The 144,179-nt window shown below is 37.5% G+C and overlaps 8 protein-coding genes and 1 pseudogene across 10 annotated transcripts; 5 read left to right on the top strand and 4 right to left on the bottom strand.

Moving 5' to 3' along the window:
• Positions 1–49,188: 49,188 nt before the first annotated feature.
• Positions 49,189–59,527, bottom strand: LOC311305441 (cytochrome P450 2J3-like). The gene is made up of 9 exons (XM_084433160.1): positions 59,271–59,527; positions 58,991–59,153; positions 52,636–52,785; positions 52,360–52,520; positions 52,104–52,280; positions 51,843–51,984; positions 51,551–51,738; positions 51,275–51,416; positions 49,189–50,816 (listed from the first exon to the last, which is right to left on the bottom strand). Exons 1-9 carry the CDS (start codon positions 59,460–59,462, stop codon positions 50,641–50,643), a joined length of 1,491 nt encoding a protein of 496 aa, XP_084289286.1. The 5' UTR covers positions 59,463–59,527; the 3' UTR covers positions 49,189–50,640.
• A 2,675-nt stretch (positions 59,528–62,202) lies between these two features.
• On the bottom strand, positions 62,203–80,123 carry LOC311304769 (annotated as a pseudogene). The gene is made up of 17 exons (XR_014630329.1): positions 79,764–80,123; positions 79,445–79,607; positions 79,208–79,357; positions 78,505–78,665; positions 78,159–78,335; positions 77,863–78,004; positions 77,468–77,655; positions 77,134–77,275; positions 76,799–76,971; positions 72,588–72,836; positions 64,123–64,526; positions 63,872–64,032; positions 63,618–63,794; positions 63,367–63,508; positions 63,094–63,281; positions 62,836–62,977; positions 62,203–62,497 (listed from the first exon to the last, which is right to left on the bottom strand). The product of XR_014630329.1 is annotated as an uncharacterized misc_RNA (transcript).
• A 621-nt stretch (positions 80,124–80,744) lies between these two features.
• Positions 80,745–85,249, top strand: cyp2ad3 (cytochrome P450, family 2, subfamily AD, polypeptide 3). Its single transcript, XM_084433162.1, has 9 exons — positions 80,745–81,064; positions 82,373–82,535; positions 82,672–82,821; positions 82,917–83,074; positions 83,178–83,354; positions 83,559–83,700; positions 83,823–84,010; positions 84,082–84,223; positions 84,376–85,249. The coding sequence occupies exons 1-9, from the start codon at positions 80,882–80,884 to the stop codon at positions 84,549–84,551; spliced, it is 1,479 nt and encodes a 492-aa protein (XP_084289288.1). The 5' UTR covers positions 80,745–80,881; the 3' UTR covers positions 84,552–85,249.
• A 973-nt stretch (positions 85,250–86,222) lies between these two features.
• On the top strand, positions 86,223–90,282 carry cyp2ad2 (cytochrome P450, family 2, subfamily AD, polypeptide 2). Its single transcript, XM_084433161.1, has 9 exons — positions 86,223–86,473; positions 87,205–87,367; positions 87,460–87,609; positions 87,705–87,862; positions 87,966–88,142; positions 88,255–88,396; positions 88,484–88,671; positions 88,845–88,986; positions 89,452–90,282. Exons 1-9 carry the CDS (start codon positions 86,291–86,293, stop codon positions 89,625–89,627), a joined length of 1,479 nt encoding a protein of 492 aa, XP_084289287.1. The 5' UTR covers positions 86,223–86,290; the 3' UTR covers positions 89,628–90,282.
• Positions 90,283–91,279: 997 nt separating this feature from the next.
• On the top strand, positions 91,280–99,960 carry LOC311304768 (uncharacterized protein). Its single transcript, XM_084432004.1, has 18 exons — positions 91,280–91,532; positions 91,726–91,888; positions 91,972–92,121; positions 92,589–92,749; positions 92,939–93,115; positions 93,238–93,379; positions 93,493–93,677; positions 93,763–93,904; positions 94,052–94,220; positions 95,566–95,809; positions 96,199–96,361; positions 97,069–97,221; positions 97,359–97,519; positions 98,095–98,271; positions 98,359–98,500; positions 98,589–98,776; positions 99,008–99,149; positions 99,734–99,960. The coding sequence occupies exons 1-18, from the start codon at positions 91,350–91,352 to the stop codon at positions 99,907–99,909; spliced, it is 3,018 nt and encodes a 1,005-aa protein (XP_084288130.1). The 5' UTR covers positions 91,280–91,349; the 3' UTR covers positions 99,910–99,960.
• Positions 99,961–100,686: 726 nt separating this feature from the next.
• Positions 100,687–116,002, bottom strand: hook1 (hook microtubule-tethering protein 1). Of its 2 annotated transcripts, none has more exons than XM_084433154.1 (22): positions 115,784–116,002; positions 113,502–113,587; positions 112,820–112,892; positions 112,665–112,715; positions 112,228–112,360; positions 111,320–111,387; positions 111,154–111,216; positions 110,962–111,045; positions 109,078–109,241; positions 108,750–108,890; positions 108,450–108,651; positions 107,867–107,977; positions 107,655–107,742; positions 107,263–107,329; positions 106,549–106,689; positions 106,231–106,318; positions 105,996–106,027; positions 105,815–105,897; positions 105,512–105,612; positions 105,124–105,225; positions 104,911–104,979; positions 100,687–102,175 (listed from the first exon to the last, which is right to left on the bottom strand). In XM_084433154.1, the coding sequence occupies exons 1-22, from the start codon at positions 115,823–115,825 to the stop codon at positions 102,020–102,022; spliced, it is 2,145 nt and encodes a 714-aa protein (XP_084289280.1). In that variant the 5' UTR covers positions 115,826–116,002; the 3' UTR covers positions 100,687–102,019. The 2 variants fall into 2 exon arrangements, with proteins under 2 accessions (XP_084289280.1, XP_084289281.1); XM_084433155.1 differs by having other exon boundaries at positions 112,832–112,892.
• A 1,834-nt stretch (positions 116,003–117,836) lies between these two features.
• On the top strand, positions 117,837–121,637 carry LOC311305444 (E3 ubiquitin-protein ligase RNF170). Its single transcript, XM_084433163.1, has 6 exons — positions 117,837–117,928; positions 118,968–119,034; positions 119,239–119,347; positions 120,312–120,385; positions 120,519–120,629; positions 121,110–121,637. Exons 1-6 carry the CDS (start codon positions 117,900–117,902, stop codon positions 121,413–121,415), a joined length of 696 nt encoding a protein of 231 aa, XP_084289289.1. The 5' UTR covers positions 117,837–117,899; the 3' UTR covers positions 121,416–121,637.
• On the bottom strand, positions 121,547–138,630 carry pfas (phosphoribosylformylglycinamidine synthase). The gene is made up of 29 exons (XM_084433140.1): positions 138,466–138,630; positions 137,500–137,627; positions 136,617–136,749; positions 136,417–136,522; positions 136,128–136,326; positions 134,590–134,695; positions 134,344–134,484; positions 134,135–134,259; positions 132,343–132,471; positions 132,063–132,194; positions 131,855–131,983; positions 130,716–130,789; positions 130,409–130,565; positions 130,262–130,323; positions 130,013–130,174; positions 129,839–129,943; positions 128,799–128,930; positions 128,232–128,462; positions 127,937–128,117; positions 125,932–126,015; positions 125,679–125,834; positions 125,347–125,466; positions 124,550–124,695; positions 124,202–124,409; positions 124,023–124,114; positions 123,355–123,469; positions 122,986–123,132; positions 122,625–122,765; positions 121,547–122,419 (listed from the first exon to the last, which is right to left on the bottom strand). Exons 2-29 carry the CDS (start codon positions 137,621–137,623, stop codon positions 122,112–122,114), a joined length of 3,945 nt encoding a protein of 1,314 aa, XP_084289266.1. The 5' UTR covers positions 137,624–137,627; positions 138,466–138,630; the 3' UTR covers positions 121,547–122,111.
• A 680-nt stretch (positions 138,631–139,310) lies between these two features.
• On the top strand, positions 139,311–143,398 carry mrpl19 (mitochondrial ribosomal protein L19). The gene is made up of 6 exons (XM_084431530.1): positions 139,311–139,451; positions 139,705–139,822; positions 141,098–141,216; positions 141,316–141,450; positions 142,535–142,716; positions 142,810–143,398. Exons 1-6 carry the CDS (start codon positions 139,376–139,378, stop codon positions 143,029–143,031), a joined length of 852 nt encoding a protein of 283 aa, XP_084287656.1. The 5' UTR covers positions 139,311–139,375; the 3' UTR covers positions 143,032–143,398.
• The last annotated feature ends 781 nt before the right edge of the window (positions 143,399–144,179 follow it).

Here is a 144,179-nt window from a genome sequence, read left to right as displayed (position 1 = left end):
TTCAAATGCACCAAACTCCCAATTAAGTTAATTAAGCTTTGAATGCGTGGAAATTGGTCAACAAAAACACATTTTTCTTCCCATTCCTGTGTTACTTGGAATAATCAATATATATTATTCAAAAACAAGACTATTATGCAATGATTTTATTAGAAGCTAAGTTTAAAGAAGGATTTTCACCATTATGCTATAACAATCTTACAATTTACTTTTCAGTTGTAATTATACCAAATTATTTTGGTCCCAAGTTTCTTTGTTTCTTTTTGATTTGTTTTATAGGTTTGTCACAATAACTGATATAATGGTCTTGTTTATGGATTGTGATACGGTTTATTGGAAATGGAAGTTGTAATTAAAATTCTTATGTTACTTGGGAAATATCATATACATAAACCAAAGCGTATGTTACTATTTTCCACTGACTTACAGTTTTTTTCACCACTCTCTAACTTAAATACAGAACAATCATAACGCTGTTAAGACATCTCAGCTGTTGAAAATGATACTTAATGTATTAGATCGATGGATGATTGATTTTTAATATAAAATGCAGAATTTTGATTTTATTGTTTTATAGATTCAAGTGCTTTGGTATTACTTTTTATTCCCCTATTATTGTTATTTCAATAAAAACAAATAAATAAATGTAAAAACCAACTTTAACATTAGACACTAAGTTTATGTAATAATACTCGTTTTTGCTTTTCGTCGGCTGTTTTCAAAGCGATTTTATGTTGTTTTTATTCAGTTTTTTCCCATAATTGAGAAAAAACACACAATTATGCTCATCTCGTTATGTCGTGGCGACATCATGTGGTCAACATGTGAACGTGACTTCTGATTGCATGGAAGTGAGGTCTGAAGTGGGACATTTAAACGTCCAGACGCAGAATGAGCAGTTCAGATCATGCATTCGCCAACTATCGAAACATCGATTTTCACAACAATAATTTTATTTACCTCTGCAAACTGAAGATGGATCTTACTATGATCTATATGATGAAGGTCTCCTATAATCGGCAAAGACCAAGGTCCAGGAGGAAAGTTCTTCGGCGCTTTATTTCTGGTATAATCACTCAGCAATAAAAACTTTTGATATCGATCCACTCGTAAAGCTGCAACAGGTCCATGATGACTGACGTTCTGGATTGTTGTGTACGTCTTTTCTACTCTTTCCCTGTTTGCATCAGTTTAAATGACAAATAAATGCATGAATTTCATTCATAAATAGGCCATATCTGTGTATCCACTCTCCACGCACGACGGTGTAATTGACTTCCGGGTAAAGATGCGATCAGTCAAATGAAATACAATAAACGTATAAATTAAAAAGCCATCGGAAATGTCGTCCAATTTTCTAATACTTTTATTTGATGACAACAATACATTTGGAAAACAAAATACAGCCATTTGTGCTTTTTTTCTTTTAAACAAAAAACCAAGCTGCACCCTTTTTTAAATGAATCTTTCGTAAATATTTGAAATTATTGAATGATTTTATTGTGTTTTAATGTTATATGAAATGTTACCATTAGATATTTTCTCATTTTATGTCATTATCATAAAAAAAAAAAAAATAAAAAAAATTGAAAGTCGAGGAGTGTTCACCCGCCCAGATCAGCAGAATCATCAGCAACCACGATTAGCCAAATTCACCTGCCAGCAAAGTGATTCAGTGGGATACAAGGTGTAGCTCGCAGCCTCGTCGACCTTCACAATATTAAAGCACGCGCGGCTGATTTATATAGGGCAGACACGACCTGTGTTTCTCTTCGATGGTGACTGGAAATTTAAGCTGCGATTTTTCACGTTGGATATACTCGCGCGATCAAATACAGATGTGTTAAACACGATAAGAACACAAATTCTACCTTTATTCGTTAAAACAGTCGGTATTTCCCACAATGATTCTGCTATTGGCTCACGTCACGATTACTAAGCGCTGCTATTGGCGGTCACGATATTAAAGGGATACTCCACTTTTTTCGGAAATAAGCTCATTTTACATCTCCCCCAGAGTTAAACAGTTGAGTTTTACCGTTTTAGAATCCATTCAGCCGAACTCCGGGTCTGACGGTACCACTTTTAGCATAGCTTAGCACAGATCATTGATTCTGATTAGTCCAGTAGCATTTCTTTCAAAATGACCAAAGAGTTTAAATATTTTTCCTATTTAAAACTTGACTCTTCTGTAGTTAAACCGTGTACTAAGATCGACGGAAAATGAAAAGTTGCGATTTTCTAAGCCTATATGGCTAGGAACTACTCTCATTCCAGCGTAATAATCAAGGAACTGTGCGGCTGTACCATGAGTGCAGCAGGCGTAATGATATGACGCAGCGCCTGAAAATAGTCCCCAGCTCGGTAACTTCTTCCAACGTGACCGGGACTAAGTTTGTCTAACCTATTAGACCTATTTTCAGGCGCTGCGTCATATCATTACGCCTGCTGCACTCATGGTACAGCCGCACAGTTCCTTGATTATTACGCTGGAATGAGAGTAGTTCCTAGTCATATAGGCTTAGAAAATCGCAACTTTTCATTTTCCGTCGATCTTAGTACACGGTTTAACTACAGAAGAGTCAAGTTTTAAATAGGAAAAATATTGAAACTCTTTGGTCATTTTGAAAGAAATGCTACTGGACTCATCAGAATCAATGATCTGTGCTAAGCTATGCTAAAAGTGGTACCGTCAGACCCGGAGTTCGGCTGAATGGATTCTAAAACGGTAAAACTCAACTGTTTAACTCTGGGGGAGATGTAAAATGAGCATATTTCCAAAAAAAGTGGAGTATCCCTTTAAGGCGAACGGAAGGGATAGTTCACCCAAAAATGAAAATTCTATCAGTAATTACTCACCCTCATGTTGTTCCAACCCCGTAAGACCTTCGTTCATCTTCGGAACACAAATTAAGATATTTTTTTTATCAAATCTGAGAGCTGGATCACTCCTCCATAGGCTTCTAAGGGTTTGAAACTTGCTGGCCCAGAAAAGTTATTAAACACATCGTTAATATAGTCCAAGTGACTACAGTGGCTCAATCTTAAGTTTATCAAGCGACGAGAATACTTTTTGTGCGCAAAAAAAACAACAACAACAAAAAAAACGCTTCTGTGTTATACATCACACGCATCACACACATGACCAGCGTCGGCCAATAGTGTGAAGCAGAGCCATAGAGAGAGATGAGTTGCGACCTTTCTTTTACTGTCTATGGTTGCGACAGTCGTTGAACTCACTAGCGGGTAGTGATGGCCGGTTCGTGAACGAATCGTTCTTTTGAACCGGTTCTTTTTAGTGAACTGGTCGAACCAGTACACTAAATCGGACTGAATCGTTCGAAACAGTTCGCGTCTTGCGTCAGCGCTGATCCACAAGTTAAATTACTCACTTTCGGACATGCCTGCGTCCTGACAGTCCCTTCGACTCAAAATAAACCAAAATCCCGGAATATAGGCATATGTTACTCCAGTAAATCCAACAGTTCACTGAACTGAGACATGTGCTGAGACAAGTGATGAGCACGAGCTTGATACTGAGCATGCGCGCACTACCGAACGTACAGGTACAGCGGTTCTCGGACCACCAGTACAGAACCGAGAACTGTTTCTTTCGGACACGTTCGATACGGAGAACCGATGAGCTGATGAGCTGAGCATGCGTGCGATTTTTTTCATTGGGATGAAATGCATGTTTCTTAAGTATTTTTGAACATCAATAAGTGTAACAAAATAAAACATGTTAGAAACATGTTTATCACATAGGCTACTGCCTTTTCACTGTATTATTTTAAAGATTGGGAACAATGAATGGATTATAAAACTAAACATTTATTATTATACTAAAACATTATTTTCAGGAACAGATAATTTAATTTCTAAGGTGATATACATTTTTGATGTAAACTCTTGCAAAGGTTTTAAAGGGTGCAAATTAAATGTTTATAATGTGTTAATCAAAACATAACGTATTAAACATACTGGAGACATGCATCGAGTTTTTAGTTTAGTCGACTGAATTAGCCTAGTAAGGTTTCAGTAGTTTTCAGCTCACACACAGGCATATGCTACGGTTCGGTTCTCGAGTCAAGAACTGGTTGTTGCAGCAGTTCTCGGATCACCAGTACAGAACCGAGAACTGTATCTTTCGGACACGTTCGATACGGAGAACCGATGAGCTGGAGAGACTGCGCATGCGTGATCGCACCGTCTCTGAACCGAACTTTCTTTTGGCCAAGTTCAGCTGATGCTGTGTTTATACTGTCACTGTGCTGTGCTGATACATGAGCACGGGTGAACCAAGGACTTGAATGAGGGGGCGAATTCGGCGAAATGTAAGTTTATTTAATTACAAATAAAATAAAAATGATGAAGACCAGTTTATTCACTTTAAGACATGTAAAACATCCGCGTTTGCGCATCGCCTTAGGCCTACTACAGGGTTCATTTTCAAAACGTAAATGTAAGAAACCTATCCAAGATGATTATGACGATGAGGACTATTATTTAACTGAAGTTATGATTACAAATGACTTTATTTGAATGTATATTTATCCGCCGGGATGATAGAATTGACGTCATTACGTGATGACGTAAAAGAACTGGTGAACCGGTTTTTTGAACCGGTTCATTGAAACGAACTGTCCGAAAGAACCGGTTCGCGGAAAAGAACCGGACTTCCCATCACTACTAGCGGGGTGGTCACGTGGTTCATGTAAGCCTGTAAAGTTCCACACACAGGTCGCGCTGTCATGTTCTTCTATGGGACTGACAGCAGCGATTGCGAAATTGAATGGTAAATATAAATAAAACACATACACAAGTCCCTGTCTGACTATTATTGCATATTTTTAAATGTCAGTTTTACATTTGGAGTGGTAGGGTGACAACTGAAAGCTACTTAGATACGTTTTGGAGGGAAAGCTTCACGTTCGTGTTAACATGGGTAGAACAGAGAGGGATTAAGAAAGCAGAGTAGCTAGGGTGACCACCATCAAACAAACTAAATGTGGGACGTTGTGGAACATTTTACCAACACTAAAACAAACCACCCCTGTGTTTCTGCACCCATCACACTGATTACCTTTAAAGATAGTTTTTTATTAATATATAATGTCTAACTTAACAAAAACATTTGAATTCTGCCTTTCAGCTGATAAAAATTCTTTGTTCTTTAGTCCCTTCCAGAAAACACCATTAGCCTACATCACAATGCAACATAACATGTCTTTATTTCACATGTCATTTAAATTCAACATCACTGAGCCCAAAGGCAGCAGACATCATGCAGATAACTATTTTATAAACAGTCCAATTAAAATCCAATAAAAAAAACAATGAACAAATAAAATATAAAACATGAAATTAGATAATTGACAGTCTTATATATTAAGAATATATTAAACCAAAAACTTTCATATTTTTAGAAAGGATGTGAATTCAAACCACCACAAGTTGATAAATTCTGTTAAATTAAATAGTTTAATTTAATTAATTATTAAGTTATTTAACAATTAAGTTAATTTTAATTGACCGAATTATCCATTTGTTTTCTGACAGGAAACACATGGACCGAATCACCGGTCCACATTTTGATTGACAGCCGTCACAACCTACTAGTGACCCTGTTTACTCCTTTCCTTTCAACCATTGTATAGGATTTTAAAAAAGGCTGTTGTGTTTGTACTTCTGACGAAGCGCTGTTAAATAGCCTATAGGTGAAAAAAATACACTGCAAAAAGAATAAATAAAATGCTTTCTTAAAAAGGCAAAAGAACGCATGCACGTTTTCTTAATATAATAATTAAAAACCAATAGACCGATGAAATGCGGGACATATTCTCAATATGCGGCGTGCGGGACAAGGGGTGAAAATGCTGTGCGGGACAACGCAAAGCGGGGCGGGTGGTCACCCTAAGAGTAGCTAGCAACAGTCCATTCAGCATTTAGTGTCCCGTCCTTTTCTTCTGATGAGGCATGAGTTGACCACAAACCAAGATCATTTTAAGACTAACCCATACACAAAGTATCAAATATATTTAAGAATAACAACTCATTACGCTCGGATGAATGAATGCAATAGTATTTTTTTTTATTAAACAATGAGTGACAAGAACAAGTGTGTGTGGTCATCAGTTCATGAAGTTGAGGAGAAGTTGTCAACCACTCTCTGTGATGTTCAATGGTGTCATGTTCATTGGTTACAACTAACATTTTATAGATCAGTGGTCATACCATGGTTTGCTGTGCAGCTTTTGGATGCTCCAATCGGTCTTCAATGATTATTCATCATATCATATTAGTAAACCCAGCTTCAAAACAACCAGTGGGCAGGGATTCTCTGAGGATTTGCATACAAAATGTAGATAATCTACAAATTTCTACAAATTAACCATTGCCAATAGATGAACTTATTCATTGTATTAGTTTCTGATTGTGATGAATGTTTGATCCACGTTACAGTAATGTTTCACTTTAATTTATTTTCTTTAGGAGTGTAGTGTACCCTTACATTGTAGATGACAGTAGGTGCAAAGGCAAAATACATATAACAGCAACATTACCTTGTTATTGTTACAGAGATTGAGGGAGAAAATGAGATGGTTTTCGAGGGCAATGAAAGGGACATGACAGGAGACAGACAGAGCAACCAAGAGGCCCCTTTGCCAGGGGCAGGTGATCCAGGGATGTTTGTGCCAAGGGCCAGTCAGTCAGGGACCAGCAGTGAAGAGACAGCTTTGCCAGGGCCAGATGCTCCAGAGACCAGACTGCCAGGGACTGATAGGGTGACTGTGGAGGACCTAATAAGGCAACTTAAATTGGAGAAATTAATGAGAAGGAGAGCAGAGAGGGCTCTTGCACAACAAAAAAGAATTAATTTGGCGCTAAGAAAGATGAACAAATTAGTTAACCAGAAGTTCACACAAATGTTTAACAGAGACCAAATTAGAGCCCTGGGACAGGAAAAGAAGAAAGGAATACGGTGGGGAAAGGAGACAATTAAAAAGGCAATACAAATCAAATTTACCGCTGGCTCCACTGGTTATAAAACCCTCCAGCAAATGCAGATTCCACTGCCTAACATCCGCACGCTGCAAAGGAGGATGCAGAATGTAAAACTGGAGCCAGGAGTTTTGGGGGAAGTGTTTGAGATGCTGAGGCTGAAGGCAGGTGGCATGAGCGAAATGGAGAGAGAGTGTGTGCTCTCCTTAGATGAGATGTCCATTACTCCAGGCGTGGAGCTCCATATGGGAACTGGGAAACTATTTGGCAATATCACGCTGCCTGACCACGAAGGACAAGCAACGCATGCACTGGTGTTTATGCTGGCTGGAGTTACAACACGGTGGAAACAAGTTGTGGCTTACCACTATAGCAGCAATTCCACCAAAGGCGCAGTTTACCGGCCCATCATAGTCAGCATTGTTGAAGCAGCAGCGTCTGTAGGGCTTCATGTGCTCAACATCACCACAGACATGGGGAGCCCCAATAGAGCAATGTGGAAGTCCTTTGGGGTGACCTGTGACAAGCCACGGATCCAGCATCCTGTTGAGCCAAACCAGCGCCTCCATTTCATGCCTGACGTTCCTCACCTCATCAAGAACTTGAAGAGTGCCATTATCCGTGGTCACATCATCACCATACCACAGGATGTGGTGGAAAAGGAACAGCTGGCCTCCAGTGAGGTCTCTGTTGCCCCCTTAAAGGATCTGGTGTCCTTCCAAGAGGGCATGGCACTTAAGCTGGCACCCAATCTGTCCAGAGGTGTCCTGGAGCTTAGCCATTTCGAGAAGATGAAGGTGAGTTCAGCAATGCACGTATTCAGCAAATCAACAAGTGCCGCCCTGAGGTACATGGTGGAGGAGGAGTGCAGACCAGAGTCCTACCTTACAACATCATGGTTTTTAGAGAAGATGGACCACTGGTTTGACCTCATGTCGTCCCGCAATGTTGTTACTGCCCTCAGTCATTTCAAGATGGAAGAGTATGAAAAGGACATCATCTTCCTCCGCGACTCGATCCATCTTTTTCAGAGCCTGAAAATCGGTACCCAGGGCAGCTGGAAACCTGTCCAGACAGGACTGGTGATGGCCACAACAACAATACTGGAGGTCCAGCAAGATCTGTTGAGAGAAGGGCACAAATTTGTTCTTACAAGCCGGTTCACTCAGGACTGCCTAGAAAATACTTCTTCTTACATACGTCAGAGGAACTCTGTCCCGACCCCTGTGGAGTTCCACTATGCGCTAAGGGCTGTCACTGTGGGGCAGTTCCTCTCGACAACACATACTGGCAGTTACCTGGATGATGCCTCAGACAACTTGGCAGACTTCCTGGACACCCAGAACAGCAGCTGCAGTGCTTCTGAGGTTGTGAGAGTGGAGCAGCTGTTAGACCCATCACCACCTGACTTGACAAAGACAAGTTCATGAAGCAACACTCAAGACTGATGGATGGCTCTAAACTTTTCTTTCCCAATCCAAAGTTTCGAAGCGTTGAGAGTGCAAATCTCCTCTGATGCTTCCATTTATAGCCATTGCTTACAATTAAATCTGCTCACAAAAAAATAATAAAATTTTTACAGTTAATAGATTACTGACAATTTATGGTGAAATGCTAAACCACCAATTTAACATTCTGATATTAAACTGACCTTTGTCTCCAGTGATGTCATAAAATAAAGGTAATGTGGGACGATCAGCAAGGTTATCACCCTGTTGTGTATAGACCTCCTTTACTAGTTTATATCCATCCAACACAACAATTCTTGGTCCAAAAATTTTAAGGCTGAAAATCTTGCCGTATTTTTCTGCAAACTGCAAAATATGAAAAATCAACATATGTAGTATTAATTTGAGTCCATTTACACTGACTAAAATTACATGTAATTTATGTGAACGAAAATAACATCGATTGAAGATAAATTAAGATACAAAATTATGAAAACGCCAACGTATCTTATATAATAGTTTGCAATTCTTTGTTAATTTTAGCCTATTTACTCTGACTACAATGATGTAATTTTTGTCATGAAAATAACAGAAGATTAAGCAAACATGTGACAAACTATTATAGACCAAACTTTAGCCACATTTTACAACATTCTGAAAAAAATCCAAACATTCATTAATTCAGACATGTTTATTAGTTTAATTATAATTAATTTAAACATGGCTAGCTGGTTTAACTAGTTTTAGCTGGACTGTTTAATATTCCCAGTCTGACCAGCTGGAAATATAAAGTTGTCAGAACTTGAGCTCCTGAAATAATAAGTATACTGTATTATATACTATTTAGAAATACTTCATGCATTCATACTGTTATAACTTTTGCATGTTTTGGATATTCCATTACGTAGCTCATTGTTATGGCAGGAGCACCCAAACCCTGACCATGTGACCCTTTGTCATGCTTTGTTCGTTATTTGTAATGCTGCATTCCAGACACATTGGAATTTGGAATTTTCCCACCTCGTTCTTGGGAAATAACCTCTGGAACGCCACTCAAAGTCGGATATTCGACCTGTGAACTCAGCGTACATCGATCAACCCCGACCTCAGCGAGATGAATCATTAGGCGTCACTTCCAAGATGTCGGCAAATCCTGCTTCCAATGAGCATAAACGTAAAAATACACTATTAATAATATATTTAAAATTAACTGGATCAAGCACTGTCTTTGTGAGAATAATTTTCCATGGTTCTTTATCTAATCTTTAAAAAATGTGGCGGTCTTAATTTTTTACTTAACTGTGATTTCAAATGCACCAAACTCCCAATTAAGTTAATTAAGCTTTGAATGCGTGGAAATTGGTCAACAAAAACACATTTTTCTTCCCATTCCTGTGTTACTTGGAATAATCAATATATATTATTCAAAAACAAGACTATTATGCAATGATTTTATTAGTAGCTAAGTTTAAAGAAGGATTTTCACCATTATGCTATTTTTGTAAAGAGGAAACAGAAACAATCTTACAATTTACTTTTCAGTTGTAATTATACCAAATTATTTTGGTCCCAAGTTTCTTTGTTTCTTTTTGATTTGTTTTAGGTTTGTCACAATAACTGATATAATGGTCTTGTTTATGGATTGTGATACGGTTTATTGGAAATGGAAGTTGTAATTAAAATTCTTATGTTACTTGGGAAATATCATATACATAAACCAAAGTGTATGTTACTATTTTCCACTGACTTACAGTTTTTTTCACCACTCTCTAACTTAAATACAGAACAATCATAACGCTGTTAAGACATCTCAGCTGTTGAAAATGATACTTAATGAATTAGATCGATGGATGATTGATTTTTAATATAAAATGCAGAATTTTGATTTTATTGTTTTATAGATTCAAGTGCTTTGGTATTACTTTTTATTCCCCTATTATTGTTATTTCAATAAAAACAAATAAATAAATGTAAAAACCAACTTTAACATTAGACACTAAGTTTATGTAATAATACTCGTTTTTGCTTTTCGTCGGCTGTTTTCAAAGCGATTTTATGTTGTTTTTATTCCGTTTTTTTCCATAATTGAGAAAAAACCACACACAATTATGCTCATCTCGTTATGTCGTGGCGACATCATGTGGTCAACATGTGAACGTGACGTCTGATTGCATGGAAGTGAGGTCTGAAGTGGGACATTTAAACGTCCAGACGCAGAATGAGCAGTTCAGATCATGCATTCGCCAACTATCGAAACATCGATTTTCACAACAAGAATTTTATTTACCTCTGCAAACTGAAGATGGATCTTACTATGATCTATATGATGAAGGTCTCCTATAATCGGCAAAGACCAAGGTCCAGGAGGAAAGTTCTTCGGCGCTTTATTTCTGGTATAATCGCTCAGCAATAAAAACACACACGAAAATATCAAAATACTTTTGATATCGATCCACTCGTAAAGCTGCAACAGGTCCATGATGACTGACGTTCTGGATTGTTGTGTACGGAGCAACAAAAAAGAAAGAACCCTCTTAAACCGGAAGGTCGAATCCATGCGCGTCAGAAGCAAAATAAAAAGTGGGCGGGTCTTCCCCATAGACTTCCCACAGAAGAAAAATACTGGAGTACTAGATGCCATTTCCTGTATTGACGCCTCTTAATGAAACAATAACAAATATATATGAAGGTAATTTGCGGTTTGAAATTCAGACTTGTTTTGGCAATAAATCCATAGACATATCGCATGTCATTCTTCATGATTTGTTAATTCAGGTGACGCGGGTTTTAACCCTTTCTTGCTTACAGTCCACTAGAGGGGGCGACAGGATAATAAGTCTTTTCTACTCTTTCCCTGTTTGCATCAGTTTAAATGACAAATAAATGCATGAATTTCATTCATAAATAGGCCATATCTGTGTATCCACTCTCCACGCACGACGGTGTAATTGACTTCCGGGTAAAGATGCGATCAGTCAAATGAAATACAATAAACGTATAAATTAAAAAGCGATCGGAAATGTCGTCCAATTTTCTAATACTATTATTTGATGACAACAATACATTTGGAAAACAAAATACAGCCATTTGTGCTTTTTTTCTTTTAAACAAAAAACCAAGCTGCACCCTTTTTTAAATGAATCTTTCGTAAATATTTGAAATTATTGAATGATTTTATTGTGTTTTAATGTTATATGAAATGTTACCATTAGTTATTTTCTCATTTTATGTCATTATCATAAATAAATAAAAATAAAAAAGTGAAAGTCGAGGAGTGTCACCCGCCCAGATCAGCAGAATCATCAGCAACCACGATTAGCCAAATTCACCTGCCAGCAAAGTGATTCAATGGGATGTCAGGTGTAACTCGCAGCCTCGTCGACCTTCACTTCTATAGCGTTCGCGCGGCTGATTTATATAGGGCAGACACGACCTGTGTTTCTCTTCGACGGTGACTGGAAATTTAAGCTGCGATTTTTCACGTTGGATATACTCGCGCGATCAAATACAGATGTGTTAAACACGATAAGAACACAAATTCTACCTTTATTCGTTAAAACAGTCGGTATTTCCCACAATGATTCTGCTATTGGCCCACGTCACGATTACTAAGCGCTGCTATTGGCGGTCACGATATTAAGGCGAACGGAAGGGATAGTTCACCCAAAAATGAAAATTCGATCAGTAATTACTCACCCTCATGTTGTTCCAACCCCGTAAGACCTTCGTTCATCTTCGGAACACAAATTAAGATTTTTTTTTTTATCAAATCTGAGAGCTGGATCCCTTCTCCATAGGCTTCTAAGGGTTTGAAACTTGCTGGCCCAGAAAAGTTATTAAACACATCGTTAATATAGTCCAAGTGACTACAGTGGCTCAATCTTAAGTTTATCAAGCGAAGAGAATACTTTTTGTGCGCAAAAAAACAAAACAAAAAATCTACTTTATTCCACTATTCATTTCCTTCTCTCTGGGCCTCAAGTTAGTTCACGTAGTGTAACAGCGTAACGCTTCTGTGTTATACGTCACACGTATCACACACATGACCAGCTTCGGCCAATAGTGTGACGTATAACACAGAAGCGCTAAGCTGTGGTGGCACTGGCAGACAAGCCAAAGGTTTTTCACCGCGCAAATACTGGATGTTGATTTGTTATTGTTTTTGCAAATATAGATTAGTAATATAGAATAGTAATATTACATGCATGTTGTGGATACAGCTCTAATGAAGCATGTAAATTCAAGATTAAGCAGGGCAATCTGATAGCTGGATTTTTCTATTCCACGTTGTTTTTCGTAAAAAATGTGAAATTAAAATAGTTTCATCATGAGTCTGTCAGCGCATGCATGTCCTCGTTGGTGAGACCTCTTCAATAAACATTATTTTCGACGTATAATCGAACTCATTCCCGAGGGAAGTTCTCTGCCAAGTTCATAGCTGCTGTCTCGAGTTATACAGAGTTAAATGCCACCTACCAACCAATCAGAAATTAGAATTAGTTGTTTCCGGGTAAATTACGTGTTCCCGCTGCAAGTACGTTCGTTACTAGGCAACACGCTCACACAAGGAGTGGAAGTTGGAAGAGCAAGATCTGATGAATGCGGTTTTCGGTAGGAACCCCTTCTTCTTTCTTTTTTTGATTTTACGATTCCTGGACGAAATCTCTTGCCTGCGATCAAAGACAGTGAGAGCTGATGTTGAGGAAATAATAATTTTATAATAAATTTTAATAAAAATAAAACACAAAGGCCTACATCATAAAACTCAGAAGATTATGAATTTTAATATCTCTAATAGTCAGTCTGAATGACAGTTCATGCGTGAACGTTAGGCCTATTATATCCCCAAGTCAATGCATTATTCTTTCCTTTTTGTATTAGTGTTTAAATATTAATATATTAAATTTACTAGGCTACTAATTAAATTTACTAACTAAGGCTAAAAAAACTTTTACTCTAGGCTATAATTATGAGCAACAAGGATAAAAAATAACATAATACGCATGGCCATGATAACATGTCTAACCTTTGAGTCTTTGTGTGTGTGTGTGTGAGAGAGAGAGAGAGAGAGAGAGAGAGAGAGAGAGAGAGAGAGAGAGAGAGAGAGAGACCTGAATAAATAATTGTGAAAATAGATAGAAATGTAACAGTATGACTGTAAGCGTTGAGTACTCAGTTCACACAAATAGAATGAGATAAAAAATATAATTGAATCAGTTGAACTTGTAGGATACTGAATAGGCTACCTGACCAAATTATCAGGGTTGGAGAGAGTAACAGTATTATAGGCCTTAAATTGAAATATGAATAGGAACTGTACTGTTAAAGTTATAGGCTAGAATACACTGTAAATCGCTGGTTATAAAAAATGTTATTAATAGTTCACTTTGGATTAGAAATGCAATCCAATACAAATAGCAATTAATGAATTGTGATCTGAGGAGAGTTTCTGCAGTGGTTCAAATTAAAATCAGTGTTAAACAAATAATTCAAAATGAATTAGATTACCCTTTTAAAAGTACCTTTTTATTATTAGTAGCCTTTAAGGTATTATATGCACTCTAGGTTTACCTTGTTTACTTTAATTTCCTATTATCACTGTAAAGCTGATTTGGAACAATCTACATTGTTAAAAAGCTATAGAAATGAAGATGACTTGACTTGACTTGAAAGGCTACAACCCCAGTTACAGCTTTTGTACCTGATGAATTGTATTGGAATTGGCTGGAGTTAAACTGCAGGACATTGGTCCTCCAGAAGTTGGATTAGTCACCACTGGCTTGGGTTAAATGTTGTTAAATCTATAAATGAATCTGCACAGCTGGGCATGTCTGCAGGCAGATGTGTGAGTCAGTCAATACAATGAAAAATGTAATGTGCAAAATGTTATTTTATCTTCACAACAATGCATGCAACCAAAACTGAATATGATTTGAGAGCGACAACACGTTAACACATCCACATTGGGGAATGCTTACCCAAAACACAAACAACTCCACCCCCAAAAGTCATCCATAGGATTGCTCTCAGTTACATTTTTTGTCAAAAAAGAAACAGCTCAATGCGGAGCAGACACAGAAATGAAGGGGTGACACCATAAACCATCCACAATGCAGAACGAATACAAAAACACACACGTATAGGCCTTCACACATATAACACCATGTTCAGGTTTGACTGTATTGTAAAAAACAATGATACTTCAGATACTTTGACCAAAGATTTTTTTTTATTGTTATAATAATGATTTTATAATGTCTAAACACAAATCTAAATGAAAACTTGTGAAAAGATGAATACCTACAATATGTGGAAATGGCAAAGGAGCCAGTGAGTGATGCTCTGCAGCTGTCTAGTGGCTGTCCTTGAAATGTCATGTTATTTCAATTTTAAATGTGTTTGCTTTCCAGTAGATGGCAGCAATCTTACACTAAAACATGGCACCAGTCCGCGCAATCTCCATGAGCGACATTAAGAAATTAAATTAGATATAAATTATAACAAATGCAAATACATTTTAAAAAACACCACACGAGAGTGACATTACATATGTTTTAAAAAACGCTGTGTGAAGCACTTTTATGATGGATAGATGCACTTTTCTGAGCTTCAAACTGATGTTGCAATCCACTGCCATTATAAAGCTCGGAAGCATCAGGGTGTTTATTAATATAACTCCGATTGTAAATATATTGTGAATTTTAACCGTTTCAAGTTTTTTTCAAATGGTTAAAATGTGCATTAAAAAGTTGGATGGAGACCCAGCTATTGCTGTTCAGTGTCTGTTCTGAGTTGGTATTCCCATGCAGGACATTTATGTGTAAACAGAAGAGTTTAACATTACGACTTTCATTAATTAATTAAATAAAACATTTTGAAGTGTGGTTAAGGTATTTAGCAGATGCTTTAGTCCAAAGCGTCATTCGATATACAGTGCATGCATACAATGACGTTATTTACGAAAAATAATGTAAAAGCCATTTAATTCTAAATGTTAAGTGGTTAATATTAAATAAATACATCAGTCATTTTCTTTTATGAGCAAGTAGGAATAGGTTACTTTTGTTTTTTACACAGTATTTGTCATTATTTAACAGATATGAAAACTTTAAACTTTTTTTTCCTCTCTCGGTTTTCAGAACTTTTTGTGGAATCAACTCCCAGACGGGCTGCAAAGCAGAGAAGAGATACGGGCTCAACACACCTGTTTGCACCCTCCTAAGAAAACAGTTTTTAATAAAACAAATAAAAGATATCATTGTTGTGATTTTAATTGCCTAATACGGATAATTACAGCATTGTATTGTAATATTTACAAATAACAGGATATATACAGTATATTGAATTACAATATAAAATTGAAATTCTGTCCTGTGAAATTACAGGAAATTCCTGGCAACTAAGTTGCAGTAAAAATACAGTAAATTGAAATAAATTACAGCATTTTACTGTAATACTGCTACTATAATCACAGTAGCACTGCTGTATAAATATAGTACTTTATTGTAACAGTAAACAGTAAAAATCCTGTATATTACTTGCTGTAAATTTACTGCAATTATAGTTGCCAGGAATTTCCTGTAAAATTACAGTACATTTTTAACAGTACACTGCCACTCCACCCTTACATTTAACCCATTTCCACAATTTCCCAAAACTAAATGGATACATTATCTGCCTAAATTTCTCACAAACACACACACAATCCATAATCACATATTTGTGTGTGTTGCTTGCTTAACGTGACACTGCACATAATGTGTACGGTTGGGGGTTCCCATTAAAATGAAGTGAGCTCCACACCCGCTGGTGAAGAGAAAGTGAAGCGCTGCAGCAGAGAGGAGAAACACAGGAACAGCTCCATCCGTGCCAGTTGCTCTCCAAGACAAACTCTCTTTCCGGAAAATCAAACAAAAACAATCTTTCTCCATTAAAAAAATAAAAACACCTATATATAGATTACTAGAAAATCTTTTTTCCTGCAAAAAGCTAAGAAGGCATCTCTTCTCCTGAATTTGCCCTCAGCATTCAAGAAGTGAGCGGGGTAAAAAAAAAAAAGAGTAATCTCCCACTTGGACTCATCAAACAGCACTGATGTCAAACTGTCAATCAATACTAAATATCCATGTTTAAATGTAAGTTTTTCAAAGAATGTGAAAATGAAATGGTTAATTCCTCACTTTGGGGTCACACTTGTGATCCTCTTTGGTCTGTTTTGAAAATAAGCGTAACCTTTTTAATGTAAAATATAATGTAGGCTACTATATTTTGTTTAAATAATATTTCTTTCATATTTTGTATTTCATTTGAAAAAAAAATAATTCATATTGTTTCCTATTAATTTAGTGCTTTAGGTTAAAACAGAGGAAAGGTACTTAAATTTCCAATGCAAGGAAAGCAGGTTTTGCATTTGGATACATATTTAGACATTATTAAAGACTATAGCCTACTACCCCAAAAATTGCTCTAATATTTCCAACCCTCTGTATCTCATGACTGACAGCATTGGTGTAGGGCATGTTGTCCTTGTCTTATAAAGATGGCTTCCGACCGTGACACTCACAACACGATCAATCTCCTCCTGAACTGTAGATACAAAGTAGAGATTGTATAGGTGAGCAAAGTGGCCTAGCCAGAATTAAATTTTTTGGGGGTCAAATCTTAAACAGAAAAAGGCGGGTGGGGCATTCTAAGGATGTTCATTTAAAAAAAAAAATAATTCCTGACCAACAACCAACGCTAATCATTAACCGAGAAAATTATGTTAAATTAGAATTGATAAGTTAAAAATACTAGAATTTGTTTTGTTCAAGATGGTGGACAACCAGAATGAGACTTTTACCGCCGCCGTTCCCGCGGCGGCAAAATTGGGATGTGTATTTGCTGCCTTTTACCGCTGAGTGGCGCTGTAATCACAGACTTTGAAAAGTGTCAGTTTATTCTCTTTATGACGTAATCTGCCGCGGCAGTAATCTGAGCTGAGGTCACAGATAAATTCAAGATAAATATTGTGGTTAAACGAATTCAAATTCATTAAATTTAAACAAAGTAGACACACGTTAACATTGTGTGCCCAGTTTTTCTATAATTTAGAAAGGCTATGTCAATAGGTTTCTTGTCATTTACTTCGTGTTATTTTAATGTGTTTGTAGATTTATTAACTGAAACATAACAGTGAAATAAATTAAAATAATTTACCGTAAAATTAAAACATTTTCAGGACTTGCAGTTACTAACCGATGTTAGTCGGTTTAAGCATTCTTTGTTATATTCAGAATTAAATAGGCTTACATGTTGTTATGATTATCAATTGAATTCTTTAATAAATAATCAACCACAATGCCTATTACTGCCACATGCAGCAAAAATAAACCAGTCAATTTCAAAGTCGTTCGCGAAATGACTAGGCTATACCGGGTGGCGCAAGTGACAGGGCAAAACAGCAGCAACTGCGGCATTTTAAAAGGTAAGTTTCCTATCTGTTTATTTAAAAAAAAAAACATGGCGCAAGATCTTGTAAAAAAAAAAAAAAACTTTTTTCAATATTTGAACAAAAATGACACTGATTGAATATGTAAAAATATAAACAAAGCAGAGAACAAAACGAACTTTTAGGGAAAAAATATAGGCCTATTATGCTACAACAGAATTGATTAACATTAAGGAAAGCAAAATATGTAAAAATACATTTCAAACAAAATAAAACAAAACAAATTCGTGGCTAAATTATTTTTTTTGTGTGTGTGAATCATTCACGAGATTGAGATGACTGACAGTGATACCCGGCCATAGCAACGGAAGACATTTTTCAAAACAGATCGAACAAATCAGAAAAATACTTTCAATACAGTATTGCTTTCAATAAAAAAATAAACAATGAAAATGTAAAAGAAAAAGAAAATTAATTAAGTTTGAAAACCCATCGCACATTTCAAGGTACGAATAAAGTGTCGGGACAGTTTATTTATTTAAACAGGGTTGCATCGATAGAGTTTATTCCCTTTGTGATGCAAAATAAGAAACACAGAATCTTATTCTTGCAACATTTTAAATTTCTATTGTCAAAGAAATTGCAGCTAAATTAAAAAATTAAAACGGTACAAAACGAAAAAAGTTCAAAGCAACATAAATTAAGAACAGGCGTTTTTCTTTGCCTCTCTCTCGCGCTGGATATTTTTTTAGTAAGTTTGTAAGTTTCTCGAAATTAAGCATTTCAGCGTAAAAAAACACCATACAGCTGATAATACTGTATATGTCGCTGTGTGTCATCCACACAAATCACGAAAGAAAAAACTGTAACAAATAGCTTTTGTTCCTTCAAAGATAAAGCATGCCTTGCTGAATTCACCTTACAATAAAACGAGGTGGGTCGCGAATTAAAGAGCTCTGTATCTGCTAAATTGAAATTGTGTGTGGAAAACCTTTAAATACAATCAATAAAACTACAATATTTATAATTTAATAAGATATAGGGCCTACATATGGACTTTTGGAGATTTTGAGATTAATCCTTAAAAGAATTTTGCCTTTGCCTGCTCATCAGGCAGGCTCCGACACTCTCCATATGAAAGACGGAACATTAACACCTCTGTCCTGCACCCCCACGATAAAGCAACTATTGCCTTCTCCAAACCCCCCACAGGCTAGCTGAGTTTGCAAAACAAAACAAAGAGTTTGCCACTCGTCGTGGTGTGCCAAAACACTTAATTATAAACTTCAATATTTCATTCAAAACAATCTCAAAACGCTTTGTGACATTTTGAAAAGCCGTGGATGCATTACTGCCACTGGAACCATGAACGCAACAGAATACTGGTTCTGATTTTATTGTTTGTCGTTTAAACGTCATATAGGCCTATATATATATATATATATATATATATATTTTTATTATTATTTATTTATTAACAGAACTGCTTTTGAAATTACGATTGGAATTATTATAGGCTACAGAAGTAAAGTCATTGTATAATATTTGTTCCTTAGTGTAAAATGGAAATGCATGGTGATTTTATTTTGTAAATAGGCTATAAGCAAAAAACTATGTTTTAGAACTAGACAAATCTCTCTGCATCAACAATAGACTATAAAATGCATTAATAGGCTAATATACAAATATCAGTAGTCCAATGATCGTAACGTAAGTTCAACCACTCGGCCACGATTCACTCGTTGCGACATGGCCTAACGTTCAGTGTGTGTTCGCTCACACGAGCGAGAAGCGCTCTTCATTCAAATGAACGCGCCGCCGCGTTTGTCGAACACTAATTCAACATGCCAGAATAAAACCTGACTTTAGAACAATATAGCGCCACTCGTCGTGGTGTGCCAAAAAAATTACAATAATTTAGTTTCATTTATTTCAGTGTTAATGTTTGAGTTAAAAAAAATTCTCTACAAATTATATTAACACAAAGTCGGCTATAAGAATCCTTTATAGGCTACGTAAAAAAGCAAAGGGCTTACAGTCTTAACATTTAGGCTACTTTGCTTAAATTCGATACATTTATTTTCAGTAGGGCCTAATAAATTTGTAGGGATGTGATTTCAGTATGCTTTACCAACGCTATGTATTCAATTAAAGTTCCAAGAGGTCTGGGCCCGGTTTCCCAAAGCGTTCTTATCTCTAAGTAGTTCTTAACCTATTCCTTAACCTCTCTCTTAACCTTATGGGACGGTTCCCGAAACGTTCGTACGCTAAGTATATCTTTTGTAAGTCACACTTTCGTAAGGTTGGTCTGGACCATTCGTAGCTCTCTCTTAGCGTTGTTGCAGGTCTAAATGAATATAATTCTGAAGTTTTAATACACCCAGACAGTATTAAATTAGGCTAATTCAAGTGTTTTCATGCAAAGAATAAAATTGTCATTACACTGATAGAGATGACATTACACTGTTAGATTTTTAATTATATTATTATACAATATTATTAATTGAATTAAAACGCTCTTTTAAAGGCCAGTGAAAGCATAGGCTAGGCTACTGTCAGTTAAGTCCTATTCGGACGCTAATATTGTTTCTCATGGGCTCGTCCGGTATTTTAAACATTTACAGGGGTAAGTCGGTGATTTTAGTGCCGTCCGAATCCATAATATCAGTGTTTTTCTCACCCAATCCGCGTAAAAATCCCTGGCCAAATTAGTACCTACTGTTTTTTGACAAACAGGTCGTGTGGTAATTTAATTGCCGTCTGAATCCACATCTCCGAGTTTACAAGAGATTCAAAATTCACGGTTTGAATCCTTTTTGATCACTGCCGAGCACCGTACGCAAGATGTAAACTTTTATTACTGAAATGCTGGAAAGTATTTACACAAGAACAATATTTCATCGCAGCTCCACCTCAGCGAACAAAAATGGGAAAGAAAAGGCGGCACGTAAATTTTTGAAAAGGTTATTGTGGCAGCAATAGGCTATATGTTACAATTTTAAAATATGTTGGCTACGTTTTTATAGGCTATTATAGTTTGAATTATTTTTTATAATATCCAATAATCATAATAAATTGAAATTTCAACTATTTCTGAAGTGCTTCTTTTATAAAGATGACCGCTTTTTCACATAAACAGCCCCTGCACGAGAGAATAATTGATTCTCGAGTCATCGATTTCAATCAATTCAGCACCATTGGCACGGACAGCACCGGGTAACGTCGCACGTAAGAAGGTATATCTTAAGCGGCTTCCTAAGGTATAGTTCGGGGAACACACTTAGGAAAATAAACAAATTTGGTAAGATATATCTTTCGAGTCTTCTTAGCAGGCTAAGAGTGAGCGTTATCGGGAAACCGGGCCCTGGTCTCTATATTTCCTTCCCAGCTGACACTAATATGCAAGTGCACAGCAAAAATCACAACTTGTGCTTGCTGCGAACGCAAGTTATTTAAGGTGTCTCAACTGTACACAGTCTACCCTACAGTGTGAATTCGTTACAAGGTTTCATTTAATTAAATTAATGTGCAGCAATTTGTACAAATAGAGTCTAGGCCTACTATACTGTTGTAGCCATTAAATAATCTCATTTAGTATCATATTTGTTAAAATATTATAATGTTATTTTTTTCCATCTATGTTGAATATGAAAAGTGAACAGCAAGAGTAAGATAGGATGCATTATATCGAGAGATGGATATGGAGTGGGTCAGACATGATTTTGACCACTTCATTAAGTTTTGTTTAGTAGAAAACCTTTCTTTAAAGTGAATTTCGTTTTCTATAAATTGTATCTTAATTTTAATCAATTTTTCATCAACCAATTGCCTGGATTTAATAAGTAAGAGAAGCAAATATAACAGACACTAATCACGGAGGCGCCCGCGCGGTCACTTGCATTGCACGTCAGCTGGAGCGCATCTCATCCTCCTAACTTAACGAAACTCAGCGTATGCCTCACACAGACATGAGAAATACATCAAATACACACAGCTTGAAATGTCTTCAAACGAAATAATTCAAAACGAAAAGAAAAAGGCTACTCTCTGATTATGTCTTTATGTGCATTTCTCGGTGCGTTCACTACAAATATGGCGATCGTCAACTTCATCTTTGCAGTCGACACTGTCAGAAAACACTTGTTTATTGATAAAAATCAATGCAGGCATCACCAGATTTACAAATACACATCTTGCTTGTTGCACGCACGCATATTATGTCGAAAAAACGAAATATTATGTTGAAATAACATTATTATTAATAATACATCTTTTAGAATATTTGATTAAATGCTGATTGTTGCGCTTGTTCAATTTAATACAATTAAAACTTTAATTGTGATAATTAAAATAATTGAAAATTAAATATTTAGTGGCCAAGTTTTGCTAATTTATTAGGCTATTATATGCCTATTGCCTATATTAAGTAGGTCATATTAAGACAAGGCATATATTAAGTTATTTTAGCTGTTATGAGAAAAATAAATCTAACGAAATCTAAAATCTAAATCTAATAAATCTAAAACAAAATTCTAACGCCAATTCAACATGCCAGAATAAAACCAGATTTTTGAACAATGCGTAACGCCACTCGGCCTGGTGTGCCAAAACACTACATTTTAAACTTCAATGTTTAATTCAAAACAATCTCAAAACGCGTTGTGACATTTTTTTTAAAGCAGTAGCCTAGCCTATACATTAAGGGCATTGAAACCAGGATCTTAACTAAAACGCGTTCCGCGTAATCTCTCAAAAATTATGCCACACTACTCCAAGTATTTTTTTTTTAAGGACTGCTTTTGAAATCACTATACATTACTATGCAATTGTATCGCTCACGAGAGCTCTTCATTTATCTAATTCCTCAATAGAATAGTAAAAATATTCAGCGTCATTGCTCCTAATATCGTCTCTATTTTTAACTTTTGATTCTATTTTTTCAGTTCTAAAATTGATTCTATCTTTGGTTCTATTCTGTTGTAGCCTAATAGGCCTATATATATATGAAAAATATGCCTATTAGGCTTAGGGTTTTATATTTAACCCACTTACATTTTAAAATACGGCAATTGCTGCTGTTTTGCACAATGTCCCTTTGCGCCACCTGGCGGTCATTTTGGGAACGACTTTGAAATGCGGCTGGTTTATTTATGCGAAATCACCGCGGCGGCTGGCGCGGCGGTAATAGGCATTCTGGTTGTCCACCATCTGTATATGGCAAGCCGTTTTATCTTAAATTGTACCCAGCGTTACTCATCGTAATTGCATTTTTACTAGTAAGAATTACAATTACAAAGCTCTCTAATTCAATTCTTACTAGAAACAGTTCCAATTAGAGAGCTCTACAAATGAATTTTTACTAGTCATATGTCTCCATTGACTTCCATTCATTTTTAATTACGGAGCTCTACAATTGAATTGTTACTAGTAAGAATGCAATTGCAGAGCTCTTTAATTCAATTAGATAGCTCTGCAATTATACATATCTTTAATTCGTTTTTTTACTAGTAATAATTGAATTGTAGAGCTCTCTAATTGTAATTGTAATTATAATTTTTCATGGTTCTTTATCTAATCTTTAAAAAATGTGGCGGTCTTAATTTTTTACTTAACTGTGATTTCAAATGCACCAAACTCCCAATTAAGTTAATTAAGCTTTGAATGCGTGGAAACTGGTCAACAAAAACACATTTTTCTTCCCATTCCTGTGTTACTTGGAATAATCAATATATATTATTCAAAAACAAGACTATTATGCAATGATTTTATTAGTAGCTAAGTTTAAAGAAGGATTTTCACCATTATGCTATTTTTGTAAAGAGGAAACAGAAACAATCTTACAATTTACTTTTCAGTTGTAATTATACCAAATTATTTTGGTCCCAAGTTTCTTTGTTTCTTTTTGATTTGTTTTATAAGTTTGTCACAATAACTGATATAATGGTCTTGTTTATGGATTGTGATACGGTTTATTGGAAATGGAAGTTGTAATTAAAATTCTTATGTTACTTGGGAAATATCATATACATAAACCAAAGTGTATGTTACTATTTTCCACTGACTTACAGTTTTTTTCACCCCTCTCTAACTTAAATACAGAACAATCATAACGCTGTTAAGACATCTCAGCTGTTGAAAATGATACTTAATGTATTAGATCGATGGATGATTGATTTTTAATATAAAATGCAGAATTTTGATTTTATTGTTTTATAGATTCAAGTGCTTTGGTATTACTTTTTATTCCCCTATTATTGTTATTTCAATAAAAACAAATAAATAAATGTAAAAACCAACTTTAACATTAGACACTAAGTTTATGTAATAATACTCGTTTTTGCTTTTCGTCGGCTGTTTTCAAAGCGATTTTATGTTGTTTTTATCAGTTTTTTTTCCATAATTGAGAAAAAACCACACACAATTATTCTCATCTCGTTATGTCGTGGCGACATCATGTGGTCAACATGTGAACGTGACGTCTGATTGCATGGAAGTGAGGTCTGAAGTGGGACATTTAAACGTCCAGACGCAGAATGAGCAGTTCAGATCATGCATTCGCCAACTATCGAAACATCGATTTTCACAACAAGAATTTTATTTACCTCTGCAAACTGAAGATGGATCTTACTATGATCTATATGATGAAGGTCTCCCATAATCGGGACATTCTAAAACGCTTAACGTGAAAAACGCTTAACGTGGCTTACTGTACTAAGACAGTGATATTAAAGGACCAAAATCAGCACACGTCATATTTATAAACCATAGTATGTATAAAAAATCAGATGAGCCCAGAATATGAACGCAACGCGTTTAATTACACGTTAAGCGTTTTCCTCCCATAGAAAACCGTTATAAGAAAAGGCTTAACGTGGCTTACTGTACTAAGACAGTGATATTACATGACCAAAATCAGCACACGTCATATTTATAAACCATACTATGTATAAAAAATCAGATGAGCCCAGAATATGGACGCAACGCGTTTAATTACACGTTAAGTGTTTTCCTCCCATAGAAAACCATTATAGGAAAAGGCTTAACGTGGCTTACTGTACTAATACAGTGATATTAAAAGACCAAAATCAGCACACGTCATATTTATAAACCATACTATGTATAAAAAATCAGATGAGCCCAGAATATGAACGCAACGCGTTTAATTACACGTTAAGCGTTTTCCTCCCATAGAAAACCATTATAGGAAAAGGCTTAACGTGGCTTACTGTACTAAGACAGTGATATTACATGACCAAACTCTGCACACATCATATTTATAAACCATACTATGTATAAAAAATCAGATGAGCCCAGAATATGAACGCAACGCGTTTAATTACACGTTAAGTGTTTTCCTCCCATAGAAAACCATTATAGGAAAAGGCTTAACGTGGCTTACTGTACTAATACAGTGATATTAAAAGACCAAAATCAGCACACGTCATATTTATAGACCATACTATGTATAAAAAATCAGATGAGCCCAGAATATGAACGCAACGCGTTTAATTACACGTTAAGCGTTTTCCTCCCATAGAAAACCATTATAGGAAAAGGCTTAACGTGGCTTACTGTACTAATACAGTGATATTACATGACCAAAATCAGCACACGTCATATTTATAAACCATACTATGTATAAAAAATCAGATGAGCCCAGAATATGAACGCAACGCGTTTAATTACACGTTAAGTGTTTTCCTCCCATAGAAAACCATTATAGGAAAAGGCTTAACGTGGCTTACTGTACTAATACAGTGATATTACATGACCAAACTCTGCACACATCATATTTATAAACCATACTATGTATAAAAAATCAGATGAGCCCAGAATATGAACGCAACGCGTTTAATTACACGTTAAGTGTTTTCCTCCCATAGAAAACCATTATAGGAAAAGGCTTAACGTGGCTTACTGTACTAATACAGTGATATTACATGACCAAACTCTGCACACATCATATTTATAAACCATACTATGTATAAAAAATCAGATGAGCCCAGAATATGAACGCAACGCGTTTAATTACACGTTAAGTGTTTTCCTCCCATAGAAAACCATTATAGGAAAAGGCTTAACGTGGCTTACTGTACTAATACAGTGATATTACATGACCAAACTCTGCACACATCATATTTATAAACCATACTATGTATAAAAAATCAGATGAGCCCAGAATATGAACGCAACGCGTTTAATTACACGTTTCAAATTTGAAGAAGGGTATGCCATATCCATATGCAGACTATATTATGTAGTTTAATATCTATAAAGCATTTGCTTCAAATTGTTGACAAACTTTAAGTTGGCATGAAAAAGCCTTGCCAGAAAGTTTGAAGAATTTTTAAAAGCTTGAAGGTTTTTTGAAGTTTTAATTAGTTTTTTTTAGTTTAGTAGTTTTACAAGTTTGTAGAAGTTTGTAGAAGTTTGAAGGTTTTCAGTTTAGAATTATTAGAATCGAAGCTTAAATGAGTCTTGATTGATTAGAAATAGTACATAGAATGGCAGCTGATGGAGTCGAAAGAAAGAAAGAAAGACAAAGAAAGAAAGAAAGTAGGAAAGAAAGAAAGAAAGAAAGAAAGAAAGAAAGAAAAAACTTAAATGAGTCTCAATAAATTAGAAATAGTACATCTGATTTTTTATACATAGTATAGTGATGTGTGCTGATTTTGGTCATGTAATATCACTGTATTAGTACAGTAAGCCACGTTAAGCCTTTTCTTATAACGGAACTATGGGAGGAAAACGCTTAACGTGTAATTAAACGCGTTGCGTTCATATTCTGGGCTCATCTGATTTTTTATACATAGTATGGTTTATTAATATGACGTGTGCTGATTTTGGTCATGTAATATCACTGTCTTAGTACAGTAAGCCACGTTAAGCCTTTTCTTATAACGGTTTTCTATGGGAGGAAAACGCTTAACGTGTAATTAAACGCGTTGCGTTCATATTCTGGGCTCATCTGATTTTTTATACATATATGGTTTATAAATATGACGTGTGCTGATTTTGGTCTTTTAATATCACTGTATTAGTACAGTAAGCCACGTTAAGCCTTTTCCTATAATGGTTTTCTATGGGAGGAAAACACTTAACGTGTAATTAAACGCGTTGCGTTCATATTCTGGGCTCATCTGATTTTTTATACATACTATGGTTTATAAATATGACGTGTGCTGATTTTGGTCATGTAATATCACTGTCTTAGTACAGTAAGCCACGTTAAGCGTTTTCTTATAACGGTTTTCTATGGGAGGAAAACGCTTAACGTGTAATTAAACGCGTTGCGTTCATATTCTGGGCTCATCTGAATTTTTATACATAGTATGGTTTATTAATATGACGTGTGCTGATTTTGGTCATGTAATATCACTGTATTAGTACAGTAAGCCACGTTAAGCCTTTTCCTATAATGGTTTTCTATGGGAGGAAAACACTTAACGTGTAATTAAACGCGTTGCGTTCATATTCTGGGCTCATCTGATTTTTTATACATACTATGGTTTATAAATATGACGTGTGCTGATTTTGGTCTTTTAATATCACTGTATTAGTACAGTAAGCCACGTTAAGCCTTTTCCTATAACGGTTTTCTATGGGAGGAAAACGCTTAACGTGTAATTAAACGCGTTGCGTTCATATTCTGGGCTCATCTGATTTATACATACTATGGTTTATAAATATGACGTGTGCTGATTTTGGTCTTTTAATATCACTGTATTAGTACAGTAAGCCACGTTAAGCCTTTTCCTATAATGGTTTTCTATGGGAGGAAAACACTTAACGTGTAATTAAACGCGTTGCGTTCATATTCTGGGCTCATCTGATTTTTTATACATAGTATGGTTTATAAATATGACGTGTGCTGATTTTGGTCATGTAATATCACTGTATTAGTACAGTAAGCCACGTTAAGCCTTTTCCTATAATGGTTTTCTATGGGAGGAAAACACTTAACGTGTAATTAAACGCGTTGCGTTCATATTCTGGGCTCATCTGATTTTTTATACATAGTATGGTTTATAAATATGACGTGTGCTGATTTTGGTCATGTAATATCACTGTATTAGTACAGTAAGCCACGTTAAGCCTTTTCCTATAATGGTTTTCTATGGGAGGAAAACACTTAACGTGTAATTAAACGCGTTGCGTTCATATTCTGGGCTCATCTGATTTTTTATACATAGTATGGTTTATAAATATGACGTGTGCTGATTTTGGTCATGTAATATCACTGTCTTAGTACAGTAAGCCACGTTAAGCCTTTTCTTATAACGGTTTTCTATGGGAGGAAAACGCTTAACGTGTAATTAAACGCGTTGCGTTCATATTCTGGGCTCATCTGATTTTTTATACATACTATGGTTTATAAATATGACGTGTGCTGATTTTGGTCCTTTAATATCACTGTATTAGTACAGTAAGCCACGTTAAGCGTTTTTCACGTTAAGCGTTTTAGAATGTCCCCTATAATCGGCAAAGACCAAGGTCCAGGAGGAAAGTTCTTCGGCGCTTTATTTCTGGTATAATCGCTCAGCAATAAAAACACACACGAAAATATCAAAATACTTTTGATATCGATCCACTCGTAAAGCTGCAACAGGTCCATGATGACTGACGTTCTGGATTGTTGTGTACGGAGCAACAAAAAAGAAAGAACCCTCTTAAACCGGAAGGTCGAATCCATGCGCGTCAGAAGCAAAATAAAAAGTGGGCGGGTCTTCCCCATAGACTTCTCACAGAAGAAAAATACTGGAGTACTAGATGCCATTTCCTGTATTGACGCCTCTTAATGAAACAATAACAAATATATATGAAGGTAATTTGCGGTTTGAAATTCAGACTTGTTTTGGCAATAAATCCATAGACATATCGCATGTCATTCTTCATGATTTGTTAATTCAGGTGACGCGGGTTTTAACCCTTTCTTGCTTACAGTCCACTAGAGGGGGCGACAGGATAATAAGTCTTTTCTACTCTTTCCCTGTTTGCATCAGTTTAAATGACAAATAAATGCATGAATTTCATTCATAAATAGGCCATATCTGTGTATCCACTCTCCACGCACGACGGTGTAATTGACTTCCGGGTAAAGATGCGATCAGTCAAATGAAATACAATAAACGTATAAATTAAAAAGCGATCGGAAATGTCGTCCAATTTTCTAATACTATTATTTGATGACAACAATACATTTGGAAAACAAAATACAGCCATTTGTGCTTTTTTTCTTTTAAACAAAAAACCAAGCTGCACCCTTTTTTAAATTTCATCTTTCGTAAATATTTGAAATTATTGAATGATTTTATTGTGTTTTAATGTTATATGAAATGTTACCATTAGATATTTTCTCATTTTATGTCATTATCATAAAAAAATAAATAAATAAAAGTTAAAGTCAAGGAGTGTTCACCCGCCCAGATCAGCAGAATCATCAGCAACCACGATTAGCCAAATTCACCTGCCAGCAAAGTGATTCAATGGGATACAAGGTGTAGCTCGCAGCCTCGTCGACCTTCACAATCTCAAAGCACGCGCGGCTGATTTATATAGGGCAGACAGGACCTGTGTTTCTCTTCGACGGTGACTGGAAATTTAAGCTGCGATTTTTCACGTTGGATATACTCGCGCGATCAAATACAGATGTGTTAAACACGATAAGAACACAAATTCTACCTTTATTCGTTAAAACAGTCGGTATTTCCCACTATGATTCTGCTATTGGCTCACGTCACGATTACTAAGCGCTGCTATTGGCGGTCACGATATTAAGGCGAACGGAAGGGATAGTTCACCCAAAAATGAAAATTCTATCAGTAATTACTCACCCTCATGTTGTTCCAACCCCGTAAGACCTTCGTTCATGTTCGGAACACAAATTAAGATTTTTTTTTATCAAATCTGAGAGCTGGATCACTCCTCCATAGGCTTCTAAGGGTTTGAAACTTGCTGGCCCAGAAAAGTTATTAAACACATCGTTAATATAGTCCAAGTGACTACAGTGGCTCAATCTTAAGTTTATCAAGCGACGAAAATACTTTTTGTGCGCAAAAAAAACAACAACAACAACAACAAAAAAAACGCTTCTGTGTTATACATCACACGCATCACACACATGACCAGCGTCGGCCAATAGTGTGAAGCAGAGCCATAGAGAGAGAAGAGTTGCGACCTTTCTTTTACTGTCTATGGTTGCGACACTCGTTGAACTCACTAGCGGGGTGGTCACGTGGTTCATGTAAGCCTGTAAAGTTCCACACACAGGTCGCGCTGTCATGTTCTTCTATGGGACTGACAGCAGCGATTGCGAAATTGAATGGTAAATATAAATAAAACACATACACAAGTCCTTGTCTGACTATTATTGCATATTTTTAAATGTCAGTTTTACATTTGGAGTGGTAGGGTGACAACTGAAAGCTATATAGCCTATATACGGTAAGTATTACTTAGATACGTTTTGGAGGGAAAGCTTCACGTTTGTGTTAGCATGGGTAGAACAGAGAGGGATTAAGAAAGCAGAGTAGCTAGGGTGACCACCATCAAACAAACTAAATGTGGGACGTTGTGGAACATTTTACCAACACTAAAACAAACCACCCCTGTGTTTCTGCACCCATCAGACTGATTACCTTTAAAGATAGTTTTTTATTATTATATAATGTCTAACTTAACAAAAACATTTGAATTCTGCCTCTCAGCTGATAAAAATTCTTTGTTCTTTAGTCCCTTCCAGAAAACACCATTAGCCTACATCACAATGCAACATAACATGTCTTTATTTCACATGTCATTTAAATTCAACATCACTGAGCCCAAAGGCAGCAGACATCATGCAGATAACTATTTTATAAACAGTTCTGACCAAGTCCAATTAAAATCCAATAAAAAAAAAAACAATGAACAAATAAAATATAAAACATGAAATTAGATAATTGACAGTCTTATATATTAAGAATATATTAAACCAAAAACTTTCATATTTTTAGAAAGGATGTGAATTAAAACCACCACAAGTTGATAAATTCTGTTAAATTAAATAGTTTAATTTAATTAATTATTAATTATTTAGTTATTTAACAATTAAGTTCATTTTAATTGACCGAATTATCCATTTGTTTTCTGACAGGAAACACATGGACCGAATCACCGGTCCACATTTTGATTGACAGCCGTCACAACCTACTAGTGACCCTGTTTACTCCTTTCCTTTCAACCATTGTATAGGATTTAAAAAAAGGCTGTTGTGTTTGTACTTCTGACGAAGCGCTGTTAAATAGCCTATAGGTGAAAAAAATACACTGCAAAAAGAATAAATAAAATGCTTTCTTAAAAAGGCAAAAGAACGCATGCACGTTTTCTTAATATAATAATTAAAAACCAATAGGCCGATGAAATGCGGGACATATTCTCAATATGCGGCGTGCGGGAAAAGGGGTGAAAATGCTGTGCGGGACAACGCAAAGCGGGGCGGGTGGTCGCCCTAAGAGTAGCTAGCAACAGTCCATTCAGCATTTAGTGTCCAGTCCTTTTCTTCTGATGAGGCATGAGTTGACCACAAACCAAGATCATTTTAAGACTAACCCATACACAAAGTATCAAATATATTTAAGAATAACAACTCATTACGCTTGGATGAATGAATGCAATAGTATTTTTTTTTATTAAACAATGAGTGACAAGAACAAGTGTGTGTGGTCATCAGTTCATGAAGTTGAGGAGAAGTTGTCAACCACTCTCTGTGATGTTCAATGGTGTCATGTTCATTGGTTACAACTAACATTTTATAGATCAGTGGTCATACCATGGTTTGCTGTGCAGCTTTTGGATGCTCCAATCGGTCTTCAATGATTATTCATATTAGTAAACCCAGCTTCAAAACAACCAGTGGGCAGGGATTCTCTGAGGATTTGCATACAAAATGTAGATAATCTACAAATTTCTACAAATTAACCATTGCCAATAGATGAACTTATTCATTGTATTAGTTTCTGATTGTGATGAATGTTTGATCCACGTTACAGTAATGTTTCACTTTAATTTATTTTCTTTAGGAGTGTAGTGTACCCTTACATTGTAGATGACAGTAGGTGCAAAGGCAAAATACATATAACAGCAACATTACCTTGTTATTGTTACAGAGATTGAGGGAGAAAATGAGATGGTTTTCGAGGGCAATGAAAGGGACATGACAGGAGACAGACAGAGCAACCAAGAGGCCCCTTTGCCAGGGGCAGGTGATCCAGGGATGTTTGTGCCGAGGGCCAGTCAGTCAGGGACCAGCAGTGAAGAAACAGCTTTGCCAGGGCCAGATGCTCCAGAGACCAGACTGCCAGGGACTGATAGGGTGACTGTGGAGGACCTAATAAGGCAACTTAAATTGGAGAAATTAATGAGAAGGAGAGCAGAGAGGGCTCTTGCACAACAAAAAATAATTAATTTGGCGCTAAGAAAGATGAACAAATTAGTTAACCAGAAGTTCACACAAATGTTTAACAGAGACCAAATTAGAGCCCTGGGACAGGAAAAGAAGAAAGGAATACGGTGGGGAAAGGAGACAATTAAAAAGGCAATACAAATCAAATTTACCGCTGGCTCCACTGGTTATAAAACCCTCCAGCAAATGCAGATTCCACTGCCTAACATCCGCACGCTGCAAAGGAGGATGCAGCATGTAAAACTGGAGCCAGGAGTTTTGGGGGAAGTGTTTGAGATGCTGAGGCTGAAGGCAGGTGGCATGAGCGAAATGGAGAGAGAGTGTGTGCTCTCCTTAGATGAGATGTCCATTACTCCAGGCGTGGAGCTCCATATGGGAACTGGGAAACTATTTGGCAATATCACGCTGCCTGACCACGAAGGACAAGCAACGCATGCACTGGTGTTTATGCTGGCTGGAGTTACAACACGGTGGAAACAAGTTGTGGCTTACCACTGTAGCGGCAATTCCACCAAAGGCGCAGTTTACCGGCCCATCATAGTCAGCATTGTTGAAGCAGCAGCGTCTGTAGGGCTTCATGTGCTCAACATCACCACAGACATGGGGAGCCCCAATAGAGCAATGTGGAAGTCCTTTGGGGTGACCTGTGACAAGCCACGGATCCAGCATCCTGTTGAGCCAAACCAGCGCCTCCATTTCATGCCTGACGTTCCTCACCTCATCAAGAACTTGAAGAGTGCCATTATCCGTGGTCACATCATCACCATACCACAGGATGTGGTGGAAAAGGAACAGCTGGCCTCCAATGAGGTCTCTGTTGCCCCCTTAAAGGATCTGGTGTCCTTCCAAGAGGGCATGGCACTTAAGCTGGCACCCAATCTGTCCAGAGGTGTCCTGGAGCCTAGCCATTTCGAGAAGATGAAGGTGAGTTCAGCAATGCACGTATTCAGCAAATCAACAAGTGCCGCCCTGAGGTACATGGTGGAGGAGGAGTGCAGACCAGAGTCCTACCTTACAACATCATGGTTTTTAGAGAAGATGGACCACTGGTTTGACCTCATGTCGTCCCGCAATGTTGTTACTGCCCTCAGTCATTTCAAGATGGAAGAGTATGAAAAGGCCATCATCTTCCTCCGCGACTCGATCCATCTTTTTCAGAGCCTGAAAATCGGTACCCAGGGCAGCTGGAAACCTGTCCAGACAGGACTGGTGATGGCCACAACAACAATACTGGAGGTCCAGCAAGATCTGTTGAGAGAAGGGCACAAATTTGTTCTTACAAGCCGGTTCACTCAGGACTGCCTAGAAAATACTTTTTCTTGCATACGTCAGAGCTCTGTCCCGACCCCTGTGGAGTTCCACTATGCGCTAAGGGCTGTCACTGTGGGGCAGTTCCTCTCGACAACACATACTGGCAGTTACCTGGATGATGCCTCAGACAACTTGGCAGACTTCCTGGACACCCAGAACAGCAGCTGCAGTGCTTCTGAGGTTGTGAGAGTGGAGCAGCTGTTAGACCCATCACCACCTGACTTGACAAAGACAAGTTCATGAAGCAACACTCAAGACTGATGGATGGCTCTAAACTTTTCTTTCCCAATCCAAAGTTTCGAAGCGTTGAGAGTGCAAATCTCCTCTGATGCTTCCATTTATAGCCATTGCTTACAATTAAACCTGCTCACAAAAAAAAAAAAAAAACTTTACAGTTAATAGATTACTGACAATTTATGGTGAAATGCTAAACCACCAATTTAACATTCTGATATTAAACTGACCTTTGTCTCCAGTGATGTCATAAAATAAAGGTAATGTGGGACGATCAGCAAGGTTATCACCCTGTTGTGTATAGACCTCCTTTACTAGTTTATATCCATCCAACACAACAATTCTTGGTCCAAAAATTTTAAGGCTGAAAATCTTGCCGTATTTTTCTGCAAACTGCAAAATATGAAAAATCAACATATGTAGTATTAATTTTAGTCCATTTACACTGACTAAAATTACATGTAATTTATGTGAACGAAAATAACATCGATTGAAGATAAATTAAGATACAAAATTATGAAAACACCAACATATCTTATATAATAGTTTGCAATTCTTCGTTAATTTTAGCCTATTTACTCTGACTACAATGATGTAATTTTTGTCATGAAAATAACAGAAGATTAAGCAAACATGTGACAAACTATTATAGACCAAACTTTAGCCACATTTTACAACATTCTGAAAAAAATCCAAACATTCATTAATTCTGACATGTTTATTAGTTTAATTTTAATTAATTTAAACCATGGCTAGCTGGTTTAACTAGTTTTAGCTGGACTGTTTAACATTCCCAGTCTGACCAGCTGGAAATATAAAGCTGTCAGAACTTGAGCTCCTGAAATAATAAGTATACTGTATTATATACTATTTAGAAATACTTCATGCATTCATACTGTTATAACTTTTGCATGTTTTGGATATTCCATTACGTAGCTCATTGTTATGGCAGGAGCACCCAAACCCTGACCATGTGACCCTTTGTCATGCTTTGTTCATTATTTGTAATGCTGCATTCCAGACACATTGGAATGTGGAATTTTCCCACCTCGTTCTTGGGAAATAACCTCTGGAACGCCACTCAAAGTCGGATATTCGACCTGTGAACTCAGCGTACATCGATCAACCCCGACCTCAGCGAGATGAATCATTAGGCGTCACTTCCAAGATGTCGGCAAATCCTGCTTCCAATGAGCATAAATGTAAAAATACACTATTAATAATATATTTAAAATTAACTGGATCAAGCACTGTCTTTGTGAGAATAATTTTCCATGGTTCTTTATCTAATCTTTAAAAAATGTGGCGGTCTTAATTTTTTACTTAACTGTGATTTCAAATGCACCAAACTCCCAATTAAGTTAATTAAGCTTTGAATGCGTGGAAACTGGTCAACAAAAACACATTTTTCTTCCCATTCCTGTGTTACTTGGAATAATCAATATATATTATTCAAAAACAAGACTATTATGCAATGATTTTATTAGTAGCTAAGTTTAAAGAAGGATTTTCACCATTATGCTATTTTTGTAAAGAGGAAACAGAAACAATCTTACAAGTTACTTTTCAGTTGTAATTATACCAAATTATTTTGGTCCCAAGTTTCTTTGTTTCTTTTTGATTTGTTTTATAAGTTTGTCACAATAACTGATATAATGGTCTTGTTTATGGATTGTGATACGGTTTATTGGAAATGGAAGTTGTAATTAAAATTCTTATGTTAGCCTACTTGGGAAATATCATATACATAAACCAAAGTGTATGTTACTATTTTCCACTGACTTACAGTTTTTTTCACCACTCTCTAACTTAAATACAGAACAATCATAACGCTGTTAAGACATCTCAGCTGTTGAAAATGATACTTAATGTATTAGATCGATGGATGATTGATTTTTAATATAAAATGCAGAATTTTGATTTTATTGTTTTATAGATTCAAGAGCTTTGGTATTACTTTTTATTCCCCTATTATTGTTAGTTCAATAAAAACAAATAAATAAATGTAAAAACCAACTTTAATATTAGACACTAAGTTTATGTAATAATACTCGTTTTTGCTTTTCGTCGGCTGTTTTCAAAGCGATTTTATGTTGTTTTTATCAGTTTTTTTCCATAATTGAGAAAAAACTCACACAATTATGCTCATCTCGTTATGTCGTGGCGACATCATGTGGTCAACATGTGAACGTGACGTCTGATTGCATGGAAGTGAGGTCTGAAGTGGGACATTTAAACGTCCAGACGCAGACTGAGCAGTTCAGATCATGCATTCGCCAACTATCGAAACATCGATTTTCACAACAATAATTTTATTTACCTCTGCAAACTGAAGATGGATCTTACTATGATCTATATGATGAAGGTCTCCTATAATCGGCAAAGACCAAGGTCCAGGAGGAAAGTTCTTCGGCGCTTTATTTCTGGTATAATCGCTCAGCAATAAAAACACACACGAAAATATCAAAATACTTTTGATATCGATCCACTCGTAAAGCTGCAACAGGTCCATGATGACTGACGTTCTGGATTGTTGTGTACGGAGCAACAAAAAAGAAAGAACCCTCTTAAACCGGAAGGTCGAATCCATGCGCGTCAGAAGAAAAAATAAAAGTGGGCGGGTCTTCCCCATAGACTTCCCACAGAAGAAAAATACTGGAGTACTAGATGCCATTTCCTGTATTGACGCCTCTTAATGAAACAATAACAAATATATATGAAGGTAATTTGCGGTTTGAAATTCAGACTTGTTTTGGCAATAAATCCATAGACATATCGCATGTCATTCTTCATGATATGTTAATTCAGGTGACGCGGGTTTTAAGCTTTCTTGCTTACAGTCCACTAGAGGGGGCGACAGGATAATAAGTCTTTTCTACTCTTTCCCTGTTTGCATCAGTTTAAAAGACAAATAAATGCATGAATTTCATTCATAAATAGGCCATATTTGTGTATCCACTCTCCACGCACGACGGTGTAATTGACTTCCGGGTAAAGATGCGATCAGTCAAATGAAATACAATAAACGTATAAATTAAAAAGCGATCGGAAATGTCGTCCAATTTTCTAATACTATTATTTGATGACAACAATACATTTGGAAAACAAAATACAGCCATTTGTGCTTTTTTTCTTTTAAACAAAAAACCAAGCTGCACCCTTTTTTAAATTTCATCTTTCGTAAATATTTGAAATTATTGAATGATTTTATTGTGTTTTAATGTTATATGAAATGTTACCATTAGTTATTTTCTCATTTTATGTCATTATCATAAATAAATAAAAATAAAAAAGTGAAAGTCGACCCGCCCAGATTAGCAGAATCATCAGCAACCACGATTAGCCAAATTCACCTGCCAGCAAAGTGATTCAATGGGATGTCAGGTGTAGCTCGCAGCCTCGTCGACCTTCACTTCTATTGCGCACGCGCGGCTGATTTATATAGGGCAGACAGGACCTGTGTTTCTCTTCGACGGTGACTGGAAATTTAAGCTGCGATTTTTCACGTTGGATATACTCGCGCGATCAAATACAGATGTGTTAAACACGATAAGAACACAAATTCTACCTTTATTCGTTAAAACAGTCGGTATTTCCCACAATGATTCTGCTATTGGCCCACGTCACGATTACTAAGCGCTGCTATTGGCGGTCACGATATTAAGGCGAACGGAAGGGATAGTTCACCCAAAAATGAAAATTCTATCAGTAATTACTCACCCTCATGTTGTTCCAACCCCGTAAGACCTTCGTTCATCTTCGGAACACAAATTAAGATTTTTTTTTTTATCAAATCTGAGAGCTGGATCACTCCTCCATAGGCTTCTAAGGGTTTGAAACTTGCTGGCCCAGAAAAGTTATTAAACACATCGTTAATATAGTCCAAGTGACTACAGTGGCTCAATCTTAAGTTTATCAAGCAACGAGAATACTTTTTGTGCGCAAAAAAAAAAAAAAAAAAAACGCTTCTGTGTTATAGGTCACACGCATCACACACATGACCAGCGTCGGCCAATAGTGTGAAGCAGAGCCATAGAGAGAGAAGAGTTGCGACACTCGTTGAACTCACTAGCGGGGTGGTCACGTGGTTCATGTAAGCCTGTAAAGTTCCACACACAGGTCGCGCTGTCATGTTCTTCTATGGGACTGACAGCAGCGATTGCGAAATTGAATGGTAAATATAAATAAAACACATACACAAGTCCCTGTCTGACTATTATTGCATATTTTTAAATGTCAGTTTTACATTTGGAGTGGTAGGGTGACAACTGAAAGCTATATAGCCTATATACGGCAAGTATTACTTAGATACGTTTTGGAGGGAAAGCTTCACGTTCGTGTTAGCATGGGTAGAACAGAGAGGGATTAAGAAAGCAGAGTAGCTAGGGTGACCACCATCAAACAAACTAAATGTGGGACGTTGTGGAACATTTTACCAACACTAAAACAAACCACCCCTGTGTTTCTGCACCCATCAGACTGATTACCTTTAAAGATAGTTTTTTATTATTATATAATGTCTAACTTAACAAAAACATTTGAATTCTGCCTTTCAGCTGATAAAAATTCTTTGTTCTTTAGTCCCTTCCAGAAAACACCATTAGCCTACATCACAATGCAACATAACATGTCTTTATTTCACATGTCATTTAAATTCAACATCACTGAGCCCAAAGGCAGCAGACATCATGCAGATAACTATTTTATAAACAGTTCTGACCAAGTCCAATTAAAATCCAATAAAAAAAACAATGAACAAATAAAATATAAAACATGAAATTAGATAATTGACAGTCTTATATATTAAGAATATATTAAACCAATAACTTTCATATTTTTAGAAAGGATGTGAATTAAAACCACCACAAGTTGATCAATTCTGTTAAATTAAATAGTTTAATTTAATTAATTATTAATTATTTAGTTATTTAACAATTAAGTTCATTTTAATTGACCGAATTATCCATTTGTTTTCTGACAGGAAACACATGGAACGAATCACCGGTCCACATTTTGATTGACAGCCGTCACAACCTACTAGTGACCCTGTTTACTCCTTTCCTTTCAACCATTGTATAGGATTTAAAAAAAGGCTGTTGTGTTTGTACTTCTGACGAAGCGCTGTTAAATAGCCTATAGGTGAAAAAAATACACTGCAAAAAGAATAAATAAAATGCTTTCTTAAAAAGGCAAAAGAACGCATGCATGTTTTCTTAATATAATAATTAAAAACCAATAGGCCGATGAAATGCGGGACATATTCTCAATATGCGGCGTGCGGGACAAGGGGTGAAAATGCTGTGCGGGACAACGCAAAGCGGGGCGGGTGGTCACCCTAAGAGTAGCTAGCAACAGTCCATTCAGCATTTAGTGTCCAGTCCTTTTCTTCTGATGAGGCATGAGTTGACCACAAACCAAGATCATTTTAAGACTAACCCATACACAAAGTATCAAATATATTTAAGAATAACAACTCATTACGCTTGGATGAATGAATGCAATAGTATTTTTTTTTATTAAACAATGAGTGACAAGAACAAGTGTGTGTGGTCATCAGTTCATGAAGTTGAGGAGAAGTTGTCAACCACTCTCTGTGATGTTCAATGGTGTCATGTTCATTGGTTACAACTAACATTTTATAGATCAGTGGTCATACCATGGTTTGCTGTGCAGCTTTTGGATGCTCCAATCGGTCTTCAATGATTATTCATATTAGTAAACCCAGCTTCAAAACAACCAGTGGGCAGGGATTCTCTGAGGATTTGCATACAAAATGTAGATAATCTACAAATTTCTACAAATTAACCATTGCCAATAGATGAACTTATTCATTGTATTAGTTTCTGATTGTGATGAATGTTTGATCCACGTTACAGTAATGTTTCACTTTAATTTATTTTCTTTAGGAGTGTAGTGTACCCTTACATTGTAGATGACAGTAGGTGCAAAGGCAAAATACATATAACAGCAACATTACCTTGTTATTGTTACAGAGATTGAGGGAGAAAATGAGATGGTTTTCGAGGGCAATGAAAGGGACATGACAGGAGACAGACAGAGCAACCAAGAGGCCCCTTTGCCAGGGGCAGGTGATCCAGGGATGTTTGTGCCGAGGGCCAGTCAGTCAGGGACCAGCAGTGAAGAAACAGCTTTGCCAGGGCCAGATGCTCCAGAGACCAGACTGCCAGGGACTGATAGGGTGACTGTGGAGGGCCTAATAAGGCAACTTAAATTGGAGAAATTAATGAGAAGGAGAGCAGAGAGGGCTCTTGCACAACAAAAAAGAATTAATTTGGCGCTAAGAAAGATGAACAAATTAGTTAACCAGAAGTTCACACAAATGTTTAACAGAGACCAAATTAGAGCCCTGGGACAGGAAAAGAAGAAAGGAATACGGTGGGGAAAGGAGACAATTAAAAAGACAATACAAATCAAATTTACCGCTGGCTCCACTGGTTATAAAACCCTCCAGCAAATGCAGATTCCACTGCCTAACATCCGCACGCTGCAAAGGAGGATGCAGCATGTAAAACTGGAGCCAGGAGTTTTGGGGGAAGTGTTTGAGATGCTGAGGCTGAAGGCAGGTGGCATGAGCGAAATGGAGAGAGAGTGTGTGCTCTCCTTAGATGAGATGTCCATTACTCCAGGCGTGGAGCTCCATATGGGAACTGGGAAACTATTTGGCAATATCACGCTGCCTGACCACGAAGGACAAGCAACGCATGCACTGGTGTTTATGCTGGCTGGAGTTACAACACGGTGGAAACAAGTTGTGGCTTACCACTATAGCGGCAATTCCACCAAAGGCGCAGTTTACCGGCCCATCACAGTCAGCATTGTTGAAGCAGCAGCGTCTGTAGGGCTTCATGTGCTCAACATCACCACAGACATGGGGAGCCCCAATAGAGCAATGTGGAAGTCCTTTGGGGTGACCTGTGACAAGCCACGGATCCAGCATCCTGTTGAGCCAAACCAGCGCCTCCATTTCATGCCTGACGTTCCTCACCTCATCAAGAACTTGAAGAGTGCCATTATCCGTGGTCACATCATCACCATACCACAGGATGTGGTGGAAAAGGAACAGCTGGCCTCCAGTGAGGTCTCTGTTGCCCCCTTAAAGGATCTGGTGTCCTTCCAAGAGGGCATGGCACTTAAGCTGGCACCCAATCTGTCCAGAGGTGTCCTGGAGCCTAGCCATTTCGAGAAGATGAAGGTGAGTTCAGCAATGCACGTATTCAGCAAATCAACAAGTGCCGCCCTGAGGTACATGGTGGAGGAGGAGTGCAGACCAGAGTCCTACCTTACAACATCATGGTTTTTAGAGAAGATGGACCACTGGTTTGACCTCATGTCGTCCCGCAATGTTGTTACTGCCCTCAGTCATTTCAAGATGGAAGAGTATGAAAAGGACATCAGCTTCCTCCGCGACTCGATCCATCTTTTTCAGAGCCTGAAAATCGGTACCCAGGGCAGCTGGAAACCTGTCCAGACAGGACTGGTGATGGCCACAACAACAATACTGGAGGTCCAGCAAGATCTGTTGAGAGAAGGGCACAAATTTGTTCTTACAAACTCAGGACTGCCTAGAAAATACTTTTTCTTGCATACGTCAGAGCTCTGTCCCGACCCCTGTGGAGTTCCACTATGCGCTAAGGGCTGTCACTGTGGGGCAGTTCCTCTCGACAACACATACTGGCAGTTACCTGGATGATGCCTCAGACAACTTGGCAGACTTCCTGGACACCCAGAACAGCAGCTGCAGTGCTTCTGAGGTTGTGAGAGTGGAGCAGCTGTTAGACCCATCACCACCTGACTTGACAAAGACAAGTTCATGAAGCAACACTCAAGACTGATGGATGGCTCTAAACTTTTCTTTCCCAATCCAAAGTTTCGAAGCGTTGAGAGTGCAAATCTCCTCTGATGCTTCCATTTATAGCCATTGCTTACAATTAAACCTGCTCACAAAAAAAAAAAAAAAACTTTACAGTTAATAGATTACTGACAATTTATGGTGAAATGCTAAACCACCAATTTAACATTCTGATATTAAACTGACCTTTGTCGCCAGTGATGTCATAAAATAAAGGTAATGTGGGACGATCAGCAAGGTTATCACCCTGTTGTGTATAGACCTCCTTTACTAGTTTATATCCATCCAACACAACAATTCTTGGTCCAAAAATTTTAAGGCTGAAAATCTTGCCGTATTTTTCTGCAAACTGCAAAATATGAAAAATCAACATATGTAGTATTAATTTGAGTCCATTTACACTGACTAAAATTACATGTCATTTATGTGAACGAAAATGACATCGATTGAAGATAAATTAAGATACAAAATTATGAAAACACAAACATATCTTATATAATAGTTTGCAATTCTTTGTTAATTTTAGCCTATTTACTCTGACTACAATGATGTAATTTTTGTCATGAAAATAACAGAAGATTAAGCAAACATGTGACAAACTATTATAGACCAAACTTTAGCCACATTTTACAACATTCTGAAAAAAATCCAAACATTCATTAATTCAGACATGTTTATTAGTTTAATTTTAATTAATTTAAACCATGGCTAGCTGGTTTAACTAGTTTTAGCTGGACTGTTTAACATTCCCAGTCTGACCAGCTGGAAATATAAAGTTGTCAGAACTTGAGCTCCTGAAATAATAAGTATACTGTATTATATACTATTTAGAAATACTTCATGCATTCATACTGTTATAACTTTTGCATGTTTTGGATATTCCATTACGTAGCTCATTGTTATGGCAGGAGCACCCAAACCCTGACCATGTGAACAGAACCCTTTGTCATGCTTTGTTCATTATTTGTAATGCTTCATTCCAGACACATTGGAATGTGGAATTTTCCCACCTCGTTCTTGGGAAATAACCTCTGGAACGCCACTCAAAGTCGGATATTCGACCTGTGAACTCAGCGTACATCGATCAACCCCGACCTCAGCGAGATGAATCATTAGGCGTCACTTCCAAGATGTCGGCAAATCCTGCTTCCAATGAGCATAAACGTAAAAATACACTATTAATAATATATTTAAAATTAACTGGATCAAGCACTGTCTTTGTGAGAATAATTTTCCATGGTTCTTTATCTAATCTTTAAAAAATGTGGCGGTCTTAATTTTTTACTTAACTGTGATTTCAAATGCACCAAACTCCCAATTAAGTTAATTAAGCTTTGAATGCGTGGAAATTGGTCAACAAAAACACATTTTTCTTCCCATTCCTGTGCTACTTGGAATAATCAATATATATTATTCAAAAACAAGACTATTATGCAATGATTTTATTAGTAGCTAAGTTTAAAGAAGGATTTTCACCATTATGCTATTTTTGTAAAGAGGAAACAGAAACAATCTTACAAGTTACTTTTCAGTTGTAATTATACCAAATTATTTTGGTCCCAAGTTTCTTTGTTTCTTTTTGATTTGTTTTATAAGTTTGTCACTATAACTGATATAATGGTCTTGTTTATGGATTGTGATACGGTTTATTGGAAATGGAAGTTGTAATTAAAATTCTTATGTTACTTGGGAAATATCATATACATAAACCAAAGTGTATGTTACTATTTTCCACTGACTTACAGTTTTTTTCACCACTCTCTAACTTAAATACAGAACAATCATAACGCTGTTAAGACATCTCAGCTGTTGAAAATGATACTTAATGTATTAGATCGATGGATGATTGATTTTTAATATAAAATGCAGAATTTTTATTTTATTGTTTTATAGATTCAAGTGCTTTGGTATTACTTTTTATTCCCCTATTATTGTTATTTCAATAAAAACAAATAAATAAATGTAAAAACCAACTTTAACATTAGACACTAAGTTTATGTAATAATACTCGTTTTTGCTTTTCGTCGGCTGTTTTCAAAGCGATTTTATGTTGTTTTTATCAGTTTTTTTCCATAATTGAGAAAAAACTCACACAATTATGCTCATCTCGTTATGTCGTGGCGACATCATGTGGTCAACATGTGAACGTGACGTCTGATTGCATGGAAGTGAGGTCTGAAGTGGGACATTTAAACGTCCAGACGCAGAATGAGCAGTTCAGATCATGCATTCGCCAACTATCGAAACATCGATTTTCACAACAAGAATTTTATTTACCTCTGCAAACTGAAGATGGATCTTACTATGATCTATATGATGAAGGTCTCCTATAATCGGCAAAGACCAAGGTCCAGGAGGAAAGTTCTTCGGCGCTTTATTTCTGGTATAATCGCTCAGCAATAAAAACACACACGAAAATATCAAAATACTTTTGATATCGATCCACTCGTAAAGCTGCAACAGGTCCATGATGACTGACGTTCTGGATTGTTGTGTACGGAGCAACAAAAAAGAAAGAACCCTCTTAAACCGGAAGGTCGAATCCATGCGCGTCAGAAGAAAAAATAAAAGTGGGCGGGTCTTCCCCATAGACTTCCCACAGAAGAAAAATACTGGAGTACTAGATGCCATTTCCTGTATTGACGCCTCTTAATGAAACAATAACAAATATATATGAAGGTAATTTGCGGTTTGAAATTCAGACTTGTTTTGGCAATAAATCCATAGACATATCGCATGTCATTCTTCATGATATGTTAATTCAGGTGACGCGGGTTTTAAGCTTTCTTGCTTACAGTCCACTAGAGGGGGCGACAGGATAATAAGTCTTTTCTACTCTTTCCCTGTTTGCATCAGTTTAAAAGACAAATAAATGCATGAATTTCATTCATAAATAGGCCATATTTGTGTACCCACTCTCCACGCACGACGGTGTAATTGACTTCCGGGTAAAGATGCGATCAGTCAAATGAAATACAATAAACGTATAAATTAAAAAGCGATCGGAAATGTTGTCCAATTTTCTAATACTATTATTTGATGACAACAATACATTTGGAAAACAAAATACAGCCATTTGTGCTTTTTTTCTTTTAAACAAAAAACCAAGCTGCACCCTTTTTTAAATGAATCTTTCGTAAATATTTGAAATTATTGAATGATTTTATTGTGTTTTAATGTTATATGAAATGTTACCATTAGTTATTTTCTCATTTTATGTCATTATCATAAAAAAAAAAAAAAAAAAAATGAAAATCGAGGAGTGTCACCCGCCCAGATCAACAGAATCATCAGCAACCACGATTAGCCAAATTCACCTGCCAGCAAAGTGATTCAATGGGATGTCAGGTGTAGCTCGCAGCCTCGTCGACCTTCACTCCTATAAAGCACGCGCGGCTGATTTATATAGGGCAGACACGACCTGTGTTTCTCTTCGACGGTGACTGGAAATTTAAGCTGCGATTTTTCACGTTGGATATACTCGCGCGATCAAATACAGATGTGTTAAACACGATAAGAACACAAATTCTACCTTTATTCGTTAAAACAGTCGGTATTTCCCACAATGATTCTGCTATTGGCCCACGTCACGATTACTAAGCGCTGCTATTGGCGGTCACGATATTAAGGCGAACGGAAGGGATAGTTCACCCAAAAATGAAAATTCGATCAGTAATTACTCACCCTCATGTTGTTCCAACCCCGTAAGACCTTCGTTCATCTTCGGAACACAAATTAAGATTTTTTTTTTATCAAATCTGAGAGCTGGATAGGCTTCTAAGGGTTTGAAACCTGGTGGCCCAGAAAAGTTATTAAACACATCGTTAATATAGTCCAAGTGACTACAGTGGCTCAATCTTAAGTTTATCAAGCGACGAGAATACTTTTTGTGCGCAAAAAAAAAAAAAAAAAAAAATCGACTTTATTCCACTATTAATTTCCTTCTCTCTGGGCCTCGAGTTAGTTCACGTAATATAACAGCGTAGCGCTTCTGTGTTATACTTCACACGCATCACACACATGACCAGCGTCGGCCAATAGTGTGAAGTATAACACAGAAGCGCTAAGCTGTGGTGGCACTGGCAGACAAGCCAAAGGTTTTTCACCGCGCAAATACTGAATGTTGATTTGTTATTGTTTTTGCAAATATAGATTAGTAATATAGAATAGTAATATTACATGCATGTTGTGGATACAGCTCTAATGAAGCATGTAAATTCAAGATTAAGCAGGGCAATCTGATAGCTGGATTTTTCTATTCCACGTTGTTTTTCGTAAAAAATGTGAAATTAAAATAGTTTCATCATGAGTCTGTCGGCGCATGCATGTCCTCGTTGGTGAGACCTCTTCAATAAACATTATTTTCGACGTATAATCGAACTCATTCCCGGGGGAAGTTCTCTGCCAAGTTCATAGCTGCTGTCTCGAGTTATACAGAGTTAAATGCCACCTACCAGCCAATCAGAAATTAGAATGAGTTGTTTCCGGGTAAATTACGTGTTCCCGCTGCAAGTACGTTCGTTACTAGGCAACACGCTCACACAAGGAGTGGAAGTTGGAAGAGCAAGATCTGATGAATGCGGTTTTCGGTAGGAACCGCTTCTTCTTTCTTTTTTTGATTTTACGATTCGTGGACGAAATCTCTTGCCTGCGATCAAAGACAGTGAGAGCTGATGTTGAGGAAATAATAATTTTATAATAAATTTTAATAAAAATAAAACACAAGGCCTACATCATAAAACTCAGAAGATTATGTATTTTAATATCTCTAATAGTCAGTCTGAATGACAGTTCATGCGTGAACGTTAGGCCTATTATATACCCAAGTCAATGCATTATTCTTTCCTTTTTGTATTAGTTAGTGTTTAAATATTAATATATTAAATTTACTACTAATTAAATTTACTAACTAAGGCTAAAAAAAACTTTTACTCTAGGCTATAATTATGAGCAACAAGGATAAAAAATAACATAATACGCATGGCCATGATAACATGTCTAACCTTTGTGTCTTTGTGTGTGTGTGTGTGTGTGTGAGAGAGAGAGAGAGAGAGAGAGACCTGAATAAATAATTGTGAAAATAGATAGAAATGTAACAGTATGACTGTAAGCGTTGAGTACTCAGTTCACACAAATAGAATGAATAGAAAATATAATTAAATCAGTTTAACTTGTAGGATACTGAATAGGCTACCTGACAAAATTATCAGGGTTGGAGAGAGTAACAGTATTATAGGCCTTAAATGGAAATATGAATAGGAACTGTACTGTTAAAGTTATAGGCTAGAATACACTGTAAATCGCTGGTTATAAAAAATGTTATTAATAGTTCACTTTGGATTAGAAATGCAATCCAATACAAATAGCAATTAATGAATTGTGATCTGAGGAGAGTTTCTGCAGTGGTTCAGATTAAAATCAGTGTTAAACAAATAATTCAAAATGAATTAGATTACCCTTTTAAAAGTACCTTTTTATTATTAGTAGCCTTTAAGGTATTATATGCACTCTAGGTTTACCTTGTTTACTTTAATTTCCTATTATCGCTGTAAAGCTGATTTGGAACAATCTACATTGTTAAAAAGCTATAGAAATGAAGATGACTTGACTTGACTTGAAAGGCTACAACCCCAGTTACAGCTTTTGTACCTGATGAATTGTATTGGAATTGGCTGGAGCTAAACTGCAGGACATTGGTCCTCCAGAAGTTGGATTAGTCACCACTGGCTTGGGTTAAATGTTGTTAAATCTATAAATGAATCTGTACAGCTGGGCATGTCTGCAGGCAGATGTGTGAGTCAGTCAATACAATGAAAAATGTAATGTGCAAAATGTTATTTTATCTTCACAACAATGCATGCAACCAAAACTGAATATGATTTGAGAGCGACAACACGTTAACACATCCACATTGGGGAATGCTTACCCAAAACACAAACAACTCCACCCCCAAAAGTCATCCATAGGATTGCTCTCAGTTACATTTTTTGTCAAAAAAGAAACAGCTCAATGCGGAGCAGACACAGAAATGAAGGGGTGACACCATAAAACATCCACAATGCAGAACGAATACAAAAACACACACGTATAGGCCTTCACACATATAACACCATGTTCAGGTTTGACTGTATTGTAAAAAACAATGATACTTCAGATACTTTGACCAAAGATTTTTTTTTATTGTTATAATAATGATTTTATAATGTCTAAACACAATTCTAAATGAAAACTTGTGAAAAGATGAATACCTACAATATGTGGAAATGGCAAAGGAGCCAGTGAGTAATGCTCTGCAGCCGTCTAGTGGCTGTCCTTGAAATGTCATGTTATTTAAATTTTAAATGTGTTTGCTTTCCAGTAGATGGCAGCAATCTTCCACTAAAACATGGCACCAGTCCGTGCTATCTCCATGAGCGAAATTAAATTAGATATAAATTAGCCTAACAAATGCAAATACATTTTAAAAAACACCATACGAGAGTGACATTAGGTTCTTTTTTTATTTCTTTTATTTTTTTTAAACACACTTGTTATTAATTGTCAGTCCTAGGAGTTATGAGCTCAGTTTGTAGAAATAATACTTGCATTCAATTAGGAAGAGCACACAGCAGCTTCTGGTGTGTAACACACTCTCTCTCTCTCTCACACACACACACACACACACACACACACACACACACACACACACACACACACACACACACACACACACACACACACATCTACTGATCTCATTAAAAGGCGAGTGAGAAATTTTATGTACATGTTATCACGTGTTTATGTCATGTTTATCATTGTTTTTACGTCCAATCCTTGTTGCCCATACAATAATACAGTAAATCATTTTACTTTTATCCATATTATATCAAATATTTTCATTGCATTTTAAATAGGCTATACATAGGGGCGTCGGACTGGGGGTAAAATCAGTACTGATTACAAGGGCCCCAAGGTGAGAGAGGGCCCTTGAAAAGTCTGGAATATATTTTATTTTACCTGGATATTTTTAATTCCTTATTAAATTTCATAATAAATGTCAGATCAAATGTAAAGTTAGTGTATTGGCTGAATAATTGAATAGGCTAGTTGACTGACTGACTACATTTTGTATACATAAAAGTAAAGACTATCTAAGGTCTCACGGTCCCACCCCTTGCTAATGTGCCAAATGGTTTAGTCCATCTGCAGGCATTTATGTTAGTTAGTTGAGCATCTGGTGGAGCGCAAACTTCTGCTGTAGAAATGTCTTTATCAAAGAAAGCCAAATCAGGCCACCAAAAAAGAAAGGAAAGACAGGAGAAGGAAAGAAAACAAAATTAGGGGAAACAATTGGTAACTGACTACTTTTCAAAGAAAGGTGAGCACAAACTAGAACACAAAATTTATAGTGCTAAACAGCTTGAATATCTCTGCGATCGTTAGTGCTAAAAATGAACTGAGACAACCCACTGAAAGAGCATAACATATACTTTCAGATGATAATTTGGTTATACATGTAATCTGAGGTAAAGGCTACATAAATAAGCTGTACACTAACAATGCTGTTTGCATACAACACACCATAATAGCCTAATTTGAAACATGTTTAATTTTAAATTAATAGGCTATAATATCTCAAATTAGCAATAATAGGCTAATCAGTGTCATAGGTAGTAGCTTGGTAGCTCATCGGTAGCTACATATCATGTCAACATTATATTTGTCAGATTTAGTACAAGCAGACCATAACATTGTGAAACACATGGCCCTCAGTTTCAGAAACTGTCACATCAGGGAGTGTAGCAACAGACCTTTCATCCTCCTCTTTGGATTTGAGGAACATGGGGGCCCATCAGGACTGCCTATGCATAGGGCCCGGGATCTTGTGCTACGCCCCACATAAAACACCACACCATGCCAGCATATTGTAGCCTATGGCATGTGATCTCTCAAGTGTCGTACATTAGAAACGAAGCATTGTAGCAGCACTAATTGTGTTCCCAGCAACATATTTCTGCATCAAATGTCAGCGAGTGGTGCAAAAGCTTATTAAAGTGGGATTTGAGTTTGCCGTATGGACTCTTATTCTGGCTGTAGCCTACTGAAGATGAAGCGGTTTGACCAATCAGATGAAAGGGGCGTTTCAGCGCCGCCCACATGTGTGAATGAAATATAAAGCCATAAACTGATTTGTAAACCACAAACCAAAATTGAGAAATCGAGCCGAAATCTCATTTTCCGGGACTAAACTAAACGGAAAAACGAACAAACGATCCGTCTTTTCATTTCTCGTTATTCCATTCCAAATAGGAAATGAAATGATCAGATGATAGTTTACACGGACCTTTTATTTTAAATCTTTAATAAAGGGGCAAAAAGTCAAACAAAAATGTGAAAATACGTCAATATTTATTTTTCTGCGCAGCATTAGGTGTGTAGGCGTACAGTTCAAGTAAAAATTTTGCTGTTCAACTTTGCGTTTTAAAAATACAACAACCGTTTATTTTTCGTTTTTCAATTACGGGTAAAAAAAGGAAAAACGGATGGACGCAAAAGTACACGGACCAAAAATACATATAAAATTCAGCCATAAAAACATTTACATTAACATTAAAAACATTGTTAAATTTCAAATGTTCAATATTCGTTTAAAGAAATCAAATTCAGAACTATTTAAAATTCCACATAATATTACATTTTTTTTAGATTACACTTGTCCATAATTCAAATTTACACAATTCAAATTCAAATCATTTTGTCATATTATAAGCTCCATAATTATAGGACCCCTTTAAACAATTAAATCAGTAGGCCTACATATTACAGTATCACAAGTGCACGCAATACACAAACACAAACCACTAAGACCCCCTAAGCGAAGAAAGAAAAATAACTTTGCTGCGAGTAGCCTATATCGGGGCCTTTAGCGTGACACTGCACATAATTCATATGGTTTGGGACACCGAGTGGTCCCCAGTCTGTAATGCAATTTGGGCTCCACACCTGCTGGTGAAGAGAAAGTGAAGCGCTGCAGCAGAGAGGAGAAAAACAGGAACAGCTCCATTCGTGCCAGTTGCTCTCCAAGACAAACTCTCTTTCCTGAAAAGAGAGAAAATACAAAGAGACAATACCTTATGCCTTGAACTTCTGCAAAGCAAATGGATATAACTGCATTCCAATATAAAATATTGTGGTGTGAAAAAAAAAGAAAAAAGTATAATATTCTGTTTTTCAAATGCTAATTTCCCACAGAAGCACATTTCCAACCCTAAAGGGACACGGTGATAAAAAAAGATATTAAGTGGGAGGTAAAAACTGTCATGTTTGCTGTCAAGTCATATTTTGTTAGGGAAAGTTCTACCGTTGCAAAATTAATTGTTAAAATGTAAAAAATTGCAAAATGCAAAAATCTAGTTGCAAAATTCGAAGTCAGATTTTTTTTACAGGGAAAACTTTTTGTAGAGCTATGGAAAATTAAGCTTGGCTATTTGCAGCACAACAATGGAAATTGTCAAAATATATTGGTTGATTTTCTAGAAAGGAGAGTTTTCTTGTACCTAAAGAAAAAGGTAAGAAGGCATCTCTTCTCCTGAATTTGCCCTCAGCATCCAGGAAGTGACCGGGGTTAAAAGAGTGAGGCGTCTCCCACTCGGACTCATCAAACAGCACTGATGTCAAACTGCCAATCACAGCTGTGCCCTACAGGATCAAAATGTTTATCAAGGACCTGTGGTACCTTAGCAGCTTTGGTCTATCAATCAATCACAGACGGTCTGAATTGTCCTAATGTCCATAGATATACAGTATGGTGCAACTAACTAGTCATACTGTACCTTTGGAAGAAAGTATTTTCCTATCTGAGTATCTTCAACTGTAGCACGGGGAAAATTTAATGGTGCAATATTTCCAATCCTCTGTATCTCATGAATGACAGCATTGGTGTAGGGCATGTTGTCCTTGTCTGATAAAGATGGCTGCCGTGACCCTCCCACAACACGATCAATCTCCTCCTGAACTTTGGCTAAAGATACAAAGTAGAGACAGTCCAAGACAAAATTGAGAGTGTGAGAGTATCTGCTACTTTTTATGTGCATATGAATACCATTTCTCACAGTAAGCTCTCACCCTGTATCTCAGGATATTTCATCATGTAAAGGAGACCCCAGTACAGAGTGGTAGAGGTGGTCTCAGTTCCCGCTACAAACAGATCCAGAGTACAGACGCACAAGTTCTCCACATCAAACCCAGCGGCTGTGTCGTCTTTAAGCTAAACAATACAGATGAGAGGCATTTCAATTCAGTAACCATACATTATTATTATTACCAAAGAGAATTCCTATTCCAGGCCAGCTCACTTACTGACGCCCCCTTCAGAAAGAGTCTTACTTTTTCCATCTCAGCAAGGAAGCAGTCAATGTAGTCTCGTGGATTTGATGGATCATAATCCGCTCTGTGTGCATTCACCTTCTCTTTAACAAAGTCAATCACTTCCTGCCAAATAGCAAAAACTTTCATGTGTGGTCCAGGCAGTCGCCGCAGGAGCCATGGGAAGGAGTTGTAAAGCTAAATAAATAAGTACAAAATGCTTCAGTTGAGCAATAAAGATGCTAATAAAAGGCAAAATTAACAAGAATTTTTTTACTTGAGCCCAGAAGCTTCCATCCAGAAACACAGCTTCATTAATGTTCTTCAACAGAGACTGGAATTCATGGTCACTGTACTCAAATCGATTACCAAACACAAGCACACAGATCACATTTGAGACAGCGTTGTTCAGCAGTAAGCGAGGATCAAAGGGTTGACCTGAAACATTATCATGATAACTGTGAAGTAATTACACTTTGCATCCTATTCTAAATGTTTTTAGAACAACAAAGTTAGTTACAGTTCTTTTCATTCCACAAACTTTAATACACACCATTCTCATTTGACAAGGCCTCATTCAGAAAGCGACATTCAAGATGGATGGACGGCTCCAGGCTTTTCTTTCCCAATCCGAAGTTTCGAAGAGTTGAGAGTGCAAATCTCCTCTGTTGTTTCCATTTATATCCACTGGCTGCAACTAAACCTGTTCGCAGCACATTTAAAAATACTTTATCATTTCACAATACTGATCTCATAGCAATTTTATGAAAATCTAGTATTTGGAGAGAAACTGAAATTGTTCTTAGTGTCATAGGCGTCCATCTAACACTGTGTCTACACCGGACGCGACCGTTGTTGTGTCGTGCTGTAGCAGCTTCAGGCTGTCTACACTGGCTGCGACAAAGCATTGCAAATCCATTCATGTCCAAAGTAGTGGGAGTGCTTTGAGTATGTCAGAAATAGAACAGGGCATCAGTTTACTGTCAGGGCATCACTGATTAGGGGCCAAGCACTGATGGTGCAAGTCTGCTCGAGTCTATGACAGCCCATAGAAACACTTGCGGAAAAGTAATGAAATTTGTAAGATAGCAGACAGTCTCAATATGAACCATTTCAAATTCAGAGTTCCAAACCCTCTAGCATCATAATATCAAACAATATTGGTCAACACACTGCCTTGTGGGAGCGTCCAAAAACTATTTCAGTCTTTGTTTAAAAACATTTTGCATGTTTAATCTGCCAAAATTTGGACACAAATTGGGGTCCCCTGTCGGAAACCACATCCATTGGGAGGCCATGTAGCCGAAAGACGTGATCTACTACAGTTACCGCTGTTTCTTTGGCAGATGGTAATTTGGGCAAGGGAATAAAATGAGCCGCCTTCGAGAACCGGTCCACTACGGTCAAAACGACCGTCTTCCCCTGGGAGGGCGGCAATGAAACCTAGCGCTATGTGGGACCAGGGTCTCGAAGGGACAGACAGCAGTTGGAGTAGCCCATCTGGGGGTCATTTGGAAGTCTTACCAGTGGCACAAACCAAACAAACCAAAACAAAAATTGCGAATGTCGTGAGCCATCAATGGCCACCAGAATCGTTGCTTGACCAAAAAACTGGTGCGATTAACTCCTGGATGACACGCAACGTTGGAACAATGCCCCCACTGAATAACGTCGGACCGTAACCCCTCCGGCACAAATAATCGATTCGGTGGGCAACCGGGTGGAGGCGTTACCCCTTCTAAGGCCGTTCTGACCCTCGATTCGACCTCCCATGTCAGAGTGGAGACCACTAATGTCTCGGGAACCCTCAAAGAACTTGACATTTTTGGAACCCGGGCGGTACGAGAGAGAAAAATCAAATCGTCTGAAAAAAAAGTGCCCACCGAGCCTGCCTTGAGTTAAGTCTTTTAGCAGACCTGATATATTCCAGGTTCTTATGATCAGTCCAAACAATAAAAGGTACCCCCGACCCTTCTAACCAATGACGGCATTCTTCCAATGCTAACTTGACTGCCAACAACTCTCTGTTACCAATGTCATAGTTACGTTCGGCGGGTGATAAATGATGGGAAAGAAATGCGCAGGGATGCATCTTGTCATCTGTGGAAGAACGCTGAGACAGAACTGCACCTACCCCCACCTCTGACGCGTCGACCTCCACCACGAACTGACGTGAGGGATCAGGGGCTATAAGAATGGGGGCCGAAACGAAGCGGCTCTTAAGTTTGGCGAATACAGCCTCAGCTGTATCGGACCACCTGAACGTCGTTCTGGGGGAGGTCAAGGCGGCTAGTTGGCTGAAATTGCGAATGAAACGCTGGTAAAAATTGGCGAACCCCAGAAACCTCTGTAGGGCCTTACGGGAGTCTGGACTTGGCCAATCTTCCACAGCCTTAACCTTGTCAGGGTCCATACGTACTCCCTCAGACGAGACGATGTATCCTAGAAAAGAAACAGACTGTGCATGAAAATCGCATTTCTCCGCCTTGACAAAAAGCCCATTCTCTAGCAGCCTCTGAAGCACTCGTCTGACGTGCTGAACGTGTTCCTGGAGAGAAGATGAAAAAAATAGACATATATGAACTGATCTACCATATCTCTCAGCACGTCATTAACGAGTGCCTGGAAAACCGCCGGGGAGTTGGACAGCCAGAAAGGCATGACCAAGTATTCGAAGTGTCCCCTGGGGCTGTTAAAGGCGGTTTTTCATTCATCCCCCTTCCGAATGCGAACCAAATGATAGGTGTTACGTAAATCCAATTTTGTGAAAACGGATGCTCCCTGCAACCTCTCGAAAGCTGAAGCAGGGTAGCCGCGGGGTCTTAAAAGTCTTAAAAAGGTCTTAAAGCTGCATTCAGTAACTTCGGGATTTCTTCGCTGTATTCTCGCTTTTTGCTCGCAGGTTTCTCTCTAGAGCTCCCCCCACAGCTTCGGAATAGATATTTGACAACACTGTTGTAAAAACTCGTTGGCTATTCTCAGACACCAGAGGCTAGCAGATCAACGACATCAAAGCAGATGGGACATTCTTTAAAACGTCTTCTTCATTCGGGTTCGGACAGCGTGAGGGAGCGCAATAATGACGGCATTTTAGCAGATTTCTTTTGGCCGTAAAGCAATTGTTTACATCGCGAGACCTGATATAACGCGAGACTTCCTGACAAAGTTGCAAGTGCGTATTTTCCGCTCACGGGCACCAGGTGGGTGCGAAACGACCACCATTCAACCCGAAATAAGTAATATAACCATTCCAATGACTTCGAAGCTGTTCAGTTAAGGTAAAAAAAGTTACTTAGTTCACCTTTAAAATGTCATGTTCCTAAATTAAGGCCTTAAAAAGTCTTAAATTCCGTTGTCCAAGTCTTAATTTTTTAAACGAAGGTCTTAAATTTCATAATAGGCTACTACCCAGCAAACACAGAACGTTGGCACAACGTAGCCAACCTTCTAACAACGTTTTAACAACATGGCCAAAAGGTTGCTATAACTACGTTGTGTGGTGAAGTTGTTACAGCGTTGTCACAATGTTGACATTAAACCATCGTTCAGGGCCATTGCTTAAGGTTGTGCCTAGGGTGTCTTGACAACCACTGGACTACATAATGTACTCGTCACTGCCCTGAAGCGGGAAAATCAGCCTTTTAAATTCCAACCACCTGTTGTTGGGCTCATTGTGTTCTCATTCATCATCGAGCAACGATACGTGAGTATTGCGTTTAGCCTACCTCAGCTATCAAACACAACCTACAGCTTTAATTTCTAATGTGATTAATGAAGCATCGCTCGCACGGTTTAGTTTTTCCGCTATTTAGTCTCATTCGTTTCTTTGCTCCTCTGGATTTGTGGATATGTTTCCCGGTGACACCTGCTCGGCTACTGTCTGCCATACAGACCCGGTTTTGTTCATTAAATGTTCTGATCTGCCTTTGCTTTTCATGTTTTATTTATTATACTTAAAATAAATGTGTATTCGTTTATTTCTTTATTTTTTTCACAAATGTATGACTTTTGGAAGTGCAATTTGATTATATGCAATTTTAATAAAGTTGAATTAACGAAACCTTATGTCATTTTTACTCTTCAAAGTGTAGGCTACACTTGCAGGTGTTGATAGCCCCATTAAATAATATAGATAAACAATAAACGATAAAAAGTATATAATTATCTAACAAAAGTACACCATATTAAAAATATTGTCAGAACGTCGTCTCTCAGTTGCTGAATGTCGCGCAATAACGTTGCTACAGCCCTGTCACGTCTTACAATTCTACGTTGTTACAATGTTGCGAGCACGTATACAGCGACGTTGCCATAGCAGAAATGCAACGTGCCAGAGACGTTGCCACAACGTAAATGTGTTTGCTGGGTAGCCTATTTATTCAAAGACAACCAGACTGCAACGCAAGGTGAAATGGGGGAAAAAACAACAACAACGTAAAATTCAACAGGGTTTAGCGTAACGTCAGAGAACTTCTAATTTCTAGTAAGCGACATCCTGAGAGACATCATTGGGAAGTGTCGTTCGGTTCGGTGTACGCATTTTCAAACCGAACGGTTCGTTGGACCATTTTTCCTGCCGACCAAAATTTAATTATTTCAAATGTAGGCGTGGCAAGCGCGTTCATAATGTAAGGGACGCCGGCGCGACCACAACATTGTCCAACATCAAATGTGCAAACGTAATGTAAGCAGAACAAAACTGAGCTACTCATTATTGTGTGGTTGAAGGACCGTTTATCAGTTTGGACCAGTGCAGCGTGAGCGATCTTGATCAAGCGACACTGTCACACAGCGGTAATAAGAGATCCAGTAAATAAATAATTTGAATTCGCCACAGAAGTAATAACGTCGCTGTGAGATCTAGTGAGAAACATTCACATTTCTCCGTTATTAACGGATCAAACAGCGCGTGGAAGCCAGGAAGAAACATTGTGCCATGAATGAACTATCCGGTGTCCACAGATCAGCAACATTCACCAAGCAATGGTTGAAGCAATTTGAATGCTGAGAAACTTTACTTAGACGATTTGAAAAGTTAGTTTATCTGTTTCTTGTTATGAATGTTTGATATTTACCAAAAACATCACTTTGCAGTGTGTTGTTGAATGAGTTTTTTTTTATAATAATGTATTTTTAATTAAAACATTTGTTAGTAATAGTCATTATTGGGATTTGATCTGGTGTTTTACGACTGCATAATAGGTGCGATGTAGGTCTTAATTTTCATTAAAGTGGTCTTAAAAAGGTCTTAAAAAAGTCTTAAATTTGGGGTGATCAAACCTGGGGAAACCCTGTGAAGACATCAACGGAAAAGAAGGTATTCTTTACCGTGATGTTGTTCCCACCCGATAGTAGCCTCTTCATTACTATTGGGCTTGCTCTTTTACTGGACACGAATGTTAGAAATGGCCCGATCCTCCGCAGTAAAGACATAGTCCTCGGGATCTCCGCCTCTCTCTCCTCCCGGGAAAGCCTCTCTCTCCCTACCTGCATGGGCTCGTGATCGGCGACGGGGCCTACCGTGTCTCCCTCGCTGGTCGATCGGCCTTCAGCGCCTCCGAGCCGAGGCAGTTAAGACGAGCATCCACTCGTAACGCCAGGTCGATAAGTCCGTTAAGACTCTGGGGAAGGTCCAAGATATATATTTCCCTTTGGACACGGTCGGCCAGCCCATTCAGGAACATGTCCCACTGCGCCTCCTCGTTCCATCTGCACTCTGCCGCCAATGTTCGGAACTCGATAGAGTAGTTGGCTACCGTACGATCACCTTGTCTTAGATCCGCGAGGAGTCTGGCAGCGTCCTTGCCTGCCACCGCACGGTCGAAGACCCTCCTCATCTCGGCACCGAGTGCCTGGAACGAGGTGCAGCATTGATCTTGGTTCTCCCACACCGCCGTCCCCCATAGTGCCGCCTGACCCGTGAGAAGGGTGAGTACAAACGCCACCTTGGATTCCTCTCTCTCAAAGGTCCTGGGCTGCAGGGAGAAGTGCATAGAACACCATGTAAGAAGGGCTCTGCAAAAATTGGGCTCACCAGCATAGCTCTGAGGAACAGTTAGGCGTGGCTCAGGTTGGTTACTCGGCTCCGGTGGTGTGGGGGGAACTGGCGGTGTGGGTGGCGCAGTGGGATTTCTCAGGAGTTGGAGTTGTTGGGAGAGCTCGGACACCTGCGTCACGAGCGCTTGCACTGCACGCCCCGTGGTGGTGATACTCTCCTGCTGCTGATCCATATGAGCGATACTGTGGTTGATGAACTCAGTCAGTGAAGCGGAACTTGCTGCATCATTGCGTATATTTTACGTAACAGAACAATCTGACCAACGTTACTATTGTAGTATGATTATATTCGCTTGGTTTTCACCAAAGCTCTCTGTTTCGCTGTAAATCATTAAACCGTTTTTTAAACTTCAGAAGTCTGTCAGAAATTAGTTTCGTGAGATACCTTTGTGCGCAAACGCTGCCTGCAAAGTCATTGCCTGATAGGGTAGTGAGCAAGGGGGTAATGTTTCAGAAAAATCTGAATCTTCCCCGGGGACTGCCATTGATTAGCAGACCCTCACCTGCTGTTAGCATTCCATTGACTCCCATTCATTTTGACGTCACTTTGACAGCGAATAACTTTACATCTGAGGTGTTTAAAGACTCCATTTGTCCATTATTTATTTCTAAAGAAACACGAAAATGTATAAAAGGCTCCATTACCTTGTATCTTACGTTGATTTACCATGCTGATGCCCGTTAAAACGTGTAATCACAGTCTGTGAACAGTGTGAAGTAGGAAAAAGGTCCAATGTTGCGTCACTCGCGTCAGGTGTAGACACGGTCTATGGTGTGAATCCAAACTCCACAGATGGAATTTATATCAAAACCACAACTTCAGTATTATGAAATATATTTACAAGACTGACCTTTGTCTTCGGAAAGGTCATTAATCATCGGTATGACTGGTCGATCTGCGAGATTATCACCCTGTTGTGTATACACCTCCTTCACTCTTTTGTATCCGTTCAAAATAACAATTCTTGGTCCAAGAATTCGAATGTTTAAAATGTCTCCATATTTTTCTGCAAACTTCAAAATATGATTTTAAAACTATGTAGAAAGTTTAAATAGCCTACTGCTGAATTTCAATGCACTTCTGATTTCGAATTACATTAGCCTACAGATAACCAAACAAAAAGTATTTACCTTTGCCAACTGAAGGTGAATCTTCGTATGATTGATATGATGAAGGTGTCCAATAATCGGTAAAGACCATGGTCCAGGAGGAAAGTTCTTCGGTGCTTTATGTCTGATATAATCACTCAACAGTAAAAACACAAAAGAAACGAACAAAACAGTCTTGATATCGATCCATTCGTATAGATGCAGTAGGACCATGATGCTATATTTTTTTGGACTGTTAGGCAGGTTTGAATTTGAGTAGGAACTGCCTAAGTTGAGTAACAGCAAATTAATTTAGATGATCAAAGATGTCCTTGGACTGCCTTTCTTGGCACAAACTCACCTGATGCTTTATATAATGCTATTACGTAATATGCCCAATGTTAGCCTCCATCTTCTCTCATTATTTTGGCAAGGGCGTGTGTTTGATTTTGAGATTGAGAAATTCCCAGAAGCGGAAGAATTAGGAAGTTAATAGACTAATGTATTAAGGTTTTTAGTCTATTGACCTTAACAATACGTTAATTCATTAATTCTGTAATGTTAAAGGTAACTAATAAAGACTAGGAGGCAGTTTAACAGACTTAACTTTACTCCGTTCATAGTGCAATGCAATAGTGCAATATACTGTCTTGTTCCTTGCTTTTTGAAGAAGCCAGACACATGTCTGCATCTTTCATTTAAGGGATATAGTTCACCCAAAAATGAAAATCATTTACTTACCCTCAAGTTGTTTCAATCCTCTATGAATTTCTTTCTTCTGCTGAACACAAAAGAAGATATTTTGAAGAATGTCGATAACCAGACAGTTGATGGACCCCATTGATTTCCATAGTAGGAAAAAAAATATTATGGAAGTCAATGGCTACCATCAACTGTTTGGTTACCGACATTCTTCAAAATATCTTCTTTTGTTTTCAGCAGACGAAAGAAACTGGTTTGAAACAACACGAGAGTGAGTAAATGATGACATAATATTCATTTTTAACTAAGTGAACTACCCCTTTAACAGAAATTAACTATTGGCATATTTGTTCCACATCAATACTGTCCAGTTTGTCCTGTTGGACATGGCACAAGGCAGTACTGTCAAGTGTCACTTGTGACCATTGCTCTGCGTCATGTTTTCAGTGTCCCAAGAGCACTGAAACTTCTTTCAGTCCAGCTAATGAGACTGGGATGACAAGGGTTTCAGCTTGATTCAAACCGGCCTCTCATTTCAACAGACCAAGCAATGTTATTTTATCATATTTTATGGGGACTTTCCATTGACATAATGATTTTTATACAGTACAAACTGTGTATTCTACACCCCTAGACTAACCTAACCTACCACAGAAAACTTTCTGCATTTTTACATTTTCAAAAAACATCACTTAGTCTGATTTACAAGCTTTATAAGCTCTCTCAGCCACCGTAGATTATAATCTAAATGAGATGTTTCCTGATTAAATAAAATAAGTAATACATAAAAACCGCAAGACCCCAAATTATTTTGATCGAAATTATTGCTTGGGACAAATTAGTGTCACTGGATATTGGTAGGATGTCCCTAGCGTCCCTACTAAATTCATCGCCCCTGTTATTTTGTTTTCTTTCTCGCTTGTGTGTTTTAAACAAGATATCAGCTATTAAATTAGGTCTGCCATTTTATTTGCTATAGCATATGTGTTCATCTTTTTACAGCATCATAAGACAGGGAATGAAAGATGCAACTGAATAATCCGTTTGAGTTTTGTCTTCAACAACTATACATAAAAGAAACATAATTTTGCTTTTAGGTAATTGTCTGAAATTAAATGATAAAAGTTCTTATCCAGTAATTACAATGACTGAGAAGGTCAGGAAAATTCATTGGTCAAATAAGAGTAGCAGCAAAGAGTGGAAACCCTGAAAATGTGCTGAACTTAATATGGAATTATTTCATACATAAAAATATACATTGTATTTCAAATATAAAAATATTATAGCCTACACTGCATCACAAATTTACAAAATACTTTTTTAATCCAATTTACAATTTTACTAAACTTGTACAACAAGTTTTTTAAAGGCATAAATCCCTACATCTACAGTTTGAATAATAATAATAATAAAAAAACCTCACTGCCACTCCACCCTTACATTTAAGCCCATTTCCACAATTTCCCAAAAATAAATGGATACATTTACTCCCTAAATTTCTAACAAACACACAAAAAATCCATAATCACATATTTGTGTGTCTTGCTTGCTTAACGTGACACTGCACATAATGTGTACCATATGTGAACATTGATTAGCATATTCGGGCAGGGTTTATGTAAATTTCAGGGTTAGTGACGTCACTAACCGGGAGGAATGTCGTGTAGTCCCTACCAGTCATTTGTTGTAGTCCTTAAAAAGCTATTTCTTTAAAAGAAAATATCTCCCTTTGAGCGTTGTGACTTTGCAGATGTTGTTTATGCTCAAACACCAACATTACACACTAACTAAAGTTAGAAAAGTGAAATCATAATCAACCACCATAATTAGGCCTACCATATCTGTAAAATTATAGATTTTTCAATCTCTGAAGATTCAGGTCTAAACACAAATGATTGATTCGAATTCACTATATGTTCCTAATTTAGCAAAACATTCCACTAAATGAAGTGCTGTTTTAACCACGTCACACACGAGGACCCCAGTATGATGTAAACTAGAAATACTCTTAGATTCTTTAAAGAATGGTAATGTCACCATAATAGCTCAGATCACAGACAACCAGCTGTCTTACAATGAGTTACTAAAATTTGTTATTCCTGCACATTAAAGAATTATTCAACACTTCAAGTATTATTCACTATTTATTTACTTCTCACATTTATTGAATTAAATCATATACTTTTGAAGTTTAATTATTCCTGTAGGCCACATTGTGATTTCTTTTTTTCAGTCCCCAAATTTAAGTCCTCTTAAAATGACAATCAAAACCTTTGTTATACCATTTAAGATATTTAATACTTTTCACAACATTAAATTTGATACAACTGAATTTAAGACTGATAAATCGAAGTTGATTTGATGTGCACAGACAGAACCTTGAATTAGTTTTTAGCGTGGCACTGCACATAATTCATATGGATAGGGAGAGTGAGTGGCCCCCAGTTTAAAATCTAAACTGGGCTCCACACCCGCTGGTGAAGAGAAAGTGAAGCGCTGCAGCAGAGAGGAGAAAAACAGGAACAGCTCCATCCGTGCCAGTTGCTCCCCAAGACAAACTCTCTTTCCTGAAAATCAGATAAAATGAAGAGTAATCATAAAGGGTGTCTTTTTATGGGGGGATAATTTATGGCAGGGTTCCTCAAACTCGGTCCTGGAGGGCCACTGTCCTGCACAGTTTAGCTCCAACCCTGATCAAACACAGCTAGCTGTGAGTTTCTAGTGATCCTGAAGACATTGATTAGCTTGCTCAGGTGTGTTTGATCAGGGTTGGAGCTAAACTGTGCAGGACAGTGGCCCTCCAGGACCGAGTTTGAGGAACCCTGATTTATGGGGTTCAGCATTGTCAATGTATATATTTGGATTACATTTGGATTACTTTAGAAGAAACAGAGTTTCCCTATACCTAGAGAAAAAGGTAAAAAGGCATCTCTCCTTCTGAAATTGCCCTCAGCATCCAGGAAGTGACCTGGATTAAAGGAGTGAGCCGTCTCCCACTCGGACTCATCAAACAGCACTGATGTCAAATTGCCGGTCACCATTGTGCCCTACAGAACCACAAGAGGTTTAACAAGAATAAAATTATACACACTACTCTTACTGTGCTTTAACTAATAGGCTCTGCTTAAGTTCACATTCTTATTTTAAACATCACTAGGCCCACCTTTGGGATAGAGTATTTTCCTATCTGAGTATCTTCCAATGTAGCTCGGGACACATTTAATGGAACAATATTTCCAATCCTCTGTATCTCATGAATGACAGCGTTGGTGTAAGGCATGTTGTCCTTGTCTGATAAAGATGGTTGCCGTGACCCTCCCAAAACACGATCAATCTCCTCCTGAACTTTGGCTGAAGATACAAAAATTAGAGATAGTGTGAGTACGTATGACTTTTTATGTGCATATGAATGCTATTTCTCACAGTAAGCTCTCACCCTGTATCTCAGGATATTTCATCATGTAAAGGAGACCCCAGTACAGAGTGGTAGAGGTGGTCTCAGTTCCCGCTGTAAACAGATCCAGAGTACAAAAGCACAAGTTCTCCACATCAAACCCAGCGGCTGTGTCGACTTCAAGCTAAACAGCACAAATGAGAGGCATTTGAATTCAGTAACCATACATTATTATTACCAGAGCTTTCCCGTAGCAGCTCACGTACTGACGCCCCCCTCAGAAAGGGTCTTACTTTTTCCATCTCGGCAAGAAAGCAGTCAATGTAGTCCCGTGGATTTGATGGATCGTAATCCGCTCTGTGTTCATTCACCTTCTCTTTAACAAAGCCAATCACTTCTTTCCACAGAGCAAAAATTTTCTTGTGCGGTCCAGGCAGTCGCCGCATGAGCCATGGTAGCATGTTATAAAGCTAAAGAAATCAAAACAAAAAGTAGATGAGCAGTGAACGAAAGCAAAGTTAAGTTGTTAAAATTAGAAAATGTTTACTTGAGCCCAGATGCCTCCTTCCAGATATAAAACCTCATTGATGTTCTTCAACATAGACTGGAAGTCATGGTCACTGTACTCAAATCGATTGCCAAACACAAGGACACAGATCACATTTGAGACAGCGTTGTTCAGCAGTAAGCGAGGGTCAAATGGTCGACCTGGAACAGTTGTTCATGTAAATCACACTGTGCTTAAAAATTTCAAATGCAAATGTCAATTATTTTCGGTCAACAAACCTCAGTAAATACCTTGTTCATTTGAAATGGCTTCATTCATGAAGCAACACTCAAGACTGATGGATGGCTCTAAACTTTTCTTTCCCAATCCAAAGTTTCGAAGCGTTGAGAGTGCAAATCTCCTCTGATGCTTCCATTTATAGCCACTACTAAAAATTAAACCTGCTCAAAAAAAAAAAACCTTACAATAGATTACTGACAATTTATGGTGAAATGCTAAACCACCAATTTAACATTCTGATATTAAACTGACCTTTGTCTCCAAAGATGTCATAAAATAAAGGTAATGTGGGACGATCAGCAAGGTTATCACCCTGTTGTGTATAGACCTCCTTTACTAGTTTATATCCATCCAACACAACAATTCTTGGTCCAAAAATTCTAAGGCTAAAAATCTTGCCGTATTTTTCTGCAAACTGTAAAATATGGAAAATCAACATTATATGTATCTTAGAAATAATAGTAGGTTTCGGTAGTTTTTAATGTCATCATTCATTTTAGTCCATTTACACTGACTAAAATTTCATGTAATTTATGTGAACGAAAATAAAATCGATTGAAGATAAATTAAGATAAAAAATTCTGAAAACGCCAACATATCTTCAACATATCTTAGAAATAACATTATATCAACATATCTTAGAAATAATCATAGGTTTCAATTGTTTGTAATTCTTCGTTAATTTTAGCCTATTTACTCTGACTACAATGATAATCTGGAACGCCACTCAAAGTCGAATATTCGACCTGTGAACTCAGCGTACATCGATCAACCCCGACCTCAGCGAGATAAATTATTTGACGTCACTTCCAAGATGTCGGCAAATCCTGCTTCCAATGAGCATAAACGTAAAAATACACTATTAATAATATATTTAAAATGAACTGGATCTTTGTGAAAATTATTGTCTATGGTTCTTTATCCCCAATCTAATCTTTAAAAATGTGGCGGCCTTAATTTTTTACTTGCCTGTGATTTTAAATGCACCAAACTCCCAATTAAGTTAATTAAGCTTTAGATGTGTGGAAACTGGTCAACAAAAATACATTTTTCTTCCCATTCCTGTTATTTGGAATAATCAATATATATTATTCAAAACCAAGACTATTATGCAATGGTTTTATTAGTAGCTAAGTTTAAAGAAGGATTTTCACAATTATGCTGTTTTTGTAAAATGGAAACAGAAACAATCTTGTACAACCCAAAATGAACGTTACTATATTTTTCATTGACTTACAGGTTTTTTACGACTCTCTAACTTCAATACAGAACAATCATAAAGCTGTCAAGACATCTCAGCTGTTGAAAAGGATTCTTAATGTATTAGATCGATGTATGACTGATTTGAAAATTGTTTGAAAATGAACAAATGTTAATAACAGCAGGTTTAAATAAATAAATAAATAAATAAATAAATATAAAAGAATACAAAAAAATATATATATGTGTATACATATATACATATATATATATATATATATATACACAAACATATACAAATATATATATATATATATAAACACACTTAATAAACATGTATAACATTGTTTGTTTAAGCTGATCTTCCGCCAGACCAGCTGAAACATGCTCAATCTGAAGGTAGCACTGGCAGACAAGCCAAAGGTTCCCTTTTGCAAAGTAGCTTACGCTATGGGAAAACTCCTTTTCTCGGGAATATTGAAGCCAAAATTTTAAAACGCAGTGCAGCTGCACAGCCAGGGGGCCAATGTTTCGGAAAACATTGAAGCTTCCCCGGGCGCTGCCATTGATTGGCAGACCATCACCTGCTGTTAGCATTCCATTGACTCCCATTCATTTTGGCGTCACTTTGACAGCGAATAACTTTACATCTGAGGCGTTTAGAGAGTCCATTTGTCCATTATTTATTTCTAAAGAAACACGAAAATGTATAAAAGGCTCCATTACCTTGTATCTTACGTTATTGGCCCCGTAGAAGCCGTTTTTGTAAAAAGAGGCTAAGGATTGCGTCATAACCACGCGACTCTCTGTCGCACAGTAGAGAAATTACCGTATGGACAGGAGGAGAAGCTCGCGGGCAATCGGGGGGACGTGGAGGAATGATTCAGATTTCTCTTGGCACAGCTACTAGAAGACAGACTGGTATCTCACGTCACATCTACGTCGTCGAGTTGTAGAGGTGATAACGGGTGTGCCCACTGTAAGTGCGCGCCCCCGCTCACGAGCACTGTTCACACGGTATTAAAAGCTAAAGACGGCCGGACGGCCGGGTCCCTATCTCACAGCGGCCCGTCTCCAGCCTTTATTCAACCCCCAGCTATACGGGCCAAGGCCAGGGAAGCTATCCCTGTATATCAGAATGGGTGTTGAACATAATAAAACAAGGCTACTCACTACAGTTTGCTCGCAGACCCCCGTGCTTTTCAGCCGTGGTCCAAACGAGAATGAGAAAGAATGTTGCACACGTGTTGGAAAAGGGAGCTGTCGAAGCAGTTCCCCCCTCACAAAGCGAGTCAGGCTTTACAGCCTCTACTTCCTCGTTCCGAAGAAGGATGGCGGCCTCCAGCCCATCCTAGATCTCAGACACCTGAACAAAGCGCTGATGAAGCGCACGTTCAGAATGCTGACAACCAAACAAATCCTCGAGCAAATTTCGCCTGGGGGATTGGTTTTTTTCAGTGGATCTGAAAGATGCTTATTTTCATATACAAATATCGCCTCATCACAGGCCGTTTCTGAAATTCGCCTTGAGGGGCAGGCTTACCAACACACAGCACTACTTTTCGGCCTATCGCTGGCACCTCGTACATTACGAAGTCTATGGATGCGGCACTTACCCCCCCTGAGACAGCGGGGAGTGCGAGTACTAAACTACCTCGACGATTGGCTGGTTATAGCTCAATCAGAGGCACAGTTGATAACTCACAGATCCTGGCTCCTCAGCCATCTAACATGCCTGGGTCTCAGGATCAACATTTCCAAGAGCACACTATCTCCCAGCCAGAATATTTATTTTCTGGGTATAGTGATAGAGACTCTATACAAATGAAGGTGCGCCTCTCATCAGAGCGCGCGCTCTCCATTCGACGCCTAACGGCATCTTCAGAGCGGGCGCCCGCGCTCCCCTCAAAAGATTTCAGAGGATGTTGGGTCTCATGGCCTTAGCATCAGCAGTACTCCAGCTCGGACTACTGCACATGCGTCCTCTCCAGCACTGGCTAAAACCCCGTGTCCCAGCTCACGCATGGCGATCTGGACACTGACTAATCAGAGCGAGTCACGGCTGCATCAAAGCCCTGGCTCCCTGGAAAGCTATCAACTGGTACCAGTCTGGCGTGAGTTTGGGTGTGGTTTCAAGGACAAAAGTGATCTTGACAGACGCCTCCAACCTAGGTTGGGGAACCCTCTACAAGGACAGGCCCATCTCTGGCCTTTGGTCAAGCCCGGAGAAGCGCCTACACATAAACTGTCTAGAGATGAGAGTGTTCGCTCTATCACTGAAAGCTTTTTTCCCATATTAAAAGGCTACCACGTCCTGGTCCGAACGGACAACATGGCAGTAGTGTCTTATGTAAATCGCCAGGGCAGCCTCAGGTCGAACAACCTGCACGCCATGGCCAAGAGTCTCATTCTATGGACTCAGCACAACCTGCGCTCACTGAAGCAGCGCATGTGCCAGGCATTCTGAACCAGGGTGCGGATATGCTGTCCAGAGACAATGTTCCCTCAGGGGAATGGTCTCTGCACCCTCTAACGGTTCAGCTAATATGGAGCTTCTTCGGCGAGGCAGAGGTCGACCTCTTCGCCTCAGAAGACAACGCTCATTGCCGAATGTTTTCTCAAAGAACAGGGATGCGCTTGCCCACGAATGGCCTCTATATGCATTCCCTCCGGTCACAATGCTACCACAGGTCATTGAATGGATCAGGGAAAGCAAGTGTGCAGTGCTACTAATAGCCCCTCTCTGGAAGACCCAGTTATGGTTCTCCGATTTGACACAACTGCTAAAACAGCCCCATGGCCAATTCCGCTGAGGAGATATCTCCTCACGTAGGCGAACGGGAAAATCTGGCATCCCTGTCCCGATTTGTCAACGGGTACCCGGGTGTCTCCTGGATAGGGTGCTGAAAACCATCACTGAAGCAAGAGCGCCCTCAACTAGGCGCCTCCAGGGCCGGCGCTAGCTATAGGCAGAGCAGGCGATTGCCTAGGGCCTCGGGCTTTGAGGAGGGGCCTCCATAACCGTTACATCCCCTATACATAACGAACGCATCCAGTGCTGCGAGTGCGAAGCAAAAGCCTAAATAGGCACGCAAAGAAGCACAGCTCGTAATGCAGGACAGGTCATCGATTTTGGAGTGATTGCAATGTATTTTAAATATAAACTTGTGGGCTACTGTAGATCAGCGTCATTTCTGGAAAAATCATTCACCGCTTTGTTAGTCTACGAGTTTAAAAGAGCGCGAGCGTCATTAACGTGCCCAGACGCGACGCTTTGAATTTGCGCGTACAATGAATAACATCGCGTTGGGAGCTGACTAGTAAAAAAGCTACAAAAGTAAAAGACAAGACGTTTGTATTCAAAGTTAAAAAGCCAACACACTGCAACATTTTTAAATGTTTCAAATAAAGGATCTCATATCTATGGGTCTATCTTCTAAATTCTGATGCTGATGATTAGATAATACCCTGACATCATAGCCTATACGAATATCAGTTTAGAATTTTTTAGAATTTAGAATCGTATCTTTCTCTTCCACTTGATTTGTGTATAGCATATTTAAGGTAGCAATGCAATACATAATATCATATTACTGATATTAATAATATGACAATATCTGCAGTCAATATTGATTAAATGGGAGGGAAAAATCCTGCCCATACCGCAGCTATGAAAACAATTATAAAAGCACGTTCATGTTCATCTACTGAAGTGGTATTCTGGAACTGTGAATAAACTGAATAAAACAGCAAAATAACAACAACAACAATAACATCTTCATTAAACAAAAAAGAGATTACCTTAGATAAAGTTTGATTAATATGTACATAATAGTACCAGTAAAAAGTCTGGACCCATTACTATTTTTAATGTTTTTGAAAGAAGTTTCTTATTATGCTCTACAAGCCTGCATTTATTTGATCAAAAATACAGAAAAAAAAAACCAGGAATATTCAGCAAGGATGTGTTAAATATATAAAAGTGATAGTGAAGACTTTTTTAAAACAACTTTTTAATAATAAAAAAATCCTGAAAAAAAGTATCACATGTCCTAAAAAAAATATTAAGCACCATTTCTAACATTTGATAATAAATCAGAATATTATAAAGTTTTCTGAAGGATCACGTGACACTAAATTCAGCTTTGCATCACAGAAATATATTTGAAAGTATAGTAAAATAGAAAACCATTATTTTAAATTTTAATAATATTTTACTATATTATTTTTCTGTATTTTTGATCAAATAAATCCAGGCTTGATGAGCATAAGAGACTTCTTTCAAAAACATTAAAAATAGTAATTTGTCCAAACTTATGTACTGTGTAAGTAAAAATATACTAAATTTAAAATTAAATGTTGTATAAATAAAAAGGTTAGGAATCATATTTGTTTCAAGTGTTTTTTTATTGGGGGTGGGGGGCCTCCAACATGAATTTTGCCTAGGGCCTCCTAATGTCTAGAACCGGCCCTGGGCGCCTCTATGCTCAGATATGGAGGGTGTTCTCTGGCTGGTGCGCTGCTGGGAGCCTGGACCCCTACTCTTGCGAGGTACCAAGTATACCCGCCTTTTTACAAGAGCTCATGGACACGGGTCGCACCCCCTCCACGCTCAAAGTATATGTGGCAGCCATAACAGCATTCCACGCTCTTGTGGCCGGACAATCACTAGGAAGAAGCGACCTCATCGTCCGCTTCCTTAAAGAGGCAAGGAGGCCGAATCCTCTGCAACCTCCCTCTGTGCCAATCTGGGACCTCTCCACGGTCCTAGAAGCATTGAAGGGTGCCCCGTTTGAGCCGCTTCAGTCTGCAGACCTGAAGCACCTCTCACACAAAACTGCTCTTTTACTGGCGCTCGCTTCAGTTAAAAGAGTGGGCGATTTACACGCGCTGTCATCAAACGCGTCCTGCCTTGAGTTTGGGCCTAACGACTCCAGAGCCGTCCTTAAGCCAAGGCATGGTTATATTCCTAAAGTGCTCTCGACTCCATTCAGAGCACAGGTTATTTCCTTAGCAGCTCTTTCCTCACCAAAAGATGAAAGAGACGCGAGTTTACTCTGTCCCGTCAGGGCTCTCAGAGTTTTATCTAGAGCGTTCTGCCTCTCAACAGACAGTCAGAACAGCTTTTTGTGTGCTTTGGCAGCTGCACCAAGGGGCTCGCCGTCTCAAAGCAGAGATTATCGCGCTGGATAGTTGATGCTATAGCGCTGGCTTATAAGTCTAAGGGCCTTCATTGCCCCTTAGGCGTTAGAGCCCATTCTACGAGAGGCATGGCCTCGTCTTGGGCTCGGTCAAGTGGAACACCCATGAAGATATCTGTACGGCGGCCGGCTGGGCCTCGCCGTCCACATTTATCAGGTTTTATAACCTACAAGTCACTGCTTGCACTCAAGGGTACTTTCAATATGAAATGTGTAAGCACAAACCCCCTAAAAAACTTAGGCCCGATACATATCCGGTCTTGTTTTTAACACGAACTACGGTTCCCAAGCCCATTCCTTGTCTTTTCCCTTAAAAAGCCTGTCACTGACCGGCTTATTGGGTTCATACTTTACTCTTTACAGCCTCAGGCATCTTGCCTCGGGCTAACATTAGAGCGAAGTTAAGCATGCACAGCGTTTTGAAGGGGGTTCCCATAGCGTAAGCTACTTACGCAATAGGAGAGACCTCTCGAAAGGGAACGTCTCGGTTACTAACGCAACCTCGGTTCCCTGAGATGAGGGAACGAGTATTGCGCTGTGCTTGTGCTTTGATCAAGTGATCGCTTCACTCGATTTAACCTGAGGTCCTAGGCGGATTCTGGGCTCTATTGTAGCTGTAGGCCACGCCCATTCTGGCGGTCTCTGATGCATCAGGGCGCGAAGTGCCCTGATTGGTTCATGCGTCTGAGCCGCCCCGCCATAGGTTCGTGAAGTTGCCGCTGCACAGCCAATGACCGCTCTCGCCGTTCATCTGTGTATGCATTTTGAGGGTGGTTGCCCTCAAAATGACAGAGCTGACAGTTGGTGGTCAGGTTGTGTTGTGTGTGCAATTGAACCCTCAGGTGCTCCTCTGATCGGGAAAATTTTTATTTTTAAAAATCACAGCTTCATCAGAATGGTACGAAACTTGGTGACTTTTATGGCATTTGGAATGTGAACACACCCAAATAGGATAACAAATAGGATAGGTTTTAAGTTATTACAGTAAACCCTGCGTAATGTTCTTCAGCTGGAGAAAAATATGCACTTGTTGTCAAAGTGATTTCAAACAAAAGATGGATCACTTTAGCCAGTGAATAATTTGTTAGATAGAGAGATACATACACATACAATACATACATAGATATAAATCACAGTAAACTGTTTATATTGATCGGTTTTAATTTCCAAAATAGTTTATTATTTTCAGCTTGATAAAGAATGCACTCTATAGTTGTTCTTACATTTTTTGATTGGTCTTTGGAGACGGTTGCTGTATCACCGTGTAACAAGGATACAGAATACAGGATACAGTTGCTAGAAGCCTGTGATGAAGCCTTCATCCTCCACACGTAACGCTGTGAGTTCGATCTCTTGCTTAGCAATGATTTCAAGTTCACGCTGATTATTGTAAATAGCACCAAAAGTCTTAATGATCAGTTGAAGTGGCAACATAATAGCTAAGATGCCACACGTAACACTGACAGTGGCGATACACTTGCCTAGTGTGGTTTTAGGGTAATGTCTCCACTGTGGACATGGAATTTACCGCCCACCAGAAGGACAGTGGAATGCTGGTGAACATAGATTCCGGGTGGCTCTCCTCTATTATGTATACCAACGACGAGAACAGGAAAACCCCCACGCTCATGTATACGAGAAGCAGACTCAGCTCTCTCTATTTGTATATATAAACTATTTGCATCTATATGATGGAAAATATGCATTTCAGCACTACAATTTAAACGTTCACATGGGGAACTGCCTCATTCTGGTGGTCTGGGTCTCTGTCTCAGCACTAGCCTATCAGGAGAAATCAAGTTAGATGATTTGAAGCTAATAGCCAAACTGAAATAAAACTTATCACATTGTTGTGTACTGTAGGCTATACACCTCATTCACTCTTTTGTATCCATTCAAAATAACAATTCTTGGGCCGAGAATTTGAATGTTTAAAATGTCTCCATAACTTCAAAACATGATTTGAATACTATGTAGAAAGTTTAAATACTGCTGAATTTCAATACACTTATGATTTCGAATTACATTAGCCTACAGATAACCAAACAAAAATACAATTATATATTTTAGGCTACCTTTGCCAACTGAAGGTGAATCTTCGTATGATCGATATGATGAAGGTGTCCAATAATCGGTAAAGACCATGGTCCAGGAGGAAAGTTCTTCGGCGCATTTTGCCTTATATAATCACTCAACAGTAAAAACACACAAGAAAATAACAAAACAGTCTTGATATCGATCCATTCGTATAGACGCAGCAGGACCATGATGATGCTATATTTTGGACTGTTAGGCAGGTTAGGGTGTTTGAATTGAAGTAATAACTGTGACTTATTTTATAATGCTTATGTGATCAACTCGTTGCATTACGTTGATGTCCTTGGACTGCCTTTATTGGCACAAACTCACCTGATGCTTTATATAAGGCTTACGTAAAATGCCCAACCTTAGCCTTCACCTTTCTTTCTCGCTTGGTTTAAACAAGATATCAGCTATTAAATTATAATCTGGCATTTTAGGCAACTATAGACTATGTGTTAATCTTTTTACAGCATCATAAGACAGGGAATGAAAGAATAATAAAACAATAAAACAATAATTCGTTTGAGTTTTGTCTTCAACAACTATACATAAAAGAAACATAAATGACAGAGCCTGTGCATCATTTTGCTTTTAGGTAAACTTTATTGTCTGAAATTAAATGCTAAAAGTCCTTATCCAGTAATTACAATGACTGAGAAGGTCAGGAAAATTCATTGGTCAAATAAGAGTATCAGCAAAGAGTGGAAACCCTGAAAATGTGCTGAACTTCATACAGGAATTATTTCATACATAAAAATATACATTGTATTTCAAATATAAAAATATTATAGTCTACACTGCATCACAAATTTACAAAATACTTTTTTAATCCAATGTACAATTTTACTAAACTTATACAACCGTCCTGGAGTAACCTGTTTTTTAAAGGCATTAATCCCTACATCTACAGTTTGAATAATAATAATAAAAAAAAAAAAACTCTATAGAGGTTAGGCCCAGGATTAGGTTAGGCTATAGAGGCTATATAGGTTACCAGCCCAAATCTTTACTCACTGCCACTCCACCCTTACATTTAACCCATTTCCACAATTTTCCAAAAATAAATGGATACATTATCTTCCTAAATTTCTCACAAACACACACACAATCCATAATCACATATTTGTGTGTGTTGCTTGCTTAACGTGACACTGCACATAATGTGTATATGGTTCGGGGTTCCCATTAAAATGAAGTGAGCTCCACACCCGCTGGTGAAGAGAAAGTGAAGCGCTGCAGCAGAGAGGAGAAAAACAGGAACAGCTCCATCCGTGCCAGTTGCTCTCCAAGACAAACTCTCTTTCCAGAAAATCAAACAAAAACAATCTTTCTCCATTAAAAAAATAAAAACACCTATATATATATATATATATATATATATATATTACTAGAAAATCTTTTTTTTCTGCAAAAAGGTAAGAAGGCATCTCTTCTCCTGAATTTGCCCTCAGCATCCAGTAAGTGACCGGGGTAAGTAATCTCCCACTTGGACTCATCAAACAGCACTGATGTCAAACTGTCAATCAATACTAAATATCCATTTTTTTAAAGAATGTGAAAATGAAATGTTTAATCCTCTGGTATTCCTCACTTTGGGGTCACACTTGTGATCCTCTTTGGTCTGTTTTGAAAATAAGCGTAACCTTTTTAATGTAAAATATAATGTAGCCTACTATATTTTGTTTAAATAATATTTCTTTCATATTTTGTATTTTATTCGAAAAACTTTTTAAATATGGTTTCCGGTTAATTTAGTGCTTTAGGTTAAAACAGAGGAAAGGTACTTAAATTTCCAATGCAAGGAAAGCAAGTTTCGTATTTGGATACATATTTAGACATTATTAAAGACTATAGCCTACTACCCCAAAAATTGCTATAATATTTCCAATCCTCTGTATCTCATGACTGACAGCATTGGTGTAGGGCATGTTGTCTTTGTCTGATAAAGATGGCTTCCGACCGTGACACTCACAACACGATCAATCTCCTCCTGAACTATGGTTGTAGATACAAAGTAGAGATTGTATCGGTGAGCAAAGTGGCGTAGCCAGAATAAAATTTTGGGGGGTCACATCTTAAACAGAGGGGGGCATTTTAAGGATATTCATTTAATTTTTTTTTCCTGACCAACAACCAACGCTAATCATTAACCGACAAAATTACGTTAAATTAGAATTGATAAGTTAAAAATACTAGAATTAGTTTTGTTCAGTTTTACACGCGCAAATACAAGCATAAACAACAGAACATGAGGATTCATACATCGTCATATCTCGCACCTGCACATGTGCTTCTGTGAATGGAGAAAAACAGAACAGAAAGGGAATAAATATAAAGGAAATATATTTCACTTAAATACAGATGAACAAAATGAAAGAAAAAACTGTGCGACAATAGCCTAAACACTAAGTTTCGATAATTTTGTATAGCGAAAGGAAAGGAAAGGTCTTAGCGGAAAGGAAACCGAGATGGCAGAAAGCGCATCCTGTTTTCTTTATTTTACAAAAAGCACATTTTGTTTTTATTGTGAGTTTACGCAAATAAAAGTAAACCCTTCATAACAGTCCAGTGATGAACCTGGGTCCTGGAAATGGGAAGCCTCAGGTGCCGTCTCCTCATGGAAATGTGAAGTATAGGCTCAGATGTAGATGGCACTTTTCCTCCTCCTTGCTCATCTCAGTATATTTCATCATGTATAGGAAACCCCAGTACAGCAGCAGTATCAGTTCACCCCACAAACAGACCCAGTGTATAAAAGAACAAGTTCTCCACACCAAATCTGTGTCATCTTAAAGCTATATATGATGAATGAAAGCGATTGTTATCATTATGTATAGGTAGTATCCATTTTTAAATGCAAGCCAGAGTATTCCTGTACCAGCACACTTACTGACTTTTTACCTCAGAAAAAAAGGTCTTACTTTTTCCATCTCAGGAAGGAAACAGACAATGTAGACCCGTGGATTTGATGGATCATAAACCGCTCTGAGTGGATTCACCTTTCCTTTCATAACCTTGTCAAAAACACTCTCCCTTTTCTCACACTAATGGGTTTTGAGATGTTTCCATGTAACTTACCAAGCAATTTATCCTTAAACTGTTCAACAGAAAATAAATACATTATTCTCATTGGGAAAGCAATCCTCTATACAGCAACTTTCACATGGTTCTAATTTGTTCTTCAAAAGGGGATTATTCCTAGTATTGTAATGCTCATATTTGTAGTGTGACTGACTGACAAGTTAACCACATATTTGGATTGACTGACCTTTGTCTCCAAAGATGTCACAAGATAGGTAACATGGGCCGATCAGCAAGGTTTTCGCCTTGTGTATACACCTCTTTCACTGTTTTGTAGCCGATCAAAACAAAAATTCTTGGTCCGAGAATTCGAAAGCTTAAAATATTTACGTATATTTCTGCAAACTGAAATGTGCGAAAATTAACATATACACAACTTTGAAACAGTTTTAATAGCCCTAAATACATGATTTCAGATAAAGTACATTTACACATCATCCCAAAGCTGATGAACATTTATATTAGTAGTCGTGTTTTACTGTCTGTTGACGGCTTTCCCTAATAAAAATACATAAAATAAAAATACAATTAGGCCTAGATAGGACCTTTTCCAACTGAAGATGAATCTTCTTGTGAACGATATGATGAAGGTCTCCTACAATGGGCAAAGACTTTAGTCCAGAAGGAACGTTTTTCGGCGCTTCATTTCTGAAATAATCACTCAGTATTAAAAACACAAGCGAAAATAAACAAAATATTCTTGATAACGATGATAGACAAAAGAGGTTGCCATCTCCAGGTTGGTGACCTTTGCCAGAATTTGACTGCTTCTCAAAAACAAGATTGCATTCCCAGTAAAGGCTAAATACACTACACATTTGTAAAAAATCAGAACGGATAAAAAAACAACAACACCAGAGCTGAGGAGGAGTCTAGTCCACAAGCCTTAGAATATATTAATTTTATAATACTATAATATTTTAAAATATGATTATTTAACTTTAAAAATTATTTATTCATTTTTTTTATTATATTTGATTGACATTTTAAAAAGGTTACCAGCTTTATTTGTCTACTTGAAGCTGCAGTTTTATTTGGCTATAGATCATTTTAAACAATCTCAGATGAAGATGACCTTTGGGAAAAAAATTATAATATGGTGATGTAAAATGTATATCAATCAACGAGGAGTGAAACTTATCCTAAATGGCTTTGGGGAAAGTGTCATTCCAAATTTAAAGTCCAAGCTTGTTTGAGTTCCCTCTGGAGGAGCCAGAGTAAAAGATTGTAGAAAGGATGTGAAGAAGAGAAAGAGCTCCATACGGGCAAGCGATTCTCCTGGACACGATCGTTTTCCTTGAAAGGATGAAATAAAGACAGATGTGTGTTTATACTGTATAGACGGTGGGTTGCTATTGTGAAAAATAATTAATTAACAAATCAATGAATTAACATGTGTATGCAAAATTGTTAAATATTCTTATGTATAAACGTTATTATGACAAAAAACCTGCTTACCTATTGAGAAGGGAATAAAGGCTTCAGGTTTTTCAAACTCGCCTTGAGTGTTCAAAAAATTCTGTGGATCAAATGAATGTGGAGTCTTCCACTTGGTCTGATCAAACAGTACTGTGGTCAGGTTAGGAATGATCTGTGTACCCTTAATGTAGAATAAAAAAAGACAACATCATCTAAGGACCAACATGAACTATTCCATGACACATATTAATTAAACAGTCTGATTTGCTAGGTAGGTAGGTGAAATTTGAATGCCTATTCTCTATTAAATGTCTATTCTTGTGGCAAGAACTAACTTAAAAAAAAGTTTACTAAGTTTTGTTATTCATCTCACCTTTGGAATGAAATATCCTCCCAATATTGTGTCTTCATTAGTCATTCTTGGCACACTAAGGGGCACAACATTGCTCATTCTCTGGACCTCATGGATAACAGCATCAGTGTACGGCATGCTGGGTCGGTCATCTAAGTTGGGTCGGCGCGACTGTCCAACTATTCGGTCTATTTCAGCCTGGACCTTTTCTGAACGTATGAATATGACATTTGATGCCAAAATTCCATAACATGCATCTAATACATTTAACTAAATTAGAATTATTTCTGCTAAATTATTTTAGTCTAATTAGTATATGATCCTTATCAGCCTAACGATGCGTTTGTATTTTGCATTTTTTCCCAAGCATGCACAAAACTGAATTTACAGTTGACTTGTAATCTGGAGCATTTTACCTTGGACTTCTGGGTATTTCATCATGTATACAAAGGCCCATAGTAAAGTGGTAGATGTGGTCTCAGTTCCAGCCACAAACAAATCAAGCACAGCGTATTGCAGACCCTCTTCATGAAATCCTGCTTCCAGATCATCTTTCCTCTATGAAGAACAGAGACATTACAACCAGCACAGGGTAGACATGACGGATAATGCAAACTCTAACTAAAAAAAAGTGGAATATTTCTGCGCGTTTACCAAATATGCTGTTTGTTAACAAACATAATTGGCTAATAAAGTCATATTTTCATTGTACCTTCTGGATCTCAGTAAGATAGCAGTCTATGAAATCTCTGGGTGAAGAAGGGTCCCAGTCTGCATAATGCTTGTCCACCTCTTCTCTAATAAAAGCACAAACTTGATGGAAGCAGGAAAACAGGTCTTTATGAGGTCCTGGGATGAGGTCCATAACATAAGGGAAAACACTGTAAAGCTATAATGGACAAGCATCAGGTCAACTTGTGTGGCCACCTTTATTTCATTCATTTAGTTTTCAACTAGTGCACTTTATTGCCACATTTAGTGGCAATTCAGGAGTGTCAATGACCCTCATATCTCCACCACATCTTTTCATCTCATCGTCAGAATGATCATTGTAGTACCTGTATCCAGACGGAAGTTTGTAGCTTAAGGGCTTTAGACATCAGACTAAGCAGGTTCAGAAACCTCTGGTCAGTGTACTCAAACCTCCTGCCAAAAACCATGGAGCAGATGATGTTGGAGACAGCATTGTTCATAAAGTAATGAGGATCGAATGGCAGTCCTAAGAAAATACAACAACAGGTGAAACTTTAGTTTTTAGTGTGTTGCAATGCAAATACTAAGTTGTTGCTTGCTTGTCAAAGGAGTCCACCTGGAAGTCTCTATGATATTTTGGTATTCCATAAATCTTGTGTCCTTTACCCTCCTCTATTATTCCTCACTTAGGGGTCAAACTTGTGAACTTCAGCAGTCACAACAGACCAAAGAAAACATTTTTATCTTAAATGAATGTACTATATTTTGTTTCAATAATATTTATTCTCTAATATTTTGTATTTTGAGGGGGTTTCATGGTACAATACAATATTCACCTCAAAATAATGCAGCATTTTTTCCATACAAAAATAAATAAATAATGACTCTCTTTTTATATAGTGGATTTAAATTTGCATTTGGATATAAGCATTTAGACATTAGTCAAAGGCTACTTCTCCATGGCTGATTTATAAATGCAAAATTCTGATCATTACAAACATGCATGGTAAACCTAAATATAAGCCATGTTATGACTCTTATCTCAGCAATGCAGCTCCTGTTCTTTACCATTGGTATCCATGATGGTCTTGTGCAGAAATGTGTACTCTTCCATGATTATGAATTCCAGGCTCCTCTTTCCCACACCGAAGTATTTAAGAGTACTGAGAGTGAAACGCCTCTGTTGCTTCCAGCTGTAGCCATTATTGAAGGTTACACCTGTTGACATTACACAATATGAAAGATGTGATATTTTGAGAGAGTTAGAATGTCATTTGATGTCTTCTCCCCAACATTTATGTATACCTTGGCACTTGATTATTTTTTTGAGCACATCACTGGTAGGGCGGCCTGTGAAAATGTTTGCTTGATCAACAAGAGCTTTCTTGACCATGCTGTAGGTATTCACAACAACAGTGTTTAAGTTTCCCAGACGCAAGCTGAAAATGTTGCCATAGTGGTCTGACAACTGTAGGGAAACAGTTAATATAATAAACAAAATTGGAAGAATATACAAAATAAAAAAGGGTTAACGTTACAAGGATTAATATATCAGGCCTTATTTGAAATACAGACATTATACAGTCAGACTTCGAAATCACAACATTAAGGGGACATAAATTACCTTAGTTAAATGAATATGAGGTTGTGTAGCATCCAGGTGGAAAACATTCCCAACAAATGGAAGAGGTGTGGGTCCGGGGGGATAGTTTCTTGGCTTCCTGTTTCTCAGCTGGTCTAAGATCAGAAGAAAAAGGATGAACAACAGTAGCACAGTGCCTGCATCTGTCCAACGCACTGCGGCTAAAGAAAACAAAATGTTCTCCAAAACCATTTTCTCCTTTTATCTCCTTAATGCTGTACTGTGAAACGACTGCACTGTTTTACGCTTAAAGTTGTTTACTTCCTGGTTTACTTTCGTTTGTACTTTCGTACAAAAACATGGTCTGAAATAAACATTAAGAGAGAGCAAACCTGTTCGTGAACGAATCGAACATTTTATTTAAAAAATATATATATTAGCACATCCACGCATTTCTTGTACAGAATTAAGTCAAATCTCTCTAGAAGAGTGACTGTTTTTCTGCGTGTAATGACGCGAGCGAATAGCATTCTAGCGCGAGCTGCAAATGAGCATTTTTATTGGCTCAATCTACAGGACTAACACGCCCTCTTCACTAAACGAGTTGGTGTTTGAGTCTGCAACTTGCAAGCTAAGAGACATGAAATTAATCAATACCTCGATAGAAGTCATGCCTAGAAAGACAAAATAATAATTATAAAAACTAATAAAAAAATAAAAATAAAAAAAATTATGAGGTACAATACAAGTCAAGACAATGCATGTTATAAATATGCTAATCTGTATCCATGTTGTTCAGCTTCTCTTGGCAAATCAATGTGTTCAGAGGAGGAATGATAGTAAATATCAGTTGCCCAGTTTTCTGTAATCTGGAGGGACTTTTGTAATCTCTCTCCACTCTAATACCTTTCTCATCAGGGTCGTCCCAAACATCGACAGGGTCAGGGGTGTGAAATGGCCGTCTAAAGGGAGGGGCCTGGTGCAGGCAGCGGACGTCCCACCACCAGTTGCACCCTTTCTTTTACTGTCTGTCTATGGTTGCACCGCTTAAACGACGGTCCTGTTTGTAGACTACCATTTGCATTTACAGACATTTGCTACTGACAACTCCAGTGCTTTGATATTCTCTGACAAAGGGAACGTGCCATTTTTTAAACATCATGATCCTGCACTTTATGTATCAGTGCTTTGATTTTAAAAGCTGGATCATATTAAGTTTTGTTTTACTGCTTCTTGCAGATATTATCAAATATAGGAATCCTTCCAGGTTCCCCCCAGGACCCTGGCCTTTACCATTCCTGGGAAATGTCTTCACTGAGATAGATTTTAGGAACATGGATAAGGTAGGAGCAAATTATTTTAAATTAAATGCATAAATGTTTAATTTCATGTATGTCGATTTAGGGATGGGCGATATATATCGATAAAAAAAATATATCGATATATTTTTAAATGCGATATGGAATTAGACCATATATCGCATATATCGATATAGTTCAAATTTGCGCTGTGATCCTTGCTCCTAGCAAGCTGCTGACCCGGAGCTCTCTGCACTGCTCCCCGCGCCCCCGCCCCCGCCCCTGTCCCTCCTTTTCCACGTTGCGTGCGTGTTATGTTATGTTGAGAGGCGAATCATGACTACTTCAGAAAACCCAGCACAATAGGAACTACCAGGCAGTGACATAAGTGTACGCTGAAATAAAGTCTTTCACCTCAGAAAAACGGACTTTCTTGTCCTGTCAGCCGTTATCCTGTAGCCTACTCGTAGCGCACACTCAATTGCACGCGCAAATGCGGCGGCGCGCGCTGCATCGCTTCACTGTATATAAAGTGCAAAAGAAACTACGAGCATGCAACGCCGTTACGTTGTAAATGTAAATTACACGAAATAAAAGTAATGCAGGTATGATTTTCATTCTATTCACCAGGAGCAGTTTCCATGTTTCATTAACAGTTCTTGTTAGTAGGCTATTGTGTATTCACCATGGTAACTGTCGTTTCCATATTAACCCCAAAATGCCACTTTATTTTTCTTTGTGTAATTTTTAATATTTTTAAATGACTGTAGTGGCTCATCATACCAACATTGTATTAACAAATGTTTATAGGCAATATATATATAGGCAAATTATAACACGTTTACACAAAATTTGTTTATATATAGGCTATATATTCAATGTTAAATTTTGATAATCATAATTAATAAATCGCAATTCCAATTCCAAGGGAATAATCGGCAATTATAATTCTTGTCATAATCGTGCAGCCCTAAGGTGAAGAAACCTGATTATTTTTTATTCATTTGATTTTGCAACTGTTCACTGAAATAGCCGGTTTCAGTAAAACTCCTTGTGACATGTCATATTTGGCTTTGACTTTGACTGAACATTTGCTCTCACTTTGCGGAAAAAATATCGGGATATATATCGTATATCGATAATCAGCCTAAATATATTGGGATATGACTTTTGATCCATATCACCCAGCCCTGTGTCGATTGACATTCATTTTAGACAGGATTTCTTTTATATTGCCCTATTTCTTGATTAAAAGAATAGTGGATGTTAGCAAGTTGACTGTACTATAAACAAGTTACTGTATATATATATATATATATAATTATTATTATGATACTTTTTTTTTTTTTTTAGTTAGCTGATGTCTACGGGAAGGTATTCAGTCTAAGAGTGGGCAGTGATAAATTGATAATCGTGTCTGGATATAAAATGGTAAAGGAGGCCCTCATTACTCACATTGACAGTTTCGTTGACCGTCCAAATGTCCCACTGTTTCACAAAACTTTTAAGGGACTTGGTAAGTACACCGATCATTATGACTTTTTTAGCTTAAAAAGGCAACACTGTAAACTTGTCAAAATTCAAAACATTAGTTGCTAATAAACAGTACCTGTTTAGTTATTGAAATTCTTTCATTCATTCATATTATGAAGGTACAATACTGAGTAATGGATACCTGTGGCGGATGCATAGGAAGTTTGCTGTCTCCCATTTGCGGACCTTTGGAGAGGGGAAGAAAAGTCTTGAGCTCAGCATCCAGCAAGAGTGTGTCTACCTCTGTGATGCTTTTAGGGCAGAAAAGGGTATCATCTGAATTCTAAATGAATTTGGAAGAACTTGCCAAATAATTACTTATCCTTATGTATACATATACGTAACTGTGTTTTCTTTCAAATAGCACCTTTCAACCCCATGGTCACCTTAAACAGCGCTGTTTCAAATATCATCTCGTGCTTGATATTTGGACAACGTTTTGATTATCATGATGAACGTTACCAAAGAATTCTGCGTCTTGACACCGAATGCATTCAGTTAGCAGGCTCTCCTAGAGCACAGGTACTGATTCATGACAGCATCCACACTTTAATATTCTCACTTCCTTTGATTAATTATAATTAAAAATATATATTTTCATCACCCACTATATCATCTCTTACAGCTGTATAATGTGTGTCCTCGGCTCTTGGAATATTTACCTGGCCCCCACCAGACTATTTTTTCCAACTATAAGAAGATCACAGACTTCCTGAGAGGAGAGATCATCAAACACAGAGAGGACTGGGACCCTTCAAATCCACGTGACTTTATAGACAGCTACCTGACTGAGATGGAAAAGGTACAGTAACTAAAGTAGGATTTTCTTTTATCATGCTTTTGAAATACTTTGAGTAAAGAGGGTAAATTTGCAAGCATTTGTTTTGATATTGCCATTTGATCAGCCTGAGACACTATTTTAAAAAGAGAGTGCCGTTCCTGTGAAGAACTAATGTGTATGCATATTTTCTTGCACATTTTTTGTGTTGATTCCTACTCTTTCCAGAAAAAGAGTGACCCTGAGGCTGGTTTTAACATAGAAGGGTTATTGGTGACTTGTCTAGACCTAATTGAAGCCGGGACAGAAACCGCAACTACAACATTGCGCTGGGGTCTGCTTTTTATGATCAAGTTCCCAGAAATACAAGGTGAGTGTACTTTTTAATGCGGGAGTAATTAGCTTGGGAATCCATCAGGTCCATAAGCTTTCCATGAATAAGTTTGTCTGAAAACACACAATATACAAGTAACACTTATATTTCTCATTCAGAAAAAGTCCAGGCAGAGATCGACAGGGAGATTGGACAGTCACGTCAACCTTGCTTGGCTGACAGAGTTAATATGCCATACACTGATGCTGTTATCCATGAGATTCAAAGATTTGGGAATGTTGTTCCCCTGGGATTCCCTAAACAAGCTGTTAAAGACACAATACTAGGGGGGCACTTCATTCCTAAGGTATTTATTCTATTCTATTTTGGGGTCTAGTTGTGTCTAGAATAGTAAAGTTTTCATTCTCTCTTTATTAGGGCACCTCTATGACAACAAACCTGTCTTCAGTCCTGCATGATCCAAATGAATGGGAAACCCCAGACACCTTTAACCCAGGACACTTCCTGGATGAAAATGGCCAGTTTCGGAAGAGAGATGCCTTCATGGCATTTTCAGCAGGTAATATTTTGTAAACACACCACCTGATATGACTTCTCAAAAAGTGATATGCTTGTATTTAGTCCTTTTCATTGACTTCGGGTCAATATTATTTATTTTTTGCCCCTGCTACATTATGAATTTTAACTTCAGCTCATGACATTTGCTTACAGGTAAGAGAGCGTGTTTGGGAGAGCAACTGGCTCGTCTGGAGCTCTTCTTATACTTCACCTCTCTGCTGCAGCAATTCTCCATCTCCAAATGTCCAGGAGAGGAACCCAGTTTGGAGGGCGAGATATGGTTCACATATGCTCCTGCTCCCTTCCGCATTTGTGTGTCCTCACGTTAGAGTGTATAATGTTTCTTATATGTCTAATGTTTTTTTTTTCTACTTTTTTACCATTATATCTGTTTCAATGCATTGATAAATAGAAAGCAATGTATCAAATAATACTCTATTTTTATATTTGCATTATGACTTGGGGACAAGTTCGGTTTTTGAGTGTTTTCCCAACCTGATTATTTTCCAAGCACAGCCTACATATGCTATAATTTGAACAAGAAACAACGAAGCATGTGTACAAGTATCTATTATCATGTAATATCTACTCACTTGCATGATAATTATGTAAATGCTACATACTCAAGAAAAATTGTTTCTTCAGAGAAGAATTTTAACACAAGTATATATTGAATACAAAAAAAAAAAAAAAAAAAAAAACACACACACAAAAAAATGTAGACACCTGTATCTACCAACATGTAAGTTATTCTTTGTTACTAACGGTTACTGAGATATTACTGATGTAATATTTGATCAATATATTCACAATGTTTTAATGCTAATAGCTATTTGTTCTGATGTAGCCTACAGTAATCAACATTTGAAATGGATCAAAACCTTTCATCAAAGTTATGCATGAATTTTGAACAATACCCGTCCTTGTGTTATCTGTTTTTGGACTTTTTTGATCCACTTCAAATGTTGACTACTTTATAAATGTAGATCAACATATCTATCTTGTATTAATAAAAATATTATCGACACCTGTGTCAATTATTTAGTGTTATTTTGATGTGTATATATAGGCCTATATATATATATATATATATATATATATATAATTTTTTTCTATATTTTGTTTTATATATATATATATATAACAAAAATATAGACAAAAATAATTAAAATGACAAAAAAACACAAAACAAATCATAAAACTTTTACTAAAAATGTATTAAAAACATAAGATGTCAAAATGAATGGTTTAATTTTCCCAATGGATCCCTGTATAATTTTATACAAGCCTGTGGCAACATTCAATGCACTATTAAATACTATTGTCCTACGTTATAATGCATTATTTTGTAAAAAAAAAAAAAAAAAAAAAACCTTGAGTATGGCTAACTAAGCATCGGGCGTATGTCTAAAAATGGACATCCTGTCACTGTCACACAATCATTTATTTATCGTCTGACTGACTCTGGTGGCCAACTAACATTACTATTTCTAATTATATAATGACCAAATACAACGATTTGGACAGCCCCAAGCAGCACACGAAGCAGGCATTTTTCTCAATTCCCGTTATGAGAGTTATGGGAAAGTTGCCCTACGCAATATGGCAGCGCCGTTGACATACGATCCAGCGGGCAATAGGGCGTCTATGTATTTATTACGTCTAAGTGCAGAACAGATAGACATAAGAATGCACATGCATGTGACCAGATTCAGGTTAATAATTTTTCAAGAATTGATTGAACTCTGCAATGAACTTGTGATGACTGTACATACTAAAATGTACCAAATATGAAAGAGTGGGAAAAGATAAAGAATAGCCAAATTATATTACTATGCATGCTGCAGAAAAAAAACATTTACATATAAGGTTATATATATATGTGTGTGTGTGTTCATAGGGGTCTCATTGTCTGTCCTTCCTGGAACCTGGAGTGATCCCTTCAGATGTTGTGTAATATCCCTCTACTCCTCCCCTCCAGTGTTTACATTTCCCAGTCCTGTATAAGTACTTTACAGACCACAGATCTCAAACAAGACAAAGGGAACCTATCATTTCCCCTAACACCATGTTCTTACAAATCTTATTTGACATCTTTGATTTTAAAAGCTGGATCATTTTATTTTTTGTATTTCTGCTCATTGCTGATATTATCAAAAATAAGAATCCTTCCAATTTCCCCCCAGGACCATGGCCTCTGCCATTCCTGGGAACTGTCTTCACTAAGATGGATTTTAGGACCATGCATAAGGTAGTAACTAAATTCATAAGTTTTTAATTTGCATGTCTGTCAATTTACATTTGTTTTTAGGAATGATTTAATTTATGTTCTTGTTTATGTACTTATAACATGTTTTGACTATGTTAATGTTCCTGGGGTCGTATTCACAAAAAATCTTAAGGCTAAAAGCAGCTCCTAACTTTTTTCCCCAAAAGTTTTTCAAAAGGAGGTTAAGCTAGACCATGGTCTTGCAATTCTCAGATCTTCTGAGACATTAAACACTCTTCCAAGCTCTCAGCAGTGACCTCTATTGATGGGCATGACTCTTGCGAAAAAAACAATACTTTTAAACTGGAAATCTTCAGACTCTCCATGTTTCAAAGCTTGGTTGGGTGAACTGTTTCATGTCATACAACTGGAGAGGTTACGTTCCTTGGAGTCCAAATTTCATCGCCAATTCCAAACCATATGGCAGCCCTTTGTGGATTTCCTCAAGTCTGAATAGTGTATTGTTATTGTTCTCACTGTAATAATTCACTGTATCTGTGATTATGCTTTGTTTATGTTAGCTCTTTAGGACTCAAAGCATTCACCTAAATCTGTGAAAAGTTAGGAGTCAAGAGGACTCCTACGTCACTAAGACCAAATCACAAACAATCCTAAAATGGCTGTTGCCCCTGCAAGCCGTCCAAAGACACTGCACCATTGAGGCAATAGGTGATAGAGCTTATGATTCTTTTATTTTATTTTTTGAATTTCAGATGGCTGATGTCTACGGGAAGGTGTTCAGTCTAAGAGTGGGCAGTGATAAAATGATAATCGTGTCTGGATATAAAATGGTAAAGGAGGCCCTCATTACTCAGATTGACAGTTTCGTTGACCGTCCAAATGTCCCACTGTTTCAAAAAACTTATAAGGGAATTGGTAAGTAAACTGACTATAATGCTTAAAATTAAACCAATTTTTATTCTCAAATGGAGTTGGTGATTTCTTAATGATAATCAAACTTTATGTAGGTTTAACAATGAGTAATGGATACCTGTGGCGGATGCATAGGAAGTTTGCTGCCTTCCATTTGCGGACTTTCGGAGAGGGAAAGAGAGACCTGGAGCTTAGCATCCAGCAAGAGTGTGTCTACCTTTGTGATGCTTTTAGGGCAGAAAAAGGTAGACTAAATGTTATCATCGGGAGAATTTTTGTTCATTGGGGCAAAGAAAACAATTTGCCAGTTTGATAAAGATTCATGCTTTCTCCCAAACAGGACCTTTCAACCCTATGGCCACCTTACACGGTGCTGTCTCAAATATCGTTGCTTGTTTGACATTTGGACAACGCTTTGAATATCATGATGACTATTACCAAAGAATTCTGCGTCTTGACAATGAATGTGTTCAGTTAGCAGGCACTTTTAGAGCACAGGTACTGATTCATGACAGCATCAGACACTACTTTAATATTCTAACTTCCTAGTTAATTATAATGAAAAAAATCTATTTTCATCACCCACTATATCATCTTACAGCTGTATAATGTGTGTCCTCGGCTCTTGGAATATTTACCTGGCCCCCACCAGCAGATGTTCTCCAACTATAAGATCATCACAGACTTCCTGAGAGGAGAGATCATCAAACACAGAGAGGACTGGGACCCTTTAAATCCACGTGACTTTATAGACAACTACCTGGTGGAGATGGAAAAGGTAACTAAAGTGGGATTTTTTTTTATTAAAGTTTGAACCCCCCCCCCCCCCCCCCCCCCCCCCCCCCCCCCCTTTTGAATAATTCAATACTCTACCTCCCTCCCCCCTCAAGAAAAAGAGTGATCCTGAGGCTGGTTTTAACATGGAAGGGTTGGTGGTATCTTGCCTAGATGTGATTGAGGCTGGGACAGAGACCTCTGCTACTACATTACGCTGGGGTCTACTTTTTATGATCAAATTTCCAGAAATACAGGGTTAGTGTGGTTTCAGTTTTTATTTACTGGTTACAGAATATTGCACATAAATGTCCCCACTAGGACTAACTTGTATTTCCCATTCAGAAAAAGTCCAGGCAGAGATCGACAGGGAGATTGGACAGTCACGTCAACCTTGCTTGGCTGACAGAGTTAATATGCCATACACTGATGCTGTTATCCATGAGATTCAAAGATTCGGGGATATTGTTCCACTGGGATTCCCTAAACTAGTTGCTAAAGACACAACATTAGGGGGGTACTTCATTCCTAAGGTATTTATTCTATTCTATTCTATTCTATTCTATTCTATTCTTGATTGAAATATAGATATAGGTATTTTAATAGAAAATAATCGAATGTTGGAATAAAATTCTTAAGACAACCAGTCATTGTTTCTGTACTGGATGCTGCATAAATGCAATAGTTTTCATTCTCTCTTTATTAGGGCACCTCTATGACAACAAACCTGTCTTCAGTCCTGCATGATCCAAATGAATGGGAAACCCCAGACACCTTTAACCCAGGACACTTCCTGGATGAAAATGGCCAGTTTCGGAAGAGAGATGCCTTCATGGCATTTTCAGCAGGTAATATTTTGTAAACACACCACCTGATATGACTTCTCAAAAAGTGATATGCTTGTATTTATTTTTTTAATATGGTATTAAATACACAAGAGCAAGACAAGCACACAACACACTAATTAAACTTGATGTACAAGTCGAATTGGTCAGTTGTTTTTGTTTGACGTTACAACGCTACATGTGAGAGAGGACGTTTAGGATGAACTGATTCATTAGGATGAATGTTCAAGTCTTACAGTGGTACATACAGTGAGAGTTGAGCAATTGTCAGACATTAAAACAGTATTTGGGCTTATTGTTATAATTGTATACTCATCAAAGCTTGTTGCTGGAAAAGCTACAGTAACAGTCACGCTAGTGACCATAGTGAAAAAAGTCCTAGGTTAGTAGCGATGCCATACTTCTAGTTCGTTTTTTTTTCTTGTCAATGCTACAATATGAAGTGTAATTTTGCCGTATTGCTTACAGGTAAGAGAGTGTGTTTGGGAGAGCAGCTGGCTCGTAATGTGATCTTCCTGTTCTTCGCCTCCCTGCTGCAGCAATTCACCATCTCCAAATGTCCAGGAGAGGAACCCAGTTTGGAGGGCGAGATATGGTTCACATATGCTCCTGCTCCCTTCCGCATCTGTGTGTCCTCACGTTAGAACAAAACAAAGTAATTAAAATCAGACACAAAGCATGTTTTCTGATATGTGTTTCTGGCTGAACATCAACTGTAACTACACCACAAGTTATAGTTTATGTTACCATAATCTTCTCATTTTTCAAAATGCAATGTCATTATAATCTATAATAATTTACAAGAGCAAAAAAAAAAAAAAAAAAAAAAAAAAAGAGCTAGAATTCCTGTAGAGCAAACAGTAGAGCATGACACTAGCAATGTATGAACTGATAAAGTGTATAAACCTTAAGTGCTTAGCCGTCTTTAGAATTTTGTGTTTGCACTTTTTTGCGGTAGCTCTGTATATTTTTCTATGGCATCGCTGTCGAAGTAAATTTGCTTGTTGAAGAGTTGGCGAAAGTTATCATCAGCATTGTGATGTTTGAAGCGGATGCATAACAAATGTCAGTAGACGGGGAGATTTTAAAATTGAGTAGTTCATTCATAAATCTGAAAGATCTTTCCTCTTTAATCGCTTTAGATAAAAGCATCTGCCAAATACATAAATGTCAACTGTTGTATTGCAGACTTGTTTTTTTATGTATGAATGTTCATGTATCCATACGTGTGTTAATGCACTTTGTAAATGATTTACTGAAGTGCTATTTGTCGTGGAAATAAATTACACCTGAGTTGAAGGTTTGTCACATATCTCTGTTTCATACAAAAAGATATAGATGAATAGAATTGTTGCACACAAAAAAATATTATTTTAGTTACTTTAACTATAACTCAGTGAAGGAAGGTTTCAGTCACAGACTCATTACTAAACAACAGCTGAAGTATTACATAACATCAGACCCATGAGAGGCCTCTTCCTCTTGAACCCTGAAACATTTTGCGTGTACAGACTGCACATGGGAGGGACAAACTCTCTTTTAGATTCAGTGTGTGTGCTTGTTTATTTAGGTTGGATAAATGTGCCTCTCTAGTGTGCAGGAGGTCCACATTCTTTTGTCCCATTTTGATGGGTTTGTTTGTTCAATCAACTGAATTGAATGGATTTTATTCATTTTATGCAATGTTAAAAAAAGTGTGAGAAGTAAAGTTTATATTTAAAAACCTCTTAGATTTTGAAAATGGAGCAGCACATATTAGGCCTACAGTACATCTCACAACGTTTCTGCAGAGAATAAGAGGGAAAGAGCAAAACAAGGGTGTCTTATTACCTCTCCCAACCCTCTCGACTACTTAATCGTTCAGAAACAAAGGCTCTATGCAAGTACTCATGGGCATTCATAATGGTACATTACACATATTATGTTTTTGTAATTTTATGTACATGTGCTATTATGCATCAAGAACCATTCTAACTAAAACACTTTAACACAGTACCGATTGCACAGATGTTCATATCTGCTGTCAGCATGCATGTGTGGCTAATCTCTTCAGTTCAACTGTAATTCAGTCATTATTCATGACTTGTTCCTGGTAAAGATTCTTTTGGAACGTATACAGTTCATACAGAGGTTGGATTGGGGGTGTGTTATTGTTGGAAACTATAGTGTAAACTTAGGCATTCATTACATAACATAGTTGCATAATGGCTCCCAAACTGTTCGTATGCTCCCTTGCTGCTGAGTGAGACCCACATTTTTTTCATCAGATAAAAAGTGCATGTGACCTCTCTCTCACACAGCCTGTTCACAACAGTCCGGCTGAAATAAGTTTACTTCAGAAGAGTTTGCTGTCCAAGGACTCAGCCATGATTTTATACTCCTTATACGAGAGCCTGGATTTTAAAAGCTGCTTGTTTCTGATTTGTTTAATGCTGTTGTTTATAGATTTGATCAGAAATAAAAATCCAGCAAATTTTCCACCAGGACCCTGGCCACTACCCATCTTAGGAAATGTCTTTACTGATGTCAACTATAAAACTGTGGACCAGGTGAGGCACTCTTGAATTAAGAGTATAATCAAATAACATTTAGGTTTAATATATAATAAATGTAGCCTAATATATAAATAGTTAAACTATATTTAACTATATTATTTAAAAAAAATCATGTAAATACAGATTGCCATGACATTTGTATTTTCACATGTGCTACTTGTTTATAGTAATCCAATTACTTTTCCAGCTGATTGAGAAGTATGGGAACATCTTCAGCCTCAGAAATGGATATGATAAAACAGTGTATGTGTCTGGGTTTAAAATGGTTCAGGAGGTTTTGATCACTCAAGGGGAAAACTTCATCGACCGCCCTATTTCACCTTTATTTGACACACTTTATGAAGGCAGAGGTAGGTGTATGCATCCTATGTATACTATACTCAGTAATAACATTACCAATAAGCAGACCAATGGGGTTGTTTTTTTGAGAAAGGGATCTCCTTTAACAATGGCTACTCATGGAGGAAGCAACAGCAGTTTGCCATGAGTCACCTGAAAAACTTTGGAGAGGGGAGGAAGACTCTAGAAGAACATATTCAACGAGAGTGTTACTTCCTTTGTGGAGCCTTTAAAGAAGAGCAGGGTAAGTGCCCATATACACTCTTAAATATAAAGGTAATTTATTGGCATCCACGGCTTCATGAAGAACCTTTAACATCCATGGAATTTTTCCATTGCACAAAAGATGGAAAAAGGTTCTTTAGACTGTTAAAATGTTTTTTTTTTTACGCTAAGAAAAACATGGTTCTTCTAATAACTGTTCACTTAAAGGTTCTTTGGGGAATCTTAAATGATTCTTCTATGGCATCACTGTAAACCCCCCTTCTGGAACCTTTATTTTTAATATGTAGAATAACAGTTTTCATGGCAAATAGAGTTGCACTGACATGCATTTCATTTATTAAGAACAAAAATGAGCTCAGGTGAGACTTTCAAACCATGGGCCTTGCATATGAAAGCGAACTTTTACAGAAGTTTTCTGTAGTGTCTTATACTAAAATATTCAATAAATATGTGTCATTCTATCAATGTCTTTACTCTGACACACAGGCTGCCCTTTTGACCCCCTGGTTAAAATAAACAATGCAGTGGCCAATGTTATCGGTAACCTGGTGTTCGGCCATCGATACGAGTATGATGATGTTGATTTCCAGAAGCGTCTACAAATGAGTGCAGAGTCAGTGTTTCTTACAGGATCTGTGTGGAACCAGGTAGAGTCTGTTGAAAATACAGCTTATCTATATAAAAAAAAATACTGTATGCATTTAAAAGCATGTTAAAACACTCATATTTAGGGAAATATTTTGTTAAAATATAGGGGTACAAAACATCAAAGCTTAAAATACAATTTCACCATGGAAATTACTCATCATTTTAACAAGATGTCATGTTTTCTTTAGCTGTATGATGCCTTCCCAGGTATAATGAAGTGGTTGCCAGGACCTCATCAGACAATAATCTCAAACTATCAGGAGTTATCAAACTTCCTGAAAGAAAAGGTCGAGCAACACAGACCAGACTGGGACAGCGACAATCCTAGAGATTATATTGATACCTACCTGACAGAAACCGAGAAGGTAAAAACATAAGAGTTCTGCAATAACGGGTGATGTAGGCTACCCAAGTATGTCCTTGAATCAATTTCATTACTAAGCAAATTACTGCTTATTCATGTTCTTGTGCTTCATTTGTGCCATAGAGGAAGAATGACAGCGAGGCAGGGTTTAATATTGGCAGTCTGGTGTGGAGCATGGTGGACTTGTTTGAGGGTGGAACTGAAACAACAACCAACACACTCCGATGGGTTCTGCTGTTCCTGATCAAGTACCCTGACATTCAAAGTACAATAATATTATATTCTTAACATGAACAGTAATAAAGGACAGAAACAGCCTTGCTACTTAATGTGCACTGTTGTTTCTCAACAATGTTCTTAAAATGTTTCCTTAACAAGAGAAGGTTAGAGGAGAGATCGAGCAGGTGATTGGCTCCCGTCCACCTACTATGTCCGATAAGGCAAACATGCCTTACACCAACGCTTTCATTCATGAGGTTCTCAGGAAAGCAAACCTTGTGCCTCTTAATATGTCTAGAATGGCAAGAAAGGACACAACCCTTGGTGGCTACTTGATACCAAAGGTAAAAGCAGATTACTGTGTTATTTTTAATGTTTAAATATTTATATACTATATAATTTTTTCTTTTCTTTCTGTGCTGAATTAAGGGGACTGTGGTGATCACTAATCTGACATCAGTGCTGTATGACAAACATGAATGGGAAACACCAGACGCCTTTAAACCTGGACACTTTCTAGACTCCGAGGGCCAGTTCTGCAGGAGAAAAGCCTTTTTTGCCTTCTCAGCAGGTATGGTTAATCTATTGCTTATTTCTGCTGTATCGCAACTGTCTGTTAAAACATATTTTTGGACAGCAAAAACTGTAACAAGCCTGTAAAAAGTGTAATTCAGACAAGTAACCTTAGTGCATTAGTTCAACTGTGATACATTGACAGGCAAAAGGCAGTGTCCAGGAGAGTACCTAGCACACATGGAGCTGTTCATCATCCTCACCATCCTCCTTCAGACCTTCAGTTTCAGCCCTCCTTCTGGCGAGGAGCCCAGTCTGGAGAGCCAGGTGGGCTTCACACAAGCACCTCTGCCATACAAGCTCTGCGCTCACACGAAATGAAGGAGTGGGGACGGAGTGTTTGCAGTATGGCAACTTATCTGCAAGAAATCTCACCCACAGCTTCCTTTTATTTACACTCTGGGACTTTTACATGTATAAACTAATGAATGTACAAGGTCATTTAAAGTATAGTATGATGCCTAACACCAATTATAATCTGCATAAACGCAAGAAATGTGCTCCGGCCTTAAAACTTACCTCATGGAAAGAATTTGTTCTGACTGAAAACAGCCACATTTGGTAAAATCTTTAATTTACGCATTATTTTTTTCCTCTCCTACAGCAACTCTAATGTATACATTTTAAATCAATATGAATATGTGCTTGCCATCCTTCTCATTACTTATGCATGTCATTTTAAAATTGTAAAAAAATAAAAAAATAATGAATACTTGTATTCAGAAAGGATGCATTAAATTGATTATAAGTAACAATAAAGGCATTTAAAATGGTTCATGAGAAAATGTCACTGTTTACAAAAAATATAAAGGAGCAGAAAGTTATAATATATTAATATTGTTATACACAATGTTATAAGATAAAAAAAATTTTTAACACACACACACACACACACACACACACACTTGTGATAAAAAATCTGATAAAACATTTACAACGGTAGTGCTTCCTGACTCATTATCATTTTATTCCTTATTATATTTAGCTTACCCTGACTACCTGTATTGAAGAACTGAGGCGGTGTGTATCTTTGTGATTTTGCTATACTTTTATCTTCTTCATGTAACCTTTGCCTGAGTGACCCTTAGTGTACTTTATTGATTGATTTACAAGCAATAAAACATTAATTAAATCTATGGAAAGTGCTGAGTCATTGGGCTTATCAGGTTATACTGATAGCGGTTTCTGAAAACCTTTATACATTATGAGTATCTGTAAAATAAAGTGCAATGACCATGAGCTCCTAAATTTACTGTCAAAACCTTCATGTGTTTTACACTGACAACTTGTGTCCCCTCTTTACACTGGATAAACAAAAAGAGCAAATAGCACTGGATGAATGTGGGTGTGGGGAGGACTCAATCATTATGGCAAAAGTCAACCCGGTTAAAAATGAATCTGCATGGCATACACTCAAATAGTCCACCTCATTGCTATTCTCACTCATGTTGCAGATAATAACTCAATCTAAAGAAGACTTCTCATTAAAACGTATGACCATATTAGCCGACATACATTTGACATTCACACATCTCTCGCACAACAGGTGCGGTCTAATCCATCAAGATATTGTGTAACTTTGAGTCCGCTCTTTGTTCAAAACATTACAGCTATTGAGCCAAATGTGAGGGGAGTGACTGGCTAAACACATGGACAAAGACTGCCTGTTCATCATATTCTGCTAACCTCACATTTTACTTCTTTGCCTGTCATGGCGTTAACTGCAGTTCTCGAGTATCTTGATTTTAAGGGACTATTGCTTTTCGTAGTGGCTTTTCTTTTGGTGGCAGACTACCTGAAGAACAGAAACCCACCGAATTACCCACCAAGCCCTTTCTCTCTTCCACTCCTAGGAAACGTCTTCAACGTTGACTCCAAAGAGCCACATATATATCTGACAAAGGTGAGCAGACAATATTGCCTTCTGGGTTGATAGCACAGAAAACGTGTTTTATTATATTTAGAAAAGCATTAACAAATTGTTTACTGATATGGACTATGGTCTGTAGAGATTATTTGATAGTGGATATCACGCTTACTGATATAAGCAATAATTCATATTTGATAAGAAAATATAAAAATGAACCCATGCAAACAAGCCTCACCAACATAACAAAACTCAAATTAACTGTAAATAAAAGGTGTAATTCTATAGTCCTATAACACTGATTAATATGGTTCATGTCTTGTAGCCCATGCTTAGTTTGCTGAAAAACAACTTTAATGAACCAAATGATTTGCATTAGTTCCAGTCAAATGCCTCAAGCTTCTGAAACATTGTTTTCCTCACAGCTAGGCCATGCCTACAACAATATCTTCAGTCTGCGATTAGGAAGAGACAAAGTGGTCTTCATTACTGGTTATAAAATGGTGAAGGAGGCCCTGGTGACTCAAGCTGAAAACTTTGTGGACCGGCCCGACAGTCCAGTGCTAGAACGAGTCTATTCGGGCAGTGGTAGGTTAAATGGTTGTGACGTATCACAAGAGTTCAGGAAAAAGCATTGTTGATTGTTATATTGGACAACTCTTGTTGTTGTCTTGCTGTCATTCAAGACAGAAAGACAGACGGAATGTTTTCAATCCCACTATAAAAAAAATAAAAAAGTGACATTCCTTAAAATTGTGACCATTTTGTAATAAATGTCCCCCCTAAATTGTAGGGTTGCCTGCATTCATTAAGCTCAACCACTCAACCCAGGTTTCAAAAATTGTCTTTAATTTATAGGAAATAAAAGCTTCACAATAACTAAAACCCAACATATGGTCCCGAACTAGCTAGCTCCTAAATTTGCACCCCTGTAACCCATTCTAGTGTAATTATCTATAATTTGATAATTCTGTCTATTTAATTTAGATGTTTTTCAATGTTTATTTATATAATTAAAATAAGTATTTTCTGCCAGTTTCTAAAAATGTCCCAAAACTTCGTAATAGGGTAGAAAAAAAAATGCTCATAAAGTCTCACACAAAATGAATAAAAAACAACACAGCCTAAACAATATTTAGACTGACCCCTAGGGTTGACAATCAATATTTTCTGAATTTCACATTCCTACTTTCACTGATCATTTGTTGTTAAAAAAAAGAAAAAAAGAAGTGGTTTAGGCCCTATTTTGTACCCTATGGAATATAATTAAATGCTGATTATTCGCGTCCCTACAGCGGGACTCTTCTTCAGTAATGGCGAGATGTGGAAGAAGCAACGACGTTTTGCTCTGTCAACGCTGAGGAACTTTGGTTTGGGAAAGAAAACAATGGAGCTGGCCATCTGCGAGGAGAGCCGCTTCCTGCTGGACGAGATGGACAGACAGAAAGGTACACAATACCAATGCATGCATACGAATGTAAATATAAAGGAATAAAGGAAGGTATACTATGGCGAGTACAAGTTTGCATATCAGCATCTGTTCAAGGTAAATAATGAGAACTCATTTCATTTTTGTTATTCTCAGGAGCTGCCTTTGACCCAACAATCCTGTTCAACAATGCCGTTTCCAATATCATCTGCCAAATGGTGTTCGGTCAGAGATTTGATTATACTGACCACCAGTTCAGGACAATGCTAAAATATATTTCTAAAAGCATTCAATTAGAGGGCTCCATTTGGGGGCAGGTAAATGAATCATTTTTCTTTCTGATGATTGACCTTTAAATGGAAGCTTGTTTCTCGCGATTTTGACTTTATTTCTCACAATTCCGAATTTATATCTCACAATTTTGACTTTTTTCATGCAATTTCGAGTTTAGATATAAATTCTATGGAGGCCCTAAAGGGACATGGTGATGGAAAAAATATGAGATGGGAGGGAGTCTTTTGGGAGGTTTTGGGAGGTTTTGCGAGCGAATGCAAAGTTTCTAATGAAAAAGCAAAACTTTCCATCACTATATCCCTTTAAGGGCTCAGTAAAATTTTGAATTGCATGTAAAGTCAGCATAAAATAATTCAGAATTGTGAGTTATAAACTCAGAGTTGCGAGTCAGAATTTTGATTTAAACTTTATATCTCGCGTTTACTTCTCGCAATTTTAAATTTAATTTAGCTATACTTTGCTAAAGATTAGAAAAAGGACAAATTTTAGGATAAAGTGTCCAAGAAGGCCCTAAAAACCAACAAAATTGCCTTTGATAAATATATCCATCCACAGCACTAGTACAGACCCATGATAAAACATTTTTTCTTTCTTTCAGCTCTATGAAGCATTTCCAGGCATTATGAAGCACCTTCCAGGGAAGCACAATGACATGTTCAGTAACTACAAATTATTACATGCCTTCGTAAGGGAGTTTGTTATCAAACACAAGGCCGAACTAGACCCCTCAGAGCCTCGGGACTACATCGACAGCTTCCTCATAGAGATGATGGAGGTATGACAGGATGACTACAAGCCTGTTTAACTTAAATGTATTTGTATGAATACAGCAACTTATTTTACTTCTTCCATCACTGACCAGAAGCCACATGAAACAGCAGACGGTTTTGATGAACAGAACATCGTTCCATGTGTTCTAGACCTGTTTCTGGCCGGGACTGAAACCACATCCACCACATTATGTTGGGGTCTCATATACCTCATCACTTACCCAGAAGTACAAGGTAAAAAAAAAAATCCATTCTTTAAACAATCTATTCATACAAGTAATAATACATACGGAACTGACATTTGAGTATATGGTATTTGTAGAAAAAGTCCAAGAGGAGATAGACAGAGTGATTGGACACTCACGGGAGCCTAGTATAGCCGATAAGGCCAACATGCCCTTCACTGAAGCTGTCATCCATGAGATTCAGAGATTTGGAGATGTTATACCAATGAATGGCTTACGAGTGGCTGGTAAAGACACAGCCCTTGGAGAGTGCTTCATCCCAAAGGTGAGAGATATTTTATTCAGCTAACATTAAAGTCATGCATATCTTCTTTTTGAAAATATTATAATATCATTATAATAAATAATATCATTATATAATATCATTATAATAACAATTATAAAGTTATTATAATATAACATCTATCACACAGAGTTTGTTTCGCTTTGAAATGCCAATTTTTTTCATTTGTCAAAACATGAAGTCCGACTCTTTCCGATTCATCGTTTCAACCAGGGTACAGCAATTTTACCCATACTGCACTCTGTTCTCTTTGATGAGAATGAATGGGAGACACCCTACGAGTTCAATCCTGGGCACTTTTTAGACAAAGAGGGCAAGTTTGTGAGGCGGGATGCGTTCATGCCCTTTTCTGCAGGTAAAGTGAGAGAAGAAACACACACAGAAAAAGGACTTCACTAGGAATCATTCACAATACTGTTCAAAAGTTTGGGCTCAGAAAGATTTTTTTAAAGGACATAAGAGCAATTATTTCTATTTTTTATTTGCTGACATTATTCAGCAAGGATGCATTAAATTCATGATATCAAATTTCAAATTAATGCTGTTCTTTCTATTCTACTTTCTATTCATCAAACAATCCTAAAAAAAAAATAACACTGAAGGATCATGTGACTGAAGACTGGAGTAATGAAAATTCAGCTTTCATCAGTGCCGTCACAGGAATAAATTACATTTTAAAATATATTCAAATAGAAAACAGGTATTTTATATTCCAATAATTTTTCACAATGTTACTGTTTTACTGTATTTTGAGCAAATAAATGTAGACATGGTGAGCATAAGAAACATTTAAAAAATATTTACGAATCTTTCAGACCCCAAACTTTTGAACAGTAGCCTAGTGCAAATGAAAGTCAAACCGACAGTCTGCGCATTAACTTATTTGAATGAATGCTAATTTACATTAACGTCTCCCCACTCTGTCTCTATCTCTCACAGGAAAGAGGGTCTGTTTGGGGGAGCAGCTCGCTAGACTGGAAATCTTCTTATTCTTTGTCAGTCTGTTCCGAAAATTTCGATTTTCAGCCGCCGAGGGTGAGAAACTCGACCTCGATGGAGTGATAGGAGTAGCACGCACCCCGCACCCCTTCAAGATCCATGCAACGGCACGCTGAACAAATCATAATCACTTCGGGAATACTATTATACAAATCAATAAACAATATATTATAAACAATTATATTATAAATGTTTCACTTAACATTTAAATCTTTGCGAAAACAAATCTGAAGGTTATGGCCCTTTTTGCTAACTCGCTTACATGCAAAAGTTCAGCCGTTCTTGTTTGTTTATGGTGTGACTGTGTGAGAGATAAAACGGCTCTAGCTCCCATTTATGAAACATGCATAAACATGCTTAGTAATGCCTAGTCTACAAAAACTACTAGAGTAAAGTGCTGGATGAACATTGTCCTAGTTCCAGGTGAAAAAAAGAGAAAAGGTAAAGTTACACATTACAGAATCATCTACCCATTGACAAAGATTTCAGATTCTAGGGTGAGTGAGGGTATGAAGTTCAAGTTTTTAAACAGATAATGCGAGGTATTAGTCAACAAGTAAGCAAGGTTTTGTCATGATAATAAATAATCTGAAATCGATAATCTCATGTCACAGTATGTTTATGTGCTGAACTGTTTGTGTGCCATCTTAAGACTGAGGAACTATTGTATATTTCCTTGTATAGGCTCTATTTCAGATTTCAGATCATATTTTTTTGTTTAATAATTTTTAATTAAGTTAAATTAGATCTGCAGATTTGTCTGTACTTTTAGCACTACAAGTGTCACATAGTGGGATTGCAAAAAATAATTAGGAAATATTACATTTAGGCGCCATCTAGGGGTGAGAGGTGAGTAAAGACTTCAACACTGGGATCATTAAAAAGGCAAGAAGGGATTTCAAAACAAACTTCAGTTTATTCATCACGTGTAAATGAAGGCTGCCAGTGCTCTTTAACTCCAAATATTACTCTGATACCATATGAGTCCAATCTTTTTATTCAAAATCTCTCACAAACAATGACAGTGCTCATAAAATTGAGTTCACAAATTTAAGATTTCTTCCTTGGAACACATCATACATAAATATTAGCATTTCAAAATACATACGCATTTACCCATCACAGGCCCAAAAAGCCTAGCAGAATAAAACACCGGAAAAGACAAATCAGAAATGATTGCAATGATTGACCTTACCCTTTAGAATTGATAGCATAATTATTCAAAACGCAACAGCTAGTCTATTAGCAGATAGCTCAGTCAAATCAACCTAAGCAGGGGCAGATTTTCACAATACAGCAAAAGCCATTTCACAATGCAGCTATGTTTCACAAGTCACGCATGTATTCTTTGACAGTGGCGTACAACACATTCAAAGCCGTCACAGCAGTTTTCTATGGCCTGTTATAATTCTGTGCTGGTGTTCAAATCCTGATAATTGAGGTCTTCACACAGACAGGAAACGTTAAGTGGATAAAAAGGCCCTTCTGCTTGTTAAAAGAGCATGCAAGAGTCCTATCACAGTCAACTGAATATAAAATACTATAACTGGCTGAATAAAGCACCTGGATTTAAGATTTAATCAATAAGAGTCTTTTTTTTTATGTAGTTTTGTTGTCTGAGAAAGTCATTGTAATAGGAAGAAACAAACTAAGGAATCTGGTGTCCAGCACCAAATACATCTTCCTCCTGATCTAAGCATTTTGATTAGTTAGGGCAAAATGTGAAGTCTGCATATGCTTTCAATGTTTTATATGTTGTACTTGCGCGATTACAAATATATTCCACGGCTGCATAGTGTATCGTTGGAAGTCATTCCTAGCAAAAGCATGCATGCTACCATTACAGGACCTGTTGATGCATCGAATGCATTACTTCCCGCACAATCTGAGTTAGCATGACAAAAGATTGACCTGTGACCTTTAGTATCGATGCTGGTTCAGAAGTGACCCTTGCTGCAGACTTTTACAGGTGTTTGTTTAGTACTGAAAGTGAAAAAGACTGCTACTTTATATCATTGTGTGCTGATTGAGTAACCTTCTTCAGAGTTCAACCCCTTATGTACATTATTATACATACATGTGTAACTGTAGAGAGTGAGGGGACATGCTATTGTTCATCATGGCATGCTTGTCCCCTTGTTCAGAAGTGTACTTAAGGTCACTTGAGTGTGCACGTGAGAGAAAGGAGGAGAAGAGCAGGAAGCTGGGGAAGTACTGAGGACAAGGTTACTTGGAAGAAGTGGCAGGCACGTTGATGGGCATGTTGTGCCGTGCGTTGGTCACCTGACGTTGCTGAGCCAGGAAGGACTGGCCGGGCGGCAATAGAGAGTTGGATCGCCCACTCAGACGTGACTCGATTGCCATCTTCTGGAAGTTCAAACTCTGTATGTTTTGCACAACAACAACCAAAAAACACTGAACACAAGGTAAATCACTGCTGATTTTTCAACAAAACAGTAAAATGCTTTAAGGCGTTGTGTGAATGAGCAAAATGACTAAAGCCGGGTACACACATTTTCTCACAACACTTTGCGTTCATTTAACACTCTTTGACTCATTTAAGACTCCGCTAACGAGAATACTTGACAAAACAGGAATTCTGGCATAATTTTGTGTGTTTTTGTCCGTTCAAGCGTGAAAGAGAACTCAATGCGGCTTTCTGTGCGCCAGTAAAGATTTGAGTTCTCTTTTGCATCTTATGGCGCTTGAATGGTTTAAAGCGATAGTTCACTTTGAAATTAATTTTTGATATGTTTTAGCTTACCTCAAGGGCATCCAAGATGTAGGTGTCTTTGTTTCCGCAGTAGTTTCAATTTTGATATTTTTAGGTCAAACCGTTCTTGTCTGTCAGTCATATAATGCAGGTCGATGGTCATTGTCTCAAAACACAAGCACAGAGTCCAAATTAAAACAATTCCCCATCGTCCAAATGAAACAATTCCCCATCGTAAGTACACATTGATGGCCTAAGACACGAAACGAGCGGTTTGTGTGAGAAAACGAACAGTATTTATATCGTTGTTATCTCTTGAAAACAGCACACGTCCAAATGATCTGACGGCGCGGGCGGGTATAGATATAAACATAGATGTCGCCTTGGCTACTGCAGTTCATTGGAACGAAACCGTAGCCAAGCGACATCTAGTGTATATATCTATACCCGCCCGCGCGCGGGTATAGAAGTATACACTAGATGTCGCCTTCGCTACTGCAGTTCATTGGAACGAAACCGTAGCCAAGGCGACATCTATGTATATATCTATACCCGCCCGCGCCGTCAGATCATTTGGACGTGTGCTGTTTTCAAGAGATAACAACGATATAAATACTGTTCGTTTTCTCACACAAACCGCTCGTTTCGTGTCTTAGGCCATCAATGTGTACTTATGATGGGGAATTGTTTCATTTGGACGATGGGGAATTGTTTTAATTTGGACTCTGTGCTTGTGTTTTGAGACAATGACCATCGACCAGCATTATATGACTGACAGACAAGAACGGTTTGACCTAAAAATATCAAAATTGAAACTACTGCGGAAACAAAGACACCTACATCTTGGATGCCCTTGAGGTAAGCTAAAACATATCAAAAATTAATTTCAAAGTGAACTATCCCTTTAATAGCACTTGAATGAATGATAGCGTGATCATATACTGTAGCGCAGCCAAAGGACGACAGAAAAAAAAAACAATGCAGCATTAAATGCGTTAAATATTTTTAACGGGTTAAATAGATTTTTTTACAGCATTTAAAGGTACAATATGCAACATTTTCTGCCGCTAGAGGGCGCTACATTCCAAACAACAACAACGGCGTAGCTTGATGACGATGTGAAGGAGCGTGGAATGATGGGAACTGTTGTTTTCAACTCCACCGTGGATGTAAATCAGTCAGACGGGAATCGAAAAAGCATGTTCATGGATGAGGTTAAATTCTATTTTTATAAATGTTCCGTTTAATGACATGCTTTTTGTGGCGAGGGGGGCGTGGTTCAGCGCGGTCTGTAACGGGAGATATAGAAACGAGACGAGAGGGACGCAAGTAGGTTAAGTGCAAATGACGAACACCTGTGTCTTATTGCAGTATTATTGGCGTGGAGAGACCGTGCTGGAACAAGAGAGAGACAGAGGACTCGTACGAGAGACTGGAGAGAAATTTGGACGGATCCGAGCTCTCATTTTTGAACTGTTTTGTGCCGTCGCGGTTGCCACGGTGAATGCGCGTTGTGTGCGACTTTTGTTTGTTTTGTTTTATTTTAATAAAGTACGAGTCCCAGTCACGCCGACCCCTGTCTTCTTCCTTCCTGACTCTTGAACCTCATCACACTTTTATTTCATTAAAATGAATTAACAGCAAGAAAAGTAAGGTTTAATACTAAATTAGTTATCATAGATGTTACTGTATTTGTCGAATTCATTGTTGTGATAACGCTGCGCAGTTTTACGTGTTCTAAACAATTGTTGTAAAAGTACATTCGAACATACCCACATCATTCGCCAAAATACTGAATCTTTATGTATAACACATGCTATATTTATTTATATGGCCATAAACACCAGACGTGATAAACAATGTCAATAAACTAAACACAAACCTAAAGCAATAATACTTTCCTTGCATAAACATAACTATTACCGAATGCTATATTTGGAAAATATAAAATTAAGCATGCTTTGTCGACAGAACCAGCTGCAATCGGTAAAGAATAATTGTGTTCCATAACGACTGCAAGAAACAAGCTAACGTTTGTTGCTTGATAGACGCTACAACTACAACTTCCGCATTTGTCCAGGACTCCACGCAGTACGAGCGGAAACCAAGGGTAACGCGGATATGACGCAATTGACTGGCGACTCCCAGCTCCCCCCTGCTCTAACGCCCCGTTTCCTTGGTTAAAATCGCAATTTTCTCATGATTTAAAAATAGTTGGAAACGTTTGGGATATTGTAAGTAATCAACTTAACAAAATATATAACACTGGCCTTGAGATTTTGGGATATTTGAATGCAAAATTCTTACATATTGTACCTTTAATTGACATAAATACATGTCTTACTGCATATTTAAATAAATAGCTAACAGCATTGCTAATTGACACTGTATATTATAAACATACCTTATTATACCAAGCTGTCACAACTAACTTCTCCTCATATTCCCTCAGTTTGGCCTGTTCACACTCCCGCTGGGTAAATATTGCACAAGAACAGACATGAGTAAAGGAACAACAAACTGGAAAGAATGACATTGCGAATGAGAAACTAAACCTGAAATTGCTGGACATGAATAACATAATAAAGCATTTTGTAAGAAGAGATGGCTTCTCTACCTCCAGAGCATTGATCCTCTTGTCTTTCTCAGAGAGCTGCGCTTTCAGTAACTGGATCTCAACTGAGGCTGGGTTTAGCTTGGGATCCAGAGCTCGAATCACCTTAAAGAACGCAGAATATGATGCATTTAACCATTGGAAGATGTAAATCTTTTCAAAAATTTCCCAAAAGCGTAAAATTATGCAAGAAAGCATACTACATTGTGCGTTTAAAATTGTAGTTAATTGATATGCAAAAAAAAAAGACAGAATGTCAAATACATTTTGATCGGTTCCTCCTAATATTGAGGACCTCAAAATGACTACAAAACTGTAACATGCAAGAGCATGCAAGTCATTCAGTAGCAAAATAAGCTACGTATGTGAGAGCTGAAGTTAATGTAACTACATCACGCGCTTTCTCCAGGTACATCTTGTATCGATCCTCCATCGCCCTCATGTCCTCATCTTTCTTCTTCAGCGCAGCCGCCAGCTCGTCCATTTTCACACCTGAAAGTGACATTTATCTCTAAGACTGAGAGGTATTTTAAAGTTGAAAAGATTTGATGTCTGACTCAGAGAGGATCATAACGTCACTCTGGACATCAAAGTTTACGGTTTGAGTGAGTGAGTGTGACTCATTCTTGTCTATGAAGTCATGAAAGGCAATTTGGTGTCAAATATAGGGTCAGATCAAAATTTGGAAGCTAACTGGTTTGAGTAGCGTCTGGCTGAAGGTCCTCCAACAGCTCTTTCTTCTTCATGATTTCATCTTGCGCCTCATTCAGTTGCACCCTGGTAAAAAAAACAAAAAAACATTAGGACATTTAGCTTCAGAAGGTGCATAAGACGCTCAAATCAAATCAAAAATCTGATCAAATGTCTAAACTTACATATGAGCATCCAGCTTCCTCTTCAGATGAGACTGTATGAAAGGAAACAAGCAATGTGACTTTTAAATGAAAAGTCACTACCACCAGAAATGTAAAAGCATACTGTACATAAAACAAATGAAAGACCAGGAACACAGAAACACAGCCCAAATGATTTAGCAAAGTGCATGTTTATGTAGCACTGACCAAAAATGTGCCAAAACAGCACCACCAAGAGGCCTAAACACACACTTACATCGTCAGGTTTGGCTCCCTGTGTCTGCAAGGCCTTCTGCAGATCCTCTACCTGCTGCTGCAGCTCGCTGATTCTTTCACTGTTTAACCTTAACACGCAGAAAACAATACGCAAGGCTTGTACAGACTGACTGAAACCGACTAAATGAAAATATACACATTAAATCAACATGAAATCAATTAAGCTTGCTATTTAAAACTAGGGCACAGTGGCACTCGTTTTCAACACAACGTGTCAAGTTAAAAATGGTACAACTTTTAAAAATGCATTCTAAATGCACAGTATGGTTTCTATTTGATGTATTATGTCAATCCGTACCTTTTCTCAGTGTCCAGTTGACTCCGTCCACGCCGGGCCTCCTCCAGCTGCACCTGAAGTTCAGTTATGCGCTCGTTCTCAGACTCCTCCTTCTGCAGTCGCAACATCTTGTTCTCATGCTGCAGACGGATGAACTTCTCCCTGGAGAAGTAGATACAGTATACGCATTAACATATAGGTGTCCTACATTTTTAATGCATAAAAGATGTATGTAAATCACAAAGACAAGTGCCATACTAGTCTTCCTAATGACCTTGTTTCCAGAGTGATGTTATAAACAGTAGTAATAACAGCCATTTAAAAGTCTCTCTTCACTCGTTATTTGATTTTTGCACAAAATTAAGTTAAAATCAACCAAAAACGCTGCTTTGAAACGATATGCATTGTGAAAAGCTCTATTCAAATAAATGTGAATTGAATTATGCTCTTTTGAACTTTCTAGTCATCAAAAAATGCTTAAAAACAGTGCATAATGGCTTCCACTAAAATAGCCGTATAACTGTTTTCAATATTGATAATAATAAGAAATGTTTCTTAAAAGCACCAAATCAGCATATTAGAATGATTTCTGAAGGATCATGTGACACTGAAGACTGGAGTAATGATGCTGAAAATTCAGCTTTGCCATCACAGGATTTTTTTTTTAATCATTTTAAAATGTATTCAAATAGAAAACAGTTATGTGCGATGATTTACCTCATACATGCATCATACCTGTACTCAATGGGCAACATCTCAGCTGCTAGGTTATCATGGCTTGGGCTTCCTGTTTGATACTTTGCTGTGAAGTGTGAAATAAGGACAAGTTCAAATTCCATACTATCTGCAAAACTTAATTTTAAGTTCGTGTTTACTGAGCTGTGAAGTGACCCAGACACGGGTTCACGGCTGCACTGTGGTCAGAATATGAATGTAACAGGCTGTACTGCCTCTGAACAAGCTGATTTGGTTGAATTTAAATTGCCTATGCCAAACAAATCCCTCCTTGAAGGAGTGGAAGAACTGTTATCGCACTCGGCAGAGCTGTCCGTACCAATTCATGTCTGTGAATTTCCTAGCAGGACATTGCAACACTTCCAGGTGTGGTATCTGCAGTCATACTGTACCTGCTAGTAATAGCTGGTCCTGTTGGGCCTGCATGCATCGCAGTTCTTCAATGGTCTCTCTGAGAGTGTCCCGCTCAATGCTGATCCTCTGATGAAAAAAAGTTATATTTTTTATGTCTGGTGCCGCTAGTGGCACAGAAATGACACACGTTAGCATTAAATCATCTAATGTACAGTGTTAGTTGTCTGAGCATGTGAATGTGTCTCTCTACCTCTTTCTCCTTCACTACAGCATCATATTTCTCCTGAAATTTCTTCATCTCAAACGCCAGGTTATCAGCCCGACGGGACTCATCAGACAATTTCTTGTGGAGCTCCTGACCCTGAAGTTACAGAAACAATGTAATGTTGATATATTACTTTCAAGTCTGAAGTTGTGTATGAACCTCTATGTATGTTATATAAAATACTCCAATATGATTTTGGTCACTATTTCTACACTACAGTTAAATAGTGACTAAATAGTTACTATTAAAATTATTGTTTTTGAAAGAGGTCTCTTATGCTCACCAAGACTTAATTAAAAATACAGAAAAAAACTGTTATATTGTGAAACATTATTACAAATTAAAATAATTGCTGTTGAATTTAACATATCGAAATGTAATTTACTCCTGTGATGGCAAAGCTGAATTTTCAGCATCATTATGCCAGTCTTCAGTGTCACATGATCCTTCATTATAATATGCTGATTTGATGCTCAAGAAAAGTTTAAATTTCTTTCAAAAAACAAAAAAACACATAAACAACGACAACAAACAGTAAAATAAACCTGGTAACACTTTTATACGGTACCTGTCTCTTGTAAGTCTCTAGCTGAGCTCTAGCAGCATTGGCCTTGCGCAGCTCCTCTTCAAGGCTGACCGTGTTGTGCATGTAGGTCATATTCTTCTCCTCCAGAACTTTCACTTGCCGTCTGAGGTCACTTAGATCTTCTAACTTCTTCCTGTACGTCTCAACGGAGGCCTCTAGCTTCACTGCCCGGTCAGAGCAGCTCCTAAACAAACACAAATGAATCATAAAGACTTCCCAAAACAGCCAAACAGAATAACTGGCAAAGACTACATATGGAAACACGTACGACCCAGCACATACCTTAATATGTCTAATTCATCTTTAAGTGTTCGTGACTCCTCAGCCAAGCTGGTCAGTTCATCATTACGATGCTGAAGCTCCACTAGTTGTTTCTCCAGTTCTTCACAGTGGATGCGGTAATCATCTTTGGCTGCCTCTAGTCTGGATATTACACACTCATTCATTGTGATTCATGGAGACATTCTACCCATGCTTGGTTCATTATTTCAATGTTTGTCTACTTATGCAACAACGACTATATTCAGAACAACAGCAGGTTAATATCAAGTACGTTTCAGACGACATTTGGCCAGTTAGTTTGGATATGTGAAGTTAGATGAAGCTGTACCTGAAGGTCTCCTCCTGAAGCTGCTCGAACTGTATTTGTAGCTGGCTGTGCTTCCTCCCTGATGGAGTGCTGGGGTCATCAAAAGTATCAAGCTGATTGGCTCGATCAGTCAAGAGGTCATTTTCAGCCAGGAGGCTGTTCCTTTCCTCCTGCAGCATTGTCACCTGATCAAAGGGCAAAAAGGTCAAACACACAGGCTTTCTTGGAAAACTGATGTTTATTATGTCAAGGCATGAATGACCTACATACCATGGCATATTTGAATGTAGGATTGCATTTAGAGTTGTACATTATGATGTACACTACTGTTCAAAAGTTTGGAGTCGGTAAGATCTTTTAATGTTTTTAAAAGAAGTCTCTAATGCTCATGAAGGCTGCATTTATTTGACCAATACATAGTAATAACTTTAAATATTATATTCTTTAAATATTAGATAAACTGTTATCTATTCTTGTGATGGCAGTAATCAATTTTCAGCATAATTCGATCTTCTAATATGCTGATTTGGTGCAACATTCCTTTTGCTATTATCATATTTGTTTGTAGAAAACATTATACATTTTCACATTATAAATGTATTTGCTGTGACTTTTGATCAATTTAACGCATCCTTGCTAAATAAAAAGTTTTACTTTGTCCAAAAAAAAAAAAAAGTAAATAGCAGTGTATATATAGACCATGAAGTAAGGATTTTTTTATTAGTGTGAATTATAATGATTACATTTATTAACTAGGATTACATTTTTAAAACCCTGTGCTGTTGAACTATTAACCCCCCATAAAGAAAGAAAGAAAAACCACTCAAAACAAACAAAAATGTTCCTTTTACATAAACTCCAAATTGATGCAGTTTCAAATTGAATTGAAAATGATTAATTCAGCAAATAAAACAAATCCACTGTTAATGTTAGGAATGTTAAATGGCTTTTACTCTTCTTGTTTAGAGTTCCCCAAATATAAAAACCACAGCAACCTGATAACCCATTCATTTTTAGCACTGAACCCATGAGCTCTTTTTGCCACACACACATACACACGCACACACACACACGCACACACACACACACACACACACACACACACACGCACACACACACACACACACACGCACGCACGCACACCAGTTTGCCAGTGGTTAGATTGGTTAGTTTTAGTTAGGCTAGGCTGCCATGCATTTGTTTAGACTTACCTCTCATTGGTCATGGATACTTTTAACTCAATCTGTCAAGAATCAGCAACACATGAATTTCTAACCCATTTATGTGCGCAGGAAAGTTAACATGGCAGTACAAATCCAGCAACAATAAGGACCTTTAAATGTGTATATACTGTATATTTATATTTACCACAAATTCCAAAAAGGAAATACATACCTAAACATTTAATGAAAATGCTGTACATTACAGAATATTTAACCTCTTTGTAAAAGCTAAAAGCACATCAGCCTCTGCACAGACAAACCAAAAATACTTGAACTAAAAGGCAAAATCAGTTCATCCATGAAGGTGAACGAACAGAACAGCAGAAATGCTGTTCGCTGAGCTGACACTTACAGTCTGCAAACACAGACGCAAAAACATATGCTGTCAATGCCTTTTTATAGGTATGCAGCTTGTAAATATTTCTGCACCTGTGTACATTCATATCTAAAACAATTTTTGTCACAATCAATGTTTCATTAAATCATCTAAATTGAGCTGAATATTGGGGATGTCATTTTAAATAATAAAGATTGCATAACAGATTCGGTTATGCAATATGTACTGTAAAAAGCACTATATAAATAAATGTGACTTGACTTTTAACATCCCTAATATTATTGTTTCTTCGTAGATGCAAATGCTTTGACAATAGTTAAAGTAGTTGACAAACTGGAATCTCACCTGCATGTCAAGCTCCTGACAGCGCTGTGCCAACTCTTCTTTCTCTGCTATGACCTCAGTCAGATCCTCCAAGGCTTTCTTTAACTACCAAAAAAAACCATCATTGAACAATATTACAAGATACTATATTTAATAACAATATCAACACAGTTCTCGGATGGTATGATGTTGTTATATGTCTGTATTTCTTACCTGGTGTTCAACATCTCCAAGAGGTTCTGTTCCTATCTGAGACATAGTCTCCTTGCTCATTAGCTGTAATCAATAAAAAAACAAACATAAGAATTCCTTTTCATTCTTTATTAAGGTGAATTTATGGCCACATAAAAATATCTGAATAAAATGAAAGGCCTCTGACCTCTTGAATGGCAGTCATCACCACATGCTGTACAGATTCCTCCAAGGTCATGATTATCTGGATATACTCTGGACAAACAACAATCTCACAGGGTTAAAAATATTATGAAATATAGATATATCACAAGAAAAATAGCAGCACATGGCTTTGAAACAGCATGAGGGAGAGTGAATAATTACAACATTTTAAATTCACCATGAAATCAAACTTGACAGTTCTTGTTTTTTAAGGAATATTGCAGTATTTATTACAAATGATTTATCTGTGCACATTATTATTATTATTTAATTCATGTGCCCTTCCACCAAAATAACTTCCCTTCCCTCTTGCAACTACATCTCTTCTCTTCTGTGTTTTTCGGGCATTGGCAGGACAATCTGATCACAGCAATAGTAAACAACAACAATCAATTCCCAAAGGACAAAATCAAATCCCACCATACATTTCTTCTTGCTTGAGAAACCATTTCACTCAGATACATAGCCTACGTCAGAATAGAGAAGAAAAGTTTATCGTAACTTCCGTTTCAGGTCGACCATGGCTGCGTTTAAGTCCTCGCAAACTTCCCTCCATCTCGTTCACTTGGAAGTACGTCATTGCTTACGTTGCAAGAGTGCCCACTACTGGCGGAACCCTTACAATGGGTTTAAATGGAACACCATAAGACCTTGATCACTTGTGGGTAAATTACGTGCGAGCACTGCGAGTTGCTGTTGTGACGTCACAATAGTGTTGAAGTGTACATATGAGTAGACTCGCTCTCTCAGTCAAAACTGAGGGTTCAAGGGTCTGTCCTAATAAACTTCCCTAGTCCACTTGACGAACACACTTCAAAATGGCGATGGGGAAGTTTGTGATTGTATGTCTGTATGACTGAAGGTTTTTGGGTGAACTATCCCTTTTACTACCTTGTTTCCTGTCACATTTGACTGCACACCCAAGGATGAGCTGTAGGAGGCGTCCCAGCTCTACTTGATCAGACTGCTCGATCACTCGCACCAGGTCAGGCAGAGGAAAATCTGTGATCTGCTGAGCTAAAACCTGAACACAAAGGGATCATAACACATAAATGATTACACATACAAGCATTGATTCTTTATTAGAATGAATCTGATTGTATGGTCATTGTGCCTTTGCTAAAATAAAATAAAAACTGCAGGCATTAAAATATCTGTAGCTCATTCAGAATGTGCTATAATTAAACCACCCAACAATTACACACATTCATGTGACTGTCGGCATGGGTTAATAGTTAAGTGAAAGGTTAATTCCTTGTTCAAAGTCTGACTAATGGCATGTTACAGCAGAAACAAGCATTTTAATGAACCAAACCTCTGTCAATTACCTCATTATAATAATCAATAATCATCTGCAGGACCTTTTTGAGGTTGTTCAGCTGTAAAATGAAGTGAAACAAAGACTTTAACTTTAACATATTATACTTGACATGTTCTCAAAATTAGATTTAAGCACCAAGGCCTGGAAGGAAAATAAATGTACCTTGAGTCTTACATTATCTCCAACATCCTCTTTAATACGAGACAGCCAGCTCTCACTGAACCATGAAGGATCTCTGTAATTGAAACTTATTGATCAGTGCAGTTCAGTCTTGTCTAATTCAGACACTTTCAGATGCTTTCATTCAGATCAGTCGGTAAAATCAAATCAAATATGTTTTGTTCCCATCCCATTCTGCTTTAATGCAATCAGAATTAAATCACACTCTCAGACCCTGAGAACAATATGCTAAATTTCACTATAGCCTACTTGAATCAAAGTTTATTTAACAAAAAATATATACATCAGAACCCAGGTAATTTGACTCTGAGGACTACCAACAACCCAATACAAGTCATAAAATATTCAAACACTGACAAGCTGAGATATAAATCAGTAATGCTGACCTGGAAAGAACTAATTTGATTTAGTAGAGCAAGAGGGAAAAGGAAGGTGGGAGGCAACTGAAAAGTGTAAAACACAGTCAAGAATGAATTAAATGAATGAGTCAAGGAAACACTGCAGCTCAACTGGTAGTACATGGCGCTAGCAACGACAAAGTCATGGGCTCAATTACCAAGGAACACTCATACCAATCAAATACACAGAATGAAAGCAATATAAGTTGATTTGGACAAAAGCATCCGCCAATGAATAAATGTCAAGTAAATGTAAACACACTCACATCTGATGCAGAGCCTGAGACATGGCTGACCCTGAGGTCAGATCGTCCACGGTCTTACAGGGGGCTGCAGTTTTGAAGGTCTGCAGCTGAGGCCACACATACAAAGAAAAGAAACATGGGTATAGAGTACTAAGAATAAACAATGATAAACTACGGTGAGTATGTATTACTACAGGGGTTTCCAAACTTTTTTGACAGCTGAACTCCTTTTATGTAAAATATTTACTTGATGTACCCCCTGAGATTTATATTTCAATAATTTAAGGACACATTAATAATATGCATAATAATAATTAAGATTTAATTATAACTATTATTATAGATTTCGGTTTTATATCAAATAATTGAGCAGCCCCATTGATTTATTTTGATGGTAACACTTTACAGTAAGTTTGTTAACATTAGTTAACTACATTAGTGAACATGAACTAACAATAAACAATACTTCTACAGATTTTATTAACACAAGTTAATGTTAAATTCTACACTTACTAATACATTATTAAAATCTAAATTGTATCTGTTCACATTTACTATGCACTGTCAACTAACATGAACAAGCAGTGAACAATTTTTTAATAACTAACAGTAACAAAGGTTAATGAACAGAAATCCCACTAAAAAAATACAATGGTGTAAAAATTAACAAAATGCTCCATTATGTAGTTAATGTTTATATTTGGGTCAATGTCACATGACATGCATATTTTTGTGTCCAGGTGCATTATTTCCTTTTACAATAATTTGATAAATTCATGACATACAGTATATCACTTCAGTCAATAAAACCTATTTAGTTTGAATTAATTTTTAGTACATTTAAATAATACATATTTTATGTTTTGTTATCTTAAACCGCCAACATTTCAGGAGGTGCAACTGTCCGAACAAATGAAAAGACTAAGAAAACTATTAAAAATGGTGTCTTAATAATAACATTTTTAAAACTAAATACTATGGCAATATTTTATGTTTGAAACCTTTCATATAAACAAATTTGATGAATATCAGTAGTTTTAAAGCTGTTGAGATAATACAAAAACTTGTCCAGCAATTTGTATATCCTCAAATGTCAGGGTGGCACAACTGCAAACATGGCTCTTTTATTATAAATCGACAAGGTAATGAAAGTAAACATAATAATGCATCATCCAGAGGAAGGAACTCAACTGATCCTTGTAGCAGAGTGAAAAGGTTTGTAGATCTCTCTCAAATACTGGTAAAAACTGCTAATTTCAAGTATGGGTAAGTTGGCACACTTTCCATGTCAGGTGGTACAACTACAGTACATACAACTATTTGTAAGTAGGTAAGTATTGTCAATTTAAATTTGTCAAAATAAAAGTCAAAGTGCATTTTTATTTTATTTTAAACACGTTATTTAACAACTGAATCTAATTTAAACACATTGTTCATGACTCAAATATATAATCAGTTTTAAAACGATTTTTGAACAAAAACATAATTTGGGTGTGCACTGTGCAGTTCTGACTAAAGCATTAGAGATCACTATATAAATGTCATTCTGAGATACTAGCAAACAAATATTGCATTTAAAATGAGCCATACATTCAGGTAACCATTGTAAGCACAGATATGCCATTCACTGCAGCAGAATGAATGAAAATACAGAAACACCACAGGTTTAGAGATTATGATCTAGGAAAGATAGTGGTCTTTTGAACCTTATAAGTCTTTTTGAGAACTATTTTGAGGGGCCCTGGTGCAGACCCAATGTAAACACACAGCCATGGATCAGGGCCAAATATAGAGAATCGCAAGCACGCGCCGTACGCGATCATAAGCCGCAGTCAACAATCAAAGCGACATCATGTTAAACTGAGACTGGGAATATCCCATTGCATAAGAGACATTCCACAAATGCTCTAGCTAACCAGATTAGACACCTAAATCGGATGAGGAATGAGTTGGCTGTGCTGTGACTGTTTGTGTTGGTTACATGTTTAACCGCATTCTGAGTCTAGTTTGTCGTTTTGATTATTAGCCTATTTTATATATTGTCGCGTGCTGGACGGGTGCCGCGTGGAGAAATGAGCGCATTTGTAAATGTTGTAATGATGCACCGCAGACCCCGTTTGGTTTTCATGAGGTGTACATCGAAATGTCTTATTTCCGGTATTTTTGGACCATGGATCCAGAAAGGAAAGACTACCTGCGACAGGAAACTTAACGCTATCGTCATGGCTCTGATCGCAGATAGGATACATAAACGATTCCTGGTTCTGGTGATCGTAAAGCTACACTAAAAGACAGGATCTTACCCAAACAATCAGGCTCTCGCATAGCGTTTTATTTAAATCCATTTCTCGTCTGTGCTATCGGGCAAATATTTCCGTCCACCTGTCAACAATGCGTTTCCCTTTCCCACCTGCGAGTGTATTTGCCTAGCGCTCTCCAGCGCTACGTTCACGTCAATTGCGTCTACGCACAAATTGGTACGTAAAGGCTTCCTGAATGCACGCCGCTGATACAGCGCGTGATGCGTTGATAAGGATTGGGGATTGATGGGATCAAGAGCGCAACAGCAAGAAATAAAACACCAATGGTGTGTTGAGTTCAGGACACCGTACAGCCAATCTAAATAGAGATCTGAGAAGATTGGCAGAGCAGTGAACATGGATTGTTTGGTGTAATAGTTTGGTTTCCACACTCTACAAAAAGAATATGGGCACCTATAAGAGTAGGCTACTAAATGTGAAATAGTCTACAGTGTGTTATAAAATTCAAATTCATCAACAAAAACTTAAAATGAACCAGATTCACCTATAAGCACTTTAAAAAAAAAATTTTGTTGTTGCCTATTTAATGTTTATTTAGCCTATTATTAGCCTTGGATATTTTTTAAGATTTAAATTTCTCTCACATTATAGAAATATAGGATAATAAACCATCTTGGACCAGCAACAAACCAGCTGACAAAACATGCTGAGGTTGTCAATATTAAATAGTTTGTATTCCATGCAGAATGTCCAGATTTCACTATTATCTCAGACCAAATCTGTTCTAAAACAAATTCATCAGCTTAAACTGGATTTAACTGAGTTTAAATATTATATCATTAAAGGAAAATATCTTAATTTTTCCAATGTGTATTTTATTTGACTTATTTTACACTTAGCACTGCATATGGACATTCTTATTTATTCCATATCACACATATTCACTTATCAATGCTTCATGATCCCAAGCTCAAGAAGATTACAAAGTCATTATTTTATATTAGAGGCATACAAGGCAGAAAAGTTTTATACCTTTTTGTAATAAAAACACAAGATAAGATAGTGTTGTGAAGTCACATTTACCTTGTGGGAATAAAATAAGAGACACATTAGTGCCTTTATTGTGAATCCATACATTGCATTCTATTAGGTTTTTTCATGACCTTTTCCTTTATTCCATTAATAATTTCACCACAAAGCCACATTTAATCACATTACAGCATATACTCGAGCTCAAGAAATAAGCCAAAAATAAATTTTCTGTTGGAACTGCTCACTACGAAATGGGACAGCCTATAGTGGCACCAATCCTAGACTGACATGACGCTGGACTTTAAACCATGACAGCCTTCAGATTCTTATTTAGACCAGGGGCCTTTAACCTGCCCCTGCTATTTTCAGCCACTGTGACCTTGCAGTTTAGGCAAAAATGGGAAAATAAATATTAGCTTGAGACATTTTTAGTAAGAAGGTCCAGGGCAAATGCACTTGATGGTATGAAGCCAATGTGGGCAGCTAAGTCAATAAAGAATTTGGAGATATTTATTTAATAAAAACTCGCACATAATATGCTCCAGCTACACTGCACACAGGTACATAGATTGGAGGGTCAATGTATTTAATACAATTAGCCTATGGGGTATAGTATTAAAGTAGGTTTAGCTTTATTTTAACCTGGATTGCCCCAGTTACTGGCACCCAAGTGAAATGCCTTTCTTTGGTCATCCATATGGGACAGTGTATTATATTGTGTAAACTCACGGTAAACCATTGACAGACGACTAACCTTCTTAAAGTAGGAGGAGACTTACAACCTGTCTTTGAACGTCTGATAGTGGTCACATGACAAAAATAAAACACTTGAGACCGAGGAATGGCCATGGCTTTGATCAACACAAATATTGCCAATCAGTACACTTTCACATCGATGAACATATTGCAGAGATCAGTAAGATTGCAAGCAACTTTCCTGAATTTTGAAAATCCAACAGGAAATCAGTGTAGTTAGCTAATCTCCAAAAAAGGGACTGAAGTGGGACTGAAAGCCCTGGCTAATGATTAACCTGTCTGTCAAATGTACTGTGTGCAGTGAAGCCGTTGAAAGCATTCCAGTCTCTACCTTCCACGAGAGAAAGCAACTGAATTACGAACAAGAAACATGCCCACCAGCCGCGGCTTCCACAACAGGTGAGAGAGTCTGACTATTTGTGTTTTTAATATATTTCATGCACATTTCTGTGCCTGGTAATCCTAAATTGAGTGTTTAAATGATGACATACATCTTGCATATATGAGCAAAGCAATTATGGTTACGCTTTATTTTAACCTTGTTACAGTGTAATACAGTAAAGTATTGAGTAAAATACATGTACTTAATATAGGGTTAGTGACATAATTTACTTTTATCACTATTTCATGTAACACGTAACGAGGACACTAAATAAAGTGTTACCCAAATTAATATAACAGACTTTGTTTGATATAAGGTTATATTTGAACAGTTTAATCATATCCAGCATCTCTCAGCCAGAGAGAGAAATATATATTATTAAACATAGAAATGTATAAATAATACTTTTGAAGCTATTCATGTATTATGATGAAGTGTTGTGTCCTGCGACTGCAGGTTAAGTGTGTTATGATATGTTGGGGCAATAAAAGGCTCCACACAGACACACTAAACTAAACATGATATCAGATTTCATCATGTCAGTCAAACTTTTTTCAGTCTAAAAGTCTCACATTTCTTAAATACATTCACATGGGATCATGTGCACATTGTGTTGTTTTACAGACAATTTTGCTATATCATAATATAATACCTCTAAATAAAGTTTTTTTCCATATCAAAAGCAAATGTTAGTTGTAAGGCTGCCTGATATTGCGTCATCAAGTATGAGTAAAACGCAGGTGTGTCAGACAGCTAAATTTAGATTTCGTACGTGCTCCTCCAGAGTCAGCCTATCCAAACTAGATAAATCGTGCAATAAATTTTGTAACGAAAAACAGGTTTTATCTTGAGATGCATAAATGTTTTTATTCTAATGAAGACAGTCCACCCAGAATTTCAAAAGAAAATCAGCTGTAATTAATTGTAATTCAACTCCTGATGCACATTTAATGATGACCTTTCAAACGCTAGTCCTGCATTGTGATTCTTGAAGGAAAGGGTGACCATAACCTCCACAGTATTGCATTTCAATAACTGCATCTCTCACTTTTGAAGGTCCTCTCTACACTCAAAGATAAGGTGTCACGGTCAGCCACACAATCCTCACATGAACAACAGAGAGGTGAATACATATCACAGTATTCCTCTATTATGTATTTTTCTAATTAAATGCATCATTTCCAATTAGAAATGTGAATTTCAGTGTACTTCAATACAATACTACAAAATTAAACAATCCTAGAAATAAATGACATGTATTACTGTTTTTGTTGTTGTTGTTGTTGTTGAGTATATACTGTATAATCTCTTAATTTTATACTTGCAGGATTTGCCTAAAATGTGGTTACCAGCTGGCAACAGGGAAGTCCACTGCCCCGTGTGTTTACAGATCGCCAGTTATCCTGTAGAGACAAACTGTGGACATCTTTTCTGTGGTGCGTGTCAACCGACTGCAAACTACATCACTGTTACAAGAAACAATTATTTGGATCTCAGATGTTAGTGTTTCATAATGTTAATCATAACATGCTGGTTCACTTAAAGTGCTTTAGACTATAGTAACTGGGGCCGGTTGCATAAACATAGCCATTATGTTAGCAGTTAGTCAAGGGGCAGTCAGTCTTACTAAATTAGACCAATCTATGTTTTTATGTAACTGACTCCAAAAAGTTATGAACAGACTAAAATTGGATGACTAACTTGTAAGACTAGTCTTAGCGGTTAATGCAACCGGCCCCTGGTCTACTGCGAGAGAGCAGATGGTGGTGGGCATTTACTACCCGGTCATGTGACTCTCCAGTGTTGTGTATGCTGTGTAATATTATACTGTTACCATAGTTACGAAAGCCATGCCTCTCACCTGACCCAGATCACGTGAATACACTCGGAGAGGGAACATTTTTAGATTTACGTTAATAGCAAACTACAAGGTTAATACAGAATTCAAAACGCTGTACCATCACATTATAATTCTCGCAACACTTTAAATAAGCTCAATAAAGAGACTGAAATAAAGAGCCGCAAAGATACAAGCAATAAAAACGAGTCATAAAAATAAATAGATATGTGGTGATACACAAGTCTACCTTTTTGATTCAATCAATTGTTCCAATATCTATTGTTCTTATTATTCTTCCTTCTAGTATTGCTATGGAAAATTAAATTTTTAAGGCATCTATCCAATACAAATATTCTAAACTATTGTAAATAAATACATTTCTGTTTGCCAAGAAGACAATTTAATTAAGTTGGGCCAATGCAATTGAGTTGGTCCAACTCAATTTAATTGGCCCGAATTGAGTTGGAGTATAAAGGGCCTGAATAATTTTTCTGAGGGAATAGGCACATAGTAATGGAGAGCCCAATGCTTATCTGTCTTCTGTCTCTTTCCCTCTCTAGCACCATGTCTGATATCTTACTGGAAACATGGCTCCTGGTTAGATGCCATCAACTGTCCTTTGTGCAGACAGACGGTAAGAGATTTCTTAGCTGATGCAGTCTCAAAAAGATGAGATAGATAAACCTCTCATCGTATTTGGTGTCTTGTATTATATAGACAACCACTAAAATGAAAGGGTTAACTTGATTTTTTTATACTCAACTCAGGTGAAAAAGATATGCCGTCTCTTCAGCGAGAACAGAGCTGACTGTAAAGAGAGAGAAGTGCTGAGACATGTCAGAGACTATAACAAGCGCTACTCTGGAGCACCAAGACAGGTAAATACTTAATCAGAGCATGTTCCGTTTCACTCTACAAAAACATTAATATAAATGTCATATAAACGCTACAATGAGATTGTAGTAGCTCGGCATTATCCATCATGTAATCGGACTACAGCCAGCCTCTGCGTTGTGTGTACTTGCGCATGCTGTAAAAGACAGGTGATAGTTTACTTAAAAACGTAATTAACCTTTCTTTTTTGTTGACAAGATTGTGCCGCTCCCAGTAAATCAATGCAGTGACCATTATTACTTCTCAGCAGTTTATCATTTTATTTGCTATGGACTATATCACATCACCACACCTATTTCGGTTCCTGATGCCTCAAAGGTTGTGAAACCACAGGCCAGGAAAGACATAGTTGCCTACAGTTGGATGGCACTGCACGGATATGTTTTTATTGTTCAGACACGTCACACACTGATATCACACGTGCTAGGTCATATGCTGCAATATGATCATCTTTTTCTTTCAAGGTTAAGGACTACCTGTGTGATACACCTCTCTTCCTGCTCTTGCTGGTGAGATGGCTGGGGAACATGGACGGCCTGGTGTGGCTGTTTCTCTTGAGGGTGGCTGTGTGTGGATTTGGTGCTGCCATGTCCTTGGCCTCCCCACTGGAGACTCTTCCTGGGCCGTTGAGCAGTGTGCTGAGCACCCTGGATGATTTTGTAGTGGTCTTCCTTCTGCTCATCTCTATTGTTAACATCAACCAACAGATGGGGCCACAGAGGACAGGAACGCACGCAGTCACGCAGGGTGTGCTGACCGACGCTTTGTAGAGGACAGTGATAATGTGCTTACTAGCATGTTGAAATGACACTAATCAACCTTGTTGGCAAAGGTTAACCGTGTTATGACCTGCTGCACTTTGGTCTTAGTGAACATGGAGTTCGGATGTTATAAAACCAGGCAATTTTAAGTGTTTTATTAAAAACAGATTGTACATAATAAATGTAAAGTGCTTTTGTAAATATTCATGTTTCTAATAAATACTTATTTATATATTTTTTTGTTTAATCGCTTAACGTTCACACAAGGGAAACCCAGAGATGACACAGAAACATTTAATCAAGATCGTTTTAATACTTTGAAAGCGTTTGTAGTATTTTCTCTCTACAGCTTTTTTTCAGTGGAATGTTAAACATTTTCTGGAATGTATATTTTGGATTTTTTAAATAAAAAAATAGTGACAATCGGCCATTGCATCTTAATGCGATTAAAATAGGCCATTATGTATTAAGACATGCATATGTTGAGGCATCAGTTTTCAGCAGGAATCTGCATGTTAATTCTACCAAAGTACATACATACAATAAACCAGATCTGAATTATAAATATGTATGAATGTAAGATTTCCAAACGTCAGTCCAAGATCATTCAAAATTCTCTAATAACTCTCCAAGTCAAAAGTATTAATGAGTTGACTAGTCTGCCTATTTGTTTATCATCTATCATAAATGTACAGTAGCATATCTCTATGAGTTCTGACACCAGACTGCTGCATTACGGAACATGCTAAGCCACGGTGAGGGTTCCAGTGATCTGCGGAGGTGGCGAGGGGCCCAAGCCCACTGCCAGCCCAGCACGGCCCGCTCCGGATGGGGCATCATGGCCAGGTGGCGGCCATCTGCAGAGCAGATGCCTGCCACACCTTGTGCGGAACCATTGGGGTTCATGGGATAGATTTCAGTAGGGGTGCCCGAGTCATCCACATAACGCAGAGGAGCTAAAGAGGCGCTGGTCAGCTTCTGCTGAGCCTCGGGAGAACGAAACTGCATCAGACCTGCGGAACAAAAGAGAGGTGTTTTTAAACGTCACACAACAGGAACACCACACACTGCAGAGTTTTAGCCTTTGTTAATACGTAGATTATAAGCAGAAATGATGCCTCCCAAAAAATTAAAAATGGTCTCGGACTTTTGAACCCCACTAACAGAAGAAGTAAATGCACCTGTCAAGTACAGTGTTACAATGGACAGATTTCTAACCTTCTCCATGAGCGACCCAAACACCCAGAGCAGAGCCCTCCATGCCCTTAAGCATGATGGCCGGAGAGGGCAGGATGCCCACACTCACAAATCTTGATTCAAACCGGCCAGACTTGTTATGGGTCAGAGTAACATCAGAACCTGCAATTAAAAAAACACAAAAAAAATCTAATATTAAACAAACTATAAAATTATAAATATATATATATATGATAAAAATACAAAATAAATAAATACATTTAATTTATAATAAAAAAAAAAAACAGTGAAAGCAGTTAGAGAAAAGAAAGTGACGAAATTCTTGAGGCTGTGATTGCCATTTACACATTATATGGATGAGACTAAAAGTTTTCTCTCTCACCTCCATCCTCTCTTTCACCCACCCAGCCCAGCAAAGCCAGAAGCTGACACCCGTTACACACTCCTAGACTCAGCGTGTCTTTACGGTTGCGGAAGCGCTCAAACTCCTCACGAGCCTTGGGGTTAAAGGTCACTGTTGCAGCCCACCCTGATTAATAAGAAAAAGTCAAAGCATTTGATCCTCAGCTGGAGAACAAGTGCTAACAAACACTCAATTTCAGTATGCAGAGTGGCAAGGCCAGTATAAAATGACCTACGAGTCGATTTTCGCAAATCTAAAGCCATTGAAACGGTCAATGGTGGGGATACTATCATACAGTTCAGCAGTGACATGTAAGAGTGCTGCAACATGCAATAGTGTGATTTTCACCTTTAGCTGACCCCAGCACATCTGCATAGCTGAAACCACCCACAAACACCACGGCTCGGAAGGGGTCAAGGGTCGTGGAGCCTGAGCACAGGTCCTGCATTGTGACATCCCACACCTACAAACGGAAAAACTGTCTTGTTAACAGTTAACATTGAACATTGTGCAAGAAAACAAGCAGCATTTGTGGTATTAGTGAACAAACATAATGCTAAAAGCTTAATTTTATTGTAAAATTGGTTGTTAATTGTATAAAACAGAGTGTGTTATTTATGCATACGCTATAATAACATGTATAGGGCTATGTTAATGTATTTACATGCTTACGTTTCAAAGCAACTGAAAATCATAATACACTTATTTTCTTGTTTTATTTTTATAAATATTTTTTCACAAAAAAATGATCAAAAATACAGTAAAAACAGCAATATTACTACAAGAATAACTGTTTTCTATTTTAATGTAATTTAAAATGTAATTTATTCCTGTGATGGGTGAATTTTTTGCATCATTACTCATTACAACATTACTCATTACTTTTTAGTGTCACATGATCCTTCAGAAATCATTCTAATATGCTGATTTGGTGCTCAAGAAACATTTCTTATTATCAATGTTACAGTTATTCAACAGCATAGCTATCATTTTTTGGTGTTTATGTGCACCTTTACCTCAAATCCAGCCATGAACAGAGAAGCGGACATCTCTCTGTCTCCATTACTGCCTTCCTCTCTCACAACAGCTACGCAAGGTTTCCCTGAAGCTAAAGCACAATCCAAATATCTTAATATACAGGTCAAGTATGAATAAAGGAAAGATACATGATTGTGAAATGGGTCCATGGTCTCACCAAGCTCTTTACTGATGGGTGTTTGGGAGGGGTCAAAGGTGAGTTTGAGGTATGGCTGTGTGCGAGAAGCAAGGCCTTCTTCTTCTGCTTGGACACACAGTGGATTAGCCTGCAGTCGCTCCAGCTGAAAACTTGTGCTTTCCCATACCGCCCTAAGTGTGGGTAGACGCTCATCCAGCACTTCCTGTCCACGCAGACTCACTCTGACCTACAAGACAGTATGGAAAAGTAATCAGAAGTTATTGATCACTCTTCCCTGCACATCACTTAATCATTGAAGTATAATAATATCCCATTGGACTCCATTAATCCATGCATATGGTTTTAGATAAAAAGAGCTCAGCTCACCTTGGCATCAGGTCCAAAACCAGAAGTTGTGCCAATTCTGTGACACAAGAGACCAGCATCTGTGTATCTCTGACAGACACTCGATGCATTGCTCTCGCACACCTCCAAAACAAGACCAAGCTCCTCTGAAAAAAGAGCCTCCATCACTGAAAGAGAGGAATGGGAAGAGATATGTATATAGCCACGTTGCAACAAATGTAATCTTGTGAAAAATATGAATATCGCAAAAAATAATTGCGAATAAAGCAGCACTTCTCCCCTGTGTGCTCAAGAGAACAAAACCAAGAGTTGTTATTTTTAAATAGACTAAAACTATAAAATAGCTGAAATAGAATAAAATGTAAATATTACATTAAAAAACTTGCTAAAAAATTTGAAAATAAAAAGTATTTAAAAACTGAAAGAAATTAAAGCTCAACAGAAATATTTTTAAAAAGAAACTAGTCAAATAAAATGACTAAATCAAACTAATTTTAAAATACAAATGTTAATCATTTATTTTTAATGCAATGCCTTACCTAGGATTAAAATCACATACAAATAGGACGTTTACCATTTCACAAGAAACTACATTTAAAATGTTAATAATTACTATAACAGTACATAAATAATACTAAAATAACACTTTTTCAGAGAAACGAGTGAGTGTATACATTTTCTTGTGCATTTTGGAAGTTTTATTCACAATTTGGTGTTTCCATGCAGACTGTAATAAAAATGTGGAAGTAAAACCGCTTGTGATGGATGGCACAAGTATTTGCTTTTTCCAAAACATAAATCATTTTTTTATTACCAACCGTCAACGCCTTCTAAAGGCAAGTCCACCTCCATCCCATGATTCCCTGCAAAGGCCATCTCCAGCAGACAGGAAATGAGCCCTCCATCACTGACATCATGTCCTGCAGTCAGCAGTCGATCTGCAATATAAAGTTTACATCAACAGATTGTACATAGATAAGATGCTGCTGCACATCAACAAATACAGGCAGCAGAGTTTGGGAGCAGTAAACACTGTTTCTAGATCAGTTAATGGATGTTTTTTTAACAGCTTAGCTGCATCTATAGAGGAAGAATGGTGCTGTTAATGTATCAATATATAAAGCAGCTTATATATAAAGCACATACTGACCCTGAATCAATGTCTGTGTGGTGTTGAAGCAAGCAGAGAGCTTGTCTGGCTGATCCAGATCAGGACTGCAGTCTCCGAGTTGCCCATAACACTGAGCTAAAGCAGAGCCGCCCAGCCTGTATTTACCTGAGCTCACAGGCACATACAGAAGCACACCTGAGAAAGGAAGACAGAGTGTGTGAAAGATGTACACAATGGTGATCTGTTTTTGATATGAGAGGTAAAAAGTGGTAAAGATTCACAAAGTCCTAACCTTTGTCATCAGGGTTTTCCAGGTCAGGGGTCACAGTAGCTGTGATATCAGGACACACAGCATACACTGAGATAACCAAAGAGCCTAAAACACAAGGAGAGTAGTTTGATGTGCGACATAAAAAAACATACAGGCAATATCTCACCTAGCATTATACAAAGGTAAGCACTATGCACAGGTAAATGTCTGGTTGAGTATTTAATATACAATATACTAGTGATAATATAATATACTAGTGAACTCAGCTAGTAAAAACTACAGTAGCTGTAAATTATGTAAATTAAATATGCTTTTCTCACTGAATCCCTCACCTAAATCACACAGTTAACACTGAATGCATTTGGTGGCGCTGTGGATGTGTGACGTCGATGTGATGAGAGATGATGGCATGTGCTTTCAGATGCATCCAGTTCTTACTGGCATTAGAGATGCACCGATTACAATTTTCTAGGCCGATTCCGATTTCCGATTTTTCATTGAGTTTGACCTGCCGATACCGATTTTAGCCGATTCCGATTTAATTTTTTTCTAACCACTTTACAGCACACACAAATATTTATTTTCGATCTTTTCTTTAACCCTTTCACGCGTAAGTTTAAAATATTCTAACTGACACCCTCACCCCCAGAGTGAGTTTTTTCAAGGCGAACGTTCCCTTTAATGTTTCCATGGCGACGCGTCACGCGATACACCGCAGCCACAATAATACTGTATGACAGATGTGTCGCTTTTATTTCGCTTTTTCTTTTTTATTCAAAATATTCACAAACTTGCTTACCATGTCATGAACTAGCCTATCTGATATTCCGATGCTCAAATACGTGTAAGGTGAGTGTGTTTGGTCGTTTAAAAACCTTTATAAATAATCTTGATCTATAACATGAGATGGGCGCCGCAATGTTGTCCTGTCAGTCGGATTTACAGCACGTGAATTCATCAGTTTCTCCCGAAATAAATGCAAGAAAGTGGCCGGTGAACTGAGAAGAATAGAGTAAACTTTATAGTTACTTCCACTATGTTTGTCTGATATGAATAACACATGTCGGCAAATTAAATTTGAATAGATTGTTATTGCTGCTTCCACAGTGTGTATTTTACAAACTCCAAATGTATTGTTTTACTTGTGCTTATGTGTATTTAAATATCTGAAACCTAAAATAAACATTATGAGGTTGAAAACACTGCTTAGTTGTGACATATGACAGCGCTGAACGCGTCCGACTCTGGCTCAGCGCCAGCCAACGCGCGAAAGCACAGTTTGAATCTGGCAGTTATGCGACGTCACTGAACATTCTAAATGTGGCACCGTAACGTTACTCAAGGGGCACAGAAATAAAAATCCCATATATGAGACCGGACCGCTCAAAAGGTTAATCATGCGGCACCCGAGTGCATTTGACCGGCATAAAATCGGCATATGTCAGACTGACCGGCCGGTCGCCGGTCATGGCCGATCACGTGAAAATCGGCCAATTCCGGTCACCAGCCGATCAATCGGTGCATCTCTAACTGGCATATTTGGTTATTTGAGTCATAATACAAAATATATATTACATTTTATTTATTATGTAGATATATTACATTATGTTTAATAATATATATAGACAAAACTTTTTAAAAGTTTGAGGTTGGTAAGAGCTTTTTTGTTTTTTTGAAAAATACAGTAAAAAAACTGTAATATTGTCAAATATTATTACAATTTAAAACAAATGTTTTCTATTTTGAAAGGGAATTCATTCATGTGATGGCAAGGTTGGATTTTCAGCAGTTTTCTGTGTCACATGATCATCTTTGATCAATGTTAAAAAAACAACAACATTTATTTGAAATAGAAATCTCTTGTGACATAATAAATGTCTTTACTTTAGTGTCCTTCCCGAATAAAAGTATTTATTTCTCAAAAATGTCTTACTGAACCTAAACTTTTGATTGGTGTATATAAAATACATACATGTCATACCTGTTCTAATTGCATTTTAAATGGCGACATGCACAAGACAGATACCTGGGGCTTTAACCGTTTCTCCACTGACACGTGCAGCCATGCTAAGCGAATCTTTTCCCCCATCCACGGCCACTCCCAGCTGACCCATGACCTCACACATGGCCTGGCAAGCCTCCCAAAGACTCGCTCCCTCTCCTGGCAGCTTAGCAGCCCACATCCAGTTACCACTGCACTTTACATCCTGTAAAGATATGCACAGATATCTTTGGATGACAAGTGTGTGTGTGTGTGTGTGTGTGTTTCAAATTACATGCTGTCACTTAACATGTTAAAAAATGCACATGAGTTTATTCACCTTGAGAGCAGTCACTCTTGCAAACACCAGGTTAGTGAGAGCTTCTCCCACAGCCATTCGAGCCCCAGCTGCCGGTGACACCAGCCCTTTGATTGGCTGTTCGCCTATCGCTGTGGCTGCACCCTGGAGGCTGAACGGAGACAGGGCAACAACAGCTACGTCAGCCAGTGGAGTGTGAAGAGGACCTACACACTGTTGCTGAGCAATCAGACCAGTCACAGACCGATCAACCTGGAACAGAGGGGTTTTATTTCATTTTAATTCATGTTTGTCAATTAAAAATGCTGACATTTCTATAAATGCTATGGTCTTTATGGAATTTTATTATTTTGAAATGCCTGTAAATTAGATCAGACAATTAACTAATTGAGTCAATATTTAAAAGAAATTATTCAATTACTGAATATATTTAAATGTAATTATTAAAAAAATAAATTACATTAAAGATGGCAAGATAACAAATTCAAATGTCTGGATGTACAAGGGAGTATATAAATAAGTACCACTGCAATAGACAACCTGGAAAAAGTCATATATAATGCATGTGCTAAAGAGGGAGTGTTATACCTTGTTGGTGAGGTAGCGCTTGCTGGCCACAGCAGGCAGCCGCAAAACTCTCTGTAGAGCAGGAAGAACAGAGAGACCCGCAGGAAGAGAGAGAGGCTGCAGAGTCACAGCCATGTGATCCAATACAAACTCCTGAAAAGAGACAGTTGACACATGTAGTACTGACTGAGCAGTGAGTGACTTACATACTCATAAGTAAAACAATCAAACATGCTTAATGTGAAAAACAAGGGTGTCCCTAGGGCACGAGCTGCAATACTGAAATACTGCTGAACCCCAGTTTAATTGCTCAAAAATCCTTGTCTTTCAATGGATATTACTGTATAATGACCTGAGAATCATTTTCCCTGACTATATTTCAGCAATCATGTTGTGTGTTTTCAATGTGCTGTTAAGATTCAGATGATGCTAGATTCTTGAATGAATCACATTTGATGTAATGTGTCAAACAGCTTTGCAACAAGTTCTGTATTTGATTGCAATTCAGTTCGATTCAATCGGACAGTTCACTCATTCAGTAAATTGTTTCCAGCGGGTTTCTGACATTGAATGGTAACAGGATACTTCATAAAATACCAGATGATGTGAATATTTACCTACAATACATTTTCAGAAACAAAACTCAGAAATCTTGCATCATTTGTCAGCAATGAAGCAGATCTAAACTGTGCATGCAGCTTGTGAATAGGTAAAGACAAGTGATATCCTATATCCCGTTTTGAAAAATGGGGGCACTTTTTTGATAGGGGGGGTCTATGCCCCAGTAATAATGAAATGCTAGAAACGCTCCTGGTGATAAATAAAGACAAAATTTTTTATAAATCCAGAAAAAAAAAAAATATAAATCCAGAAATTAATCCAGATTTCAAAGTCTGGACACTGCATTTCAAAAATCAGCCAAGAGAGGGTGCACTCTACCACCATTTCTATTTTTCTTCTTCTTCAGCATAGCTATTAATTAAAGGGGAGGTAAAAAAAAAAGCATACAAGCAGCTCTATGTCTAGTAGAGATTAATCAACAAAATTGATTGTTTTTGCACCTTCTGTGGCATCTTTCCCAGGACCCAATCCAGCTCCAGATCCACAGGGCTCCGCCCACTGTCAAGCCCATCGGTCTGTTTACACAGGTCATCCACCAGCACGATCTATAGAGCAATATATGCACATGATCAGAAAGTACCAAAAAGTGTCCAAAACTACAAAAATGCACTCACCTTGCCATCACCAGTTATCTTGCCAACAAAGTCAACAGGACACTTCTCCCTCTGACACACACTCTCGAGGAAGCTCCGGTCAGAGGGGCGGAGCAACAGAGCGTTACTCTCCTGATACTCCGCCCCCCACAGCTCCAAAACACTGAGGGTGGGGTCACCTCTCTGAGCATCAGGGCAAAATATGTATGTGACTGATATGAAACACTTTGACATTAAAATCAAGATACAGATGTTTTGATAAAATCTCACCTTAAACTTGCTAGTATAGATAATGGCACCAGAAGGCTCACTCAGCTCCTTTAACACGTTACCTACACAAATAACATGGTGTTTTTGAAGTCTAGGCTTCAGGAGAGAACACATTGTGCTAAGCACATCTTATTTTTTTACCCCTACCATTTCCTCCAGCACCCTGGTCATGAATGCTGCAGATGGGGTTTCCTTCCATTCGCTCTAGACAGGCCCTGAGAGCCCGGTTCATCTTTTGCTCCATTTCAGCGTCTCCTCTCTGAACTGCTCCAAGATCCCTGGCACTGGAGTTATCACCTTGAACCTACAATAACACACATGCACACATTAAGTTGCATCATCGCACAGAATATGAATAATGATGCAAAACACAAGCATGCCCTGTAAACACAAAGAAAACACCTGCAGTTTAGAGCAGCTAGTAAATTCATTTACTTCAAACATTTTGGTGTACCTGTACAGAAGAGGCAGCACCTCCGCCAACACCAATCCTGTACACAGGACCTCCCATTTTCACCACCACCATTCCTGCCGAGGACAAGAGAAAAAAAAAAAAGAGAGGAATGAATAAAGAAAAAATAGCTATTTGTATACAGTAATGTTCAAAAGGTTGGGGTCAGTAATACTTTTTGAAAGAAATTAATACTTCTATTCAGCAAGAATGCGTTAAATTGACCAAAAGTGGCAGTAAAGACATTTAACGTCCAAAAAGATTCCTATTTCAAATAAACACTGTTATTTTGAATTCATCAAACAATTCTGGAAAAAATGCATCACGTTTTACACAAAAATATTAAACAGCACTATTAAACTAATGTTTCTTGAGCACTAAATCAGCATATTAGATCAATTTCTGAAGGATCATGTGACACTGCAGACTGGAGTATGGCTGCTGAAAATTCAGCTTTGCCATCACAGGAATAAATTTAAAAATATATTTATAAGAAAAACAGCTATTTTAACTTGTAATAATATTTCATAATTGAAAGGCAACGCGTAGGTGTACTTCTCACCCATTTTTTAAGTAAGCCATGAATGAAATAAAGGCTTTTTAACTTTTTTCACTAATATTCGAGTGCCTTGGAATTCTTGTCTTCAGAGATCTACTATCCCTCAACCAAAGAGCACCGAGATTTTATACACCCCATGCAGCACTTCTTTTTTTGCATGAAGTTTTGAAATATTTCATAATATTACTGTTTTACTGTATTTTTGATCAAATAAATGCAGACTTGGTTAAGCGTAAGAGAAAAAAAACCCCATTAAAAACACTTGCGGACCCTAAACTTTTTGTATATAAATGTCTTAATGTTTCTTTAATACCATTATTATTTATTACGTTTTTATTGAGGAAAACATGTACTACACCTCAAATCCAACAGCAATTGTTTAAATTATAATGCTTATATTTCTTTTCTCTTTTTGACTCTGCTTTTGTTGTGTGCACTGATGCTTTGGCAATATTTTATGTTTAACAACCAAGCTAATAAAATATGTTGAAATTGACTATGAGAGAAGGAATAAAGAAAGATGCCAATGTAGGAGGATTTAAAAATACTATGGTGCATCAGGTGTCTCTTTTTTCTTATGTACCCGGTGCAGCTTGTTCTTTCTCCACGTGCTGGTCCTCAATAGAGCCCAGCCCACCACTGAACATGATTGGTTTGATCCACTCCCGACGTTCGCCGTTAGCCAAACGCATTCCAAAGGAACGAGCAAAGCCTTGAAAGGAAAGAAAATAACAAATTAGGAGCTGTAAATCCAAGCCAAAAACCACAAATAAGCATATGCTAGATTTCACCTGCTAGAACTGGCTCCCCAAACTTATTGCCATAGTCAGAGGCTCCATCACTGGCCTCTATGGCCACTTGGAGTGGAGGAGCAAAGCTGGATGGGTACTCCCACCCTTCCTCCTCCCACGGGAGCACAAAACCTGAGAAGAGAGAAGATCCTGGTATGTGGAAGTGTGCTCACAAAGCAAAATATGGAAAAAATAAATGGTGAGCTAAGTTTAAAGGGCACTATTCAACTAAGTGGTAGAGGTTCATTCTTGAAACAGAACAAATGGATTAATAGCTTACCTGGGATGTGCAGGTTACCAAAGCAGTACCCAGCAGTACCTGCGATCACATGACCACCCTTTCCAGCGCTCTGCACATCTCTGATTCGCCCACCAGTACCTGTGGTGGCACCGCTGAATGGAGCAACACCTGGATGTAATAAAGAGCATTTTATGACTCAAACATGAGCCACAGTATTGTTATTGTTAACTAAAAACACAAAAAATATTGCCCTGTAGGGGTGAGAATCACCAGAGGGCTCACGATACGATATCATCACGATTCTTAAGCCACAATGCGATATAATTGATTTTAAACATTTTGTGATACTGCAATTGTGATTTTTCAAATGCAATTTTTTTTCAAACGTCCCGAAACGAATTTTTTTTAACGTTTCTTTTCAATTATGAAATGTAATTATGTGCAGAATCAAATTTTACGAAAACACATACATATGCAATTAACAGACACTTAAATGCGTCCAAATTGGATGCTAGATGGTGCTATGGGGTTATTTTCATTGTGAAATAACCTACACAATAATAAGACAGTTTGATTCCAAAAGAGCATAACCGCTGTCAGGTAATGATGATGCAGGCTGTTTTAAGCATAGAATATATACATAGATTCCTCATTACCGGCTGTTTCTATGGGCCGCTATACGTAAGCTGTCCGCCACATTGGAACGGTCAAAGTTTGTACGTGAACACTTGAGAGCAAGTTGGATCTCTGATAAATGTATGGATCTCTATACATGCAATAGACTTCAGCAGATGATTTTCATAGGATTTACTTCATCATTAATGTTAGATAAGACGAAGACATTAGCTAACACGGCATTAAAAAGCTACCGTAGGTTAAAACCGGTAATGTTGAGTTAATGCATATTAAAAAAACAACGACAACACAATCGCACCTGTGAAAGGTTATCCCATTTCTTCGGGAATTAAAATCTCAACGGTTTTTACAAGTAGAGACTGGGCAGTGTTATGGCATCTTGGAAAAACTCATTGATTTTTACTGTGAGTGACGACAGCATCCAAAATGTTGACCGTTCCAAAATCAACGAGTCTGGAGCGGTCAAATGTGGCATCTACGTATACACATCTATGGTTTAAAGTATCCTTCTTCACCCTCTCATTGCATTAGACACCTTTTACTGCTGCTGCTGTCCATTGTCTGTTAATCGTGTTGTATTACTAACGAGCACGCTGGCAATGTAGATTTGACGTTATGTGGATAGCTACTTTGATTCTAATTGCGTTTTGTTGCCTCGCAGCGTGCAGCTAGCTTGCCATCATACCATACCACTGAAATTTCCATGTCGAATTAACAAATTTATTTAGCTTTCACTGTGTGGTCTTGTTCAGAAATATGCAAGAACATGCTTCCTTTACACACAGGTCACTGCGTGTGTCCGAGAGAAAAGAGAGGGAGATGCGGTAGCGCTAATTTACTAGGGCTGTTTGTGAACTTACAGTCTGAAGGAAAGATTTCAAATTATTATTATTTCCTGCATGCCAAATTTAAGTCATTAAAGATTATTATTATTATCAATACTGAAATAAAATAAATTACAGCTAAATAGAAATATATATATATATATATATATAAAAAAAAAACACCAAATGAAAACTGAACAAAAATAAATAAAAACTAATTTAAGACAGTAAAAAATATTCAATTTATAAGTAATATTTTGCTTATTGATCATGTTTTGAGTAATTGCTATTTTAATTCTCATTAAAATGAATTTAGGTTGGCCTCTACATGTGTGAAAAAGCGAGCAGATTAAATGTGTATAGGATCAGACCAGTGGGGAAGTTGTGAGTCTCTGCAGTGAAGATGACGTGTCTGGTAGCATGTCGGGCTTCATAGGGACTGGCCTGAGCAGGGTTTGTGGGATACATGCACTCCAGCTCCATGCCTTTAATACCACTACAAACACACAAGAACCACATATTGAGACTTCCTGCTAAAGTGCCGTTCAAACGGGTTGACATTTACAGTGAAGCATCTAACCTGCTGTTGTCACAGAATTTGATGACATTGTTCTGGTTGCTATGGTGCTGAGTGCCCATAATGAGGCTGAAGAGCGTCTCCTTCTGCTCTTCTCCATCAATGATCATCCGCCCTCGGAAGAACCAATGGCGGCTGTGCTCACTGCAGGACAAACAGGGAAGGAAGGTGTCATTTTTCATGCTATTACAGATAAAAAAACACCCTTTCCTTTGGGGTTTATTCTCTGGAGACCACACACACACACACCTGTTGGACTGAGCCAGATCAAAGCATTCTACACTGGTGGGATTCCTTTTCACTCTCTGGAAGAGTTCAGTGTAGTAGTCCAGATCCCAAGAGTCAAACGCCAACCCTGTTCATACATGCAGCGAGACAAACAAACAGACAGCAACCAGATAAATATGAAATGAAGAAAAAGATGATCAGAAACAAATACAAGACCAAAAGAAAACCTGCTAAACTGAACCTTTGCTAAGAATCCCTTGGTTACTGTTGGTAACTTTACAGAACGTCATATAGGAGCATAATCACAAGTCATAACATTAGCGTAAGTGAACAAAACTGCTCCTATTCACTTTTGTTCTATGAACGCTTACTTATTAACGCTTAAGTTAATAACATAAAAAAACACCATGGGTAACATTTATCACTATTATTAGTGACTATTATAAGTTCTAAAACATTTTTGGGTAATATCAGTAAAATTGGATTTGAACAGACAGATGGTTGGTAAACTTTAGGTTTAGGGTTGGTAAGATTTTTTAAGTTTTATGAAACAAGTCTCTTATGTTCAACAAGGCTGCGTTTATTTGATCAACAATACATTAAAAACAGTAATATTGTGAAATATTATTACAATTTAAAATATTTTCAAATGTCATTTATTCCAGTGATTGCAAAGCTGAATTTTCAGCACCATTACTCCAGTCTTCAGTGTCACATGATCCTTCCGAAATCATTCCACTATGATGATTTGCTGCTCAACAAATTCTTATTAATGTATACATTTCATATTATTGTTGAAAACAGTTGCGCTTTATTTTTAATAAAGATAAACAAAGGCTCAAATAACAGTGTGACCATTAAAAAAAATCTATTTGACCTGATTGTTTTATTTCTAACTCAGTAGGCCTTCACTAATCTCTGACACAGTGAGCTTTATTGTAATCCACCGGCTCACTTTGTCTCTCATACAGTCATCCATTCTCTCCCTTCACACACCTCGTGATCTAATCAATTAGGCTCCCCTTATCTTGTGACATCTACTCTTCCTCTAATCATGTTAAGTGTCATGTGACCTTAAAATGCTGGATGATAATGTGCAGAAGAAAGAGTTGATCTCATCACTGAGTACTGACAACACACACACTTTTTAGGCATTTGACTGAATCCCAATTCAAATGCTCAGTATCTTTCCTATATATGCATTATTTTCATTTCCATGTAATGATACTAGTTAGTTTTATATCCTTGCACTTGTACTATAATGATGGAATGGTAAGTAGATGGCATTGAATGGTTACACTAGTAGTTAACTGATATGGGAATTTCAATTTTCCATATTTTTCTCTTCTGTTAACTGGCCAATTAGCTGATGCTAATGTCATAAAGGCCAAGTATAGGCTGATTAATCTGCCTCTCACTAGGTAATACCATGGTACTCTAAGCTACTTCAAAAAATATATGGGATGTAAAAAAATAACAACAACCCAAAGGATATTATCATTATCAAGTTACTTTTATATTAGTGGAAATGAGGTACAGATTCCAAACACGTCTCTTACCAAGTTCATCATTGGCCTTCTCCAAGGCAGCACGACCTTTTCCCAGAATGTCCACCTCAAACACTTCCTGTGGCTGAATATCAACGGCAAATGATGTGATTGGCTGAGGATAAACACATTCGGTCATACTGTCATACAAGCAGCAGATCAGTCTCTCCATCTCTCCGCCCTTCATTACTGCAGTATGTCCTTCCTGGGGCTAGATGGGGATGAGAAAAGAGAGCTTTTAATCAAAACGGGTGAAAAGAACTCACTGAAACGAAAAGCTATTTAAAGCTATTCTCCTGACCTTGATGAGATGCCTGCGGGAGAGCTCCACTCTCGTCACCTGGTTCAGACCCGCACTTCGGCAGATGGACACGGCATTGGTGGACCAAGCAGTGGAAAAGTTCAACCTACAACGGTTAAGATATAATTGAAAGATGTGATATAAGTTGTATCAAAGTATACAATGCCATACCATCAAGATAAAACAGTGGCAGAGGTTACCTAGGTCCAATCTCCACCAGTCGTGTCCCATCCGCTGGTTTTAGAGTGGGTTCCTCTGACAGACAGGCAGAATAGGGGGGACTAAACAACCAGCGCAAAATACCTTTCTGCTCCATGTTTAAAGAGTCAGAGCCTGAGAGAGAAAAAGATGCAGATGAAGAGAAGACAAATAAGAAGAGAGACACAGCTGGGGTTTAAATATTATCGAACAAAACTTAAACTAAATTGTGCTGGATAATTTAGCTGCTTTATAGCTGAATCAAATTTGTTTAATAATTTATGAACTCTGCAACATTGGCATTGTTATTGAACTGAATTGTATCAACATTGAACAGACTTGAGCTGAATAAAGACACTATTGCCTTCTGTAGAGCTGTTCATAGCTGGATTAAGTTTGCTTCATAAAAATGAGGTAACACTATACAATAAGGTCCAATTAGTTAACATTAATTAATGCATTAACTAACATCAGCAAACAATTTGCAAGACATTTGTTTCAGTATTTATTAATCTTTGTTAACTTGTTCATTGTTAGCTCAGGTTAGCTCATGTCCATTAAATAATATGAACAGATTTTTTTAATTGAATAATGTATTAGTAAATGTTGAAATTAACATAAACTAAGATTAATAAATGCTTTTTAAGTATTTTTCATTGTTAGTTGATGTTAACTAATATAGTTAAATGATGTTAAAAAAATGGAATCTTATTGTAAAGTGTTACCACTAATGAACTTTGCAACACTGACACAGTCATTGAAGCTGAAATTGTATTTGCTTCATAACTAAAGAACAACAATCTGTATTGTATTGGTATAAATAATTGCAAATTTACATGACAAAGAGCCACAAACTCATCACCATTTTATACTGTATTCTCTCACCGTCCAGCTCTACATTGTAGCAAAGCTCTGTTGATATAGTAACATTAGGATGAAGCTGTGCGACCCTTCTTTGGACCCGGCCCTCTCGGGTCTCCTCTCTCCTGTAGAAGCGCACGACTGGCATGATTCTGACAGAAAAAGAGAGAGAGAGAGAGCATCCATAAGAATGTGCTTCAAACTACTTTCACTCTGCATACTGGGGCACACTGGCACAGTAGGGAAGCATTTCCTGACCTACCTTTAATTTAATTTATCAGCAATTCAAAAAATAAAATTAAATTCTGCTCAGTCAGAAATCAAAAGATCAGAAAAAGCTTTATTGCTTACACAAAAGGATTTTTCTTTCTTGGTAATGAAGCTTACAGTGCACTCATATAAAGACAACAAGACACATATTAACAGAAGAATAAAAATATGAAAAAGTTAAAGATGCAGGTTAAGTTAGAATATACATTTACAGTCATGAACATAGTCTGGATAATATTAACAAATAAGAGTGCATTTATTGCACATTTACTTATGAAAAAAGTTTTAGACTGCTAGTAATGTAGTAATGATCTTTTATGTGGAATATCAAGGGGTGAAGTCAGGGGTCAAACTGATAATTTGGGGGCTGCATCAGTCACAAGGCAGGCAATTACAACTTAGACAGGAGACACCTATTAAGTTAAAAGAAAAGTGCTTTACATGTTAGTGGGTTAGATTTAAAAAGGCAACTTCATTAAAGGCACACTCTCACTATGCATTGTTAACAATAAGGAGTCATATATTAATGTTTAAGTGCCGTCTCAACAGTGAGACATAGTTGTTGTGACGTACTAACAGCCTGATAATTATTTACAAACTTTTTGGTGCATAGTATATCTCACAACCAGATAAAAGTAACGTTATTGTAATGGTAACTTAGCAAAACAATGTGTTATTGTTGTTACTTTTCTGCTTCAAAATGGTGAACAAGTATCTTACTTTTCGGTTGCTCAAGAAGTCCGCTGGCAGACTCGTCAATGTGGACTCGTGATGGATCTGATGTTGACCACTGCAGAAGCACAGCAAACAAGATCCACGTGCGTCTACGGCTAAAACCATGCACGAACTTTCCGCCACAAGGCGCCACAATCACTCGCTATGCGCATGCGCAGTTCCATATGGGTTTGATCCATAGACTGTAGGTTTGATCGCACGTTTGATCAGGTTATATCTTTTATTATTTTTTTATATTTGTTTTACAGTCTACGGGTTATACTCATAGAAATAGTACTGACAGTATGTAATTTGAATGGAAACATGAAAAAAAAAAAATATATATATTTTTTTATAAAATACGGGGATACTAACTTGTCATTTATGAGGGTGGAAAATTGAGCACAAACACTTCACTAACACTATTTTCGTTTTAGTATACAAAGTACACTACCCTAACATTTGATGGTTCTTTATTAGGGCGATTTTTTTTTCAGTCGTAGGGAGTGGGACAGTCGTATTTTTTTAAATTAAATTATTTAGATTCACACAGTGTTATTAGTGTGTATACATTAGTTATATTTATTTTACTTATGTTTAAAGCGCCATAGTTTTAACATAAAATAATGAATTTACTGAATTCGGAACCGCATACTCTAGTACGTACTACTTTTATCTTATTTTTCTATTGCAGAAATAGTCAGAGTAAAAAACGAAAATAGTAAGAGTAGTATGCTAATATGCGGTTCCGAATCGTCTATGTTCCGAATTCAGTAATACCAGAGAATGTCTGGTAATACTGTATAATAATTTTTCAGTTTTCATATCATCAGCCATTCAGAGTAATCGTTGTTGACATTAGACAGCCAATCAGAATGCTTCTTGTACACACTCCTCTGAATGTCAGAGGTCGAACATGGCGGCGTGCACAAGGAGGGCGAGTGAAATGATGGGCTTGCTACGAATTTTAAGAAATTTAACTCATAACGAACGTATGTTACTATGTTTTATATTCCCAATTACAAAGTCAATGTTAGATGAGTAATAACAAGATATTACTAGTGAGAGGAGCATTAAAACGATCACCTGCTCAAGTTAATAAATCTGCAGTAGGCTAGTTTATAAGAGTTTACAGTACTATTTAATTAATGAAGCTATTTTGATAGCTTTAAGCTATAATGAAGTTAGCTATTACTGACACCTGAAATTATTAGTACATATACACGATACATCTTTTATTTCTAGGACTTTTGTCGACGTCTGTGATGAGGCATGCTGCGGCGTCTGATGGACCTCCGAAATTCACCCCTCCGACCAAACCTGTTATCATAGACAAAACACAGAAAGAAGCGTCTTTGCGACGGTATGTTCATTCTTGTTGAATAAGTGCATATGATTATGTTTTGATTTACGGGATTTCAATATTAGGAGGGCTCAGCACTCAATGATTTTTTGTATACTAGGGTAGGCATGAACAATACATTAGGTTCTACACCTATCAAGTAATTCCCTGAATACTGCATTAATTTATAATCATTTTCATTAACCAGATAATATTCATTAAGAATAAAGACTGTAAGACTTGTCTAGATTAGCAAGAAAAAAAATTAAGAGCCAAACCTGTATATTAAACTATTTTTATTTTAGGTACATTAAAACAGAACCCAACTCTATATTTCAAATGCATACAATGAATAGACAGGAATTTGATGCAAGATTAAAAATTAATGCTGACAAATGGACATGTCAGAAAAGTTGCATGCCTTGATCAGTATCAGGTTGTTTTATGTTTAAGATTACAGCTAATCTCACAGCATTAGCTGTAACATGGAGTCTGTAAGCCTGTGAACAGTGTAGGAAAACTTAATACTGGCTTTTGGGTGATAGATAGATAAATAAATATGGTAAATCGTGGCCTTTAAGAATCGATTTTGAATCGACCACATTTAAAAAAATGATTAATCTAAAAATCTTTTTTTTTTTGCCCAGCCCTAGTGGATAACATGGATAACCTGCCATGCTTTAGTGGATAATATTTTTCACCTGGTGGAAACAAACACACTTTTAACATTAAAATGACATGAAATTACCTCTATAACCAGTAGATGGCAGCAGAGGACCGCTCATTTGCCATTTCTACACCCTTTTATAGTTATTTTCAAGTGTTTTGCTTTTGGATTTATTATAAAATGAGTATTATAACACATTTTAGCAATTTTATTGCACTGAGCTATGAAGAATAGCAAGAGTAGGAAAAGTCACAAGGTCTCATGCCATTTAGATGAATGGAATTTCAAAAAATAAATAAGCCCAGATTTTATAGTGGATGGGGAAACTGTTTCGAATTGCTCCCGCATCATATTATTGCATTTATGAGAAAGAACTACACATCTACATATCAGATATCAATTACTACACATGTAGATATCATAAAAATCTATCAATAAATGTACACACATTGGGATGAGCCGAAGCCTGTCTCTGGTTTCATATTATAAGTTGTTAGATAATTTCTCCAATGATGCACCGTACTACAGCAGGTTAAGCAGTGAGTTGTCGTTCTATGGGAAATGCACCCCCTGATTGTTAGCAACATGTTTTGTGATTCAATTGCTTTACATGTTAAATGTCTGTGTAGGTTTTTGAGTCCAGAGTTCATCCCTCCTCGCCAGCGCACAAACCCTGTGAAGTTTTCTGTAGAACGGAAAGACATGATACAGAGACGGAAAGTTCTCAACATTCCAGAGTTTTATGTTGGTAAGAAATGTTACTTTTATGTGTGCTTGATATAATCTACAGATGAAAAACATCCCTCTCTCTTCCTCCTTTAAATATTCTCTTTACCCTTTCATGTAGGCAGCATTTTAGCAGTGACCATGTCTGATCCTCACGCAAGCGGGAACCTGAATCGCTTTGTTGGAATCTGCACTCAGCGCTCTGGAAAAGGATTGGGTGCTACTTTCATACTTCGGAATGTGGTCGAGGGCCAGGGTAAAAAAACAACAACAACCTGTAACAATTAATTTTACCACCAAACCACCATCAACAAACCTGTCATACTCTTTTAATTTTGCTTCCTTATCTGGTCTGTAGGGCTGCAATAACTAATATGTATAATAGATAATGAAAGTTTGATTAATTAGTCAGAAAATATACACCGGTCACTGCATTTTACATAATCAAACAAAATATATTTCTGTGGACAAAACGCATCTGAAAAATATCAGAGGACACAGATTGAGGTGCTACAGGACCCAAGCTGTCCTTATCTTGAGAATGTTTTATAGTAAGCGCTTCAAACACACACACAACCTATAGTTTAACACGGCTTGACAGATGCATGTGCTGTTTAAAGTGTTTAATACATGTTTTCCCCAGCACATAACTTTTTTTTCCTTTGTAACTTAAATTTTGCGGTTATATTTGCACTTATCTGTAAATGTTCGAAAGTCACACGAGTATTTACATTTTGCATAAAGGCTGGTCCTGACAGAAAGCGGGACTTTAAACAGAACGAACGCCGGTGCACACATGCAGGTCAAACAGACAGACTGCAGTAGAATAGGAGCGCAATAATTCTGACTTTGCTGTTAAATATGCATTTTGTTAGACATTAAATATGTTTTAAATGCTACATTTAACACAAGTAGTTACATTTTTATGAGAATGTGTAAAGGTGTTGTAAAGGTGTATAAATGTAATATAATTACGATATCCAGAATGTGTTTAGTCTGTGCTTTTATTTTGCTTTATTATGCTTTAAGTTTGTAATGTTTATATTTTAACACCCTTTTTTGCACATAATGTATAGCATTTAGCCTGCATATAATAGATACATTCTTCAGTTTGCACACTGTTTGGAGGACAACAGGGGCTGGATGTAAAAAACAAACAAAAAAACTAAGATTTAATCAACAGATTAATCGATTATCAAAAGAAGTGTTGGTTGCAGCCCTACTATTCTGATTTGTACTGGTTTCATTTTAATCGTGGTATCCACTAAACTTGGAATTTTGACTTTGCCATTTGCCATTTTGTCATGAATTTATTAGTAATAGGTTTTTATCTTCTGTAGGTGTGGAGATATGCTATGAGTTGTACAGTCCACGCATACGTAAGATTGAAGTGTTGAAGCTGGAGAAGAGACTGGATGACAATCTCATGTACTTGAGAGACGCTCTATCTGAGTACAGCACCTTTGACTTCAACATGCAACCTGTCCATTATGAGCTTACAGGAGATGTCCCAGTCAATCAGGTAAGACATTCCTGTAATGTTAAATTGTACACCTGCAGTGTTTAACCACCAAATTTAGAAGGTTTTACATCTGTTTCTCTCTTTATCTTTTAGTTGAAAGTAAAAATGAAGCCAAAGCCTTGGTCTAAACGCTGGGAGCGTCCCAAGTTTAACATCCAGGGAATCCGCTTCGACCTATGTTTGACCCCTGAGATGATGGAGCATGCTCAGAAGTGGGGAGAACCGTGGAGAGAGTATGATATGCTGAAGGAGTATGACACATCCAGCCTAGAGAAGCAGATCTTCCAGGAGGTAGAGGAAAATCTCAGCAAATAAGCAGTGCATAGAGACCACCTCCAGCCTGGACAGAGATAATCTTTGTGATGGGGAAATAAGGCTGAGGTGACAACTTAAGATGCTGAAAGGACTGGTTCTGGGGTGTCCCTCAAAATGGTTTCTGGAAATACATTTACATGACTTGGGGAGAAAAAAAAAAAAACATTGGAACTTTTCATCTCTCTATTTTAATGGAAATAATTTCTTTGCTATTTATCTTTTGTGGCAGCAGTCAGTGTGTGCTAATGCAGTTTTGTATGCAGTGTTCCTGCTGCCTCTGACCAATAGAGGACAGCAGAGAACACTCAAATAAATGTACATTTATATCTGAAAAGTAAATAAAAAATCCTAAAAGATTATATCCTAATTCCATACTTGCAGAGTTGCTTCATGTATTCTAATTTTGCATTTGCTCATAGTCTGAAAATAAGTTACAATAAATTATACTTTAAAATGTTTGGGGTGAGTAAGATTGCTTAAAAAACAACAACACTTATTCAGCATGGATGCATTAAACTGATCCGATAAATTGAAAGTAAAGACCTTTACGAAGTTACAAAAATGTTCTATTTCAAACAAATTCTGTTCTTTTGACCTTTCTATTCATCAAATAATACAGAAAAAAAATCCACAAAATATTAAGTAACAAATGTTTTTAACATTGATAATAAGAAAGGTTTCTTGAGCACCAAATCAGCAAATAAGAAGAATGAACTCTCAAGGAGAGTGCGGCGGCTGAAAATTCAGTTTTGTCTTCACAGGATTCAGATTTCTTTCTTTTTTTTTTTCTTTTTTTTTTTATAGATAAAGGCAGTCTTAGAGCATAAGAGACTTCTTTCAAAAACATTTAAAATTCTCTCCGACCCCAAGCTTTTATGCATAAGAAAAGATAGGGGCCGCTTTAAAAACAGTAAAGTGGTAATTCGTTCCTACATTGGATTCACCTAGTGTTTGAGAAAAGTACAGCTACCTGCCTGTTAATATGACCCAGTTATTTATATTAAAGTCTATGAAAAAGGACATAATTACTCATTTATTCTACATGGTTTTGGACATTTTTATTATTCCACAGCATAACTAAAACCAGGTCCGGGAGACCAGCAGACTAATATAGACTGGCTGGGTTAGTATGTTTTTCAGCTAGGCGT

The sequence above is a fragment of the Rutilus rutilus genome (assembly GCF_951802725.1).
Source record: "Rutilus rutilus genome assembly, chromosome: 15".
In the NCBI taxonomy this organism is placed as follows: domain Eukaryota; kingdom Metazoa; phylum Chordata; class Actinopteri; order Cypriniformes; family Leuciscidae; genus Rutilus; species Rutilus rutilus.
This window is presented reverse-complemented; position numbering and strand designations above follow the sequence as displayed.

Coding starts and splice junctions, on each gene's coding strand:
- LOC311305441 (XM_084433160.1), bottom strand. CDS start 59,462: ATGGTCCTACTGCATCTATACGAATGGATCGATATCAAGACTGTTTTG. Junction 51,985..52,103: donor TCCTTGCTGAGATGGAAAAA/GTAAGACTCTTT, acceptor TGTATTGTTTAG/CTTAAAGACGACACAGCCGC. Junction 51,739..51,842: donor GAAATATCCTGAGATACAGG/GTGAGAGCTTAC, acceptor TTGTATCTTTAG/CCAAAGTTCAGGAGGAGATT.
- cyp2ad3 (XM_084433162.1), top strand. CDS start 80,882: ATGATCCTGCACTTTATGTATCAGTGCTTTGATTTTAAAAGCTGGATC. Junction 82,822..82,916: donor TGCTTTTAGGGCAGAAAAGG/GTATCATCTGAA, acceptor TCTTTCAAATAG/CACCTTTCAACCCCATGGTC. Junction 84,224..84,375: donor CTTCATGGCATTTTCAGCAG/GTAATATTTTGT, acceptor ATTTGCTTACAG/GTAAGAGAGCGTGTTTGGGA.
- cyp2ad2 (XM_084433161.1), top strand. CDS start 86,291: ATGTTCTTACAAATCTTATTTGACATCTTTGATTTTAAAAGCTGGATC. Junction 87,610..87,704: donor TGCTTTTAGGGCAGAAAAAG/GTAGACTAAATG, acceptor TCTCCCAAACAG/GACCTTTCAACCCTATGGCC. Junction 88,672..88,844: donor GGGGGTACTTCATTCCTAAG/GTATTTATTCTA, acceptor TCTCTTTATTAG/GGCACCTCTATGACAACAAA.
- LOC311304768 (XM_084432004.1), top strand. CDS start 91,350: ATGATTTTATACTCCTTATACGAGAGCCTGGATTTTAAAAGCTGCTTG. Junction 93,116..93,237: donor ACCTGACAGAAACCGAGAAG/GTAAAAACATAA, acceptor TTTGTGCCATAG/AGGAAGAATGACAGCGAGGC. Junction 93,905..94,051: donor CTTTTTTGCCTTCTCAGCAG/GTATGGTTAATC, acceptor ATACATTGACAG/GCAAAAGGCAGTGTCCAGGA.
- hook1 (XM_084433154.1), bottom strand. CDS start 115,825: ATGGATTTAAATAAAACGCTATGCGAGAGCCTGATTGTTTGG. Junction 112,893..113,501: donor TCTCAGGCTCTGCATCAGAT/GTGAGTGTGTTT, acceptor TTTCAATTACAG/AGATCCTTCATGGTTCAGTG. Junction 109,242..110,961: donor GTCAGGAGCTTGACATGCAG/GTGAGATTCCAG, acceptor CCCTTTGATCAG/GTGACAATGCTGCAGGAGGA.
- LOC311305444 (XM_084433163.1), top strand. CDS start 117,900: ATGCCCACCAGCCGCGGCTTCCACAACAG. Junction 119,035..119,238: donor CTCACATGAACAACAGAGAG/GTGAATACATAT, acceptor TTATACTTGCAG/GATTTGCCTAAAATGTGGTT. Junction 120,386..120,518: donor GTCCTTTGTGCAGACAGACG/GTAAGAGATTTC, acceptor TACTCAACTCAG/GTGAAAAAGATATGCCGTCT.
- pfas (XM_084433140.1), bottom strand. CDS start 137,623: ATGCCAGTCGTGCGCTTCTACAGGAGAGAGGAGACCCGAGAGGGCCGG. Junction 132,195..132,342: donor TGGTAACCTGCACATCCCAG/GTAAGCTATTAA, acceptor CTCTCTTCTCAG/GTTTTGTGCTCCCGTGGGAG. Junction 126,016..127,936: donor AGAAACGGTTAAAGCCCCAG/GTATCTGTCTTG, acceptor CTTGTGTTTTAG/GCTCTTTGGTTATCTCAGTG.
- mrpl19 (XM_084431530.1), top strand. CDS start 139,376: ATGGCGGCGTGCACAAGGAGGGCGAGTGAAATGATGGGCTTGCTACGA. Junction 139,452..139,704: donor AAATTTAACTCATAACGAAC/GTATGTTACTAT, acceptor TTTTATTTCTAG/GACTTTTGTCGACGTCTGTG. Junction 141,451..142,534: donor GAATGTGGTCGAGGGCCAGG/GTAAAAAAACAA, acceptor TATCTTCTGTAG/GTGTGGAGATATGCTATGAG.